The sequence below is a fragment of the Embiotoca jacksoni genome, unplaced genomic scaffold (genome assembly GCF_022577435.1).
Source record: "Embiotoca jacksoni isolate LCO1_2020_lvr unplaced genomic scaffold, fEmbJac1.0.p SCAF_17, whole genome shotgun sequence".
Taxonomy (NCBI): domain Eukaryota; kingdom Metazoa; phylum Chordata; class Actinopteri; family Embiotocidae; genus Embiotoca; species Embiotoca jacksoni.
The window spans coordinates 2,687,383-2,831,561 of record NW_027185307.1 but is presented as its reverse complement, the minus strand read 5'-3'; the positions used below and the strand labels follow the sequence as shown (position 1 = coordinate 2,831,561).

At 39.5% G+C, this 144,179-nt stretch overlaps 1 protein-coding gene and 1 pseudogene across 1 annotated transcript; one reads left to right on the top strand and one right to left on the bottom strand.

The window, feature by feature from the left end:
• Positions 1-60,782: 60,782 nt before the first annotated feature.
• Positions 60,783-139,308, bottom strand: vstm2a (V-set and transmembrane domain containing 2A). The gene is made up of 5 exons (XM_069151252.1): positions 138,916-139,308; positions 137,462-137,628; positions 81,258-81,308; positions 79,548-79,884; positions 60,783-64,003 (listed from the first exon to the last, which is right to left on the bottom strand). Exons 1-5 carry the CDS (start codon positions 138,992-138,994, stop codon positions 63,927-63,929), a joined length of 711 nt encoding a protein of 236 aa, XP_069007353.1. The 5' UTR covers positions 138,995-139,308; the 3' UTR covers positions 60,783-63,926.
• On the top strand, positions 82,186-104,917 carry LOC138199569 (general transcription factor II-I repeat domain-containing protein 2B-like; annotated as a pseudogene).
• Positions 139,309-144,179: the final 4,871 nt, after the last annotated feature.

Sequence of the window (144,179 nt, the reverse complement as noted above, 5' to 3'; positions counted from 1 at the left end):
GTTTATCGTTTAAACGTTTGTCCCCCTGTGTGTGCGTCGCCTTGAAGGGACTTTCCCACACCAGATGTGTCTATATATGGTAAAAGAGCTGCACGCAGGAGAGAAAAGACATTATTTTTGAGACTTCGCAGGAGAGAGGACACACTTCTTTTTGAGACACTTACTTTTTCAGCTTTTACTGTAGCCTTGTGCCGGTGCCCTTCATTCACTGGAGGATTACTTCACCCAAACTTTTGGTAAAAAGTAGTAGGCTCTTGTACCTCACTTGTTAACTTGTACTCTTATACATTTTTAAATAAACATACGACCCTGACCATTGTTCAGGGGTTGTACCAAATACCTTAGTTTGCCTCCTCCAAGTCCTGATCAACACACACGGGACGCCGGACTCTTCTCGGTGAGTGGCAGTTGGTTTCACTCTCTAGGGGATGAGTACGTCGGGGATGAGCATCTTGACCTCAAGGACTTTGTTACACTTAAAAGTTCGGAGTGCGTTAGACGTTCGCCCCGTGGCTCAGTAAGGGTTTCTGAGCGATACGGAGTAACTTGTTGTTAAACCAGGGCATATGGCAGTGGTATTACTTCACCAGATCAGGCCGAATTATCTCCGTGGGTCTCCCGAGGGTTAACACCAGGAGCTCTGCTTCGGACTGTCTGACTGGAAGTTCTGACCATGTTGCCCGACCCCAGGTAGGCCAAAAGTAGGGAATTCAAAATTAGCCTAATTGTGTGTGTGTGTATATATATATATATACATACATACATACATACATACATATGTGTGTGCGAAGGTTTAAAATAGGCTACAGTTTTTTTAGAGGAACACACGGCTGCATGGGGCCACCCGACGCGACAGCACCCACCTCACCAACTTGCGCAACCTGGGAGATAATCAAACCAATAAATTTATAAAACTTAATCATTTGGGTAATACCTTCCTTCTGCTCCATGCACGTTACGGGGCTGCGCACAGAAGGAGCAGTCACGCAACATATTGATCCACCCTCACATTGGCTGCACGACAGCTTTTATTAACATGTTATCTCGCAAACAAAAAAAGACCATGACTACGACAATGTTGTGAAATATCATTTTCACAAGTTTCTCAAAAAGTATCACAACCGATAACGTCTATTTATCGAAGAAATTGATGAATGGAAATTACATGTTGACTTTATTACAATGGCATTAAACTGTGGCCTCTGAATTTCATATTTTTTTATAGCCAGTCCTTTATAAAAAAAAAAAAGATGGTGAAAGTCTTTTGTTATGTAACAGTTCCACACATTAAACAATATGAGGATCATCTCTGTAATAATAGAAGTGTAATATATAAATACGAAAGGAATGTGCTTCTCTTTACCTTCTAACCCTTGGTGCTGTAACTGAAACACATCATACAGTGGGACATTTGCAACAGCATCAGTTCATAGTGAGGCGCCAGCTCAGGAAAAGCAGAGCTCACACTGCATTGCTTTTCTCTGAACATGTAATGCTCATTTATGTTTCATTTAGGTTTTCTTTCTGGTTTTAATTTTATTTATGTGGCACATGAGCATTACTTAGTATTTCAAGGGGCTTTCTGTTGCCTTTACTCCTGTCAGATATCCTCTGTGTCTCTTAGAATGCCCTTTTAAGGAAACCCAGAGAGGACCTCTTACTGTGGATCAAAGGTGGCCGTATCGGGATGTTCTGTACATAAATTTGGTGCAGACACAAACTGCAATGAAAATGTCCAGAGTCCAGAAAATGTACAAGTGGAGAGACAAAAATCCTATAGTTTACCATGCCCTGTTGTTCAAATGACAAAAACAAACAACAATTAGCTGCATTCCAGACTGGTCTCCAAAGTGAAGCCTTTTGATTCTAAAACACTTTATCTCAGTGTAGCACATGCTACAGTTTTGTGCTGGAAAAGTGGTACATTAGCAATCAAACACTAGTCCTGAAATAGAAAGATTCACAGATTTACTGCTGAGTGAATTTGAAGGTAGAGAACAGGGATGGTGGGACAGACAGAGGGCAAAAGTCAAAGTAGTTGGATGAACTAGGGACCTCAGAGCAAGAATCCTTCAAGTGGGAGTAACGTCTCATCCCTGAGGTCCCTGGGTGAGACTGAGAGACACAATCAAAAGAAAAGAGCTTTAGGAAAAGGGGCATACAACTGAAAACAGACGAGGACACACAGGTTGAGTTGGTTTAATTAGCAGATTGTGGGGATGCCAAAGCCTGGTTTTCTGTCCAGGTTTGCTTTACCTTTGAACAGTGTTTTCTCTAGTAATTCCGTAGAGTTTGGAGTTTAATTGGTGTTATGTTACGTAATTTTTTTATCACCACAGAAAAGGCTGGTTGGAATGAGGAAAAGTGAGGTTAATTTTAAGGAAGAAAAAAATAGTGTCTGCAAACTGACTACAGCTCCCAAAAATGTATTGGACTGAGAAGAGGAAAAGTTTTGACAAGTCAAAGAGCCAGCATGAAAGAGAGCAAGGCTTATATAGGGCACCAAATTAGTTAAATCCTGCTAACATCATTCCATTTACAATTAATGGCAAAATTCAATTACCGGTCAAAATTAAATGTTATGAGCAGTGTTGTAATTTCACTACCTTGGTGTTAATGTATTTACTTAAAAAAAAAAAAAAACACAATTACAACTATTGAGATTTGTGAACACAATACTTACTGCTTTAATCTTGCAGGAAAAGAGTTTTGAACAACTGCAGACTATAGCAAACATATGCAGCCTGATTTCCTAATATCTTGCATGCCCAACCATGGAGATCTTAATCAGCAAGGACCGAGATGAAACAGTTCTAGCAACAGTAAGCACTGCTGACTTACGGTCTATGTCTGTGTCATTTACTATTGCTAGCAATCTGTCCAAAGTGAATCTCACCCCCTCAAGCTCTTCATGTAGTCCTTAGAGTCTGCTCGGGCCATTTTACTCAAATTCCTTAACCAAAAGGGTGGCAAATGATCTGAGACAGGAGGTAAAGAGCAGGCAGACTTTATTCACACGAGGGCCGGGAACCAAACAATGAGGAAAAGACAGAAGGATAAAAAACTAAGTAATGAAGACAAACTTAAATGGACTGGAAAAACTGATAAGACAGAAACACATGACTAAAAAACAACAAGGACAAACTGTGACAGATGTGCAGTCTACATTTCAGAAAACAAGAAACTATTGCAAAACTTAGGAAATGCAGCACAAAATAATTATCATTGAACAAAGAAATCTGCAGTTTAACCCTTACAGCTATTTTTCACCGGTTGCATCTCCGACATGGCTGCTGGAGCGAATCGCTGTCGTTAAAGTCAATGCTTTCATATCCCACCAGATAGGCAGCAAGTTTATTTCTGACAGAAGCTGCTCGGAGACTGCAGCAACCTCGAACAGAACAGATCGGCCAGGCAGGAAGTTTGTGGACAAACAAAATTAAATTCTGGGAAAATTTCCTAAATGAAACACCCATGTGCAAACTCCCAGTCGTAAAAACCGACATCACCGTGTACCCCAGCAGTCTTAATTTGGACAAGAAATGCATTTTCCTACAGCTGCAGACACTGTATGTGAAATAGTTATGCAATAAATAGGACAAATTTGTTTTTTTAATGACTAAAACACAGCAGGCTGTATTAACTTTGTTTGTAGGCTGCAGCACAAAATAGGAAATGACAACAAAATGGACCAAAGAGAAGCCGTTTTACAATATTTATCCACCAAAGAAGCACAGAAATCAAGGAAACATGACCAAATGAGGAAGTAAGATAAAACGGGCAGGAAAAAAATGCTCTTGACCTCCAATAGAATATGAAGCTGTGCAGAGGACGGAACGAAATCGCGGCACATACACGACGTGACGGACACGTTTTCAGTGTAATATGAGGGTTAAGGCTTGGAACACACTGCCTACGTGGCATGTACGTTACCTGTGGCTGGGTAGCATCATTTCATTTCAGCGTCCATATAAACACATTAGAGAGTGAAGAGTAAACAGATTAGAGAAGCCACATTGCCTTGCGTGGATGGTGCATCATTTATAGAATAGAACCAACGCCTATTTTTCACGCATGCCATGTGCGGTTTCTAGTTAAAAATATACAGGGAAACGATCTGTGGCCATATGTGGAACATATAATCATACCAAAAACTCAGTTCACCTTCTACTTATATAATGGTGACACTTCACCAGGTGATGGGTTTTACCTGCTGCGTTCTCTCTCCCACCCTCCCTGTATCACTTCTCTGTCCTGGGGTGAGTGCCTTGTGTTTGTATTGTTTGTCTCGCTCTGTGTGAGGGTAAACAAAAGTCCCGTGACTGCTTTTTGGATCCAATTTATCCCTTGTCAGAGCTCAAAAATCCTACACTGAAGGCCATTATCAAAGAGAAACTAATTGATTCAGTGGTAGGACCTGCAGCCACAGCTGAGCAGCGCATCACAGGCAATGCAAACGCCAGGCAGGCAGTGTGTTTCAGGCATCACCACCCTGAATCTTGAATGGCCTCGTCCCTGACTTCATTGTTAGAAAGCACAAAGTCTCGCCATTGCTAGTTTCTGACCATTTTTGCTATTTATAATGGTATGTACTTGTTAAGTCACTTTGTGCTGGCTGCAACCACAGACACTCTTACTCAGCCCTCTTGACAGTTGTTTACATCTCTCCACAGACTGACAAACCTTCAGCCCCGGACAATGTGTGTATGATTGTAAATCGAGAGTAGAACTCACACCAAGTTTATTTTCATTGTTTTGGGCAATACTAATGGAGAAGATTTCCCCAAAATACTTTCACCATATCAATTTTCTCACCAGGGGAGAAAAAAAGCTATATTTCTGTCACAGCGAGTGCTATGAATTATTTCCCGGCTTTTGGAAAGGCAGACCACTGTTCCATCGTGTTCCGGACCAGCCGACACATCTATTAGGGCCGATCAATAAGTTACAAGTAGCTGTAACCTTCGTGGATAAGTATTCCTAATTTCATCGCCTGATCAAAATCTGCACTTGAGCTACACATGCTTTTGTGAACAGCGGTCTGGGTGTGGTGGCCAGTCTTTACACATCTGAAACTTAAACAGAGAATGCGCATCACAGTTTGTGACAAATTATTGGGGCACAGAAAGAAAAAGCAGGGAGGAGTGGGGAGCGATGGAGTGGGGAGTGATGGTTGGGTTGTCGTGGGCAAGAAACCTGAGCGTTTTCAACTCGATGTGAGTGGACATAATGTCATGTTGAAGAACCCCATTTTCATCATGCTACAGTTCAGATCATCTTTTCACTCAGACACCTTAGAACTCAGTTAACCAGAACTATGATGAATTCACAGGGCACAATCCTAAATAAAAGAACCCCGGGCTGCATGCAATGATAAGCCGTTTTTGGACGGCGACATTCCGGCCCTCGGAGATGCAAATGTTACTCCAAACACCTGTTCAGCCTCACAGCTCCATTGCCATAGGCTTTCTAAAGCATTTTAAGGGTCTCTATTGATGTTTTATAGAGTTTGAAGAACAAAAACGTCCACCAACTTTCACAAAAACGCGTCGCTCTGCTGCTGATTTTGACCAAGTGACAAAATTTGTAACACTTAATCATTGAGGTATAGCTTCGTCCTCTGTGCACGTGACAGTGCCACTCGGCATGCAACAGGAGCAGTCCTTTATTGATCCACCCTCGAAGGTGGCTACATCTGTTCTGTTGCCTGCATATTAGCAGAAACTGAAACAGGGACACGTGGCGAACAGGGTTGTTTACAAATGGGTTATAGAGGATTACGGTGTCTTAAAGGACTCCTTTGAAATAATTGTCTGATGACAATTTTGGTGAATAAACATTCTACGTCATAAGCAATGGAAAGTAACTAAGTAAATTCACTCAAGTACTGTACTTATATAAAATTTTGAGGTACTGTATTTACCTTATTTACTTTATTTGGATATTTCCCTCTGATGCTACGAAGGGCCCAAAAGACACGAGGATGTGACAAAACAAAATAATTCTACTAAAGACCATTCAAAGAGTACAAACTGGAGGCAATTGAACAAAAATATGTGGAAATACAGGGTACAAAAAAAGCAAAGTGTAAATCCAGGAAATAAGACTTCAGAAGAGATTTACAGACAGAATAGTGATTATCCTCGCTAAACTTCTCAAATGGTTTAATTTCAATAAAAAAGTTGATGATCCAATATCCCTCCAAAAACTAAAAACAGATTTGTGTATCAGAAATTTGTTTTTTTTCTTTCCACTCCCAGGAATCATCCGACGACCCCTCAGATTTATTAATAGCGCAGACAGGGACAAAGTGGAGTCCAACTTTTAAACGGACATTGTTCAGCACACCACATCATTTCGGACTAACTTAACACCTTCTATGCTCAGTTCGATGAAGACAATGCAGCTATGTGTCCCCACGTGCGTGTGGTGAGGCTACCACATTGACCCTCAAAATGGCCAAAGCTCTAGGGCCAGAGCATTTCACAGACTAGGCTCTCAGGGTTTGTTTTGATCAACTGCTAGATGTGTTCATAACCAGCTTCAACCTTTCCATTAGTCAGCTCCTGGTCTCCTCCCCATTCAAGGCATTAATCAGCATTCCTGCCCCCATGAAAACAGTGACCTCCTGTTTAAATGACCACATCCTGTCACAGTGATATCAGTCATCATGAACAACAATGAGGACGTGAAGACACCAACCAGCTGGTGCAAGGACAACAACATCTCTCTTAACGTCAATAAATCTAAAGAGGCAATCTTGGACTGCAGGCGACAGCAGGGAGGTGAACACTTCCCCATCCTCAAAGGTGATGCCTTGACAGCAACTCTATTTTCTAGGGAGATGGAGGAAGTTTGGCACGAATCTTAGCATAATTTCAAACTTCAACATGTGCACCATTGCTGACTCACTCCAGAGAGTGGTACGGATGGTGCGGCAAATCATTGGCAACAGACTCTTTTTGCCGTTCAGGATATCCTCCAGCAGTACGGCCTGCGGATGTCAGGATTCTTGTCTGCTCCTCTATTTTGTCCCCAATCACCTCTCCTCATGCTTTCTGTCTTTCCCCTGTCTGTTTGTTTTGTGTCCCCGTGTGTTCTGTGTCCTCCTCTCCTTGCCTCCTGTCACCTCGCATGGCCACACCCCTTACCGGTCTCAGCAGTTGCTACCACTCTCCCCAAATCACCACCTGCAGGTGGCTCATTTCCCTGATCACCTCCCCGGACTATATGTTCCCTGCCCCTGCAGTCATCTGGGTCGGTCCATACTACGAGTTCCTGCTAGTCACTGCAAGGACCGTCCGTCACCGTCTGTCCGTTCCCGTTGCTCCTGCAGCCTGCAGCCTGTTTTGGCTTCCAGTCCGTGCGATCAGTCAGTGCTCCCAATCTCGGCTGATCGCCAAAGCTAAGCAGGATAAGGCCTGGTTAGTACTTGGATGGGAGACCACCTGAGAATACCAGGTGCTGCAGAACCGCCAGTCGGAGCTACCAGTCGGAGCCAGTGAGGCTGTCCGTCCATCCCCGGTCCTGCTCCAGTACCAGCTGTCCTGCCAGCTTCGCCTCCCCGACCGCATGTCAGTTGAGTTGCCCTCCCGACTCGGAGGAAATAGATTCTGTTCCACCAGCGGTCCTGTCCGCTATCCTGCCAGCTTTATCGCCCCGGTGCGAGTCGGCTGAGTTGCCCTCCCGACTCGGGAGGAAATAGACTCTGTAGGTACCAACTTTGTTTCAATAAAGACTGTGTTTTGAACTGAACTGTCTGTGTGCCTGCGTTTGGGTCATGTTACACTCCACATCATAACAGCGGAAGGCACACAGCAACATCAAGGAGCAGAGCCATGTAGCACAAAGACGGTTCTTCTTAATGACTGGCAGGTGATCTGGAAGCACGGCCGTACGTACCACCAGACTGAAGGATAGTTTTTACCACCAGGCTTCTCAACGCGTACATCTAAATACAGCACACTAGAAAAACTGTGAAGCAAATATTCAAACTGTCGAACGATACCACATCGTCCACTTCACTGCTTACAAACAAATACATCAACCGTGACACACAAATCCTTATTTTCATATCAGCATATAGTGCTAAATTAATGTAAATTATTTGTATTACACATTTTATACAACTGCTAGTGTCATTACTGTTTTTCTTGTCCACTACTTTTGACCCTGTGTTAATCTCCATATGATTAACAAAACTGAATTGAACTAATGGAAGGAGTGTTTGAGTGGATGGAGATTTGATGTCATGACTTCAAACCAACCTTACCATTAACATCCTCTTCAGCACTTCACCACATCCTGCGTTCTCCTGCCACTGATGTAGATCTGTGTAGTTTTTGACCGCCACAATAGTTCATGGACAGCCAGACTCTTCTTCTGGAGATTTTGTTTTTGTTTTGGTACTGACTTTCACGGCATGTTTTATCGTGTTTCTTTCTGTTTCACTTTCAGTTTCAGTGAAGGCTGCAGGTCAGAAAGAGCATGCTGATTTAATACAAATATGGAGAGTACGTAAAAGTGCTCACTAGTTCCTCGTTTCAGTTAGCCTACAGTCCCTGAGGGAAAAACAAACATGTCTTCAAGTTATGGATAAGGATTTTTATATTTTTTTCTTGCCTTCAAAAATTGCATTTATCTTAATAAGTGTGGACCAGGTACTCTCATCTGGCCACTAAATCCTGTTAAAAGTGAGATTGAAGAATGCTGAGAATTGCATCTGAATGTAGTTATTCGAAACTAGAATACTGAACTTGATTTGAACTATTGGAAATAAGAAGTTGTTCAAGATAAGAAAAAAAAAAGTTAGCTCTTGAAAGACTAGTGGTTTTATCTTCTTAGGGGTATGATCTCATTTGTCTTCAAGTTTGCCCAGTACTTTTCATTATAGAAGCATGTCATGGGTCCAACATAAAGAGGCATTGACAAAGCAGTGATACCCACTTTAGGGTGCTGTGAAAGGGGGGTGGAGCGATTTCAAACAGCCCTGGTTCCACAAGTCACATTGATTTTCTGCATCGGTAAAGTGAGGTGACAGAGAAGCGCTCCAAGGTTTGGAAGGATGTGAAATGATGGTTGAATCATCAGATGAACAACTACATCAGTGAATATGTGGTTAAAAAGTACAATCGTGTGTAGTAAAGGTTTTCAGTACATGCATGAACCAAATCATCCAAGTGAACTGACTGAATCCCCATTGCCATCGAGCCAGCAGCTTTTGGCAGTGGACCTCCTCAATGGTGACGGAGAGAAAGTTCTCAGCTCAGCTGTGATTCATTACAGGTGGCTGAAATGACAAAATTGTAATAAATGTTGCAAAAATACTATGTGGAGCTATTAGCCTTGAAAAAAGCGACTGGATCGGCTGGGTTTGTACTGAACTAAACTTTTCAGCTTAAACTGGCAAAACTATGAGTAATCTACTGACCTGAAGAGAGTAGCACCAGAATCGAGTGGCAACAGTGACGTCACCTGTTGGTTCGTGAACGGCTATTGTGAAGCTTCAAGTTCAGATTTTGGCCGTCGCCATCTTGCTAGTTTTGAGCAGTTTGGAGCAGGAAGTGACCATATTTGGACGAGTTTGGGGGGAATGAGCGGGGGATCTGAATCAGTCTGATTGGAAATCCGGCAATACTACATCCCGCCACCAACAGTCATAACCTAACCGCATCACAGGCCTGTCAATCAAACAGACACGCCCCCCAGAAAATTACTTTTTGAAGCTTAATTTCTAATTAATGACAGGATCATTTTCAGATGGACCTCCAGAAAACTAATAAGGAGGAGTGATTTTAGCTAATAATATTGAAATAACTTAACAGTGGAGGAAAATACTTACAGACTGATACTCAATTAGATGACTGCTGCAGTTTCTACAAAACCAGACAATATGGCATTAGCTCCTATGCTTTCAAACATAATATCTATCAAGACAACACAAAGTTTACTTGTAGGTTTTGTCTTCTGTTGTTTTTTTCCTAAGGGCTTTAATGTTATATTACGTTTAAAAATTATTTTCAATGGTGAAAAATGGAAACTTGCGCACAACAAATATGCTGCAAGAAGCGTAAACCAAAAAATATTGGTATATTCATTTGTGCTGGCCTTTAAAGTGGTCCAATGTTTCTGTAGTTTTAGGGAAACTGTATTTTGGTACATTTGACTTCTGTACACTAATACTTATTAATGATTAAGGCAAAAACTGAATTAAATAAACTGAGTCAAGAGCCTGTTTTAACACCCCAGTGTATTACGATTTCAACAAAAGCCATGTCTATCAGGCTTATTTTAAATTTAAGGCAGTCTTCTTTGTACACAAACTCCCAATTCACATCGCCTCCAAAACTAAATGCATCAGTAAGAGAAAGAAGAAAAAGAAGCAATTCAATATGTTCTGTTGTTTAGTGCATTTACTGTGTACACATTGTGTACACAGTAAAACAGAGGGCATTAAAAGTGTCAGAGTTAAAGGGTGACAGTTTGTCAGGAGGCTTAAATATCAGGAGTTGACTTTGGAGATTATCTGACAGAGTCATTTGCATACAGACACTTCTGACAGAATCGATGAAGCACAGAGCTCTCACTGCCTCGCTCTATCAAATGTCAGTAAAAAATGTATGAAGGAGGAGACACTCATCTTCCACATGAGAGGGAAGTGCTGCTTGCTTCAGAGTGATACCACATATGTGCAATAATTGCAGGTACTGCTTCGACATCAGTAGTGGTTGCATGATCAAACCAGCTCATAAGTTTGGTCTTTGATGAATAAAATAGCATGGAGCAGACATTTCTTAATTAATTAATCTTTTTAATATTACTTTTGACCTTGATCTTGTATTTTTTTCAGATTTCAACCTGTTAACAGTATTCAAGGCGATTTTTAAGTTTTAAAGCACGTTGCTTTCACCAAGTCAAGAAAAGTTATTGTTATTGTGATAAAAAAATATATATAAAAACCCACTGCTTTTGCCAACATTTCAAATGAAGATCAATTCAGTGCCAGCAAACGCAAAATAATGCCACAAATTAAAATATTAAAATGTCCTTTTATATTTCTGTGGTTATTATTGTCTCTTTGTGGTTCTTTTATCTCTGTATTGCTGTTTTGTGATTCTGTGATGGTTGCATTCATTTGTAGTAATTGTGGGTCGCTCTGTCTGCATTTTATCTCAGTTTGTGAATATTCTGTGTCGTTATGTTTTTTTTGTGTCACTTTGAATCACAGAGTCTCTTTGTGGTTATTTTCTGTCTTTTTTTTTTTTAGCTGTTTTGTGTCAAATTGGTTTGCTTCTCATTGTTGTCCATACTGGAGGCTCTCTTCGAGAGGCCCCATGGCCACCTGGCCTGATAGGGTCATTCAGAAATCCATCCATGTTTTTGTATTGCTTTTTTAGGTTGGTAATATAGCAGATTTCAGAGACTGTCCTCTAAAGTAGCACCCTCCAGTTACAGTAGTAGTTGCATGACCTCGGTTGGGAGCAAAAGAAGAAGTCGGTACAGAGCCACAAAGTCCTCAGATGGAGGATGTTGGGGTGGATGAATGGGTCAACCAAACATGGATGACCACTCTTTGTTTCATGCCAACACATGAAAAAAACAGCTTTATTTTACCAACAGTGACTTGTAACCATACTGGAGGCTTCCAGCTAATTATGAAGTTGTGTCAATCGTGTGATCAGGTCACAGATTGCTTTTTATGGATGTGGGATCATGGACAAGCAACATCTTGTCAGGGTTCTTGTCTGACCCTGTGTTTTGACCTTTGTTTACCCCGATCTCCTCTCCTCATGTGTGCTGTCATTCCCCTGTTTATTGTGGTGTGCCATGTGCTTTGTGTTTTGGTCTGTGTCTCTCTACTTCCTGTTTCCAGGCACCTCCCTTGGCCGCACCACTGATCACCCCTGATCTGGATGATAATCCAGCTAATTACCACCTGGAACTATATCAACCCTGGTCCTGCAGTCCTTAAGTCTATTCAACTGGCGTCACGCTGCTACAGTTACTACAAGTATTGATCCTCCATTTTGCTCATTTGGCTCTGACTGCAGTTTTTTGTCTGCCTGCCTTCAGCACATTAGGTGGTGCGACTGTATAGGACCCACCTGTCCCCTCGTCTTGCCTTCAACTCTCACCTGTTATCCTGCTTCATCCACGGAGGTTGTCACTGACAACTAGCCTGCTCCTTCCAGAGTCCCACCTCTGGTTCCTCCACATCCGTCCCGCGGCTGTTCCACCAGTGTGTTTCGGACTCAGCCCCAGCAGAAGAACTCAGCCCCGTCTCTTCCCCTGCTGGCAAACTCTAACTGTTTAACTCTCACACACAGCCTCACCTCAGAAGAGACTGTGGATTATACACTCAGACTCCATCTACAACTCCTGGTAACAATAAAACATTATATTTTATTCCCACCATCTACGCCTCTGTGTCTGCTATTGGGTCCTATACAGTCGCACCACCTAATGTGGTTTTAAGAACTTGTGGCAAAAAAAAAAAAGAAAAAAAAATCACTCCATGTGTTTGATGTCTATTGCTATTATTTTATCTGAATCTATATTTGTTGTCTGCAAGGTATCCTACATTTTGAAGGAAGAAATACATTTAATCAAGTTTGCATATTCCAGTGCTACATACTAATGCTTTGTATTTGAAAGATTGCTTATAGAACTGAAAACCAGCAGGTTTTATACTATGAGGATATCTCTCCACTCCACAACACTCTTTCCATTTGGATTAAACTATTACAATTGACACCCCAGTCATGTATGTTTTTTTTGTGGTGTTTATGTTTACCACTTGATTCCAGAGAAATGCTCACTTAAAGGAGAGAGTGGAAATAAACCACTGATAAGCTGAAGAAAGATAACCCTCCAGGACCTCAAATCTATCAGCTCAGCCCTCACAACGAACACATTTTACCCAGCAAATATCTAGATATTTTCCCCTATTATTTACACCACATTCTGACACAGATAAATGCATAAACTGACGTCATTGGCAAAGTTTATACCAAAGCTACCTGTTATACAAGTGTGCTCTGTATATATCTATCAGGAGTCTGATTTAGGAGGTAGCAGCTTCTCACAATGTGAACAGCAATCTGACTTTTTGTCAGCTCTGTCCCGTTTGTGTTCTCATCTTTCTTTTCATCTTCTGTTTCATCTCAGCATGTTTTATCTCTGTCTATTAATTATTTGAAATTGATACATTTTCTCTTCCTCTCTCTCCCTCCCCCTCTCTCCCCCTCCATTTATCCTCATGAGATATTATCCTGGTCATCATTAAAACTAACAAGTTTATAAGAGTTCTGCCTAGTAAATACAGATAAAATGAATGAAAACAAACACTTGAGAATCAATTATCATCAACGCTTTTGATCATTTCTTAGTGTTTTATTATTTCATATGTTTCAAGCTAGAGATGTTTATACAATCAATGTGTATCTCTCAAAATACTAATCAGCCAGTTTGAACTTTGGATGTATATTATGTTTTGACTTTGTTTGGATATTGTTTTTAAAAGTTATGTAACAGCATATATAAAAAACATTTTTCTCTGGTAATGAGGAAATAAGTGAGGAGAGAATCACAGTAGACACGTTTGCTTTCAAATTAAACACCAGGTAACTACTGAACTACAGAAGAAGAGGACACAATGAAATTAAGTTATTTACAGAATGCCAGAAAGCACTCCAGTATTGGGAAAACATTATGACAATAAGGCACATACATGTATGCTTGTTTCATGTATTCATTGGAGAATGACAACAGTCTCCTCATCATTCCACAGATCTGATTTAATCTTTTACATGAAAGTTTATTAGCGTGTCAGTCACATTTGCTTCAAGTGTACGTCATTATTTGTTCAGTATTAATTTCTCTTTGAAGGATCACCAACTTTTCTACTGGAACAAATTGTCACAACTTTTGTACTATTATGTTTTTCAAATTTAAAATCTCTGGACATCGACCCAAAATATTTAAGTTTGCAATCATTTAAAAAGTATTTTAGTCACTGACATTGTATTTTTTGTTACAGCAATGTATTGATTGTCAAAAATAGTTGTTGGTTAATTTTCTGTCAAACGTCCTTTAATCAACTAATCCTTTCAGCTGCACTGTGAATATAAATGTTAGCAGTGCTAATTGGCTAATAGTTAGTATTTTCCATCCAAATGTCATCCACATTTTAACTGAATAGTATCTATAAAACACAATGTGAATTACTGTCAGTTTCTATCCACCATCTTGGTGTGAACATTTGAAGTTGGTTTGTTGAGGTCATCAGCAGGTCATTCTCTAGTTTGTGTCATTAAACAAACAAACCAACAAACAAAGTAGTTAGTTGAAAGATCTCCAGTCGAAACTCACAGTGAAAAGGACTATATGAAACATGATGGTGGGAGTGGAAGCCAAGTCTGTACCAATGATGGGAGTCCATTCCACAGTTATCACTCAGCTCATCTCTTTGGTATATCTGTAATCTACTGAGAGCACATTGGAGGAAATGGTTATTTTGTGGGCTGATTCCAGGGCCTTTGGATCCAGTATATCTAAATTGGAATGATTTTAGGGCAATAATAAGGATACATTATTTCCAATCCAGAGGGCAGTGTGGAGAAGGCTTTTGAAACACCACTCACGGTTCTATTTTAATGATCTAAGCTCACGGTCTGAAGCTCGTGGTGCATGTGCATATAAGAGAGGAGGATGTTCAAATGTAGCTTTTCTAGTCTAAATGTGGCTAAAGTGCATGTTTATGTAGTCTCCTAATTAATCATAGGTGTGTTTTGGGCATAACATTAAATACATCAATTAGTGTCATCACCCATTCCCTATGAAAGCCATTAGCACTGGCACCTTGGCAGAGTGCTATAAAACAATGGATTTGCCAGAAAGAAGTGTTCTCTGCAGAGGAAGCAGCTCTGCAGACTGATGTACAAATAATATTCTTTCAAAATGTAATCTTATCTTTAATCTTTTGCATGTTTGTGCACTGCTTGATGCCCCTGTTTGTGTAACAACTGTGTTTAACGAGTGTGTCGTGCACTCGCCTATGTAGGTGCATATTCCTGTCTTAATATAGTGACCTTAAAACAGCAGTAAAATACTGCAAAACTGACTTAAGACCATGTTTTTGTTGGTCAATAGCTTTTAGCTGCCTCATGCACCACCATTGTGTCAGGCCACGTGTCATTCTAATACCAACTCGCCCACAGATGCTGAGACAGGCACAAAAGTACATTTGTGTTGTGCTTGGTGACATTTTGTCTTAGTCTCTCAAGTCAAAGCAGATTTACAGTACTGCAATTAAACAGTTAAATTAAAAGGCATGATGTGACAAATGCATATTGCGCAATTCAACCATTTCAGCCTTGTTTGTCTTGCCTTGTCTATTTTTTCTGTTGTTTATAGAGTTTGTGGGACCTGGACTGTATCTGGAGAAACAAAATAATGTGAATATTAAGACCATTTTTTTTAGTATTGATTTATATTCATCATTCCAGAAGTTTATGAGCTGGATGTAATAATCCATAAGTATATATATGAGGGTTAAGATTTTCACTTTCTTCAGAGAACACAAAATGTTGCATAAAGAAAGATACAAGTGTCATAATTTGGTTTGAACATGAAATGACACTGATATACGAAAGTCTGCTTCTTCTTGTCCAAAGTTGTCTCTACCTTTTTCTGATGCAAGCTGTAAGAAGTGTAGCTGTAGCAGCAGATCAATGAATCATCAAAGTCCCACTGATTCTGCAACAGGAAGTAATAAATCGTTTCACACAATTCTGTGTTTTGTGCCATCAGACAGGACACTGACATCCAGTAAAATCATCAGCACCCTGGACGCCAATGTCACATTGTATCCAGAGGCAGCTGGTGATTTTTTACTTCGGTGGGGCCACAGGCACCGAGGGCTTCTACTCACCCAGTGTTGTTGTCAAAAGCTGGGTGCACTTTCTTTGACTCCAGCTATACAGGACATTTACTCAGTTACTGAAAGAAGAAAGAAAACACGCTCCAACCAACACCTCAGCTTAACATGTCTGTTTTCTCACAAAGCAGAGAGATTCTCTGGGAAAGACAAAAGGTTGTAAAGGCAGAATGTATATTAGTTCCAGTTATTAATAAATCTAACAAAATATTCTCTGGTTTTGTAGAAAACCCAGCGATACTAAGTCCCACCCACTGATATATGTAACCTAGGGGTGTCCAAACTACGGCCCGCGGTCCATTTTTAATTGGCCCGCAGCAAATTCTAAAAATATAATGGCATGAAATTTTCACTTGACTGTATTGTACTTCTTACTTGATTTCTACTCAATGTGATGAGAGCACAGACGCCACAGACACCGCGCAGCTGTTAATTTTTTTGCTGGGAGTTGACGACAACTTTTGCATTACGGAGGAGCTGCTTGATCTCAGGAGTCTAAAGGGCACAACAACGGGTAAGGACATTTTTGAAGCTGTGTCAGATGCAATTGACAAAATGGAACTTAAATGGGATAAGCTGTGTGGAGTTACAACGGACGGGCTCCAGCGATGACAGGCGAGCACAAAGGAATGGCCTCAATGGTGCACCAAGATGGGAGAGTGGAGGCGAGGCTGTTAACATGCATGTGAAGCTTCGTCTCTTTGAGACACAACTATTTTGCCATTTTATTGCTTTTCTATTATTCTAGTACTATCTTATTGCTTCTGTAGCGAAAACATTTCCCCTCGGGGATTAATAAAGTAACTACCTAACCTAACTACACAACTTCAATGCTGCGCACTTCCCCACGTCTGAAATCAAATGTGCTTTTCCAAAGGCCAACCTTTCTGCTAAAAGGGGGAAATATGTGTCTGTAATCACATCTCTTATGACAGAATTCAGTCAGCGTTTCTGAGACTTTTCTGTCATTGAGAAAGAAATCAAGCTGTTCTTGACTCCCTTATGAGAGGTAAAAATATATCACACAGTATTCATGTGTTGAAAAGCTCAATTACTTCATAAATTCAGTCAATTAAAGTTGATAACATTTTCTAACAAAAGTTAGTTGATGTGTTAACAACCCCAAAAACATATTTGCATAACTAACTTAAATATACCCATCCCCTTGTTCCCTTATTTTTCCCTCTTTATACAGGGCTGTGAAGGGGATCACCATCCTGACTAAAAAGCAATCTGAGGCAGCTGTTTTAAGAAGGAGCTGTTAACCCTTTCTGTAACAAAATGAATGAAAACCCATGTGACAAGCATCTCGCTATCACCAAGAGATTCTTTCCAGCGCGAACGACAACAGTCAGCTGACGTAAGGTTTTCAAGGTGTTTATTCCACCTAATACAAACAACCCAAAAACACACCACAATTTCTGTGTCTTTGTGTGTCTAGCAGCCACCCTGCTACTCCGTCCTCTTTCCCTCGTCTGGTCACCTGCTTGTGTTTTTATCTGGGTTAGGGAGGGACAATCAGGGATTTGATTCAGCTGGGGCTGATTAAGCCCCTTCCAGGCACCGGTCCCTGAACCACTCCCCCAATCAGACCCTCCTGCAGCTGAGCAAACCACGCCCTGCCACCATAACCCATTAATGGAAAGTTGTGATGTAGGCTGTTTTTTTATTTAAGCATACTCAATTATTAAGCATAATTTACCCACATTTGATTGATTTTGTTAACTTTAATAGTGACCCAGCCTTTCGTATATTTTTCTGTCTTTGGCCCTCAGTGCAAAAAGTTTGGACACCTCTGATGTAACCTGACTGCACCGTAGGCCTGTCAATCAAACAAACACGCCTCCAAAAACACATCTTTTTGTACTTTATTTGCTAATCAATGACGGGATTATTTCCAGGTGGACCACCAGAAAACTAATAAGAAGGAGTGACTTTAGCTAACAATACATCTTGCAATTGCAATAATTAATAGAAATCCAAGCTAACGCCGCAAGCTGTGCTGAAAGTATTAGGGCATAAAGTACATCTTTTAAGACAAAACTCACTTTATTAACACAAATACACGATACAATGGTCTAATGAAATGTTCATGATCAAAAGAAGTGATTACTTATTACTGTATGCTACAGAAAATTTCTACACACATCAAGTTGTAAGAGACTGCACTTTGTTTCATCCAGCAGGTCTACATGTTGAATGAACATGAATTAAACAGCATCTAAAGCTCTTATTTTGACAGCTGATGTAGTCGTTGTTTCTATACTGCAGTCTTTCTGTAACTTTTAGCCCCATGGTTCTCTAAATTCAATAAACAAATTTCAAAAGGATTATAACTAAAATATTTCTGTGATGTTCAGCATGATTATTATCACAGGAAGTGATTGCATATTTATTCCTTTATCAGGTAATAGCTTTTTTCTTTCTGAACTTGCAACTTTTTCTAACTCCCGCAATTTTACGCAAAAAAACTCACTTAAAACTCCATAAATTACATCAACATTTTTGGGAAAATCCCCCGCAAAATCAAGCATTTTTGATCGCAACAATCACAAAAAAAATTCTGCGAAATCCTGGAGGGACTGATTATTTAAACAGTAGGTGAAATATATTTGGAGCTCAAAGTTTCACAGTCTGCCCCCCTCATATTGTCAACATATGTTATATATTAGACCTAATAGAAGTTTATTTCTTAACAGATACTATAAATTCAAGCATAGACAGCTTCCTTTGTGTTCTGATTTTCTGTGCAGTTTTACTCCCATATAGGTATTAGATGGAGGCAGAAAATTAGGAGGAGCCATTGTTGAAATAGTGTGATGACAGAGCAGGATAAATGAATAAGTAGAACTTCATCTAAATTGAAAATATAATGCTTTTAAGGTGAAAACTAGTTCATTTCCTCACTACTTATTAAACAGGGTGCTACACTAGCACCCTCTGTAGACCGGACACAACTGATCATATCAATGTATGATACATGTTGTATCATCCATGTTTCATTGGGAGTCATATCAGCATGTAGAAGGAGAAGAGGGTTTCATTATTAGCGTGGGATTAGCATTATCAGAAAACTCTATCTAACGCAAAATTAATCTTTTAATGAACAAATTACCGATGTGGCAGATTTACTGATGATTAAAACCATAACTGTTCTTTACAATCATTTTACCTCTTCAGCTGTCTGAAGGTAATATGTGTTCTGTGTGAGGAGGTCTTTCTTACTTTAACTAGTTGTAGAAGTGACACTTCCTCATGACAAACTTTAGCTTTTGGAATGCAGAGCCTGATTCTGGCTCTCTTTGGAAAGAGGGGGATTTAAAAAAAAAAAAAAAGAATGATGAAAAGCCCACTTCACAGCCAATCCTGGCTACAGAAAAGGAGACTTATCTTTTCAGTAAGATTCCAATTTATGAAAGGCAGAACCTCGCTGGCAGATGTGCTTTGCTTTCATCAAGCTGACTCCTATTTGCTTGGGTTTATCTGCCAGAAGATATCCACGATGTGACAGAAATACATTTTACAACTGTAACGACAAGCAGACCAAATCCTGGGAAGGAGTAACATTCAGCAGTCCTTTGTAGATGGTGTGCAGACTGCAAACTTGCATATTAGTCAGGGACAGATAACACTGAGCCGCACTTTATTATAAACCAAAAACAAACACTGTGGTGCAGTTAATGCTTACGGAAGGCATTTGGAATTTGGATGTCATTCTTTCCTCAAGCAGCTGACCTGTCAAGCATTCAGTTGATATTTTTCATACTTTCTTTTTGATGAGTATTCGAGACAAGAAAGTGGTTTATTTTGCATCGCAGACCAGATGACACCCAAAGTGTAACTAATGCCTCTGAGCTTACAGTGCTAGAAATTCATTCTGCTTGCCAAGCCATATAAAATCAATGTCTGTGCAATCAGAGAACCTCAGATACAGAGCACTACACTACACTACACTACGGACTATGATGCTTGTTCGACCACTACATGTTAACGGGGAATAACAATCCAGCATGTGAAAAAGACTTTGCCGTAAACGCTTAGAGAACAATCAGCCAATTAATCCAAATATCCAAACAACACACCAATGAGTATTCTATGTGTCATGAAAATGTAATTTAATCTGTGTCAGGTATGAGAACTTTGTTTAGCATATTGATTGGTTTATAACAGGTGTTGACAATTCGACATTGCCTGCAGATGTGAGTGTCAGTGTGAATGGTTTTCTCTTGCCCAGTGTCTGCTGGCATCAGATCCAGTTACCCACAAAAATAAGCAGGTAAAGCTAATGGATGGATGGATCCCATGTGGTTCTATGGGAAGTCACAGGAATTCCATATGTTAGGATGTCCAAATTACTCATTAAAAACCCTGCAGCTGATCCAAAATGCTGCAGTAAAAATATTGAGAGATCATATTTCTCCAGTTTTAGCTTCTCTTCACTGGCTTCCTGTTAAATCAAGAATATAATTTAAAATTATCTTGATAACTTACAAAGCTCTACATGACCAGGCTCCATCATAGCTTAGAGATCTTATAGAACCATATAATCCTAGCAGAGCACTTCTCTCTCAGTATGCTGGTCTACTTGTGGTTCCTAGAGTTTCTAGAAGTAGAATGGGAGGCGGAGCTTCAGTTTTCAGGCTCCTCCCCTGTGGAACCAGCTCCCAGTTTGTGTTCGAGGGGCAGAAACCCTCTCTAGCTTTAAGATTAGACTCAAACGTTCCTTCTTGATAAAGCCTATAGTTAGGGCTGGCTCAGGTAGACCTGAACCAACCCTTAGTTATGCTGTTATAGGCCGAGGCTGCTGGAGGACCTCGTTACATGCTGAGCTTCTTTTCTTTCCTCCTACTCTTTAACTGACTCATACCTCACCATCTTCTTCTCTCCCATAGTTTCTTCTTATTATCTGTTGTCTCCATTCAGTTCCTTCGCTCATGTAGTTTCTGTTCTTTCTTTTGCAGATGTCTTGTCATGGAGCTGCATGTCTCTGCTCTGCGCTTGTCGTCTCCACCAACAGTTCTTCTCTTCTATCTCTATGCTGTCCTTTTCTCTCTCTGCTCTCCTCTCACCCCAACCGGTCGAGGCAGATGGCCGCCCACCCCTGAGCCTGGTTCTGTCGGAGGTTTCTTCCTGTTAAGAGGGAGTTTTTCTTCCCTCTGTTGGAGGTTTTTCTCCCTTAAAGAGGAGTTTTTTCCCTCCTAGCTTATATGGGAATTGTTGAACTGTTGGGTTTCTCTGTATAATATTGTAAAGTTCTACTGAAAGGACTTTAATGTGTTAAGTGCCATGAAATAACCTGTGTTGTGATTTGGCGCTATATAAATAAAATTTAATTGGATTTAATTGAAATTGCTGGAACATACAGTGCATCTGGAAAGTATTCACAGTGCTTCACTTTTCAACATTTTATGTTACAGCCTTATTCCAAAATGGATTAAATTATGTTTTTCCCTCAAAATTCTACACACAATACCCCATAATGATAACATGAATTTTTTTTTTTTTTTTTAAATTTTTGCAAATATATTAAAAATAATTTAAAAAAAATCACGTACATAAGTATTCACAGCTTTTGCCATAACACTCAAAATTGAGCTCAGGTGCATCCTGGTTCCACTGATCATCCTTCAGATGTTTCTACAACTTGATTGGAGTCCACCTGTGATAAATTCAGTTGATTGGACATGATTTGGAAAGACACACAACGTCTATATAAGGTCCCACATTTGACAGTGCATGTCAAAGCACAAACCAAGCCATAAAGTCCAAGGAATTGTCTGTAGACCTCCGAGACAGGATTGTATCGAGGCACAGATCTGGGGAAGGGTACAGAAACATTTCTGCAGCATTGAAGCTCCCAATGAGCACAGTGGCCTCCATCATCCGTAAATGGAAGAAGTTTGGAACCACCAGGACTCTTCCTAGAGTTGGCCGCCCGGACAAACTGAGCAATCGGGGGAGAAGGGCCTTAGTCAGGGAGGTGACCAAGAACCCGATGGTCACTCTGACAGAGCTCCAACGTTGCTCTGTGAAGAGAGGAGAACCTTCCAGAAGGACAACCATCTCTGCAGCACTCCACCAAGTAGGCCTGTATGGTAGAGTGGCCAGACGGAAGCCACTCCTCAGTAAAAGGCACATGACAGCCCACCTGGAGTTTGCCAAAAGGCACCTGAAGGACTGTCAGACCATGATAAACTAAATTCTCTGGTCTGGTGAAACAAAGATTGAATTCTTTGGCCTGAATGCCAAGCGTCATGTTTGGAAGAAACCAGGCAGCGCTCATCATCTGGCCAATACCATCCCTACAGTGAAGCATGGTGGTGGCAGCATCATGCTGTGGGGATGTTTTTCAGTGGCAAAACAGCGGCAGGAACGGGAGACTAGTCAGGATGGAGGGAAATATGAATGCAGCAATGTACAGAGACATGTCATGATTTGCAGCCCCAGGCAGCCTCTGTGTTCCTCTAACAACTACTTTAACCTAAACAGGTCCTTTGAGTTCATCATATATTTACAACGTTTTTTATTGTCCTTATTTTGAGCTAACCTGGGGTGACAGCACTATGGTCAATACTTCAAACAGACGCGTCAAAGCAGCGCTCTTTTTTATGGAGATAATTCAGCCACATCTGAGAAGTAATACCACCGCAATGCCTGTATCATTTAACCAATGGGTTACTCCGGATAGCTCATAAACCTTTACTGAATCTCGGTGAGAACGTCTTACTTCTCTGAACTTTTTAAGTATAGAACCATGATGACAAGAATGTTCACTTACTCATCCCCCATAGAGTAAAACCAACTGTTACTCACCTGCAAGAGTCCGGCATCCCGTGTGTTGATCAGGGCTCGGAGGAGGCAACTAAATCACAGTACGACGAAGATAAACCTTTAGAATACTATGCAAAGCTCAGTATCAGGTTTTTATTTCAAGATGCAGCAACACAGAGTATAGTGAAGAAACTCTCAACAAGGAGGCTGTTGTCTCTAAAAAAAAAATACTTAAAATTACTATTTAAAAGCTCACGTCACCGTGGTTGTTTATCTAAGAACAGAAGCAAGAGCAAGAGGTAGCAGCAGCTGGCTAGAGAGAGAGAGAGAGAGGGAGAGAGAGAGAGAGAGAGAGAGAGAGAGAGAGAGAGAGAGAGAGAGAGGGATGTAAGCTTGTGCTCCTTCTTATTTTTACATGTACAGGAGACACAACATGACATAATGGAAAGTCCCAATACAGGCCCTCTGTACACAGAGGGGAACAGAACAGTTTCCACGTACAAGGTACACATTTTTCATACCATATATGGCCATTTTCACAGTTTTTGAACAGTCAAAGTTCCATTATATGGCCGTGTACGCAACACATCCTTGATGAAAACCTTCTCCAAAGCGCTCTGGACCTCAGACCGGGGCGAAGGTTCATCTACCATCAGGACAACGACCCGAAGCACACAGCCAAGATAACAAAGGAGTGTCTTCGGGACAACTCTGTGAATGTCCTTTTAGTGGCCCAGCCAGAGCTCAGACTTGAACCCGATTGAACATCTCTGGAGAGATCTGAAGATGTCTGCACCGATGCTCCCCATCCAACCTGATGGAGCTTGAGAGGTCCTGCAAAGAAGAACGGGAGAAACTGCCCCAAAATAGGTGCCAAGCTTATAGCATCATACTCAAAAAGACTTGAGGCTGTAATTGCTGCCAAAGGTGCTTCAACAAAGTATTGAGCAAAGGCTGTGAATACTTATGTACATGTTATATTTTCGGTTTTTATTTTTAATAGATTTTCAAAAATTTTAAACAAACTTTCTTCACTTTGTCATTATGGGGTATTGTGTATAGAATTTTGAGGAAAACAAAAATATTTAATCCATATTGGAATAAGGCTGTAACAATAAAATGTGGAAAAAGTGAAGCGCTGTGAATACTTTCGGAAAGCACTGTAAACTGGCAGGTGTGACAACATTGTGGTGGAGGGTCTATAACTTCTATTCTCTTCTTAAAATAGTATTCTGGCCAGTATTCTGTATCAAACACACAACAATTGACTACCAACATAAATAATATTACATTATAAATTGAGTTAAGGCCACATTTTCTCTAAACATAAAATATCATGGCTTAAATATGTTTGATGGTTTGTTTTCGTTTATTTAATTATTGAGGATGAAAGTATTAAAAATGACTAAATGCTAAATAAGATAAAAACATTTTTTAACTAAATGTATTGTAACATAATACAGTGACACCTAACCTAACTATAAATGAACTGGCTAAAAGCTAACTAGCCGAGCTTAGCTCAGTAACCCTGACTCTGGGCTTCACATAATTTTATGAGGCTCTCAATAACATCCAGGTATTCATTTTAACTATTTCCTTGAAATAAATGGGCAAGACTGCTGAAGAAAAAAAAGCAAGAGCACATGTTGCTAATAATATATATTATTACAAATTAGCCATCACTCAACCCATTTAACTTGCCTTATTCTCTAGTTATTGTACTTTACTCTGTAAGGAAGAATTACTTCATTTTTGTCCACTTGTGTGCACTGAACCAAACTAAACTTTAAACACACTACTTATATATCAAGTTTGTAAGGTTATCGATCAGTCTCTACCACCTACCGAGAAAAATGTCTGCTCCCATCGTGCTTCTCTGCCTCATGTATGACAGATAAATACTGCATTTGCAAGTGCACAACCAAATCTATAAACACACTCTGAAACACGCACAATATAAGATGTGTCCAGGCTCTTTAGGTGTATCAGAGCATCGCAGCAGCGTGCTTTGCCTCTTCTCTTTCTGATCTTCTCCTCAGACCTCGCGTCTCTTGATGGTTCTCAAGTTCTCTCATGCCTGTCTGCTGTTCTTGTGACCTTTTCAAAGTTATACATACAAAATGAGATTCTTTCCCTTCAGGAATGTACCATTTGAGAGCAATCCCATGACGTCAAAGACACTTTCTAATGCTGCAAGGACTTTCAAATGCCCATTGAGACGTACTGTGCATGATTCCTTTTTTTTTTGTTCTTCTCACCATTCTTCTTCCTCGCCGTTTTTTTTTTTTTTTTTTATAGTCATTCCACACTTCAGCTCTTACTCTACATCTAATATTGGGCCAAGATTTCAATTTGTTGTTTGACCTTTTCTCAGCTACATTCTTCGGGAAAGTGCAAATAGCATCATCCTCCCAGGACTTCAATTCTGGGCGCTGAGCTTCTCATGACAGAAAAGTCCATCTCAATTCTACAAACTAATATATCTTATCAACAGAGTCACATTTTTTGATGCTTTGGAAATATAGTTATTATTTACAGGTATTAGATACTAGCCTGGGCAATATTAGGTTTTGAATGCTATAATGTATCTCTGCTGCTGCCTCACCCAGACGTGTAATAGTCGTCTGACTGTTTTACATGACCAATGGCATTTTCATTGTGCAAATGCAGCGCGGATCATAAATAAGCTTGTTAATTTTTGCCCTGCTGTTTGTGATGACAAATCACCCACCATGTAAACATTGTCAACAGATGGCAAAATTACTCAAGCAAGGGTGTGCCTGATACTTCTGGGAGGTGTAATGGCAGAGCTGTGTCTGGCAATGGGATGCTAAGTGATGCAGGGCTCCATTCTTCTTAGCTCAGCCTCAGCAAACGGCTCCATACATCATAGCGACGCCCCTCCTCAGACAGATGTGTGCGGAAGAAAAGACGGAACACATGCTACTATTACCTCAGACGGATCTTGCCAAAACAAAGCGCACAATGGATGTGCCACAGTCCCCGAGCTTGACAGGCCCCGGCAATAACAGGGCCCCCCATGAGTACAATGTGTGTGCGTGTAAATATGAACGAGAGGGTGTGTATGCTTTGTCTCATGTGCTCAGATTTCAATTCATTTCCTGTAAATAACTTAGAGTTTTTATAAAGTAATCCTTTACAATTAACGCAATTTGTGATCAAATGGCAGTAACACAACATAGTCAACATTGTCAACAGGGTTGCGATTGTTTGCATCAATTTCCTCCCATCCGCTCGGCTCTCTCTTTCCTCCTCCACTTCTTTGAAAGAGAGAGATAAGAGGAGATGAATGACCTAATACTCAGACCATGTGAATATGGCTTTCAATATGAATGGGCTCATTGTGTCTGCTGAGATGCAATTACGCTGCCTTTGGTTCTCGCTCATGCCTCTCATTGTTTCCCCGCCAGCCAAACAGCAATGTTGTGGTAGTTGGAGGTTAGAGGTGAGAAGGGGCACCGAAAATCTCAGCAGCAAACTTGAATTAATAACACTGTTGCGTCATCACAAAAGTCAGAATGTGGCGGTGAATTTGGACGAGAGATTCCCCAGTGAGAATGGCCCTGATAGATTTCAAGATCTAGGATTGAGGTTCAATCAGTTTTGAACCAAAGGGGGACTTTAAATGAAACTCCTCACCATCTTTTCACCAGTAAATCTTCAAACTGTGCTTGATTGGTTGGGCAACATTGCTCTCAACGAAGGTCTTTTAAAATGTTTACAATCAGGTCGGACTTCTGGCTAAGTGAAACTGAATTAACGCCAAACTGCACCAGTGTTACTCTTGGTTTCAAAACTGTAGTGTCTTCTAAAAAGGAAGTTTACATGCAATTTGCCGCAATTATATTTTTAAATGGAATTTAATGCTGCCTGAATTATGTTTTATTAATTAACATAATAAAAATAAAGCATTTGATGAGTCTATCTTTAAAATTCCAAATTGTTAATACTAAAGGTATTTTCTTTACACTAACAATATCATATATTTAATTTGTTTTCCTACAATGTTTGCTCCTGCTACACATCCTTTGGTCAAAGCAACTGAAGCAAGATTAACCTTTTTAACATTTACCTAAAACAGTGATTGTTCCTTGTTCTTATTGCATAAATCTAGTCTGACTATGAACACAGGACTCTGGTGGGCTCTTAATGTCCACCATGCTCCCCAGGCAACTCTAATGAATGTTGTACTATACAGAAGCATTTTAGGCAATTGACCAGAATAATTGTTTCCATTGACCAAAAACAATGAGCACATTAAGCCCCAAGAACACATATTTAGCAAAACAAATTAGAAGCATATACTGTAGATAAAAATGTGGACACCAGCCCAACTCACATTCATATTAGGCACCACTACTTATGTCTCATGTATAACATTCACTGTAGGCAGTGCTTCAGCCTTTATATTCTGAGGCTGAACGTAATTGCAGGGTTTGTACTTTGATCCACAACTCAGTCTGTCTACATGTTGAATTGTACTTGTGCAACAACACCCAGTGTTCCCAGTGGTCAGATCAGTGCTTTTCATGGTGTATTTATAAAGCCAATGGGGAGACAATCAATTAGAATAATTTTAGATGTATTCACACAAAAGCCTGATAACTGAAGCCCCAATATGTAGACTAGTGTCTAAATTATTCTATCTGCATATGCTACTATAACTCATATCATTAGATATTAATCTTAATGAGAGGACTTACTATTTTGCAACAACTGCTTTGAAAAGTAGTAATTAGCCACAGATAAATTATTTAACATTTTACAGTATTTGGGACACAGTAAAGTGACTTTCACCGTTCTGTGAAACTGTGACACTGACAGGCCAAAATGTTATGACCACCCCCGCTTAAATATGCTGTTGGTCCTTTGCATAACAGGCAAAACAACTTTGAGCCACCAAGGCAGGGACTCTACATGAAGGTGTCCTGAGGTATCGGGCACCAAGACGTTGGCAGCGCTGTTAAGTTGTGAGTTGGAGCTGACGCAGATCAGACCCCCACCCCAATCACCGGCGTTGTTGACCTGGAGCACCACACAAGCCTTTCAATTTCACAACACATTTCTGGCAAGAACAATTTGGTCCTTGTCAAAGTCAATCAGGTCTTGACACCTGCCACCAACCCCCCTGTTTGGTGTTTGCCAAGTACTCTTGTCATCTTTTGCCTATATTTGGCCAAAGTTAGCATTTCTTTTGAAGAAGAAAGCAGCAGCAATCACTATGAACAAAGTGGATTACCTTCTAGAGAACAAATTTTAAAGTCTGCCTTTGAAGAAGAATTTCAGAGTAAATGTGTTGATGCTGGTAAAAATAATCATGCATTTAATGTTGAGAGGTTCTCCAGGAAAAATGCCTACCTGCTAGCTTGTAAAATAATCCACTTTTTTGCTTCCCTTGGGGACGGTGCCTGATCAAGATCAAACTTTCCTCTCTTTTGGAGATTATTAGTAAACAGGAAAGCAGCAGGAGTCCCCCAGACAACAGGGGAAATGTGGACTTTGTTTGGCAGAGCAACAATATTGTGGTTGTCCAAACTGAGAGCTTACAGAGAGCACACAAACAGAGCATTGTAGCTGGATAACCAACAATTTGGAGAGAACAAGTACTTTAACGGAGTTAAATCTGTCTTGCATTCACAGTAGCTGCCCCTCCATTTGTTGTCCTCCAAACACCACTGAATATACTCCAGACCCTGACATGTGCCAATGTGACACGTTAATCAATGTCGTTCACTTATTCTGAGTGGTCACAATGTTTTGACTCATTTGTTAAAATTAAACATTTTAATCTGTCACTCAAAGGGATTTGGCTTCTTGCAGAATTTGGGACACAGTATGATGCCCTCATTTTTTTTCACGGTTTCACAAGTCTTTGTACCATCAGCAGCTCAACTCACATTATCATACAGCCAATGCAAATGAATGGACGGGGTAAATTAGATCAGATCGATCGATGCTGTAAAAACCCCATATCCACATGCAGTTTTGAAATGCAGAGGGTTTTGCTTTCGTTACAGCTTCTAATCCCGTCTGATAATGAAGGTCCTGAAGTCTCCAACAGCCGGCTCCTTTCCTATCCTTCATTTCGCTCTCTTCAGATCAATAACCTGCTATCCACAGGACACACAGAGTGGGTTTCAGTGCAGCATAAAAGTGTATGTGATTTTAACATCTCAGCATAAATGCTAAGCAATGCTTTGATATGAAACAAAGTGAAAGCAGGAGGTGGAGTACTGACACGCAGCCAGTGACTGAGCATTATATTAACACACTATGTAAATCCTTTCAGAAACACAGCTGGAGTCCAAGTTAGAAGGAGAGATGTAGCTTAGTTCTCAGGTTCAGGTTATTTTAAGACACAAGAGAGCTCATTTTCAAAGGAACTATAAAATGAGAGGGAAGAGGTTGAGTCCTGAATAGACGGATAATTAGGTATTCTCTGCAACAGTAATTATCCTTATTTCTTGACAGCAGTAGACGTGAGGGCTTGTCTTACTTTGCATCAACTACTTGCAGATGTGAATCTCTTCTCGTCTTGTTCATGTGAACATTTGATTTCCCGGTTCTTCTTGTTGAGCCTTGCCACATTTCATTATTTCAATAGTTCAGTGAATAGCGGTAAACATCACTGCATGAATGATGAAGTGCAGTCATCTGCACATCACATCTGATTATTAAGATTTGTACACTCAGGGAGTAAACAGTTAAAAACCCCAAAGGGTAAGTACATCTCTTCGAAGGCTTTGAGACAGCAGATACACTAAAGATTAGTATCAATCACCAAAATTTGGCCTATCATTGAGCTCATCCATCTCTCTGATTCGTCTTCACAGGTAATGATAAAAGTTCTAGATGAAGGATGTCATAAACAGAAAGCAATTTTGAAACCGGCTCTCTGGAGGACTTCAAAATTCTAGTCTGAGCCTGCCAGAGACACCTATCAAATCTATGAGGGTGACTGTGAATTGAAGCCATGAATTGAGTGTCTAGCAGTCCCAGTTTAAATCTGTTTCAGCAAATATAGATTGTGCTGACTGATGGACTGGATTATTTGCTGAAGAAAACTGTGGCAGCTCAAAGGAAAACAGAACATTGTGCATATAGCATGGTAAGGTGGGCTGCACTGATTCTACACACCACTACTCAGCCCACAGTTGTATATTGTGTTCTGGGCTGGGTATGAGAAAATAACCCCTGATGATGTAACAGCGGTATAACCATGTTGGCATGAGATTGCATACAAAATGCCTAGTTACAAATTGGGCACGTAAAATCTGAAAGAAAAATATGACCAGGTTTACTTGGCATGGAGAACCTGAGGAAATAAGCTAATGAGTTGCATTGTGGGTAATGTAGGATCTAAATTGACAGACAGGATTGATATGTAGTACATGTATTTATTGTCCCCATTGTATTGGTCAATAGTTTGGTTTGTTACTAAATCAAATGTTGACCCTGAACAAGTTGGAGCAAGATCATAGCACCAATCATAGTGTTCATGAAGAAGGTGTCTTCAGGTGACCCAGGACTTCTGGGTGGGGGGAATATTTCAAAAATGCACCTGATGAAAAATGGGATGATGCTGAAATACAGTCAGTGATAAAATAAAAGGTAATTTATAGCCGATAAAACCGTGAATACAAACAGCAAGATTAATGACACCCAGCATTCATGCATGAAACATGTATTCAACTTAATGTATGTTGTTTTCTGCACATAGAAGATGAATCAATAACTTTATGAAAATAAAATACCTAATTGTTGAAGGACTGCTCTAAAAGAGTTATATGACTATGGGTCGGGTACTTTCAAATTTAGCACTGTTACGTGTTGTATTGTCTAATTGCTGATTAAATTGTGTATTATTTTTCTTTGGAAGGACCCTTTAAATTCACTTACAAATTAAGTGATTTTTTTTTTCATTTAAAAATGCAATTTACACACACACACACACACACACACACACACACACACACACACACACACACACACACACACACACACACACACACACAGAGATGGCAATTGAAAATAAAGTATAAAAATGCCCTTTAAAAATACATAATACAAAATATAACTATACCAAATCAGGCTGACTTGGGATCATCTAGGCCTAACATTCACTTCACTCTGAACTGCAAAATGTCCACACTAAATGCTTACACAGTGTTAGTTTGTACCCACAAGTCAATGAGCTGTAACTTGAATAAGGGGAAGAGGAAGATGAAGGGGGAAGCTGTGAGTAGATTTCAAACTGAAAAAGTAAAACATTAATTCATCATTGAGACCTTCTTGTATGTAAATGACCAAAAATGAACATATGAACATAAAACATAATTTATGATTTTTTTTTTTTTTTTTTTTTTTTTTTTTTTTTTTACTGTATTTACATCTTTATTTCTGTCTATAAATGTTAATTTGGACTGGGCTACATACCAAAAGTGTGACATAAATACATATGGTGGGTTGCCAGTAGATTGCCATGTTCTTCACAAGCATGAATACATTTGAACACAATGACTGCAAATGAACACCAAAGTGCTTCAGCAGCTTTTAGCCACGCATGTATTTTCTGCCTGAAGGATATTTGTTGCTGTTTGAATACCTATTACATACTCCAAGAGGAATTTAAAAAAACCCCTGCCTGACTCTGAGTGCTTTCTTCCTTTCTGTTTCATAACGGGAGCAGAGTACAGGACACTTCCCCAGTGGTGTGGCTGCCACCACCCCCTGGGACTCCTGTGCATATGGATGGAGGCCTTACTGAGGCTTTTTAATGTGGACCTGAGTTTGCTCATGACCCTCTTCTTTATTTCCTCTGAGACCCCAGACTTTTTCTCTTGTATAACTAAATTGGTAGAATGTAGAAAAATAAAACCAGCTGGCCAAACCTGCAGACAGAAGTTTGTTTGAGTTTTGTCTATTAACTCCAGTAATTGAACATTCAAGTATTGAATTCTCCACTAAATTAATAGAATTAGCAGTTACAATATGTTTTGAATGTGGACCAAATTGTTCACATAATAGCAGGAGCAAAGCATCCCTGAAGGGAGCGCCTCAGGCGAGCAGTACGGGGAGATGACACCAGCTTGTTTGCAGCAATTCTCGTCACAGTTTAAGAATGTAGGACAGAATGAATAAGAGGCGTATGATGAAGAGAAAATAGCGTGTTGTCTCACTTTGCCACTGTAAACATCTTCATTGGGCGGATTACATTATTTTTTCCAGCATGGGGAGGTGATCCTCTCATTGCGAAACGGAGGAGAGGTGGCTAGAGTTGGGGGAGTTTGTTTAGGAGCTGGATCGTAATGATTTTTTACTGCTGCCCCTTTATGTGAGTATCTGGAATGACATCGCAGATAGCATGAGAGTGGAGAGAGACAAATAACTGAGTCTCAGACACAACAGTACGAATCTGTCTTTGAAGTAATTACCCCAGCAGAAGTGCTGTTGTGAATTTAGAAAGCTTTTATTTTTCAAACCACAAAAAGAAAACTGACTTCAAACTGGGCCCTCATTTACTGTGCTCGCTTTTCATCTTATTTAAAGCTTGCTTTCGAGAGACTACACGTTGTGCATGCAGTTAATTTCATTTTTCTAGTGGTATTGAAAATGCTTTTGACTAAAAATCTGGAAGTCAGTGCAAGGAGCACAACTCCCGTCTGGTGTTTGAAGAATAAAAAACATTTTTACACTCAGCTTATTACTTCCTCCAAAGTTGAACTCATATCAAAATTTATTTTCAATTTATTTTTCTTTTATCAGACCTTTGTTTTGATTTGAGTATTCGGTGCTGTATTTGATTGGTTCACCTCTGTGGGTCGGCAATCAGAAACTGCAACATCCGTACTGTGTGAAAGTTTTCAGAAAAACTGAAAGCCTGAATTTCATGGCAGAGCAACTCACATAGATGGATGGAGACACAAACAGGTGGCTCCCTTCAAATGAGGCAGGACAAAGATCAGATGACAATAATATATAACTTTCAATGTTGTAATAGCAGGGACGCTGTTAAATCAGCAGGACGTAAGAGCACAGGACCATTTTTCATTGTTTACCTTCATTAAATTACAGGGAAAGGAAGCTTACTCACCTCCACACACATCTGATGCAACAGAACGCAGAATAACTGGTAATTCAGCCAGTTATGAAGGAGAGCTATTTAATCCTGTTGTTCAAAACCTTTCATCTTTCTCTGCTCTTTTTTCAGTGATTTACTTCTATTATTACTATGCTGATTAACTGTTAAAAATTACATTTTCCTTGTCATGCCTCACTAATTTGGAGCGATGAGACAGTGAATTGACTCCCCATTTCTTCTGATCAATATTCCACTTGCTCTTTGAACCACACCACAATGTGGACGTAAAGTTGCCCACACAGTTCATGCACCGAAGACCTGTCCCTTTGTGTTTGTCACTGTGGTTGCGTGAATGAAATAAAGTATTTTCAGTTTGAGATATCTTCTCCTTCTTGAACCAAACAGATCATCAAAAATCTGATACAACTGATGTTTTTTTTTCCTCTCCGTTTTTTAGATACATTTTTTCATAGGACAGTGACAAATTGTTTTAATTAGTGACAACAAATTACCTTCATTATTGAGCTGGTCTTTTAACAAAATGCCTTTTAAAAAAAACCCTCTGTCTAACTGTCAGCAGCTATAGCTGAGCCCCTGTGACTGCAGTTAAAACGAAAACTCCTCCTCATTGCTGCTTCACACATGAGTCTAAACAGGCTGGTGATTCCTGAGTGTAGCCTAACTGATGCCTAATGTTGACAAGCCGGCTAATTACAAATGAAATGTAAATAAATGCTGGAAGGTGTGTCCCTCCTCTACATCTACAGCCTTACAATGAGGTGATGTACCACAGTCCAGCCATTCACTGACCCTCCCCACCCCTCTAAAAAAAACAACAACAAAAAAAAAATCAAGAAAGGAAGCATAGTAACAGCTGAAATCATATGTCACTGGAAAATTAATAACTACTGCAACACATTCAATGAAATGTTTTACTGCCCAATAGTAAATGTACAAGAAATGTTCAGTGTACAGGAATCTTTTATTTTTATTGTGAAAAAGAGTTGTTTACAACAATATTTTATTGTTTCCATTGACTGTTGGACACTGATGCTTATTGCTGTAAGGGGCTTTAATAGCTGAAAGTCGACAGCCATTATTTTGACCTGCCCTTTTTTTCAGTGTAGGCCCTACTGATGTGTTTTTTTTAACATCATGACCTTCTTGAAAATGGTCAAAGAAAACACCTTGTATCAATATTTGCAGCTGGCCTCATTACTGTTTTTGGCAGCACGTCTCTGAACTGTGTAGAAGTCATTTAACTGCCCACCTCTTTAAAACTTAAACAATGGTTTCATAAACATGACAAAAACTGTGCATAAAATCACCCAGAGAGAATATATTTTAGATTCCACCTTAATTACTTATGTGTGCTGCACTGATTTAATTCACTCCCTTGAGTTATTATCCAGGCCTCTGTCTGTATTGTTCTTGTTTGTTCTGTGCTACCTACCAATGCTGTAAACCTGCTGTCAGCTGGCCAGCCCGAAACCACTATGAGTGAACGTATTTGAACCAAAGCCAAGATCAGGAATTATTCATCCTCCAGCCACCTCCCTCCCCTCCCCTCCCTGCGACCAGCACTGTGCCACCTGACTGCTGAAAGTCCCGCCTTCAATTCAAACGTCCGGACTGACCTGAATAAACAGTACTGGTGATGAGGGACAATAACGCTTCTAACCATGGCGGTGACATTTCTACCAAATTCTATATCCACGGAAATGACATTTCCATTCCGTGGTGATGATGTTTCCACTCATGGTAGTTCTGTTTTTACCCACAGATGACCCTAGCAGTGACCCACAGTAACAATATTTCTGCTCATCTCTGTCCTGTTCCTGTGTTGCAGCAGCTCATTTCTAGTATTTGGTCAGTTCAATGACTGTCAGTTGGGTAGGCCCAATTATTTAATGCAGAATGTCCTCTGAGCAGATTTATTATTGTATTTATATGCACTTTCTCTAGATGGAAGACAAAAAGAAACACTATTCGTATATGTTTACATAATATTTTGAAGTTAATAATGTAGCACAAGGAGCTGATCTTCCCCTGTGACAGTCCAGCCTCTTTTAAGTAGATAAGTAATGTCAGGTGCACATAATTAACTTAACATAATTTAAAAAAAAAAAAAAACAACTAATCAAACATTGTTATGGAGATGGGGCAAATATAGCAGGTGAAAGGAAGATGATGCAGAAGGGCTCACATTGTTCAACACTATAAAACATGGGCATGTGTAGGTGTCCAAACTTTTAACTGGTACAGTGAGTTTCTTAAAAAATTGCCTGCAACTATTCTTATCATAACATCAGTTAGACATGTCAGGTTCCAGCATCTATTTTATTTTATTTACATCGATTTATTGTTTTTATGAGCGTAAATTTGATTTCTTTGAGTTTAAAACAGCTGGTTGGACAAAACATGTTGACACCTTCTCTCCCTGAGAAATGATGTGCATTTTCAGTATTTATCGATGCTATAGGCTAAAGAATGGAAAGATAACTGCTGAATTAATGAAAAATGAAAAAAAAAAAAAAAAAAAAAAAATGTTGGAGCCACATTTGCCACCTGTTCCCTGCACTCACACTTTTTACAAGATCGATGTCTGCTGATGTTTTTTCTCACCAGTCATCCATTTTCCACCACAACCATATTAACTGCAAAGGGAATGAGACATAATGTCATAATGAGTATAATCCAAAAGAACACAGACATGGGATTTATTTCTATTAAATCATGTAGCAAAACAAATAATATACAATTTCAAGAATAAAATGGTAAAGTGCTGCTTCTGTTTTAGAGTTTTAAAGGAATCTATAAATGCCCTACATGTTTCTTTTTATTTTGTTTCTTTTGTCTGCAGAGTTTTCAACTAGTTTCCCAGCAGCACTTTAAGCGTAAAATAATACCTATCTAATTTTCTGCATTTTTTTTGCACGAGTGAATTTTTACTGGTGAAACTCTGGTCCACCTGCAACTTAACCTCAAACAAGAGCCAGCTGCTGCTGGCTCCATGCTGGGAATTAAAAGTATTGGAGTTTGTTAGTTAATAGACTGTTAAGTTTCTGGAAGAAATGGAATGAGAGTAATGCAGTTAAAATGTCCATTTACACTTCCATTTTGCTGATTGAATTCTCCCTGGAGGTGAGGTTAATGGTACATTGCAAGCAATGTTTAAGCCCAAGCTTTAAATGAGCACAGTGTTGGATGTACTTACCAAGCTTTTGTTTTGGATGAAACTGGTTTCTTTTCCAGGCATGAAATATGAAAATCAGCATTTTAAGACGCTTTTTAAACTATTTCTTCCTCTTAAACCGTCACTTTTGGAAAAATGGGAGTGAGTCATCACCATGATTCAGAGAAGTTCACCTGAAAAAAGTAAATCAATTCTTTTAATGTGTTTTTTTTTTTTTTCTTATTCCAATAGCTGAAAATAGTTTGTTCATTTAAATTAAATTGTCTTATTTATGTCTATGGTTGAACCATTTTTTTTTTTTTGATACATTATAACCTAACAGCAGGAGATACACTTTTGTGTGATACATTGCTTTAACTGATTCAACTCAGATGGCTCCAGTTGTTGTTACTGTGCTCCCTTACTGCAACACTAATAATATGGGTAATACTTGAATAACTCAGTTGTAGTTTGGCTCACATTTGAAACAGTCTTTATTACAGTCTGCACACCAACCATGAACAACAAAGGAGACAAAATAATAATGCAAAAGTAGCTCCAATTTAGACCCGTGCTTTTAATGTAACTGTGCTGACATCCTGCTCTGTAGTACGATGATTGTGTCTTGTGTGAAGACAAGCAGCTGGGGAATGGTACACTGAGTATTTTATTAAAGATGTGATGCTGAGATGTTGATATGTGAAAGATGATCAGTATTGTCAAAGCAGTGACATCCAATGCGTTTCATTTTTTTTTAATGTACATCCCTTTATTAAGTATATGTAAGCAGTATATAAACATTAATGTTGATTACAAATTGCATTGTTATTGTAAGCAGAATCCTTTATTAAAGACATCCAGCATTTTGTGATGTTCTGTCATTTATTTACTGTTGTGATGTCAGAGTCTGTTATACAAGTTCCAAAATGTGAGGTGAATGTATGTAAAACATCTCCCTGAAAGTCAGAAACCCAGGTTTCAAAAGGCTCATTTTCAGTGTTATCTGATAAAATGTTGCAACTCAGCCTTGCTGCTAATTTCTCCCGGGGACTAAAGAACAACAAAACTAATCGCCTGTGGTCATAGACCACCATTGACATCTTTAAGCTGTTCATAACACATCTCCAACTGCACGTTATTTAAATATTTACTCTCTTTCTTGTGAATTTTGAATCAGTGGCCAATCAGAGCAGATCTAAAATCACCTGTTTCAGACAAATGCTGATGAGTAGCTGCATAAAGGTTAGTATAAAATAAGTTTAGAGCTTTAAGTTTTGTGAACTGTAAATAATAGGAAAATAAGCAAATAAACCTCCAGAATGAAATATGCAGCTGAAAATGTGCACAATGTTTCCCCTTTAGCCTATCATGGCACCCATAAGAAGAAACGTCTGTGGAAAAAAGATTATGTAACACATAGTAATTCACTACAGTACAAGTACAACGTATTTTAATTATTGAGAAATAGTTTCACAATAAACTAAGTAAAGCAAAATAAATAGAGGATGTAAATGTTTAATTGTGTAATTAGGAGATTCAATGTTTTTTAATTACCAAAAAAAGACAGAGGAGCTGCTTGAAGCCTTTATCAGTAACATCCTATTATGATTTGTTTTTTATAATCATCCTATTTTGCATGAGCTGTAATGTTTGAGACTTATATTAGTTAAAGCATGTAATACCAAATTTAACCTTTTACAAAAGTATGGGTAAAACCATAGAACAGAGATATTGTACATCAAAGACATGGTTTAAGGCCAAAATGCATCAACAAATCACTGTCCTTGTAAAAAGGCTATTACGGTTATAGTTTGTAAATTTGTCTGATGTACAGTAGCTGTGTGTATGGAGTGCAGTGCTTTTTCTTACCACCTTGAACCATTCTATGACAACAGTTTGAGAGATTATCACCTAAGTACCTGTGTCATTCTTCTTTTATCAGCTGTGGCGCATGGAATGCAGAGGACAAGTAATATATTAGAGGTAGAAGATCCTGGGTTTGAATTTAGATGTTCTCATTGTGTCTGTGTGGGTGTCCTCCCTCCGTCCAAAGACATGCAGGTCAGGTGTACTGGTAACTACCTGGAGGCGTAAATGTGAGGCTGATTGGTTGTCTGTCTAAATACGTTAACCCAGTGACAGACTGGCGACCTATCCTGGGCCACACACAGGATGAGCAGGTGGACGTGGATGGATTATCCATCTGTGAGGCTGTAATGAATGATTTATTAACCATTAATCATTTTGTCATTAGGTAGCCTGTAGTTTGTAGACAAAACAAATGTTCATGTCGTGATTCACTGAGCTGATGTCTCAAAGCCTCAGTAATCACCATCACTGTATGGAAGGAGAAAGACTTTAATTATGTTTATGGGTGAACTATGTCTTTAATGATGATTACAGCAAATGTCAAGGATTTAAGGATTAGGCATTACACATGAAGCAGTGAGGCAGCGTGGAAAGGAAGCACTATGCCGAACAGTTCAAGTGCGTACACGCCATTTTTTTCTGCTAGAATTTGCATTTCCTCACAACTGCAATCTTTAAGTGACGACTGTAATCACAGTCCTCCAGCTTCAGCCGTAGAATGTTTATTGTCAAATGCATAGATTTCTTTTTCTTTCAGAGGACAAAAATAGCAGTCATAAGTTCCTTTTCTGGATCGGTTACCCTTCTGGCCTGCTGTCATCTTCTGTCAGTCTGAATGTGACGTGGTCTCACAACATGCTCCTTTCATAAAGAATGGTTTGAAAGCTCATATTCTAGATGAATGCACTTGACAGTCTCATGTATTGCATCTGTTTAATGCACGTGACTTAGATCTTTGAACATCGTGAGCTTGTTTGTGAATGTAAGCCCAGTCAGTTTGCTAGTGGAAACACTGCAAGCTGCTCTTGACTGTAAATGTTTGACACATTTTAGTTTAAAACAGGGAATTTAATCCATCAAAATCATCTCATTCTTTTTTCAGGATGACATTTTCCCAGCTAGCACGTCGCAGGGCAGCAGTGGAGAGACCAACGTTGAATGTAATGAGTCTGTCTCAGACATGGCTCTGAGGATGGCCCTGAGTTAACAATATTTTGTGTTAATTAAAATGTTAATTAGACTATCCCATGTAGCCAGACCCAAAGTCACAGGACTCTTTTTTTCAGGTCACTCCATCTGACCTCCCTTGGACATCACACATGTCATGAAACAGCAGGGAGGAAGCTTTGAAGTCTTCTCATATCTAAGATTCAAGACACAGGAGTTCAGCAGAATGTACGGCTCAATATAATTAAGAGGAATTTTCTAAAATTGTCTTTTCGTCATGATGTGACAGGGGGTTGGGCAAAGTGTGTCCTTTGGAATGCGCATTTTGGCCCAGATTATACAAGCTGTATAATAGCTGTCCATTTTATCATAAATCGACTGCACTCACAACAACACAATGATAAATGGCCTGTCGTTCATTGTGGCTGCACCACAAGTAGCTCTGAAATACACTGAAGCTGACATTTAGAAATGTGTAATGTTCTGATCTTGTTTCCTTGAAAGTATGTCCACTTGCTGTAATTTACTGTCAACATTAAGTGTTGCTGCAGGAAGTAAACTGACAGTCATAATGTAGTGAAACGTCAGGACGGGTGTACAAAACTTCAACAGCACAGATCCTGATTGATGTCTCATTTTATTCTTTAGATCAGCTGTGACTGACTAAAATTTTAGTTATACAATTTTTTTAAATTTACTTTTTGAACTTACAGAACCATTGGGCTCAGCTATGAAAACTTAATAAAAAGTGAAGTAGCTTTACAAAACGGCCAATCTATAACTGTAATATAGAATACAAAGACTACATCTGCTGTCAAAATAAGAGCTTCAGATGCTGTTGACTTTATATTAATCTTACCCATTGCCCTACTGTATGCACAAAACAACATCTTACACACAGTATTCCTCTTCACACACATTCACCCGCATGCTTTTTTCTCTATGCATTTCTTTATGTTGGGTAATTTCTGTATCTACACAGATGTTTCCAGAGTTTTCCCCTTCGATTGGGACTCTCTTCCCCTCCTGACAGAAGCACGTCTTGGTCAAAACCCTGTATGAAGCTGGACTCTGTGTGAAACTGGATGAGTTTTAATTAGAAAAGTGTCGGCAGTCAGCCAACCTGCAGTGTAACTTTGCTCTTTCACTCACTCAGGGACAGACGCTTATAGCTCCATCCCGCTGTTACGATCCAGCCCAAAATGTGGCATTTATGTTATTTACTAAATTGATGAGCACCTGTTGCTGTTGTTTTTTTAACTCAGTCTGAGACTGTCTGCTGTTTTCTGCTGACTCGGACAGTGGACATCGTCAGGTGGTGGAAAGAGCACTTTGAGGAACTCCTAAACCCGACCAACATGCCCCCTGGAGAGGAGAAAGCGTCTGAAGACTCGGAGGGGGAGGGGGTGTCACACCCATATCCCTGGCAGAGGCCTCTGAGGTAGTCAAAAAGCTCCTTGGTGGCAAGGTGCCGGGGGTGGATGAGCTTGCTCATCCAGTCTACATGTGCTTTGTGGACTTGGAGAAGGCTTTCGACCGGGTCCCCCGGGGTTTTATGTGGGAGGTGCTGCGGGAGTACAGGGTGCCGGACCCGTTGCAACGGGCCAGTCTCTGTACAACTTCAGTAGGAGCTGTGTTCGTATTCTCGGCAATAAGTCAGACACGTTCCCGTTTTCCTGTTTGTGACCTTCATGACAGGATATCTAGGCGCAGCCGGGGGGAGGACAACTTTGGGTTTGGGGGTCTCCGGATCGCATCTCTGCTGTTTGCAGATGATGTGGTCCTGTTGGCCTCTTCGGACCACGACCTCCAGCACTCACTGGGGCGGTTTGCAGCCGAGTGTGAAGCGGCGGGGATGAGGGTTAGCACTTCCAAATCTGAGGCCATGGTTCTCTGCCGGAAACCAGTGGATTGCTCCCTCCAGGTGGGGACGGAGTGCCTGCCTCAAGCGAAGGAGTTTAAGTATCTCAGGGTGTTGTTCACGAGTGAGGGGAGGATGGAGGGGGAGATCAAAGGGCAGATCGGTGCGGCTGCAGCAGTACAACAGGTGCTGTACTGGACCGTGTTGGTGAAAAGGGAGCTGAGCCGGAAGGCAAAGCTCTCAGTTTACTGGGTGATCTATGTGCCGACCCTCACCTACGGTCACGAGCTCTGGGTCGTGACCGAAAGAACGAGGTCGCGGCTACAAGCGGCCGAAATGAGTTTCCTCCGTAGGGTGGCCGGGCTCAGCCTTAGGGATAGGGTAAGGAGCTCGGACATCAGGAGGGAACTTGGAGTTGAGGCGCTACTCCTTCGCATCGAAAGGAGTCAGCTGAGGTGGTTCGGGCATCTGATCAGGATGCTCCTGGGCGCCTCCCAAGGGAGGTTTTCTGGGCATGGCCAACTGGCAGGAGACCTCGGGGAAGACCCAGAATGCGCTGGAGGGATTATATCTCCCGGCTGGCCTGGGAACACCTCGGGATCCCCAAGCATGAGCTGGAAAATGTTGCGGGGGAGAGGGAAGCTTGCTTTGCCTGATGCCACCGCGACCTGACCCCGGATAAGCGGAAGATGAAGTTTCATGACAAAAAAATGTGTGGAAAAATCAAGGGAAATTTTCAGAATTGCAAGCTTCCATAAATATTGCGGAGATTGCTTGAATTTGCATTAATTATTGCGATCGCAATTCCCTGGATGGTCTGCTTAAATAACTTAACTGACTGAAACAAGAATAATGGCTGCGGTGCTACAAGCAGATATTTCAAGTAAGACAAAAGGAAATAATTTGCATTGGATATTTAGCTGTTTTCATGGATGTTGTTTGTTGATAAAAATGCAATCAGAGCCCCATCCTGTCTGGTTCAAATCATGTTTAGCTAATGCACAATAGTTGTATATGAATAAATCTCACTGTCAACTTAGGTTTGTTTCAGTCTGGGTCAGTTGGTGTTGTAATTTACCAGGTAATATCATTTAGTGTGCATGTGATGTGAATATTTGAATCTCACATTTTCAGGTCGAGGGTTCTTTTAAAGGAGTTTTTTTTCAGACAGGTTCATATTTATGATTGACATCGGGAAGTGATGACGAAATCAATAGCTTCACCTGAAGTTATCTCTACCGACACGAATCTCAGCCAAACATTTTTTCTTCTTCTCATCTTTAGGTCTTTTTAGCATGTGTTGCTGCATATAAACAGTACAAGCTGAAGGTTGTCGCCAATGTTTGTTTGGCACCAAGAACACAAGACAGCTGGCCTTGTTTGATTTTCTGGGATCAACTACCACCAGAACTCCAGCATTTACTGACCAGTGATCAAGTGTGCTGTCTCATGTATTTTGTCCCAACTTAAGAAAGACATAAAATGAAAAGAAAAACCATTGAAAAGAAAGAGGCATACATCTTGCTGATTGACAGTAGAAAGTTATTTTTTTTTTTAAAGAAATGCAATTAAAAGAAAAAGAAAAGTGCTTGATGGATCGTCTTGAAACCTTTTTACAGCACCTTTCCAATATCTGAAGTGGCCTGTGTCTGGCTAGTTTATTAACTAGCAGAAAAATCAACAACCCACTTCACACAGTGCCTAGTCATCTGTGCAGTGAAAAAAGTAGACAGGACTTAAACTTGTCTCTTCACTTTTGTTTTCTTGTGAACATCTGAGTGGTGCACCATATGCCCCACAGTGTGCACTCTTTTCTCTGTATTAATGATTGACTGTATCTCTGTTTACTCAGTGACAGCAGACCTTTCGCTCGTTGTGTGGAATAACTAGGTGTGATCAAGAAGTTCAGAGACGCTTCCTGTTGTGCATAAACGGAGCATATCACAGTCATGTGCATGGAGGAGAGGGAAGAAGTAACTTTTGTGGAAGTTTTCCAAGTTGTTTGATCAACATCTGCTCCTGTGCTAGATGGGTTTTTGTGACCACTGATATGTGTGCAATAGCAATTTCACCGTGGACCTGAAATTTCAGAGCACACGCATAAAATGTTGTGTTCAATTTTTGGGGAACAGAACAAAGTCACGAGGAGCCAAACTGGCTCAGTTTGAGTGCAACAGGAGCGGTTAGAACTTTTTGATCGCAACTCGTAGAAACACTTTTTGTATGTTTCATCATAGTTTCATAATTTAAAGATGCAGTCAACTTTTCAACTTCTAAATGTCTGTAAAAAGAAGACACCCAATGTTTAAAATATATATTATATACCGTTGTATGGTGTCCTTGTTAAAAAACAATATTAATTCCAGTTCAGACCAGAGGTGGAATTCATGGACCACAAGTTCAGTTTCAAGTTTTGTAGTCACGCAGTAGTTTGTTCAATTTTGTTCACCATTCAGATGCACATATCATCGTTCACTTGGCATGATGTTCTGACTGTCAGAGGTTCGTGCAGTCTGTTGAGAGTCAAGGTGGTTTCATACAGTTCAGTACAAAATGCATTTGAACATTTGTTAATTAATACTCATTTCTCTGTTTACTGAACATCTCTAGTTCAAACAGTTTCCCCACTTCGCTCTTAGTTTGCAGCCTGTGGAGATCTGATACACCATGTGTTCCCACAGTATGAGCCTTCTGTTTTGCTAAATCACCAGCATGCCTCATGTCCCCAGCAATACCAACATGTTATATCAACACAGTCAATCATAGTTAAACACACACCCACTCTCACAGATATGATTGCAAGTACTTATTAATTTGCTGGACGTGATGAAACTGTTACTACCGTCACTGAAATCATTCCTTTACAGTCATGTTCAGTTGGCCAATATCTGTCAAAAATGATGATGTTATTTGCAGTATTTCAAAGCTGGAGTCAAACTTGGAGTTAACCGTGCGAGGCGTTGGGCTAAATGGCTTTATAATACACAGCTGAACTCATCCTCTACACAGGGACAGAAACATATTACTGTGCTTTTCAGCCCGAGTCATTCATCCTGTCCTCCATCCTGCTAGGACATTGATTACAATAGTAGTCAATGAGATTCACAAAAAGGCAATGAAAGGTTCTCCCAATGTCAGCTCTCCTCTCTGAAATTCAGTCAGAGATTAAAAGGAATAAAGAAGGGAGCAATAGGCCGTACTAGAGGTGACAGACAGGCAGCCTGGAAGTGAGAGGGTGTTCTTCAAGTAGCCATTTGCTGCTTGACCACAAAATGACGGCCCCGATTATATGTTAGCAGCTTGTGTGTGCAGAGGCAGCTCAGCAACGCAGGAAAGAAAAATGAACCACATTGCTGTAATTAAGTATTACAAATAAATTAGGAGATGCTGAATAGCTCTCACATGCAATATGAAATTCATCTGTAAAAGGCTGCTTCTCATCTGCGCTCACTTTATAATAATTTCACGCTCCTCATTTCCATTTGAAAATCTTCCTCTCTTTTGTGTCTTTGCATCCACTCTGTGCAGGGTTGTAAATGTTTAAAAATGTTGGCTTTTAGTTGGCTTAAAAATAAGTTTGTTGTACTGCCATGTCCAATCATTTCATAAAGTAAATGTAGAGTTGGTAGGTAGAATTTATTATATGACAGCTATTGTTGACAAGGAAAATGACTTGGCTATGTCAGCACTTTACTGCACACAGAAGGGGGCTGCGATGTATGAAACATGTTTGCCATTTACCCCGTAACAGCTTTTCTTAAAGGATCAACGTTGTGTTTTTTTCCGTGTCTGCCAATATTTTATCTGACATGTCTGTTGTCAGACAAGTTAAATATGAAGCCTTACTTTATGAAATAGTCCAATGAAAACAATCATTTTTGTCAGGGTTAAAGTTATTCCTGGCTGAGATGGGCAAATTTCACCACCAAATAGTTTACGGCTCAATGCATCGGGTTACCTGACTGCTATTCATTTTAATGTTAAAGAGCTGTGCTAATGCTAAAATGGTTGTCAGTGTCATCGCAAACAGGTAAAGCTGTCTTCTCCTGGGCTAAGCCCAGAGCCTGGGTTACATTTCCCTGAACAAATATCCAAATATAAATTTTCTTGATGAAGAATTACTCCCAAATATGACTGGCACACTGCCCAAACAGCAGTACTCTCCACATGATGTTCATCAGAACACAAGCTGAACACATGTTCACATGCCCTGAAGAGCATTTTAAGGCTTGTTTGAAAGTAGATTAGACTATTACTACATTTTTACATTAGTTTTCTTATTAACAGTTTGGTGGGAATGCAGCGTCAGTGGATCATCTATTCATGACAGATTCACAGACTGGCTTTATCCTATCATAAAAAAATGTCAACGCAAGAAAGACGGCCAACTCACCTTCATGACCTGCAAGCTATGGGCAAGTGTTTCTCTACCTGTTCTGATTGGCCACACCTCATAAAAGTCTGTCTTTATACTCTTATCCTGCTTGCATCCCACTGTTGTTCCCTCCAATAATTTCACTATAGATTAAGTTCAAAATATCAGAGCACAGTTGTTTACTAGTTTCTTAGTTTCCTAAGATGCCACTGATTACACAGTGATCAGCGGATCATAGTAAATCAACTCATGGGTCGCGTGCCATTTGGGACATGCATTGTGGACATGTACTTGAAAAAAAAAACATCAACAGAACTACTGCTGTGCTTTTAGTCTGAAGGAAATATGTTTCCAATGACTCAGGGCACATGGAGTTTGCTGCCGGAGACCACAACTTAAATTTTCCCATCAGCAGTCGTGAGCATTTGTGAACAGGGTTAGGATTTTATTCGTCAGCCTTTTTATTTCATATTTCATGCAGGTCAAATCTCCAGTTGAACTTGTTTCTGCAGATTAAATAGCTCTTTGTTGTTCAGCTGGAGCACATAAATAATAGTGAGGTTGTCTAAATGATTATGTAGATATCCAAACTACATGAAAAAAACATTGTATACCCATATGGTTACATTCAACTAAGCAGCAGGAGACAAATGGATTGCACAGACATGTCGGGGGAGGGGCAGCAGGTCCAGCTGCTTTGAGGCCTCAGACAATCAAACATTTTAAACTTTTCAACAGAAAATCAACTAATCATTCCAGTAAGAGAAGAAATTAACCCCTGTGAATGTTATTTTAACTTATTGGTGTGTTGCTCCATTGTCTTTTATCGACCCATTCTGTCACAGTAGAATTTCTTCTGAGAGAGCAGTTCTGAGACATGAATTGAAAGTACAAATATGTATTTTATATGTGAACTTATATTTATGTTTGTGGATTTGCTTAGCTAACCAAGCTTGTTAGCTCAGAAAGCTTTATTTTCCCTCTTCAGTAAGTTTTTATTGAACAAAATGGTGTCCAATGGTAAACAAAGCTCGCTGTTTCTTTGGTATAATATAATAGTATGATAATAATAATAGCTACTGTTCTATTTATTTATAAGACATTTATTGGTTTGGATGTTGTCTTAGTTCCTTTACTTAGAACTAATATGGTGCATATCTGGATGTTGTTGTGGTGAAACCACATACAATCTTTAAGTGTTTTCTCATTACAGTCTTCTTGGTGGCTCATGTAGGTCCCATCTGAGTCGTAGAATTCCCTGACAATCACGACTTTCATCAAGGGGAATACACATTATTCATCCTCTGTTACCATGTCCCTATTAGCTGTAAGGTCTTCCCTTCAATGCATAAGCCATGACAATAGAGGCATCAAATCTGCACCTGGGAGAAACTGTCTAGTGTCTTTTGTTTTCTTTACACAACAGCTCACACGTTAGGTCAATCCTCAGGCGTAACTGTCCAAATGCCAGTTTCACAAATTGACTTGCCGTTGGAAAATAAGGTTTCAAATGCTGCAAGACTGTCTCAGAGGCCATTTTTGTACTGCCTATTTTGACTTGTAAAAGTCATCAGCCTTGCAAGAGGCAGTCGGTGGTGGAGGCGGCATCAGTGGACGGACTAAAAGAGGGAGTTTTAAAGTAATCAACTGTACCAGCTATTGCAAATCAGGTACTAATATTGCAAATCTCATCATAGTGCAAATAGATTGGTGTCGGCCAGTTTCAGAGCACCACTGACATAATCCGCCTCCAGACAAACGCAACCCATTTACTGACAGCTCCTGACATAATCAAATGGCTCTCCTACCCCTCATTTACTGTTTCTTTTTAAATTGGCTTATTAAAGAAGTCTATTTCACTGCGCCAGAGGAATCATAAATAAATTTGGGATTAGTTACAGATCTATTATATTCCTGAGTCACAATAGCAGCGGGAAGTGTTTTATAATATTCAGCAGGACTGAATGGAAACATTTAATTTCACTAGCCATTGGTAATATGTGGCCAAAGCTGCTGAATTAATTTTCCATATTCAATCCCAATTTGAAGACCTTTGCTTTTAAGTGTTATTAAACACCACGCGGTGGTGAGAAATACTTAAAGGTTCCCTTTGAATGCAGCATTGCTTATTGCAATCTTCATGTTTTCTGAAAGCCAGTAACAACACATTTGATCAAAACAGACTGACTGACTGAAATGTGTAAGTTTTGATTGAAACGCAAAGAAACAAAAACACAAAGATAACAAGAACAAGAAAACAGGTCAAACTCAAACTGCAGCGACTCTACCGAGCTGCTGAGAGGATTTACTGATCCCAGCGAACAGTTGTTCTATTAGTAACTTAATTTGTTATGTATCACAAATAACATTTTAGTTTAGGCTATTTTTCAGGGTAATTTCCCTGCCTTGACTATGAAGATTATATCATGGTCATTGTTGGGGCTAACCATTCATGCTATATTTAGTTTTTTGTAGGACAGTCTGGCTATCTAAATCTTTCATCATTTCTTCTGATAATACATTTTCCTTAGAGGGCCTTTATATCAAGGAAAAAAGTCATTTAGTTTCATGAAATTGTTATCTTTTTACATATAGCTCACTATAAAATATTGTCAGTCGAGATATCTTTTTTTATAATTGTGTAGAGGAGATTGACAATATCTGAACCATGTTTGTGGGACACTGCATGACTGAGCAATGTGAAAAAATAGGTGCTTGGAAAATAAATCTCATGAATGACTTCTGATGGGCAGGGGCCCAGTCCAGAGACTCCCACTCAGGGCATACACCCATGTGATATGTGTAAATAACTCAACTTTTATGTTGGCCCACAAATACGTATCATTATCTTTTTTTTCATACAAAGTGGGATGTAATGGCAGCCTTATGTGTTGAAGGCCTGCGCAGGGTTATTGGGATAAAGAGATCCCTTTGTCAAAATGTTTGATGTTTCGTGCAGCTAACTTATGTATTTATGCTGAAATGAAATGACGCCAGGCAGCAACAAGTAACGCCACGCAGGCAGTGTGATCTAGGCAGTTCGATTCTGTTTCTTTGTGTGCATGTCAGAGCACAAACCAAGCCATGAAGTCCAAGGAATTGTCTGTAGACCTCCGAGACAGGATTGTATTGAGGTACAGATCTGGGGAAGGGTACAGAAACATTTCTGCAGCATTGAAGCTCCCAATGAGCACAGTGGCCTCCATCATCCGTAAATGGAAGAAGTTTGGAACCACCAGGACTCTTCCTAGAGTTGGCCGCCCGGACAAACTGAGCGATCGGGGGAGAAGGGCCTTAGTCAGGGAGGTGACCAAGAACCTGATGGTCACTCTGACAGAGCTCCAACGTTGCTCTGTGAAGAGAGGAGAACCTTCCAGAAGGACAACCATCTCTACCATACAGGCCTGCTTGGTGGAGTGCTGCAGAGTGGTCAGATGGAATCCACTCTTCAGTAAAAGGCACATGACAGCCCACCTGGAGTTTTACCAAAAGGCACCTGAAGGACTCTCAGACCATGAGAAACTAAATTATCTGGTCTGATGAAACAAAGATTGAACTCTTTGGCCTGAATGCCAAGCGTCATGTCTGGAAGAAACCAGGCAGCGCTCATCACCTGGCCAATACCATCTCTACAGTGAAGCATGGTGGTGGCAGCATCATGCTAGTGGGGATGTTTTTCAGCGGCAGGAACTGGGAGACTAGTCAGGATGGAGGGAAAGATGAATGCAGCAATGTACAGAGACATCCTTGATGAAAACCTGCTGCAGAGCGCTCTGGACCTCAGACTGGGGCGAAGGTTCATCTTCCAACAGGACAACGACCCGAAGCACACAGCCAAGATAACAAAGGAATGTCTTCGGGACAACTCTGTGAATGTCCTTTTAGTTGCCCAGCCAGAGCCCAGACTTGAACCCGATTGAACATCTCTGGAGAGATCTGAAAATGGCTGTGCACCGATGCTCCCCATCCAACCTGATGGAGCTTGAGAGGTCCTGCAAAGAAGAACGGGAGAAACTGCCCAAGAATAGGTGCCAAGCTTATAGCATCATACTCAAAAAGACTTGAGGCTGTAATTGCTGCCAAAGGTGCTTCAACAAAGTATTGAGCAAAGACTGTGAATACTTGTGTTATATATATATATATATATATATATTTTTTTTTTTTTTTTGTTTAATAGATGATTTGTTAATTTGGGTATTGTGTGTAGAATTTTGAGGAAAAAAATAATTTAATCAATTTTGGAATAAGGCTGTAACAACAAAACATGTAAAAAGTGAAGCGCTGTGAATACTTTCCAGATGCACTGTAAAGGTATAATTTATCAAAAATATAGCTTACACAAATAGTCTCAATATATTTCTATTTGCGCAGTGATTTGTCTTTGTATTTTTTTTTTATTATTGAACCTACAAAAAATAGCTGTATCAGTTAAAGTCAATAGTAATTTAATGCACTCAAATTGGAAGTATGTTGATGAATGGCTCACACCTGAAGCGAAGTGAAATTTATTTACCAACTGAATTATGGTTTGATTGATCTTTGTGTAAATTCATTCAGAATCTCCAGGAAACTGCTCAACCGTCAGTTGGAACAACAGGCACAGAGTTATGTTTTATTGTTGCCCAATGGGCGGTAGGTCACATTATGACTCAAAGACAGTAATCTGCTACAGAGAGGTTAAGGCAGCTGATCCAACTGTGCAGCCGTCATCAATAACTGACGTTGCTTCAGATGACGATTGAGAAGGATTAAACACTGAGGGTGGTAAACCTCTGATATAAGTAAATACATGGTGCTAATGGTCAAATAGTGTACCATATGCTCAATCAGGCTCGCGTCTGCCTTGTATGTGATGGATAACCAGTGATTGACACAACTTCAACCATTTCAGAGAAATAATTGCCTGAATTTCAGCATCAAGAAAATCTGAAAAAATCCCATTGGTACTGAATGAAGAGACATAAATTTCCACGGTGAAGCAACTGGTTCAGGGAGGCTGTAGCTCAGTTGGTAGAGTGGGTTGCACACTAATCCGAAGTTTGGTGGTTCAATCTCAGCTCCTCATGTCCACATGCCTAAGTGTCCTTGAGCAAGACACTGAACCCTAAAATTGCTCCCGATGGGGTACCATCGGTGTGTTGTAAGTCGCCTTGGATAAAAGCGTCAGCTAAATGAAATGTAAATGTTCTAAATGCTACATCTGAGACATACAGATAACCAAACTGACTCAATGTATTGTACAATAACTTGTTTTTTTAAATCACATTTGAAAAAAAATGGGTTATATTGTATCTGAGAAGAAAAATCTGAGGAATGAGTACCTGCCTCTCATGCTGGTCACCTCCGGTGCATTGTCCCAGTGTTTGTTATGACTGAAAGTGTTAGCTCCGTTTGATCAACAGGAGTTTCCGATGGTTTGAGGAAATACATTACTGACAAGTAAATGCCTGGTATGTTTCCTGTAGAATTAGACCGTGGAGAGAATCATAACTTAAAGCATCCAACAACGTTCACTGAATGTCATGATGAGAAGCTCAAAAGTCTGAAAAATGCTCCCTGCCTTATAAAATAATTATAATACAGTAATAAACAAAATTAAGGAATGCAAGTTAGTTGTGCTTATACAACTAACACAATTTAGGCTGACACCACATCCTTGGAGTCTGGACACCTTCCTAAAAGGACTACTGTGACTATCATATCTGTCATTAAGATTAAAACTGAAAGATTAAGCCTCATCAGCCAGATAAGTACTCCGTGACAAGAGCCCACTTTTCTGAGGCCGTACGGGTACAATATGTAAATACAGTGAAGATCCCTTGACGGGTGAAACCCAGGTATCATTGTTGACTGTACCCTGTTCTCCCTGAACGTTAATCTAACCTTACCTCATACAAAATGTAATGTTTTCTGACATGCATATACCAGACATATTGAGCAAAATCTTTCCAGACAATTTTAGAGCTGCTGGAAAGTACATTTTTAATACCTTACATAGATGTTAGCATTTTTCCTTGCAGGCAAAGAAAAGGGAAAATAAACTTCATTAGCTTGAATGTCAGGATGATGTGATGTGCCGTTGTAAAACGGTGTGGGTGGGGGACTTGTTTTACTAACATTCCTGCTATGAATTAGCTGTTGATTAAAGATAATATTCATATTAATGTCCTTATCTAACCCCTGGTACAACAGCAAACGGTGTACTTTCTTCATTTAGGACATCCTCACTGACTTAATTCTATGTTGACATTTGTCACCTTTAAAATCTCAAAGCTACTGTAATAATTTTAATTGAGTTAAGACAGTGTACATAAGATCACTCGGTGACCACACACACAGGTTCCCTTCCCTTTATTTTCAGTACCTGAGATGCCCCAAAGAAAACTAGAATTGATTTGAAGGCAGGGTGTCACTCACGCATCCGCTTGTGTACGCAGTTCACTTCTGTCACTCAGACCCCTATGGCAACCTGTGAGGTTTTAGAGAAGAAGGGAGGATTTTGCTGGAAGGGTTTTCCATACAGGAGACACTTAGTTTTGAAACTGTTACATTGCATCTGCATGCTGGATACAAAGAAGTAGACTCAAACCCACAAACACACACATCTTTTAGAAGCTGTGATTTATACTGAATTGGAACTGATTTGTTTGTTTACATGTTAGGAAAGTGCTGAGGAGAACAGTACCTGCCTGTCCATGGTTCTATAGTTTAATGAGGCTGGCTTCACATTCTGTCAACACATATTCAACACTCAATTCTCTCGGGCTCTCTTTTTTTTTTTTTTTTAAATCAATACACCCACTCACTTATGCCAGTGCAATACATTTCCATTACTGCTTTCACACAGCTTCATCCGTCTCTCATGTTGGGTTAAACGCACAGCTTTGTATTCACACACTTTGAGTTGACATAGCTGTTGTTGTTGTATTCAGTCATTGACAGCTATCCTAAGCCCGACGCAGTATATTTTTGGCTGATATGCCAATATGATTTTCTTCCAAAGCCTGTGGGGTTCGTAAATCCCTCAGCATTGAGAGATGCTTAGCATTGATGGGTCTGCACAAACACATTTCCATTCCTTTGGGCGTTTCATGGAACAAAACAATCAAGCAGGGTTAGAAAGTCACACGGTACATTACAGTGACGGATTCCTGAAAGCCCAATAAAGACCCTTACATCAATGCCAGTTTCAATTGATTACTTTTAATGAGTGCAAATAAATAATGCAAGACTGTTCACACACACTCACACAAAGACATCCATGCACACGCACACACACAGGCAAGTAATGGAAACTTTACTAAAGTTGAATGCCCTTCAATTGCTTTAGTTTGTTAAAATGTCTTTGAGCAGGATTGCTTGTTTGCACTTTTCCAGCCACCAGATTCCAACAGCACGCATGAGACAGTGTCAGAGGACCCTCCATCTTGTTAAGCCAGAGGTACCGGTCAGCATTTGTGAACGTATTAATTTCTGGGACATCCTAATCTGCTTAAATAGCACAACCTTTTTATGTATAGCTAAAAGACAGATTCGATTTGTCCAGGGTAAGGTTTATTCTGGCTTCTGCTTCTTCAAGAAAGTGCTCCATAAGAAAGACGGACACATTCCCACCCCATAACTCACCATTAGCATTGCCTCACGAGGACTTGGGCCTTACAAATGTATCAGTATCAACAACCTCTGGTCAAATTATATTATTAGTTGTAGCAAGGTTTGTGCTACTGGGGTTTCTCCTTGACACAGATGACTTGCTCAGACACACATTCATGTATAAATGCTTTTATTCGCCCTGACCACACACCAATGTCTCTGTGCCAACGCTTTCCTCCAGCCTCCTTCTCCCTGCTCACTTTATAGGGGAGCGCTCATCAGTCCACACTTGGCTCAGCTGTGCTCATTGCACCTTCCCGGCACCGTTCCTTGAACCACTCCTCCCACTCTCTCCCCCCTGCAGCTGAGCTAACCACACCCCGCCACCACATTGGTCATGCCTCCCATTCAGGGTTAGTTAGTCTTTCCAACATTTTCCCTTAACCATTTCCTTGATTCCTGACAAAGTATCTAGAAACTGCTGCATCAGCTACTTTCACCTCTCTAATCTCTTCTTGTTTACTAGACCAGGGCTTTTCAATTAGCTCTCCCTGGGCCAGATACCGCCCATTTGTTTTTGTTCTAATGCTTGTAATATAATGCTTGACCTGTGAGTGACATGTTAAATAAAAGGAATACATGTCTAACCCACTTAAAGACATCTGAACCATAGACAAGGATAGAGGCAAGTAGTCATGTAGTAGTAGTGTAGTAATGTTCTGCGTTTGATGCAACAGGACAGTCACTGCACCTGCCAAAGAGAAACTAACATCAGGTAAGAGGCAAACTTAAAACATCGCTCTCAAAGCAAAAGAGACCCTAAGTTGTTTGTGAAAATCGGCAGTTCCTGAAGGAATGTATTGACAAGGTATGTCCTTGCTTTGTCGACTGCAACAAGCAATAAACCAGTGTGTCTGTGGTGCAACAAACACATGATGTGTTCACAAACAGGATTTCCAGGTCAAATCATGGCTTTATTTCTGCCAGGTTTACTGATGGCTTGGAGAAATGGAGAAGGAATGTACTGGGACTGTCTGGTTTTTGGACGGAAGAACCTCTGGGGCTTCTTTTGTTGGACAGACACACTATAGGTGAAGTGAATTTTTTCAAAGAAATTCTCTTTTTTAAACAATATTTATCAGTCCGTTGTGTGCAAAGTTTAGTGGCAATCGGAAAAACACTGTGGACATAGTCATGAACATTGTGAATTTCATTCACTCAAACTCATGTCTATAGCCTCGCCTTTTCCGTCTGCTGCTTTCTGAGACATTTGCAGAACACGGACTTACTCATCCATAATGATGTAAAATGGCACCTCTTGGATCACATGTTGAGTGAACAGTTCATGGTGGATGTCTGCTTTCTGTGAGACATTTTTAGACCTTTCTTCTAAGGATGAGACGAGTACTCGGGTGAAACGAGTATCTGGTACGGATAATGTTTTTTTGACGAGTACGAGTAATATCCAAGTAATTGTGTCCAATATCCATGTTGATGAAGGCTTCTAACAAACACAAGCTGTGTGCACACATCCAGGCAGCTACACACAGAGCCCCGCCTCCTGGCCTCCAGCTCCGTGCCACTGGCCTCTGTCAGCCTGCTCAGTCTCAGGAATTAAGAGCAACTCGCAACTCTTCTGGTTAATTTCTGACATCGGCTCATTTAATCAGGTTTGTATAAAATATCTTTGCTCTTACCGGACGAGTCACAAGTTACAGCTCATCACTCTGTCTTTGCCAGTTATGTTTTCCTTTTTTTCAATCGGGTCCCTCCTTCCTCGTTAAGATATCTTCACTCAGCTGACCGCTTTCAGTGAGAATATTGTGCAATGTGGACTGTCTGCATAAATCACCCAGCTTCCCACCATCAGTTTATTTAATGAAATAGTAAAACCAGGGTAACAATCACACACAGACAGTCAGACACACAAGCACATTATTTGCTGAACAAAATACAAAGCATATTATTATTTATATTTTATTTGTCAAATGATGAGCTCAACAATAACAACAAATACAGCAACTTTTATATATATATATATATATATATATATATATATATATATATATAAAAACATAATAATTATCTTACCCTTGCTCTGAAGCTCAATTCTGGGGCTGTTCTGTGCATGTATTTTTAATAAATAATACATTTAGAAATTTCTGACCAACCCATATCTCAGGCTTAAATGAACAACTTTTCAGGTGAGTTCCTGTCCATTTCCTGTTTAAGCCAAGCCCACTTCCGGTTTGAGCCCCACCCCACCCGAGTACAAATACAGATACAGATAATTTAGTTGGTTTAACAGATACAGATAATGTTGTATTCACTCATCCCTACTTGCTTGAATACTTCTTTAGTGTCCCCAAGTGCAGGAGCAGGAAAAGCTTGTTGTTGATTTGGTTGAGAAACTTTGTGCTGAGAAGACAAGCTAATGTCAACACACCATATCCTGACAATATTTTGATCTATTACACATTTGAGTCTACCATTTATCCTATAAATGCCATAAAAACAAGGGCGAGTTGTTTAATGACCAATGAGAAGTTGCATGAGTGTCTCATGATTTCCCTGAATATGTAAAAATAGAAAATTTAAGGCAGTGTATTTTCAAACAGGCTCAAAATGACAAAAGTCTGATATGTATGGTCGTTTTATCGTGTTAAATAACCTTATTAAAGCGTGCAATGCTATCTTAGTGAAAATGCATAGACTTAAGACTTGTTTTATGATGTTTCAACAAGGCCTACTTTGTGTAAGTCTGGACATTTTTCACTATTTTTGCCTCGAACAAATATGAATATTGAGCTCCTATGTGTATCCTATGTCTGCTGGGAATAGTTTTAATCATCTTATAGAGCGTCACATACTGTATATTGCATTTTGCTGTTTAAAAATGACATCCTTAAAGTGAACGGAAAGGGATGTGCTTGACTAGTTAATTAAATTTACTAAACTGTCTATTAACATTATACTCTAAGGGCCTGATTTACTAAAGGTTTGCGGGTGTAAAACCACGTGCAAACTTCACACCACCCGCAAAAAAAATGTCCAAACTGATTTACTAACGATGTGCAGTGAGATTGCGTCTTTCAAATGTGCACATTAATAAAAGTTGTCCATTTTGCGTGTTTGCCTGCCTGCATATGTAATATTGGGCATTTCTACTTGAACGTGCAAAATATTGCAAATATAAAAATTTAGCACCAGCAATGATATTTACTCAAGTAAGTGATTGCGTGTGTATTTTAGTACAACTGGAAGGAACGTATTAATCAGATGCGCACATTAGACTGCTCTTTTTGTGAGGAGACGCAGGGAAATCAAAGAATACGTAGAGAACGTAGTTTTACACCCATGGAAAAAATTTTGATGTCAGAGGAAACAAATTGTTCAGACACATGGTCTGTCCAGCGATGACATTTCTGAGTTATGGAATGAGCTGAATGATGATTGACAGCCAACAACAAGGAGGAGCCACGTAACACCAGCAATGTCAGAACTTCTTACGACTCAGCATTGTCCTGCCTCTGGTTCGTTCCAACGTATCGCTGCTTGGATCTCCCTCCCAGTCCGGTTATTCAGCTGAGCTGTCCAAGGTCCTGAATGTGTCCCGCAGAATTCACAGGTAGCTCCATCAGGTTCACGAGCACTCGCGAGGCACTGAATGAAACTAATTCACCTGTTCATCACAGAAAGATCTGATTTGATTTTTTGATTTTATTCACTTTATTAATCCCCGAGGGGAAATTTCTTCACTACAGCAGGGGGGCTCTCAGGGGGGAGCTGCTGCAGCAGGGTGCCACTAGCGCGGCGCCAGGTAACCTGACCTGAGGTGCATGTTTTTGGATGATGGGAGGAAGCCGGAGAACCCGGAGAGAACCCACGCAAGCACAGGGAGAACATGCAAACTCCGCACAGAAAGGCCAAGGACCGGATTCGAACCCGGAACCTTTTTGCTGTGAGGTGACAGTGCTAACCACTGCACCACCGTGCCGCCCTAAATCTGGATCTGCTGATTGGTGTTTGTTAGAGGATCTCATCCACCGTCCCTCCTGTTTTATTTGCCGGCGTTTTATTTTTAAGCCTTTTTATTTCGCCTTTTTGTTTTTCCCACAGTATTGACTTTCTAGCTGATAATCTCCTATATAGTGTTTTGTTCTTGTTATATTTATATTTCTTAATTTCGATGGTATTGATTTCTTTCTCATTTTGCGATTGCTGTTTTCCATTGCTTTAATCATGCAAAACCCACATTTAAATACAACGATTTGCACCTGATATCAGTGACGCAAATACTCTTAGTAAATCACCTGCAAAACAGGTGCAAAATAAATGTGCAAATGCAAACACTCAATTTAGTACCCTGTATTTGAGCTCTTAGTAGATTAGGCCAGAAGAGTTATTTGTAGCCATTATTAAAAAAAAAAAAAAAAAAAAAAAAAAAAAAATCTGTGTGGCCCTCAAGCCCTCAGTGATCTTCTGAACCAGCCCTCTTCCTATAGAAATGGTTTGATTGATCTATGCTTCTAAATTGGTGTTTGTGTTCAGATGGGATTAGTTGAATGCTGCCCAGATTCTTTCAGAGCACCGGCAAAGAGCAGATCATTTCCTCGGACTCTAACTATACCACCATTGATATAAATTCCTGGGCATATAGATACCCATGCCCTACTGATTTAACACTGTCCTTAAGAGAAGAATAACAACATTGACTCTCTGTTCAGACACTTAAAATGACTCATGCTTTTATTGTAAAAGATTTCTCATGGTCAATGGAAATGATTGCTTTCTCTCATCTCTCATAATGCTTTTGACACTGTTATATAAACCCGAAGCCTTGTACTGTAGAGTAGAGGTGAGGATGGATTTAAAAAGCATGCAACTTTGTTACAAAAGATCTTTTGTTCATATCCCATCCATTAGTAACAGTCAAAATATCTCCCCAAAGGTACCATGACTGAAATAATTTCCTAACTTAATCAAGTAGTTTTTGTTTCCTAAAGGTAATCAAACCTTGACCATGTTTCCTTTTTTGTAAAAAAAAAAAACCATCAGGCCAATGCCAAATGGCCAGGTTTGTCCTTTAGCTTGTAAGATGTGTTGGGCTTTTCACAAGATAATCACTTATGCTGAAAATATTTCAAACTATAGCAGGCGGATTGCCATAGAATTCACAACTAAGATCAAATGTGAGAAATCATTTTAAATTTGGGAATTATATTTACCGCAAAGTGTCATCAGACAGACCTGAGTGAGCTTGTCAGTAAATACAATAAGCATAATCAATATTGCAGCTAGTTTTAGATAGATGAAGTTGCTCCTTTCTGCAAAGTTTGTCAGAGAAAGAACAATATGTATTGCTTCCTATTTTTCTTGGCAAGAAAAATTACTTGTGAGGAAATCCACATCTCTAACCCTTTAAGCGATTGCATCCCCACTCCCCCATTTCATCTCGTGTACGATGTCGTCCTCGAGGTGTGAGGAAGCAGCTGAGAACACAATGCACCATGCAGTGCAACCAGTGGGGTGCTTTGCATTAAGACTGGAATCACAGTAGCTCTCCGTGTCAGCGTGGATCTTGTCTCCACAATGTATGCATGTATATTTCATGAGCATATGAAAATGTAAACTTCAGTTGTCTCGCTGTGTTATTTTTGTTCTCAACGGAAGTACATAAAAGACCAACAGATTCTGGCCATCTGTGATTCATCTGCACTGCAATAACACAACACATTTGAATATGCAAGCTTTACACAGGGTTAGTTATACAATAATTCCCACCTTCCCAATTTCTCTATGCAACCAGAACCAGGGAGCTGATTAGATTGCCAGAGGCTGGTTTGTGGCTTGCTCTGTCTTCGCCTCCACATAAATAACTGCTCCATTGCTTGCTGAATTAACATACATGGGCTGAGGGTTAATTTCATATTGTTGCTCGTCTTTCTCTCCTGCCTTCACTCTCTTTTGCTACTTTGCCTGCTTTGCATTCTGAATTCACTGATTAAGTAAACCTGATTAGCTGAGCCGCCTCTGCCAAATTCACTTCTCAATTCCAAAAAGAATCTCTCCCTCTTCATTTTCCATTCCTCTATCTTGTCTTTCAAACAGATGAATGGATGATGAGATTTGACAGGCCCATTTTTACCAAGTGGGAGGTACTTTCCTGTTCCTGAGTTTTGCAATGATGATTGCTGCCAAAACCGAGAGTAAGACCAACTTGAAATATCACCTTCAAACTGCTGCTCTTTTTTCCCCCTCAACTCCAACACCTCGGGAGTAATTTGTGATGATGTCGGGGTTTTGTTTTGTTAATTAACTATCCAAGTCTTAATCTTTTGCTTATATATAACGGTGTTATGGCTATTTGGTCTTCTGCAGCTCCATGGCTTTTTATTTTTTCTTAAAAACTAAAAATTATTGATGCTGCATATTCTCTTTACATATCAATAAATGTATTTTATGCTGTCACCATCTTTCTTTAATAAAATTTGCATACATTTACACATTTTGAACAATTCCTGAAATGCATTTATTTAATGGCACCTTTGTGCTTACACCCTCATGCAGTGTTAATGCTACCAAGATTATACATTTATCAAATTGAACTAATGCTCTGTACATGGATGCTCTAACTTCATACTGACAGATGTACACTATAGAGATTATTCATATTTTCTAATACATTATTCACAGACATCCATTATATTTACGATATATATGTGCACATTGCAAACGCCATTAAAATGTCAAAATGTTTGGCAGTTCACTGAACCGTTACACAGAGGCTTTTATGATATTGGGGTAACGTGTATAGGAGGCCCAGTCAGTCACATTAATATATTAACAACTGTATGAAGGGCAAATTCTGTCGATATTTCAAAAAGCTCAAATTTGCAAAATGATTTACTGAACATTTTATGGTATGGCTTTGCTAGTGACACTGTTGGCAAATTACTCATGAATTCATGCTGACAACATTTTGCAGTGACACGCCATCCCATCTGTTTCGTGCTTAATGGCTATCATTTGTTTTTCAGGACAGGACAATGAGCCTAAAATCACCTCCAGGCTCTGTAAGGGCTGTTTGACCAAGAAGCAGAGTGATGAAGTGCTACGTCAGATGACCTGACCTCCACAAGCACTGACCTGATCCCAACTGACAGGGCTCGGGATGAGATGAGTAACGGAAAAGCCGGCAACAAATGCTCAGCCTACTGTAGTTGGGAACTCCAGGTGACGATCTCATGAGGCATTTTCAGAGAATGCTAGTTTCTGTTGATGTTCAAAGTTATAAAGAAAAAGTAGGCTACATGTTTTGCTTCATTTTCACTTCTTTGATTCCTGCATCACTTCCAAATGTGTAATTTCAAATGTGATATTTTATAGTTTTGGGTGTCTCAGTTTTGTGGAAGAAAATGTGGAAAAGAGTGAAAAAAATAACATTTGACTGGTTCTGTTCATGCAGTAAAAACTACTCAAATTCTTAAATATTCACTTTAGCATAAGAAATAACTGCACATGATTTCTTTAATGACATTCACTGTTCAATATTTATTATGAGTTATGTAACGTTTTAAAGTCTGTCGGAGCCCATTCACCTCCAATGTATTTAAAAATCAGCAACTGTATTTTGCTGCAAAGCACGCAGCGATCACACACATTATTCATCAGGACATGCTTCTCTTATTTTACTGTCATAACATTTATTTTTGCCCCCATTTCTCCATCTGTCAGTAGTGCATAAATGAATGACGGCCTGATTTAGAGTAATATTTAGCGGTACTATCAAATTAAAAGTGATTAAGCTCCCATAAAAGTAACTTTCCTCCAAGTTTGAAAGTGGGCCAGTTTTTAGCACTAGTCAGCACTCTCTCCAGTTCACAGTGAAGCTCAGTATGTTACCAACCAAACAGATGGAATCCCTCAGTGTTTGAATTTCATCTGTGAAAATGGTTTATTTAAATATTATTCTGATATCGTCATTATAATACAAACTTTTGCAATGTTCCAGTACAGAAGCCTCACACAATACCAAAGAAAAGAGAATCATCAGAACTTTTGACAGCTCAACAAACAGACAGGACTGCATTGAAATGAAATACATTAGAAGAAACAAATACATCTAGAGTAGATGAGTAGTGTGGCATATAAAACAGAACAGAAACATGGTTGTGTGATGGTTCTGAAGTATCATCCCTGGATGAAGGAACTGCTGCTCGAGCCACCGTAATTGTGAACTGTTCTCCTCTTTGGTAATAGAGACATCACTGCTTGTAAGCAATTCAGCCTCCATCAAAACCCAAACTAAGCATCATTTTTCATCACTCCGATCTCAATATCAAGTCAATCATCACTCCGATCTTTCCTTCTTTGTTATTCAGTATGTTGCAGGGACCCAAACGAGTCCCCAAAATTAAGATGAAGGCTTTATAAAGGAGATGTTTCTAATATTTATAGATATATATTTTTTGTCAAATACATTTTACCCAAGTTCATTTTGAAGAGATGAAAACCCACTTTGGACTTGTTAACACTTGAATATGAGTATATGGCACCATTGTTACAAGTACAGAACATCACTGGCCTCTGCCTTTTTAAATGGACTTAAATAAAAAAAAAAAAAGGTTAACATGCTGATTATTTCATTTACAAGTTGTACAGATGTGTAACTTTGTACATGAGGGTTGGATGAACTGTCCACTCAGACTGTGCACACTCTCTCCAAAGTGCTCTGGCACACTTCCAATAGAATCCACATCCAAATACTCGATACCCTAAAATAAGCTGTACGTTTTCTCGCCTGCACACTAAATCCTCTGAATCATATTACATAACATGTCTCCTTTTAAAACAACCGCTTCCCAGCCACAGCAGGGTGGCATATATGTGACAGTGATGCTAGATTAACTGCCCAAATACACCCTGAAGCTATTTGGAACTTGAAGGATTAGACAGGGTTGCCCTCTATCGCCCACACATCTTGTACCCAGGCTGGAAGCTGCTGATCAGGAGATGTCTCTGGTTTTATCCCAAAGCATGACACGCTCTGTCAGCCTTTGAACCTCGGTGCTGAATCAACAAGCTCTCCTTCTTCCACACTTCTTTGGGAATGCAGTTTAACTCTAGGAGGGGTGGGGAGTGGAGGAGGGGTGGGGGTGGGAGGGGTTTGCTTTGTCAGCAAAGCGGAATACATGTTTGAAGTGAGGTGAGTGCCTTGCTTTTCTGGAACACACAGCCCAGTAATTATTGCGACTCACACCTGCATGTTATGTAGAATTGTTAGATTATAGCATACTACAAATGAGAAACTAGATAATCATGCTTCATGTTCAACCACCTTACAGTTTGGTCTTCACAAAAAATAGTGTGTGCTCAGAGCACAATACCTACTGAAGTAAAACATCCCATTGGAAGGCAACAACTCTGGCAACATGATATCCAAGGTGGATAACATTGACTTACAGTATCTTTCTGAAGACATAATCAGTTTCTCTATTATTCATACATATTTCACTTTGAATTGGAACATCTGCGTTTCTGATGGATGGTGCACTATTTCCTTTTCAGCTCAAAAGTCAACAACGACAAAATAATCCCTTTTATTTCGGCGGTTACTCTGGATCACGCTAAGAATCTAAATATAGGAGTTGTGTGCACTATGAAACCCAACCACTGCTCTGCCTGTGTTTGTGTCAGATTGTCAAAGCGTTTTGCTTATAAATGCTCTGTGTGAATACAAATCTCAACGATATATCATCTGAAAATGAAGCTAAAAATATATTATTGTGAGATCTAAGAGAGAGAATCTAAGAGATTTCAACAAAACTAACACATTTCTCCCAAACACGGGTCACATAAAATGAGTCTTTTCTCTGTTTTACTGCATCTCAAACACCTACCAGTAAATATGCAGATATATGTGTGTGTGTGTGTGTGTGTGTGTGTGTGTGTGTGTGTGTGTGTGTGTGTGTGTGTGTGTGTGTGTGTGTGATTATGTGTGTGTGTGTTGGAATTAACGTAATGGAAACTAGCAATACTCATGATCCAAAGTGGGTAAATACTCATTCATCCTCCATAATAACATACCGGGGAGGTGCACAGAAACTGAAGCATGCCATTTAGAAATGCTGCAGGTCAGTTAAAATTAATCATCCAATGGTCACATATCAGGTTTTTCAATGACTCATAAATTGTGGCATCCTTTTTATTCCTACTGAGGATGCAATACAAATTAAAATGACAAAGGGACATTTTTTTTCACACACCAAAGCTAGCACATTAAAATAAAGCTAAATTTAACACGTTGTAATACTTAACTCCAATCGTTGTTTTAATGTAGTTCAACTAACATTTTCCTCTCTTTCAAGCCTTCAGACCAATAAGCATGCACATCTGTATCACTAACAAGATGTAAAATTATGCACCTTGGAAATTTATATGGCCAATACAGCTGAAAATAATGGAACATTTCTGTTAACAGTCTAAATTAACACATACTTGAATTGAATTTGTCTCTTCGAGAGGGCTGGAGTGGCTATTCACAATGAAGTTCCAAGGCCAATATGATGAGTTGCAGCTATGTTTACAGCACATACAGCAATTCTAGGTTTTTCAAATAAAACAGATATATATCTAGAATCATATATATTACACAAATATAGATTCTCTTTTTTTCTTGTTCACTTTTGAGCAATGAACACATGAACTGGAACAGCGAAACCATAAGAAAGTCATTCTTCCATGAGAGTTATCCAACAAAATACAGAGTCCAGGTTTCACACCGGAGCCTTGCACCTCAGATGGTGTTGAGTCGACGTCTGTACAAAAGGTAATCCGACTGTGTTAAATGTGACTGGTGTTTACAGTGGCTAATAACAATGTGCTGGGTGCAGGAGCAGCAGTGGTTAGGAGCTGAAGGGCCAACTGTGCTGTCCGCATGGTGGGGAGGCAGGGGGGTGGGATGGGGAGGGGGGAGGGGAGGGGAGGGAATGGGTGGGAGGGGGTAAAACAGGCAATTTTTCTTATTCGCTTTGAGAGCGAGATCTGGGCGCAAACCACGTCAGTTCTGCAAATTTATAACAAGGCATCCCTCACCAAACCGCACGCCAGGAGGAGGACAGCCAGTCCACAGCTGGAAGATATTCTTGTACCTGGAAGAAAAGAAACGGAGGATTATAAACATTGTTAACATTCATCTCTTGTTGAGACAGACAGATCAATGAAACGCCGCAAGAATGTAAGAAAGTAGAAATATTCTCAGCAGAGGAACATAAGCAGTGCTTTTCAGTCTTATACTACAGTCCTGCAATATCAACAACTGAATGACATTGGAATATGATGTTTGGAAAGGATATGGCTAATTAGCATTAATATTAGCTAATATTAGTAGTGTATAGGTCAAACCAGACAAGTAAAACTTTAGTGAGTAAGATTGAAGTAAATACAATTTCCAGTTGAAAAATAACGTATCCTTTTTTTTGGTGTCATTGTTGTTGTTGGTTTTTGCACAGTTTGGGTGTTGGTTATGTTTTTAAAAACTGATTATAAGTCAAATTTACAGAAAATAACTCTAAGCTGATGTCATGTCCTGTTCATGGACCTCAGTGAGTTTCCTCAATGTTAAAGCACAACAAACATTTTTTTTTCTGCTTGTTTTTATTCCAGTTAACATATATTTGCTAACTTGTGTTTCATCCTCTTCTACATTTCAATATTTACACCATACTGTATACTTGTATTACATATAGTCCATAGTGCTGCAGTCACCTATTCACTGAACAGGTTTTAAAAGCCTGAATTCAGATACACACACAGAAAGGCATGTATAAGACATCAAATTGCTTTCAGAAACCATTAAACATTCACATTCATCCATCTTTGTGGCTCAACGGGTAAGGCGTTCGCTTCATTGTTTTTCTTCATCACGAAACATAAAACTAGTAGTATGAGTTTCTGCTTTGTGACAAAATGATGCAAAATCTTGATTTTATAATCATATTCTCTCCTCGTATGCATGAATCACAGGTAACTGCAGAACAGCAATTAAAAGAGAGTTAACAAAAGCTTCAACCTCAATGTCTAAAATCATCACTGTTTGTGTTGGCTGCATCAAACTAATACCGAACGCCTTAAAGGCCTGAGGGTCATGTGGTCTATAACCTGCAACCAGACTGAAATACTTCCTCCTGGAAAGTCAATCAATTGACTACAAAGAGACACAAAATGATCACTAAGAACTGCAAATCAACCAGAGGGGTCGGCAAACAGCTGGGAAAGGAGTTCAAACGACGAGAGCACCAACTAAATGATGAGAAAACCTTTGATGGTTTGATGTTGGAGATGCAAAATGAACACAAATGGATGTAAATGACCTTAAAGAGATTTAATATAACCAGAAAGAGGCGACCACGAAGGCAGAAATGCCTAAAAAGAAACAAAGACCACAAAAAGAGATGCAAAACAATTGCACAGTGAAAGAAATGGATCACCGTGTCATTTGTATTCATGTTGTGTCTCTTTCACTCTGGGTGTCCTGCTCTCACGTGAAAGAGGTGGGTGGGCCTTAATAATCCATCCATGGGAGATTGACCTCATTATATACATCCATTTTATGATATTATCTCTTCCAAAAAAACACAGCAAACTAAAAGTGTAAACCCTGTTGAAGTAAACAGTGTCTGAGCTGCTCTGAAAAAGGTTTACATCAGCAGCCAGCGCCACCTCGGCCTTGACAAGCTGCTATCACAACTGCAGGCAGCTTTGACTGTTTACTGAGCATCTGACATGACTAACAACTGCAAACCAGAGCACAGCCTCCTCGGCCTACGCTTTGATTTGCCTGTGTCTTAGAGAAACTGAACCTGACGTGATTGGAGCAAAGTAGCAAGTGGCAACTGTACGACTCTATGCAGCAGATTTCTGTGGACAAAATAATTTGCTCTCTATCAGCTGAGACTGCTTTAATAGGGAAAGAAAGACTGAAGAGTGAAACAAGAGAAGTACAAAACTGTAATCCTGTCAAACAAGACAGCACATCAAAAACAGAAAATGAAAGAAACACTAAATCATATTGACATTTTCTGGATTTCTGTGTCAGACCAGGTGACGGTTCAAAGAAGGAAGTTGTCCAGGGGGACACATTGTTCCACACGGTTCAGCTCTGGGTTGACAGGGCTGCTGGGGGCTCAGGGATAAAGGGAGGGATGGCAGAGGTGGGAAGGGGGGTGGGGTGCAGAAATGGAGGACTTTGACCCTTTATTCCTCCCCACCACATCCCATTTGGCTTGAGGTGATCTGGAGAACAGGAATGCCACAGAGGAGCAGCGATTGCTCTGGGCCTAAACATCCTTCACACAGAGAATAATTAATCAGCCTCCAGCCAGGACTCAGAGGAAAGCACAGACGTAGGGACACAGGACAAAAAATGTACATAGAAAACATACACTAATCCGCTATTATCAAGCCTATTACAATAATCTACTCTGTAGCAGTGAAACCACAGTTCAACATGTTCAATTTTGTAAAAAAAAAAAAACACCCTTCTAACCACTTAATTATCTCAGGATGGAGATGAGATGTGTCCTTCTACTTCTCTCTTGTTCTTTTTTCTTGGTTTTCCTGTGGGCTGAGTAATGAGGGACCCTCAGCAGATCTCAACATCCTTTTCTGGTTTGAGTGACAACGACCTCTCACTCCCACACCATGTGCCAGATAGTGTACCAGCCATTAGGTGCATTAATGGAAAAGTCACCTATGTCTGAATGACACAACATCATCCCTTTTAGCTGGGATTGTTAAGTATTCCATGTCTGAAAAAGGGTAATAGAAAGCTGCAGTGACACCAGAAGGTCTGGGTTCTCCTACAGAAGTCAGAAAACAGGGTTAAAAAATGTCCTCATTACCTCAGCACTTCCTGGTTGTTGAAGGACAAACTGTAAAGTCTGTAGTCTAAGAAATAAAAAGGCATTCTGCTTGTGTTACCGGCAAACAACAGTCACCTGGATTACCAAAAGGTAAAAATAAGTATTTAATTAATTCATTCATTTGACTCCATATGACTCTGAATAGAAGTGATTTGATGTCTGAGGCAAACTGTGTAAATCAGATAGCTGCTCAGTGGGGGACAAAAATAAACATAAAAGGTTTGATGCTGTTGATATATGTGGATGTTTCATTAATAATAGTGTGGACTCTGACTGCGCTTCAGCTAAGTTTACTGAGTTCCTGTTTGGGTCACTGTGTTTCCTGATTGCGTCAGGCAGACGTTCTTCTTCACTTGAGGCAAAACTCTCCCGCCACACTGCACAGCTTAGGATGAGAACGCTTTCCATCGTGTAGTAAATTTGCTAAACAGCAGAGGAGCAAATGCTTGCTGTGTGTCTGTTGGTGTGTTTATGTATATAAAATTCAGATTTATTCACTCTTGTTTATTGAACTTGATCCATGATTTAAACAGTTTTGGGGGAATTCTCTTTTGCGGTTGACCGCTGCTGTACAATAACCTCCACAGCTTTAGGAATCACTCCTGTTTCAGCTATCCTATTTACAGTCATGTACTAAAGGATTTAATTTACAGACAATGATTTGGTGAATTCATGCTTAAAAGTTAAGTCGGACCCTTTAAGTGTTGTGTGTCCATTAAAACCTGACACATGCACTTATGCACAAGTAACTTAAGTAACGGAAACTTACAATATTATAGCAATAAACACAATTCCACTGTTCTCACATTAATGTCAGCTGGGAGGAAAACAATCCTCTTTAATACAAAACAAAAACAGAAAAACACACAACTGTTTACTTTGACTCCATCCACAAACACTCACCATACTAGAACACCAAATGTGCATTAAGTCTCCAACAAATAAACTATTTCCTTATGTTTGAATAGCATTAGCTAAAAACTGGGCCCAGATTTAATACACAAAAAAACAACGACACTTCAATCAAACTTACAGGATCTGCAAAGCTTTGGGTATCACTGGATAAATTACATATTTGGTTCACACTTGAGGTGAACAGAAGCAAATACAGCAAACACCCCATTACCATGATATGAGCATCTGAAATGAAGCCAGTTGATGCCTATAAAGTGCTTCCCGCTGGCAGTTTCTACTTTTACAGAATGTTAACATGAATGTTAACAGTTACTGTGGAAGTCAAGACAAGATCAGGAAGAAAACTTTCAAGTCAAACTGCACACCAGCTGACAGGAAAATAACAGTAACACGTGAGTGCAAAGGAGCTGCAGGAAGGTTTAGCTGACATGGGAGTGGTGGTTCCAAAAAGGTCCACATCAGGAGCAATCAGAAGGAAACCTTACCTGTCGCCTCATCACAAAATTCAACACCTAAAGTATTTAAAGAAAAAGTGGTTTTGGAAAGAAGTGCTGTGGATAGATGGAGTTCAAATTGAACTCTCTGGCCACATTTGGCAAAAGGAAGAAAAAAGGGAGCAGCAAATGATTAAAAAAAAAAAAAAAACACCAACTCACCAACTGCTCAGCATTGGGCTGGAAATAATTTGACTTGGAGTTGTGTTTCAGTGTCCAAGAAATATAAGCTTACATTTTATATTAAACTCATTCAAGTTGATGGTTGTTCTCTTACAACAAAATATCAAATGTGTGAATGTAATGGTAAATAGTGTCAGGTGAAAGGGGGACTTAGAAATAAAAAAAATGTTTTCCCTGAAACACTGTAATATAAAATAACTAAAGACAGAATCAAACTACCAAACCATTTTTTTTTTTGTATGCAGCCACATACAGCAGCAGTACAATAAGTACAATGAGGCAGGGCTGCCAGTACAGGGTCATAATGATCCTCTCCTGGGTATAACCCAACATGACGGGTCACTGCTTGCTCCACAGCTGTGCGGGGTCATATCCTCAGAGTCAGTTCTGACATCTTCCAGATGCACTTTTAAAATCCGCTGAACCAACTCTAAATTGTGTGACAGTCCCTCTAGAATCCGGCGATCAAGCCACACTTGTGCAGAACAGCAGGGATATTGTTATTCATACATTATTGATTTGCTGTTGTAATGGTTTCCATTGTTGGTGTTTGCAAAGTAAGTTTTCAGTTCGGCTGTCTGAGAGAACATAAACAATAAAATATTGTGCATGTACTGTAGCTATGATTGTATAGGATAAAGAATAACTGAAAGAAGTGTAGCTGTAGATTAAAAGCTCAAAGCTCTCACACTATCAGCCACTCACCACCAGGCTCATACAGTGAGATCCTAGAAAACCCAGTCAGAGCCTCCACTCTGTTCAGTTCTTCTCTTGAGAAATCTTCAGTCTTTACATTCAAATTAATTTGTTTACATGCAGACACACATGTACTGCTGTATATTATGTGGTCAATTATGACTGTCACGCCGAGGACATGTTCAGCTCTTATTTCTTAGTTGTGGCCATCCTTTCTGTCAATTATGATATTATTCTGAAGAATAACCTTCCATGAAAGTTGGAGAAGCCATTATCCCAGCAAAATTAAATATTTTTATATTCATGGCTATGTTGGGTTAAGATTCCTTCCTATCTGCTGGTGCAGTAAAGATGAATAGTCTCACCTTTTTTATATTCACAAACAATCCCGCATTCAATTTTACGTATACTATGATCGACTGGTGTCAATTCACCAAATCAGAAACCAAAGTAATAACTTAGATCTGGTTCTGTTTCTGTCCAGTTTATCTTTACTGCTGCTTCTCAACTTTTGGGTTGTATTTTGGGTTCACTGGTGCAACCCAGATTCCCTGCATGAATGTTTGGGTCTGGCCACACTCCATTACGGATTGTTTCCAGTCGTTGCATTCCTTATATCCCGGGTTCATTTTGAAACTATTGGAACAGCCTTTGACCAGTTGGCATTGATTACCATACGCAGTGTGTACATGGCAACTCTACCACCACTGCCATGGTTGAAACTACATCAGTACCATCGCACACAGCCACCCCAACTGATCGCCACCCTGTAGAGTGGCTGAACAAACCTTAATATGAAAGAGGATATCCACACTACAATCACAGTGATTTGGCTTCACTTTTCAGACCCTAAAGCTACGTCCATTTTTACAGACAGCCTATGGTTGAATCCGGTACCAGCCCATGGATTGTCCCTCCTTGGTTCACTGTCAGTAGGTATTTACCACTGCTGACTGATAGAACCTCACAAGCTTTGTAGTTTAAGATGATCTGATTGTCATCTGCTAGTAATGATTTGCACCTTGTCTAAGATGTTCAGGTCTTTACACGTACCCATGTCTCCTTCATCTAATATGTTGACGATGACAATCAACTGTTCACAGACCTCGACATCCGCTGCTGGTATGAGATAGTCAGCATTATTTCATTTCATTTCATGTTTTGACTCTTTTGTGCTTAGATTTTGTTGCGGTCTTTTTTAAAGAATTAATCTTGCAGCCCATCTGATTAATGTTTCAACCTCACAGGAATGTTGAGAATCACAAGAACACTGCACACAACTACAGCAAGGGCCATTTGCCATAGTTGCACTTTCGGTCTTTGAACTGGAATGAATGCTTGCAACAGACGGTTTTGCTGAACATTAAATAGAAATAGTTGTTTTTAGAGCCAAAGAAGTTTATAGTTCATAGCTCCAGAAATGCTCCATGGTGCAGTCATGAGCTCAGAAATAAACATCCACATTAAGTTAATTACAAATCAGCCTAATATCATTACCATAAGAACATATCAAGAATTAAATAGTTACTTCTCAAGACTTAAAAACCTGTATCCATTCTTTCATATTCAGTAAGCTCAACTGCTTTAATGCCATGTCCACAGGTCTCAGACATCTGCAGCTAATTCTGAACTCTGTTAATAGAGTCCTCACCAGAAGCTCCAAGTCCCAGGGCTTCAGACTTCCTGTTTTTTACTGCCTTTAATTAAACTGAATTTGTGACAGTTTATGCATATGTTGGAGTGCACTGTTGCTGCACTGTGATTTGTTATGTTTCTGCTGAATTGCTTATTGTATTTAACTTGTTCCTATCTGTCTTATGTTATATTATATCTTTTGTTTTTCCTTTATATGATGCCTAAGTTATGTCTGATGTGCAGACATTTAAACTGTTGTTTTTGAAACAAATAAACGTATATTGCCTCACCTCATGCTTGTGCAGTTTCAACCTTATTTTCTACTCCAGATCATTTTGTCTTGTTATGTTGACCTCCATCTATCGATGCCAACGTTTCCCCTGAACTCAGAAATAACCTACACAAATAGGAATGGTGGCAAAGCTGGAATTATCTTTTAATTGAACTACAACAGTTGTGGAGAGTTTTTTCTTCAGTGCCAGTCACATTGAAATAAACTATGATTCTGTGATAAATAACAAATAAGTGTATCACCGTCCTGAATGCCTCTGGTGTCAGATTGCTTCCGTATGTTCTATCCTTAACACTGAAAATACATGTGAGCTGTCCACAGACAACTGGGAAGCAACACTGCTTATAAACACATACATCACACATTATTTCAGCTGTTTTTGTGTGTGAGCTGTTTTTCACTTCTAAACTAACCTTGCCAGTGAGCAAAACAAAAGTAATGCTACCGTCTGTGCTCCTGTACTATTTTTAGAAAACAACAAAGGAAGAAAAGTTGTGTATTTGTTTTTGAACGCTACTATGCATTTTAATTGCTGAGTGAAGACAAAAATATTAAAAAGAGTAATGAAACACAACTGAACATACACACACACACACACACACACACACACACACACACACACACACACACACACACACACACACACACACACACACACCAACACAAGACCTTTTGTTTGGGCAGAGGCTGTATAATTTCATTTATCTTTTCCGGGGGCTAAAAGAAGCTTCACCCACTCTCTGTCGCAGTTTGCTTGACAAGGTCACTATGTCTTTATTAGTCATTTGGGATGAATTTACAGCTCGATTCTTCAACAAATGAGTAGAAGCTCGAGGAAAAGGGAATGCTTGTTGAAACAGGTTTCCGTGGAAGATTTGGAGACATCTAACGGTTATTTGATGTCTCAGGGTTTAGAGCTGTGCATGATGCCACTTTGAGTTTGCATTTTTCTCCATCCTGGCTTTCTTCACAGTCTGAGCAGCTGCAGACTGAATTATGTGGAGGTATAATGAGAGAGAGTATCTGTCTGAGATAGCGGAGACCTTCTCGGCTTTTCTCAGTGCATGCTGACATAGAATAAACCCACACTGAATACTTTTCATTTTGCCCTACTTAACCTAACACAACACTCCACGTTTTGCCAAAATCTTTTTGGCACGGTGAAATGGTGATGTGGAATATCGATTCCAGGCCAGTGAGGCAGTCAGGTTCAGTGAGGCAGTGAGGTGAATCACCACAGCATCTCCGCAGGGAGCTCAAACTGGCTTAGTGCCAGTTCCATCAATTGCTGCTGATCCCCGGCTGGCTGACTGGCTAGCTGACTGTCTCTTTGACTTGCTTACTGGCCTGGTGGCTCTGTTATAAAACTTGCTGTCTGATTTGCTTGTCGACTGATACTCTCTGTATCTGACTGTCTGCTCGCCTGAGCCATGACTGGATTTTTGGCCGACTGACTGCTTAAATACAAGAGGATGTCATTACCATGCAGCTTGACTGCTCAGCTGTGAGTGAGGGTACATTTGAAAACACAGTCTAGTGACTAATGCAAAAGCCCCAAAATTACCGTCCTCTACATTCGAAAGGATCACACCGGCAGTTCTGTGTGTTTTAGCCGACATTACTGTAACCACTCTGCAAACTATATAACCATAACTGACAAAAGGAACAAACAGCTGAGTAGAGCTTCATGTTGGGGCGGTTGGACTGCTTCTTCAGTCTTCTTTCAGTATGACTGTTTATTTCTTAAAACAAAAAGAACAATTCTATAAACATGTCTTTTTTATCTTTCTTCTCAACATTCAGTTTGCACCTGTTGACATGTGAAATGACCTAAGTGGAATTTAACTAATGTACTTAAGTACAGTTATTTGAATACTTGATTCTTCTACCACTTCTTGGTTTTTCTTTGCAACATTTTTTGTTGCCTTTTCACTTCACTGCAGCTTTAGTTACAAGTTCATTCACAATTCACAATTTTTTTATTCAAAACTTAAGAATTTGAATGCCAGAAAATGAACTGGAAACAATCTTGGCAATTTTCAGTGAGGACAATTTTAAAGTAAGAATTGTTGCAGCTTCTCAAAAGCGAGGATCATCTGATATTCCTTTATTTTCATCATGTTCATATCTTTTTGAGGTTTGGACTGGCGGTTGGAAAAAACAAGTCATGTCGTCAGTTTGGGCTCATGGACATTTCACATCCAGGCAATAAAACTAATAATTTGGAAAATAATCAGCAGGATAATTGGGGATTCATTATTAGTTACTGTATAAAAACAGCAAAATTATTTTTAATATAATTGCAAAATTTATGATATTCCAGTAGAGAAGTGATCGGACGAGTAATTCTGTTGTGTCAGTTCCACCCGACAGACAACTTGCCAAGTTGCAACGCTGCAAATGCAAAAGCTTTCATCAGTGGCAACAGGCTGAATCACCGTGGGGTTACCTCATTCGGTGGTTCGATAGAGACTACGGGTACTATTTTATTTAATCTTCAAATAAAATACTTCAAGATTTTGACTTACATTTTACTGATTGTATTGAAGCTACGTGCTTTTATATGAAGACGGATTCTTACTCTTCACTTAGTATTTGACAGGGTAGTCTTTGCTTGAGAAATCACTTCCTTCATCACTGGGACATAGCTACATATCTAAGCAGCACACATGATCAATAGCAACATCTTTATGTTAAATACATAGCTAACGAAGCTAGCTTACAAAATATACAAAACCAAAAACTTTTAATCTGTTTTTAGCAGTTTATATTTTACAAATTTTGCCATGAAGCTAATGTTCCTAGAAAACTGCAATATGATTATAGTAGATGCTGGAAGTAGGAGTGCGGGGTGTGCGACTCTCCCCTTATTGACAGCTTTCCTTTACGGCACCAAATGTTTTTGTTTTTCTTGTAATGTACGAAATCAAAAATGTCTAATTTTCATTTCTGTCTTTCAACTTTCTTTACAAAATGAAAAATACATGCTTTTATGAGGCTTCATGATTGTCTCCTTATTTACATACGTGTTGCACATTAGAACTTTTGATGCTCAGGTGTGCGCAGTGTTGCCAACTACCAGCTTTACGGACCTCTTGTGATTCTTTTGTTAAAAATCACCTATTGAGAAGTATGTGCACTCTGTGCACTTGTACCTGAGAACAAAGAAAATATGTTCACTCCTAACTTACTCTCTCTGCGACCATTTTACATGTAAATGCAGCTGAAGTCACAGAACAGCTGTTGTTTATGTGTTTGGTGATTTTGTTAGATAAAGTTGCTGTTGAAGAAACAGAATTCCAGAAGTGCACAGCAGCAGCTTGGAAAAGGCTGGGGAGTGACTGCTGTTCAGTCACCATTTCATACTCCTCCCATTGTCTGACAATATAAATGGACAAATATTTAAATGAGAACAGCTTTATTGGGAATTCAGCTGTATTTAAATACAGTAAACATGAGCACAGAGTAGGACAGAAGCAACCGGATGTTGAGGGCTGACACCATGTAACACCAGCCAAGAAGAAAACACGACACAATGACGTCATGCTGTGCTAATTAGTACAGGATGTCATCTAGCGACATTTCGTGACTTTTCAAGCAGGTTCTACTTTCCATTGAAAATAGGCAACGACAGTGATGCGCACACTGACCTGGTTAGCTCGAAAGAGGGTTCAAATTAGACAAGGCAATGCTGCAGGTGTTTTTCTTCAAAACCTCCCTCTTTTCCAGCTTAGCTTAGTTTCTCTTTGTCTATTTTTGTTTGGCCTCATTCTGTTTTGGTTTTTCTTCAGTTTATTACATATAACCATATGAATAGCCATCCTTCATTCAGAAGTGGTGCCTTCAAGTAGGCTGCACATGTCTGTACTTTCAAGCGTGTAGGATTTACATGACTTTTGATTTAGATTTTTTTTTTTAAAGGCCTTTTTTTAAGGTTTAATGACTGATATCAGCATGTGACCTCTCTTTGACATGAACCATCTTTTTACTGATGTAATACTAAAGATTCTTAGTACACATCTTAATTTTATTTAATCATTTTTAAATGATTAGATATGTGAAATCAATAGCAGCACAAAATAACATTCAGCAGCCGACTCAAAAAAAGCTCCAGCTGTAATACAAAGTGCCACAGTTCTCGTTTGTCTGAAGACATTTACAGTATCTACATCTTCCATGAGGTTTCAGTGGGTTTTTTGCCAGATTTAAATGCATTTAAAAGTATGAGTAAGGAAGGATTCACTGAAGATCCATGAAGTTAAAGTGACACTCTGACATTGCATGCGACTGCTTGAACAATATGAATGTGGCCATGAACAACAGTCGTGCTGTTCTTAACCACCTACTGGAATGATGACTCACTGGTGTTCTTTCCTTAGACATATGCAGTTGAGGCAGTTAAAAAAAAAAAAAATATGGTGCTTCTTTAAAACAAGGTCAATGATTTTCTGTTTGGATGAATGCTTACGCAATCAAGCTGAGTCCATATTTGTTTCTATTTCATGCGGGAACTAGGCTGGCCTCAGGGGCGGAGGGACGAGTCTGGCTTAGGGGACATTTTTCTTTACTTTTTTTGTTGTTTTTTTCACATTGAGCTCCGGTCACCTCTGAGCTTTGAGAGAACAACACTGCCAGGAACGATGGAGGCCGAGCTGTGATCTAACAACAGCTGACACACTGGTGGGGAGTAGCTGTGAACAAACCACTCGGCTGCTGCTGCTGCTGCAGCTGCTGCAGCCGCTCCACCAGCCACAGTTACATTTCCCCCATCTGGAAAGTGCCTCATTGTTTACAGATGCAGCATTGCGGAAAAGGAAAATATCTGCACTCTCCCAAGTTTAATTTCATCTCTGCCTATTTACCTATTGTTGCTCATTTGCCTCAAACCTGAGCGCAGCAGTAATAGAACTCTGTCGCCCTCAGCCATAACACCTCTCTGCTGCTCAGAGAAGGTGGCTAAGGCTGCTTGAGCAGCCACAGAGAAGCATTTATCAGTGTCAGACACACCGCACAGAGGACTCGCTGGAACACAGCTGTCAGCATAATTTGGCTGCCTCATAATCTCCGACTCTGCAGCCCTGGGGATTATTCAACTTTTTACCTCAATTCAGTGGCTAGTAATATCTTTCTGTGTTTTGCTGCAGGGTGCGGAGGGCTATCTGAGCCGAGAGCATGGTTGACTTTGTGTTTGAACCATCTGACCAGTGGAGAAATGATTGGCATTTATAGATGAGGAGCAGCACAATTATAACACAGTTGGATAGCCAGAGAAATGATGAGAGAATTTACAGCAAGCAACCTGAGGGCAAAATGTAGGCTGCTATAACGATCCATGTTGCTAATGATGCGAGATGGATGTCCTCTAAGAGGTTTTGAATGCTGAAGTAAAAACAAAAAAGAAAATCTTAACCATTGAAAATGTGTATTCACTGTCAGTAATTCATGCTAAAATAGGATTTGCTTTTACATGAATCAGGGAATGTAAATCATGTTGTTTAAGATTCATTTTGTTCCCCACTTGAGAAATGACAAATCATTTGTTCAAAATATTAAAGTAATTTAATCATTACATTTTCCAGATAAACCACCTCTTTTGGTCTGTGACAAATTGGCAATTAATTAGCAACTTTAAGCCGGTACGTGTAGCATTTTTGTGTTATTATAGCATCCTTCAAATTATTCTACAAGTGCTGTTTTTTGTGTAGTAAAATGAGACAATCATGGTGAAAACTATGAATTGCTATTAGAGGAGGTCCCTACATGTCCGTTTTGATGCGACTCTGGGTTAGCCAAGGTGATTTCAGATTCTACACATTGGAGCTTTAAATAGATTGACAAGCAGTGTAGCGGTAGGTAATAAATCTGTGTAAGAGTTTACTACCTCTTTGGCTAGTGTGACATACTAAGGCAGGAGTTCCAGAGCCTGCAGCTTGCAGCCCGCAATGGGAGGACCCTCTGTAATAAGGTGATTTTTAAGAATCACCAGAGGAGTCCTGCCTGAGGATTTCAGGCTACTCATGGGGGATGACCATTTCTAAAATATAGCTGGGAGCCTGGCCGCATAGTCCCTTAAACATTTAGAGTCATATCGGAAAATGTATTTCAAAACTTCCAGGTATCCAGTGAAAAGAAGCATGAAAGGCTGGAATGTTATCTGATCCTTAAGAATTAGTCAAAAGCCTTGCGGCAACATTTTGGGTGTGCTACAGGCAGACGATTGACTCATAGCTGATCCCTTAATAAAAAGGATGGTAACGCACCAAACGAGAGGAAATTAAACCACAGACTTCTTCATTATCTGCAGCGACCAAAGATGTGATCCTCACCTGGAAGAAGCCTGACTCCAAAACCCTCAACAGCCTACAGGCTAATCATTTACCGTTATTCAAATTATTATAGTTCATAGTTCCTGTGAGCAGTTTGCACTTGTCAGTTTGTGATAGGAATAGCAAAGACTAATGAAGAGCTCTCTTTCAGATTTTGTGACACTGACACCATAACATTCAACACCTGCTGCGTTGTTCACGCCCAGATACAATCACGTGTGCATTAGTAACAGGCGCATGGACTTCCTGCATGCCTCTCAAATTTGATAAAACTCATGCAGACGTCACATTTCTTTGCTGATGCCTGGCTTGTCTCACTACCCTACTCTTACTCTTCTGTCTGCTTCAAAAACTCCTTTGTGATCAGATCATTTTCCATTTTTAAATATCATATACATAATTTTCAAATGTAGATCTGGATGTTTGTGGAATATCCAATTGCTAAGTCGACAAGTCTGTAAGTATGAAGAACTCTGGACATTTGGATTCAGCCAAAGAAATGTCAGATGCTAAAGATGCTGCTTTAGATTAGTCCACCTAGGACAAGAGAATAACTCACACAAGTATAAACACAGTATTTGTGGGCAGTGGACATGCAGCTATGCAAAATGGTGTGCAGATTCCCGAGGCGACGCTGCAGATTATGGAGAAAGCAAGCATGTTAAGCTTTGTTGCCATACTTACATGCTGCTATTAACCATTGACGTGAACGTTTCTCTGTGCAACCAGTCAGATGACATCTCACTCTGACATTACCCGAAAGCCACATGCAAAGAGGAGCTTTCAGTTTTTTGGTGTTTCTGAGTTCCCAGAAATGAACACCACCACCCAAATAGGGCAGTCACACCACAGAGAGACGTTCGAGATGGGTGGAGCTGAAGGTTTCGTGACAGTGACTACTCACACGGTTAATGGGAACTGCTGTAGGTGCTGATTTAACTGTTAGCTTTGTCACAATAGTTTCTAGGGTTTGTCTCTGTTTTATCTCTGTTGTCTTTATTTAGTTATCCATTTATTTATCTCCTGGCATTTTACTCACCACTCCATTATTTTGTTGAATAAAAGCATCTTAAAAGGAATAATAAAGCTCTAATGAGCTTGCTAACGAGCTTGCTAACAGTCAGCTGTCGAACTTCTTAGCTCATTTGCTTAGTCACTTTTCAACCCCCACAAGCTATTGTGATTCCTGTCTTAGCATATTCGGCAAATCACATCTCCGAGTGTGCTTACACTAACATTAGTATCTTGGTTTTGTGTCTTATCCTGGCTTCGATCATATTCAGGGTATGACATTCACATGGAACTTGAAACATCTGGTTATTTATACATGATCATCAGGTTTCTGATTATCTGTATACAGTTGTGCCTTTATTTCTCACATTCCAGCCATTATATGTCTGTTATCAACTCAGGATGTTAAAAAAAACTGCTCACTCCAACAGTATCCCAGTTTATGTTGCCGTTCTCAGGTAGGAGGTTATATATCAAGGTTTCTCAAAGTCACAATAAGATGTTTACACGTGCCACACCCACCCAGATGCTCCAAAAGTCCAAACATACCGAGGATATTAATTTAAACACAGGTTTTACCAGAGATAGAGATATGAGCGACTGTAGTCAGTAGTTCATCACTGCTCAGACAGCCTGCTACTGGTCAATAGTGCAAACTGTGCGTGTCACAGTTCACCAAAGTTGATCTGGAAGTTGAACATTTGCACAGATTAATTTATCATGCTGCAAATCCTTTGGAATGAATTGAAAATTTCAGTTTTAACACTTGTGTGTCCAGGCCTTTAAACAAGAGCACAATCTTGGCAGCATGACAGAAGCCCATCAACAGTCAGTTGTGATGTAAATTTGTGCTCCACTTTTAGTTTTTTTTTTTATTGAAGAGTCATGATGTGGTGCTGGTGTTTGTCCACAACACAGAACAGCAGGGTAAAGTCGCTCTTGAGGTGTGGTTTTCCTTCTCTTTTTATAATTGAAGATCTGTTTTCTGAAGGCACCGTTTTACAATTAATTACTGTATAAAATCCTGCTGCAGTCTATTGTTGGTTATTTTGAATCTCAACCAAACAAGCCTTTTAACCAGAGTGGATGACTCACACATGTGTCAGGAGGTCCAGGATTTATAGATTCATAGTGGTAGGGAAAAGTCTGGCTACATAAGTCAAGAGGGTTTTTAGTGTTGCAGAGTATTCCCATTACATAACCCTCCCCCAGGGCCTTACCTGAGCCGGGGTTGTGTTTAGCTGTGTTGGAGGATGTGTGAGAGGTGGAAGTGGAGGCCACCCTCTGGTCTGAACTCATGTTGTCCTGGCCCAGAGGGGAGCTAGACTTTCTCGGCTTCTTGTCTGTCAGGTGCAGCGGGGAGCTCTTCTTGGGAGGTGACAATGGTCGTCGAGGCCTGGCCGTGGCGTTGACCTTCAGCCAGGCTTGGGCTTTGTACTCCACAATCTCTCCGTAGTTAGCTCGTGTCACCCGGCACTCATACAGTCCTTCATCATTCTTGCTGACTCTGGAGATCTGCAGCTTGTGTGAGATGTCATTGCCCTGGACTTTCACTGTCTGTTAGAGTAATTAAAAGAGACCACAGTGTCATAACATTGGATGGTATAATACCACACGGTTTCATCATCATGTCAATTCATTTTCATATGATCCTTTTGTCCAAATCTATTGGTGCTACATAAAATTGTATTTTGTAGGTTTAGTTTATGTAGTCACATTTGCCATTTAGTCAAAACACCTGAGCCAAATCATAATAGCAGGATTAATATGGTGTACTTTTGTCAGATGTGTGTATTCCTGAGATGGAGGATATAAAATGATTAGCATATTCTGTGTCAGGGGTAAAAATAATAAAATATAGGCCAAAATAAGACGTCCTGAGACAACAACATGCACATGGTACATGCTGTTAGACTGTAATATCAGACTACTCTTCAATCCACAAGTATGTATTTATTAATGAAGGGTGAAGTAGTGACTCTATATGGATCTGAAAGCATCGAAGTCGCTCACCCGTGCCTGTCGGGACAACTCAAGTGGTTTTACTGGTGAGCCACATGAAAGGCAGGTTTCTGCTCAGTTCACTTAACAATATTATCTCTAACATTGATTTAAAATCCTACTCTATGTACTTTATATACTTTTAAAGCACAATTGAAGTAGTTATATTCACTAGCAGTATTTGTTTTCCTGTCCTCAAGTCCTAAGATGGTGTCCGGTGGTGGACGGTGAGTTTACAAAGCGCAGCGGTCTGACTGGGAACTGGTTTTGCAATCCTTTGGAGACCATGGTTTTGATTAAATATAGAAACAATCACCAAGTCCTGTTTCACTAACTCACCGTTTGCTTTTTCTTTTCTTTTTTTTAAACTTTTGACTTTGAAGTTTCGAGTTATCTGGAACACTGCATTGCAATTATTGCTATTGAAAATAACATTGCACAAATTAATTACTGAAATTTAGGAATGCAGCTACATTACTCGAAAAAATGTCAGACAGGATAAGACCCTGTGATGGAGAGAAATGATGACCCAGTTTCTAATACACTGCCTTCTACAAGTTAGCTTGAGCTTGAATATGTCCTTTTTCCATCACACACAACTGTTTGACTATCTGAGGGCTCCAGTGAAGTCATTCAGTGGAAGGCTGTGTGGTGCACTGGGCACAAGAGCCACATACAGAGAGGCAGGAAAAAAGGGGCAGGATGGCTGCTGGGACATGAGCGCAGGAAGGGAACCACTTTGACAGTAATAGTAGACTGCCAATGATTTCACTGATTAGCTCCTTTCTCTGGTTGAAGGTGTATTATTCGAGAAATCAGCTGCTGTTGTGTTTGCTCAGAATTAAACGCTGCCAGCTTGGGTCATGACGGCACATGGTTGGGAAGCACCGGGCTTCAGCCCTGCATGCATGATGTGTTCTTCTACTTACACTTATTTTTGTCCCCTCGTCATCAGGATCAGGCTCTGCTATCATCTCCATCTGGGAACACAGAGAGAGAAACAACATAAGCAAAGTGATAGTAGCTTACAGAGCTACCAGGAGGACACATTCAAAGATGTACAGTATGTAACGCAAGTCTGGTGTTGAACTCCTGAAAGCCAATGAGATTACTACAACAACTGAGAGAATAGACATCATCTATCTACTGAGGGTTATTAATCTTTCAAACGTACATCAACACACAGTTTACAGACGGAGTGATGGCATTGCTACTGTTCTGCCTTTAAAAGTAAAAGCCACACTAGCCACCGTTTCTGATTTATTTTTACATTCTTTGAGTGCTTTTGTGGAGAAATTAAAGACAGCTTCCAGATGCTGCTGTGAATTGAGGGGAAAAAAAAAAAAACGGGTTCAAACCAGGATGCTGTGTCACAACGAACAGCTTCCTGAGACAAATTATGCCTCAAAACTGCCATCAGTCTCTGCAGTAAAAGTAATATTACCCATGAAAACTTATGACAAATAAAATGTCAGAAGGCCGGGAATAGCTTTTCACAAAAGCACCAGAAGCAGTGAAAAGCAGCAGCATAGCTCCTGGGCTCAGAAAAGACCTCTGTTTGAGCCCTGCTGGGATAATTCTAGCACGGTGGCAAGTACTAAGCCTACAGCCTACATCATGGACTGGGCATTGATTTTAGTGGCTATAATTTATTTATCCCACATCGGATGCCAAATGGATGTGTGCCCGGGCAAAAAAAAAAATAGAAAAGGCTGCTGACTACAAAACTGAAGAGGAGCAGGAGCGGCGCTGCAGAAACGGCTTGAGAGGAGGTGGAGGAGGAAGTTTCTCCAGAGGACATGGAAGCAATTGGCTCCATGGTTGAGACAAAAAAAAGAAGGGCAGGAGAGGCATAAGATGGCTGCTTATGAGCGTTTGCTGCAGAGAGCGTTCCTTCAAGTATTGTAATTACCTTGGAGGAACCGGGGCGCTTTTCTCTGGAGGATGTTTGGCAGACAGGTGATTAATGAGCAGAATTAGAAGCCATAGCTCTCGCTGTCTGCATGTATGCGCGACTCGTACATTGTGACTTCACAGATGGACCTGGCATCCTCTATTGTATCAAGGAGACGTCTTTAACGGCGAGGCAGGATTAATTGTTCTCAGTCTTGGCGTAGGGACTGTTTCAAGTAATCAATTTCAGCCTCCTCTTTTACAAACCACTATAACAGTGGTTATATGGGCTGGGTGTGCAGTCTATATATGTCACCTGTGGAGGATCGAGTCAGACTCTCACTGGAAACCAGATGCTCCACTTTGGTCCACACAGAGTGACTGCTGTATTCCGAGAAACACGGTGAATGGAGGGAAATGGTTTAATTGCTGCTCAAACATTTCATTATAGAAAATCCTATGGGGCTTTTAAAATGGCTTTTCATCACAACACAGCTGAACTCGATTATTTTTCAGCTTCCAGCATCTAATCGATTACTGCAATTTTTGTAACATAAAATTTATCATTTTAATTCTTTGTTTGAATTAAAATCATTTGCTGACTTTTCTCAAAGTGCATGTTATTGCTCTGCGCTCTGAGTAAGTCGGTCATGTGGGAATATGGTGAATAGCAAAGCTTTGCTACCACTCTTATGTTAATCTTGTATGATGTCCTGATTCTAGACACTTTGCCTGTCTCCTCCCTCTCTAGCTCGCCCGCCACTGGAAGCAAGTTGGGGCTCAGTGTCTGGCCCAAGGGCACTTCAGCACGTGGACAGGATGTGTCATCAGGGTCATGTTGTGCTTGGTGGGGAGACATTTGAAGTGCACAGTTTAGTACTTGACGTATTTTTTACCAGGCAGCGATCATCAAGAAGACACTGGAATGTGAATTATTTTTGGTGTTTGAGCCTCATGGGTTTGAAAATTGCTATTATACATTTCCATTCACCGACATCATGAGGAAGACCTGAAAATAAGGACCTCATCATTTTCCAAATTCAGCTCGGACTGATCAGAGCTCTACTATAATAAGTTCTTCAACTGTAATTAAGTACTGTCTCGGAGCATCGTCCTACTCCAGTTTTCGTCACTTTGATTTTGTCATTGTCCTCATCATTATGTCCTCGTTCATGCTAACTCGGGAAGATCGCCAAGCTTGAAGCATTTTATCATCCAAAGTAGCTCCAACTCCAACCTCTTTGTCGTTATTTGCAATGTATCGGTGTACATCTTAAACGCTCCACCTTTCTTCTGTTATTGTTCAAAAACTATGTCCATAGAGGTCCTGTTGTTGAATCCAAAGAAACATGCTCAGTTTGCATTTCATTGATCTTAATGTATTTGTTCCTATTTTCTCCTAAGAAACCTTTCCATCGCTCCAACAGCTCAATAAAGTCCTCACTGTTTTATCTCCTTCCATCTTGACCATGTGATGCACTTTGTTTTTGTTTAAGCCAAAGTTCCACAGCATATCTACAGTCAGTGCAAATTAGTCCAGATCCATTCTGCTGCACTCAAAGTCAGTAAGTAAGTAGTAAGACGCCACAGCATTTTTATCACAGCATATCACATGCTGGCTTTGTTGCACTGACTTCCCATTTATTTAGGTTTGGTTGTATCATTTTTGTAGTTACTTTTAACCTCTGGCTTGGCATTAGCCAACTCAGGTCAACAGAACAGGGGGTCCTGGTTGGCCCTGCTCAGAATCTAAGACCTGGTCTTGCATTGCAACCCCTTAGCCTACAGTCAGTTAGTTATGCAGTAAATATTCCAGCCATATCAATTCACACTCTGTCACTGTTCACAGTTTAACACACAACAGAAAACCTACAAAATATTTTGGGGGATTTTTGTTCAACAGCTCATACCAGGTGTATATCAGCTTTTGCTTTTAAATACAGTTTTGGTGTTAATATGTTTCAGTGAAATGTTATGAGAGTGTGATCATAGCTGCTATATATAACCTCCAGTTCATGCCTCGTCTCAATCAAGTTAGAGGTGACTTTTTTCACTTATGATTAAAATATATATTTTTTAAACTAAAGCCCCGTTGAGGCTGCCACCGCAAATCAGTTTTTTGTCCTCATATCCAGATTGTATGCGCATTAATTTGTCTGAACAGCAAAAAACACACAATGTTATTTTCGCAAACTGGATCCAAACCACGTTTCGAGGTGGTTTGAAATGTGATTCCAAACTGATTTCTACAAATGCTTTTCAGTCCAGACGCTCTGCTGGCTCAGACCGGATTTATTGCGTCGCTCGCCACACGACACACAATGAAGACAACATTTTTAGTGCCAGAGTGAGCAGAATCTATGCCACCACTAACAAAACACTATCTGAAAGTGTAGATGTTGGCGCTGTGGAAGGAAACGACAACAACAGACAGAAAGCAAAATAACTTTGCTGCCACTGCCTGCCCAGCAGCTTCCGTGTTGGAAAGCCGTGTCATCAGCGTAGCTGCGCATATGTGGTTACCACAGCAACCCACGCAAATAGGTTGGTGATACCTGGACACTTCAAATCTGATCCACTCACTTGCAAACAAAAGTGCAGATAGTCTGTCCTCAAGAGCTGATTTGATAAACAAATCCAATTTGGCTGCAGTCTGAACACAGCCTGAGTGACTTTAGCACGGTAACCTTATTTCAATTGCCATATGTTATATAAGTAACCAACTAAAACACACGGGCAGTGGAAATTTGCAGACTTGTAATTACTAAATAAGTAACTTGCAGATGCAAAATATGTCACTAATAAATAAAATCAATGGGAGACATGGCTGCTGTTGTAGTGTCTACATTTTACAGGTTCTGTGTGGGGTGCTGGTCAAAAAATATTCAACTGGATCTTTTCTAATGGTATTTCTGATGGTTCAGTCCAAATCAAATCTGCACTGCTATGTACTGCCTCCAGGAAATAGCCACATTCTCAAACTCTAAAGTCTGACACTTACAAAAGCTTTCACCTTTCCCCACCTACTTAAACCTTAAATGGTGTTACACAGTCCCTCAATACTGTGTGAAATAGTTTGGGTTTAAGCAGTGCAGCTGGTGACTGACCTTTGGGGCTTACTGCAGCTGTATTCACTCACCGCTGAGAGCATTCAGTTCTACAAAACCTGGACAAACTGTATACAACCCAACTTGACTTCTGCTCATACCATCTGTCATACAGTCTCACTGCCCTCCACATTTCTTACAAGCTGAACTGCAGCCCAACAAATACCAAAGAGACTGACCTCCTCAGTCAGTGACTGTGTCCAAAATCCTTTATTATTTGATTGAGTTCATATTTTTAGGGGTTAATGATGCATTATGTCTTATTTCTTCTTTATTTCTTGCCTGAAGGATGTTTAAATAATTGAGATACTTCCAGACTCTGTACATACTGAGATAGAATAAATAACAGGAGAGTCCCCCATCACTAACTGTATGTTATATAGATTAACCTAGTTTAGCTCATTTACTGCAGTTATGGAACAACTGGATTTTCCTTTTGCAGTATCACAGCTGCACAGCATTACAGCACCCGATGCATCTCCTTTTCCCCTTAACGAACTAATTACAGAGAAGATGTTTTTTTTGTCATGTTTCTACAAAGACTGTTTGAACAAAGCCAATAATGTGCATTGAAGATATGTAACATGTCCTGATTGTGGTGATGGTGTTGGCGGCCAAATGTTCCCATTTTTCTGAGTAAATCTGAAGCCTAATCATGTGTTTCTCCATCTTTCGAGAAGGAGCTGATCCTGAGCTCACAGATATTATATTTAAGTCAACATAAAGTCCAAAATCTAATTTCATGCCGAGGCTTACACATAATATAAATTGATTTGTGTCGATCAAACAAACAGAGGAGTCGGCCAAGGTTCATCAGGGTTACAGAATATATTCCACATTTTGTACATCCAAGACAACAGCATCAAGTTGCACAGACCGATGACACGCAGCGGTATTTTAAAACACCAACAGGTCTGACTTTGTGTGGGCGGATAAAAAGAGCAACAATATGAATCTTTTTTGTTTGTGTGTTTGTTTTCCGGATTCTGCTCTGACTCCAGGTCAGATGACTGTGCTCACTTTGTTCATGAATTAAGAATAAATCCATGTCTGGGTTCACCTGCGCCTTTCAAACATTTCAGAAGATTTGATCCAAACTGACTTGTTGAAGTCATAGGCACTAAAACTAAAATAAATAAAAAAGTCTCCATTTTATGAGTGTGAACCCATTAGTTAGCGGGCACTGTGCAAGTGCCATTAAGGCAGTTGTGACTTAATGAATGTCCGATATCAATTCAGAATCCCTGCATTTATCACCTGCCTTATCTGCCACTAATATATTTCTGTGCGTTTCAAATAACACAAAATAAAGAAGGATACATGTTGTTGGATTTAACTCATCAAGGTTATTTCTTAACTTAGTGTCTACCTGATAAACGTTTTCTGAAGGAAATTTTCAAGCCTGTGACAGCAATGTAAACGTTTTCCCAGACACTCTCTGTGTAACTTCCATTATTTTCCCATTTATATTTAATTTCTATCGCATGAGTGGCTTCTGAGCCAAAGCTGCGGCCACTCGCGAGTATCGCAATTTCAATCGCTTGTCTTTTTATTGCAAAACTCTTGCACCATGACACGCTGCCATTCTTCATGCAAATCTCAAATTGACTTCTTGTAAAATGTGTGCCGCAATTATTGTGCGTCAAAAAAAGCTTCATTGAGTTGCTGAAACTAAATCAATGTCACATGAAGAAAAATGGTCATCATTTAAACTGAAATATGAACTGGACCATCCTGTGTTGCTGCGATAGTATTGCAGCTCTTATTGTGAAGGGATAAGATCACGTTAGAGCCTGAACGTGGATGACACTGAAAACACATCAATGTGACCAAATATTGAAATGAGTTGCTCCAGCGATCATCGGCTTTACAAACACAAACACACTGAGTTTAAACTCAGGTCATGGAATTCATATGACACATTAAAGCCTGTAATCTTAAACTGTGATGGTTGAGGAAATGTGTCAGAATACACTGTGAAAAGCTTCTCTTCATCAAATTGCATTATAAAACACCAGCTTAGTGGTAGTATTGAAATACGCATAAAGAGACCTCTAAATTGTCCTTTTACATCTGATATGAAACTATGATATTGAACCTGAATGCCTCTGTAATGTTATGTCATATATGTGTCATGATAGTGGATTTAAAATTAAAAGTCATTCAGTTTTTAACAATCAAATTTGAGATTTTTAAAGTCAGATTTAAATGAAAATTACCTGCCTAATTGGCTATTTAAAAAAAAAAAAAAAAAAAAAAAAAAACGTGTTAACGTTTGATACTAATTATTTTATTATTTATTTGATTGAAGTCATTAGGCTAATTAGTGCTGAGAGAACTTGACCTTCCTCATAAAGACAACCTCATCATAAAGTTGAGGGCGTCCCAAGTACCCAACCGGACTTTTTAATGTTGTATTTTGTAGTTGTTTTTAATGAAGTAATGAATTAATTAAATTGATTGAATTAGATATTTTATAATTTGTGAGCAAAAGTGGATTTTGTTACTTTCAAAGAGAGTCAGGCCAGTTGTTTCCCTTTGCTTCCAGCGTTTGTGCTAAGCTAAGCTAACCATCAGAACTCTGTTTCTCTGCTTCACTTTCAGTGTCTTGTTATTGAACACACTCTGTTTGTCGCTGTCATGTTATTAGTTACACCTATGAAAAGGCCATTTTCGTGCTTTTCATCAGCAAACATTGTAAAAATCGACTAACTCTGACTTCGTCGGATAATTTATGTGACTTAGCACAAAAATGTTGTTTGTGTTTGTAATCTTGGATCCCAGAACCTGAAGCATATCCTCACCAAGCTAAAGGTTTAACGTCCTGTCCCACCGGTGCATCATGTCTTGCTGGCCTTTTTACGGATTTTCTGCAAACCCAAAGCGGTTTGTAAAGTGGACCTGAAAGTGAACCACAAAACAATGAATCGCTGCTGGTCTCATTTCTCAGCTGTGGCCTATTGTTAGCGTTTAGCACACAACAAATCTTTCCTTTGGTGAAGCGGCTCTGTTGTGGATTGGTTGTGAGTGGCTTTGAGATATAAATTGCATAATTCGATTTTTAGCTGATTTTTGATGTTTTGTGCAGCCCAAAATGCTTTGTTCTGTCTGTCACATAAATATCCATTAGTGGATACCTAAATCAAGTTTCCTGTCCCTAAAATAGCTTCATACTTTAACAACCATACTTCCACCTCTTGGCTCTGTTCCCTGCACATCTGGATCCATTTTGTTGGTAGCTGATGGTTCTCTTTTGTCATATAACTGTCCAAATGTGCGGAGTGTGCCATATTGTCAGGATATTTCACTTGCACCACTGGGTGTGACAGCAGAGAATGTCTCAAAGATCTGAAACACCGTATCTTAATGTCAGTCTCTCAGAATCAAAGAGCAAGGCTTTCTTTGTAGGACCGCCATTTGCACTGATGCTCAGTAATGATACAGAGAGGAATCCATCATGGAGGAGGGCTGAGAGATCAGTGTCTCCACCCACAGTAGCAGGAAATAGACGAGCATCCGATGCAGCAATATGATGATATGTTTTGCGTAAGACAAATATAACTCACAACTGGATGTTCCCACTTTGGAGCTAATTATACGCCTGTACACCCGCTGTGATTGAAAGCAATGAGCTCGAGGCCTTTCTCTGAGGGATGTTGATAAAGGATGTCGGGCTTCATGAACCGAAGCTGAGTTCGATGAGACAACATGTGACGCATTAAAAAAAACCTAAGAGGATCTGTGGGGAGTGTACATCTGCACAAAGTAGTACGGAGACGTAGTTTGGTTTGAGGGACATTGTAAAAAGACAGCTGCCATTAGAGAGGATTGTAGAGGAGGCCACAATTTTTTTAATCTTTGCACTCGTTATATGTTTGGGTATCAGCTTTAATTAAGAAGAATCAAAGTATTATTTTAAATGACAGAAATCAAATAATCAGTGAAATATCAGGAGCCATGACTTCTTGATTAAACTGATTTCCGTCTTCAAGTTGGAGTAAACAGAACAGGTCTTTTTATGTTTAGTAATTTATGATTTACAGACAAAGAATAAATGAAATGATGGATGACAACAGGATATAACTAATGTCTGAATGAGCAAAAATAAATGTCAATGAATTTATGGAGGAATAATTCATATCAATAATCTCTAGTTTGATGGTTAAACTTAGGTTTATTTATTTACTTTAGGTTATTTTGACATCAGCCTGAATCATTTGTTTCAGCAGTTCTGGTCAGTCTCAGCAGAATTTGATGTGTGTGGATGCTAGAAACTTCTTCATAGTGGACCAGAGGAGTGTCTTTGCTGACGTGATGCTTCATTGCCTGGCGATGTGTAATGCCGGAGTGGTCTTCTAGATGATTGAGTGGAGAATCTGCCCGTAGATTTCTAGCGTGTTCACAGTTGATTGCAATCAAGTAGATGACTGGCAGATGTTGTCAGCTTGGAGTTATTGTGGGTTGGTGGCAGAATAATTGAACTATTTTAACTTGCACTGGGACAACCCAAAAAGTAAAGAAGTCTTTACAGTGGAGCGGGAAAGAAAAAAAAATCATAAACTGTTGCTAATATAAAGGCATTTTGAATCTGCTGATTCAGTTTTACATTTACTTGGCTTGTAACAATTAAGAACGTAAAATTGCTTTACGTAGAAAAATAATGTTATTTTGATACATGCAAGAGGGGAAAAAGTAACCTGGCTGCGCCGACTGTGGCTCTCATAGCTGTGAATAAAAGTGCGGCTACTCTGCCGTATTAGTGTTTGCACAGCCACTCTGAAGGGCGGACCAATGAGCGACCAGTATTGGTGGTTAACCGCCTTTGTCCCGCCCCTCTTTCACTGTGATTGGATGGCTGGTGACAGTGACGAGGGCAACTATCGCTGACCGGAAAAAAAAAAAACGCGAAATGCTCAGCGCAGAATAAACACTCAGCACCTCGCCACGCTGCTGGCGTTCATTAAAATCAACTTCAAAAACCTTTGGTGGACACAGTAGGTAGTTGCAGTGGTGCCAGAGGATCGGCCAGTTTCGGTGCGAGCTGATTGGTTGAAATTAACCCGAGGTATACGCCCAGTGGGAAGGAAAATTTGCAACCGATTTTCTATGGAGCATCCCAAGACCCATATATTTACAGAGGGAAATTGTAAGGAAATTGACCAGTTTTATCAGCTGGAAAACCAGGTGTTACCTGCATTTTCCAATGGGCTGGGGTCTGTCACGTCACGTCACCTGTGCGCCATTGTTACTTCTGTCCCCTGCACGAGGACTTCAGCTTTTTCATTTCAGAAGGGAATTGTTTTGTCTGCCCTATTTTATTCTTCTTCTTGTCCCCCAATTGGGGGCCTCTAGGGCTTAAAGGGTTAATGGTTTATTTGTTGTCCGTTTTGTTGTAATTTCCTACTTTGTCCTGTGGTCTCCAAAGTTATACAGCGTGCTTTGTTTTAGTCATTAAAAAAACACTCATGGACATTGATGTCGTAATGTGATGTACGATCAGTAGTCTGCACAGGGTGTTTTACTTTGAAAATTGACTGCACGCTCAATGCTTTCCTCTGTCTGACTTCCTGCCAGGCCGATCTGCTCTTTGCAGATTGATACAATCTCTGTCGCACTTCTGTCAAAATTGACTCTGCACCTATCTTTTTAGCACAGTGGAGCGCTGAGCCGAAGCTGCTGAGATCCGCAGCAGTGCGACCGCTGGAATATCAAGCATTTACTGGAATGGCAGCAATCAGGTCTGGTGGCTGTGACGGAGCCAGAACATGACGCAGAAGGATTCAGTAAAAATAAACCTTTAGATGACTTTGTCAACCTTTTGTCTGGTTTTATCCTGAGGGAGAAACATTCCTATCAAAGTTTAAGTGGTATAGTTTTGAGTTTTTGGGCCTAACTGTGTATGTCTCTATAGTAAAGGCATACACTAACAGAAAAATACAAATTAACTGCAAAACAGGAGTTTCATAACAGGATGTTATTAATTGCTAATTAATTAAATGACAAATATTACAGGATGCCTAATGTAATTAATATATAAATGAAAATGTCCCAATAATCTTCAACTCAGCCTGTAACATGCAACTCCTCTGAATGGCAATATGGTCACATGGAAAGAGATGTATGTCCCTGAGGTATACAACAATTTATAATCTGTGTTATCTGTTGAGTCTTTCAGATGCAGTGACTAAAGGTGAAAAAGAGCAAGAGAAGTTCCAAAAGTAGTTATCTGTATATTTTGAGTCCTGTTGACAAAGAGTGATTAATGCAGTCCCTTTTTAATTAAAGATGAAGTTTTACTGTGCTCCTTTTTTCTTCCACCCCATGGGAAATTCATCAGGAATGTTTCCTGGCTCCATGAGTCCAGAGACGGCTTGTAAAAGTCCTCTCAGAAAACAAGACTTATTGTGAGACGTCAGTGTGTTCGGTTTTGTTCACCCTCAAGTGGAGAGTTTTATGATGTGCCCTCAGTTTGATTGATAAACAGCTGATCCTTGGTATGAAGCATGCGCTACAGGATACGTTGAATCATCTTCTTTCTATTGTGGCTCTAAAGAGATGGTAACTGACAGAAGACAAGCATTCTGACTTGTTAAGCCAACAAAAGACGCCAGCGCTGAGATCAATTAAACACAATAATTGACTAAGATCCTTGCATCATCTTTTAAACTATGAAATCTACAACTAGAAGTGCAAGACATGTCATCATCTTGAAAGACTCGTGCCTGTCAGAAAACACAATTGATCAGTAACATAGAAATGTATCTTGAATACCCTGTGCAAGGCATCATCCTCTGACAGCTGCTTTAAAGATTAGATAGAACATTTTTTAATTGTCTCTCCCAGAAAAAGCCAAATAAAAATAATTAAGTATATGATACATTTTTTTTTTCGAATTAATATGGGGGAAAAAAAAAAAAAAAACTTTTTTTCAACCCACCACTAGTTAGAATTGTAATTGCTAACAAATTGAGATGCATCCATTGTGTTGGAAATAACAATACTGTATATATTATAATGTGGTAAAAGGGCAGTCGGGAGGTTTGTCTTCTTCAAAGTAAAAGTCATTTCTCCGTCATTTAATTTCTCCATTGGACAAAGGCAATGTGTTTTACCTATAACAATAACAATAAAGTCCATCTGCAGAGGACTGTGTGATGCCATCAAACGTTTTCAGCCACTTACGAAACAGATCTCATGGTGGTTTTGTCAAGATTGAGCTTTTAATCTCAAGCACTCTCAGAAACCATTATTTCATTAAATTGCATTGTGCTCTTTTGGAAAGAAATCCCCTTCACTATTATTGATCCTTGAAGGCAAAGGTGTCACTTCCCTCAGGTCTTGAGCAACCTCACCCAAGCTAGTCACTACAGTGATCAGTAATAACAGTCATGTGCTTGTGGTTATTGTAACAGGGTTTTTGTGACATGTCCCACTAATCCTCTGCTTCACTACCAATGTGGGTTTGACAGTTGAGACATCTTCAGTGTTTTTTTTTTGTTTTTCAGCTGAAGTGGTTCTTTTTCTGAGCAAACAAAATAATTTTAGAGCAACCATCATCAATCTTAAATGAGACTCCCTCACCATTCCTAACATTGCTTGACACCACAACATCATTCTCATGCCCCGGTCCTGCTTTAAACGATCTGACTCAAGAACGGTACAAACAAAATCCTCATCATCATTAGCCTCAGGCACAACTTCATTAGCAGAGCTGTTGTCATCAAACAAAGCTGTAAACCATGTTTTTGAGAAAGTAAACAAACATTGTCTGGCTCTTTCATTATATATTGCCCACATCCTAACTAACACTAACACTCACACTCTTTTTTGTAAACTTTTTAGAATAAAAATGAAATACTTTTTACATTGACCTTTCTCATTGTGACAGGGAGGGATTCAATTGAATTAAATTAATCAATTAGACAGGGTGTAGTATAGTTTCAGGTGGCTAAAGGCCTAATATGCATAGCTGAGTTCTGTATGACACCATTAGGTTGAGTTATATACAACAAGATCTGTAAGTCCAATGTGTTTCAATCAAATGGTTAAGAAACCATGAAAGGCTTCATGCACAGTACTGTTTCTGAATGTGCCAGTACATTACGGAGAATCTCACCAATTCTTAAATCTGTGGAGGTTTAGGTTTGCTACACTTGTTCTGCCTTTGAGAAACTGAACTTCCCTAACCTTCTGAAAGTAACTGGGAAATCATCCATGTAAAATCCTTTCACCAGTATATGGCTGGATTTAAAGTGCTCTTTCCTCGATTCAAAACCATGGCAGTTCTCTTTAAACAACTGTGATCCAGCCAGGAAACCGAACTAGCTCCAGGTTTTTTTTTTTTATTTACTTGTATTTTATACAAGATCATTCATCTTGTAAAGTACATATCAACGTACCCTCCAGGCAAAATAGTACTGGAGTAAATGCTGCATGCGTAAGGCCCTTACAAACTGACAGTGTATTGATACTCAGTGACACATATCCAATGATGATGGATGTGTTTAGCATCTTTGAGATCCATTACAGCCAGAACAACTTAATCATGTCTAATAATGAGTTGTGAATGTTGCATGCATTTCATATCCAATCTCTCCTCTAGCTGAGACCCCTAGGAGCGATGTGGCCCCTTTTTAAGAACAAAGTGAGGCCTTAGTGGGTGTAAAATACATAAAGCACGGTAGTGTGCTCGGTAAAGTGCTTCCTAATTACAATGCTCACTGACTCCCAGTTGAAGATGTTTTGGGTCTAAGCTTAGTTGTTAACTCTAATTACATCCCACAGCTGACAGGGGTCCCATTCACATGCACACACTAATCCCTTTACAGCCCATTGGTTTATGACAAGAGCTATGTTAATTACATGTAAAGCCCGCAATTGTGCATGTAGAAAACATGAAAGTGCTTGAATTGTGTACAATTACTACATTACTTTATCCAATGAAGGGGAAATGACCATTTGACAAGCAAATGTTACATGAATTTAAGGCCAAAGCAACACTCCCAGAGAACTGTGAAATGGTCTGAGAGCACACCATAAGCAGGAGGTTTAGACCATGGTTCTACCAACTGATACTAAATATGACATTGGTCACATCTATTACGTCACTATAATCATCTCAACTCTGTTCATAACACCCAAACATTCACTCCCTGTGTACAACGCTGAGTTCAAGAATTAGATATTCACATTATTTTCAGACGCTGTACTTGCAGTTCAGACGTCCTCAGACGAACACTTGACTCTCTCTGTGTCAGAGCATCAGAATCACACAGCGTTAGCTTCAGAGAATTACAATTAGTGGGCCAGGCCCAAGCCCAAAGGGCTGCTGGAGTGCTTCCAGCTCTTCTTTTCACATTTCATCCAAATCGCTGCACTTAAACAAATAATGCTTTTCTGTCTCATACGTACATAAATTCATCATAAAATGTGCCTGCAAAGGAAACAACAACAACAACAACAACAACAACAACAAAACTCTTTAAATGCTACTCTAAAACTTTTCATCACTAGGTCTAGTAGCATGTTGAAAGTAAAAGACCCACATGATGGAATTATTCTATACCCATTCAAGTTAGGATATAGGGCTAAACTGGAAGTTAGAGAACTCAGGCAGCGGAAGTCTCTGGCGGGACTGATCTGTCCAGAGAGCATGGTCAGTTCCCATTCATCTCAGAGCAGGAATGTCACACCTGAAATAAGATGTAAAAACTCTGTACACTGTGAAATGCAATGAGATTTATCTGGTAATGATAGATAATTAATTCAGCAAGGGCTTAAAGGACGTGTGTAATAATATGTAAAAAGGACTAACGCTTTAAAATTGCTGGGGTTTTGGTTTGAGTTTACTGATTCTTCAGATCTCTGACTAAACTTACTTCAAAAGGTTGAGTATGTAGACTGTTGTAATACCATGTGATATAATAAATAGTTATATATAAAAAAAAAAAAAATTAAAAAATAAGCCTTGTAGCCCATGGGCTGAGTTAAAAAAATAATTTAAAAAAAGTAGAAACAGTGCTTTTCCTGTAATTCTTGACGAAAACGATTCTGCTGGGTCAAATTAATTTTGTGGATTTATTTTCTTAAAAAACTTTGCAAAAAAACTTACCATAAATACTATACTGTATATTTCAATTAATATTTCTGATTTGTTCTTGTTCTTTAAATCTTGAAAATTGCAAAAAGTGGTGGTGCTTTATCGTCCATGTGTTTTGCTACAGCTATTCAACCTTAAGATGCCTGTTTGTAAGAAAGCCACAAAAGATGCAAATAACCTCTAACGCTACATGAGAATAGAATCTTTATATTAAAAAATTAGAAAAACACGTTTATTTTTTTCCTCTAAAAAAATGGGCTTGGACATGGTCAGTGTCTGCTGTCTGCAGCTGTAATTACTCATAACTGTAAATAAGCAGCCGATTCTGTGTGATTGTGTTTTGTCTTCAGTTAGAAAACAATTAGACGATTCTGATTATATCTGATGAGAGTTTAATTTTGCTCCTCTTAAATTGCATTCTTGCATTATTTGTGAGGCAAAATAGCCAATAACCCTGACTTAGAATAAGTTAAAAAAAAAAAAAAAGAAAGAAAGGAAGAAAGAACATTGACTCTTTGGACAGTAAGTGGGCATTTATCATTCTGAGTGCATGCTGTGTACATATAAATGTTTCTTTCTCTGTTTTGTTCTAAAGGTTTTCGATTTTTTTTTTTTTATTGCAAAATGTGCTAAATTATTAAAACAACAAAGGAGGGGGTGAGAATAATAATAATAAAAAAAACGTGATCCTGTTAATAGAAAGCAGAGGGAATTGGCATCACTGTAGTTTTGTGCTTTAGACACACAAGGACATTACATTATACAACGAGTAGTTCCGACCCAGCGATCTGATTGGTCAACTGTACATTTGGAACATGCTCATCATAACAACACGCCCTGCACATCACGAGAAATATCACTCCGCCTTCTAAATGGAAATATATAATTGGGATTGAATTTCATATAATATGCAGTATAATGTTGTTTTTACTTGTTATAGGCATTCAGTGATGCTTACTGACCACATCACTGTTGTGCCAATAATCACGTTAAAGCACACCCTCTCGTGTAATATTGCTTACACATTCTGTATGCTGACCCTTGTTGCATGTCATCTACCCCTCTGCTGCTCAGAAAATAGACAGAAGCCAAGTATGACAGCCCATGTTAATAGTCAGTCATAAAAGTATGATGAAGAAGTGTCGCGAGAGGAGAAATAAAGTATTAAACCAGGCAGGTTGTTGTCTTCCCCTTCCACAAGTGTTAAAATGACTATATATATATATATATATACAGTATATATATAACTTAGAGCTCTAAAATATTTTGGCATGAATGGACCCGTGCCGTCTAATGGGTACGAGTGTCACCCAGTGCGATGATGCACAAATTAAATATATGAATATATCACAGTGTGAACTTGACACTCTGAACAGGTCTGTTTAAGTTCTATTCATTCAAGAAGATGGTCGGTAATACAGCAAGCTGAAATATTTCATGCACCCCTTGTAATGATGGTAAAACTGTGCAGATAAAAGTATTATTATTATTATTATTATTATTATTATTATCATTATTATTTTTTAATAAAGACACACTTGCAAGAAATAGCAGAGCAGCCGAGCAGTTATGCAGCGAGCCTCCAAACTGACAGACCAGGCTACACCGTGACAGAAGCCTCTCCCGAGCCCGTCTCTCAGCACTCTGAGCCCAGCTCGGCTGCTACCTCCACGTCCCCGATGTCGTTTCATCTGAGGTGGGATCCGGTCCAGGTGATAGCAAACATCCCTTGATAAATGCTCCGGCCTTTTGGCCCAAAACAAGGTCATGTTGTACTTCACAATCAGTGACTGATAAGGCCACTCAAAACGTTTCTCATACAGTTACAAAGGTAACTTTACACAAGCCCAGTGTAAATTATATGGTTCCAGAAGGAGACTGCTTATCCATCACGCTGTAGTCCTGAAGACCTAATGAAACTACTGAGATATGTTACATGAGGAACATCTGTTCTGCCCCAAACAAGACAAACACACAAGAGGACATTCATGGAGACAGCTTGTCTCCATCATCTAACAATATAATGTGCTAATTAGCAACAGACACAAAATGCAACTGGGGCTGATGTGAATCCTGTGTCACCAGCTCTGTCGATATCTGGTCATAAATTTGGGTGTTTGAAGTTTTAATGTATTCTAATCAACCCAATAGTTTTAGAGAAACTTACAACCACAGATGTCAACCGTATTTTAGTGCTAGAGGTCAGAGAATCCTTCAAGGGGATAGTAGGTGTCATTTTAATTGAAGTAGTGTAAATGACTTGACCAAATTTAGTGCTTTGAGACCGTAAGGTGATAAAGCACTATGCAAGTACAGACTATTTACCATTTACCACTTTAGTGTCAATCCAGCCAAAGCTATGAGGACATTTCACAAAAAGCTAAAAACGTCAACTTGCTCTCAGCAAGATAAAAGAGTCAAAGCTTAAAGTTCATCCTCAGCTGACCAATAATGTCTCTCCATGTGGACCACAGACAGACTGACAGCCAATGCAACCATGTTGCTATTATGGCTCTATTCAATGTTTGGTTAAGTTTAGGCTTGAAATTAGTCAAGGTTTGGAAAAATAAATCGTTGTGAATAAAAGAGACATATGGCCTAAATGAACAGCGGTCATGGTTTGTTGCATCATTTTTCCACTCCATCCTTCAACTGAAGTAAAATAAATGCAGCTGTGATTGTATTTTCTGCATTATTATAAAAAAGGTATTTTCATTCTCTAATTTCATGTACCTTACGAAAGAAAAACATATTTTATTTTACTTTTTGATTGTAAATTAGCTTCTTTTAGCTTCTCCCCTCAAATATGTATTTCTGCAATTCTCCACTAAAACTTGTTCGATTAAATGGAGTACGTTGGTGCTCTCAAGAAAATAATCTCTTCACATTGAGCTTCTCTCCTTTTTCTAAAGGTCTACTATTGTAGGTTGGCACGAAGCAACCAATAATCCGAGGATGGAAACAGACAAGCGCAGGAAAGGGCGTGATGAACAAGCATGAAAATGAATCGGCACCTTTGAGGAGTCCTAATTGATTTGGCAGTTTAATTTTTGTCCTGGCTGGCTAATCCATTTCCAGGGAGACAAAAAGGTGAAATGGCACGGCTGGGAATGAGGGGACAGAGCCAAAGGCAGCCTCCGAAGAATACAGAATGAAATGAGACACACTGAGTGAAATGCCAATTCAAGTCGACGGCTAGCAGAATGACAAAGTACTTACTACGTGCAACAGGAATGCCTAATGAAAGCCGAGGGGTGGCATTTTAGGACAGCCCTAAATTGTGACAGCTTGAGCCAAGTTTTAAAAGCTCAACTAGACCATTTAGTACGTTGGCAGCTCTGACGAACAACAGTTTGAAAGGTGACATCAGCCAGTGTTTTGTGCTGCTTTATCTGAGGCATGCATCGCTCACTGCAGTGTAGGCCAGACCTTTAGAGAATAGTAGATTTCTCTCCTCTCCCGGACAGACTTTTCCATCAGTGACAACACAGAGAATCACATTTAATTTGGACAAGAGGGTGCAACTACAGAAGCCCAATTAACCGGAAGCCCTTTTCTCTGCCAGCCCCAACGCATCAGTGTTTAGCCTATTACAGTTTGATGTCAAGCCTTCCAACTTCCAAATAAACTCTGCTCTTGGGGTATGTGGGAAATGCGATCAACTTTTCTTTTCTCTTTGCTAGATACATTACAATATGTCAGCAGCCTCAGTTAAAAAATAAAAACTAATGAGATCAGTTTTTATTTCAGACCCTGATGATCTTAGCAAAATATGATCAAAACACATTGAGGTGTGCATGGTGCATTCCTAACGAGTTCAGAAAAAACTTAAAAACATTTGATGTGCACCCCACAAGAATCAGGGAGAAGATGAGTCTGAATTCAAAACACTACAGATGACTCTTATCTGCTAACAGTAATGGTGGAGAAAAAAGCGCCACAAGGGTGGTACAATAATGGAGGCAGAACATGAAAAAGGCCTTTGAAATAACTAGATCACAATTACAAGGACAGCTACACAAGTGAATTGCATTAAGTTGAATGACAATTAGCAGTATGAGTGTCAGCGGAGAACAAATGTGGCATAATTTTGAACACACGACTTTTATAATGAGCAGGATGCATTTGTAAAGCCAGATGAAGAGCTGAACAGTTACCTATATGACATTTTGTACTGACTTGAAGGAGAACTGGTCAGAAAAACAAAAAATATTGATTATTTTTCTTGTATATAAAATGATACATGATCATTTGGCTTGAAATTTGAAAGATGACAATCACTGAAAAGAGCCAGAGAAAAGGTCTCTGAAATACCGACAGTAGACGACAATGATGATCCATAAGAACAGTGGCAGCTATTGGATAGCCTGCCTGCCTGCACCAAATTTGTGTTCAATGCTTCAGTTTTCTTTGATTATTGTCTGGAAACACTGTTCACTTACCCACTCTGAAGGGCGGACCAATCAGAGACCAGTGTCGGTGCTAAAGTACGATGATGCTTAGTTAGTTCAAGTGTCTTTTTCTAAATGTTGTTACAGGGGTGGTAGAGTTTTGTCACATACTGACTGATTAAAGACGGCCCATGTAGTTTCAAAATGCCCAGTGGAATACCATATGGAGCGTACTGAGCGTACCCGTATAGTCACGCAGTGAATTTGCATCTCGTAACACAGTATCGGAAATAGAAGCTCATCGTCAGGGTAGGAAATAGATCAAACTGTGATGTCAAGAATTGACAAAGAAATAATTGACAAAGAAATGGATGAATAACTTCAAATAAACCCAATGAAGTATTCACTCCAGTGTAGAAAACGATGGAGAATCAGGTTGTGGATCGGCATGTTTGTGGTCATATTGCAGGCAGTATGAGGAAAGTGTGGGATACAAATGCTGCGTCTGACGATTCTCAAGTTTTATCAGTAGTCCAATGCTTACTGCTGCACAATTCCACAGCGGCTTCATTAATGACTGAATGACTGTTTTTATTGTTCTCGTGTCTTCAATAGCCTCACAAAGCAGCAGATTTAAACACAAAAAGCCCAACTTCCATGAGTTTCAGTTTAGGATTGGACATATGGGTCCTTCATTTTAACCATCAGAACAGTCTTAAATAAAAAGCCCAACTGAATGTTACATAAACCCTGACTTTGTCAAAGTATATTGCAACAGGCAGTACATCAGTCACTATTATTCATGCATCCATGCTCTGAAAGAATGTGAAACAAAGCAACATGAGTCAAACTAATGTGGATGCAAATGCATGCAAATTAACCCTGGGTATTTTTCAATGAAAAACTAAACTAAACTACTCTTTTTTTCAAGTGCTCAAACTTTGAGGAAAATAAAGTAGAAACATAGTAACTGCTGAGCGCTAACTTGGTTTGTTACATAGAACCATCTGAGAAGTCGGCCCTGGAAACTTTCAAAAAATATGTGTCAGGTGATTGGATAAACTATCAGCCTATGGAGTATAACAAACAATCAGATCAGTTTTGTTTTCAAGAGTCAGTTATCTTTGCTGTCGCATCAAAACCAAAGCTGCCAGCGGGTCCTCACAGAACAGTGTTTGGTCCGATCCACTGCTAGTTCAGACACAACTTTAAGCCTGAGAAGATGGATTCTCATGGCATCGCAGGATTTGTCGACCTCAGGAATCCAGCTGCTTCACAAAATAAGCTGCTTTCTGAGTCCAGTTCAAAGTCGGACGCCTAAAAACATGTTCAGTAAATTCTGCACACAGTTGGTGAGTATTCTGCTAGCTACATGTACTGTGTACATGTAGTGAATTTATTGGCTATTTAGAACAAAAAATCATGGACTGCAAAAACACGATGGTAGTGAAATTCAAATGTATGCAGTTATTGGTTAAAATCCTCCACTGGCTCTTTTCTTCATCACATTTACTCATAAAATCCAGCATTGTCCACATCATTGTGGAACAGCATCATCATGAAAGGCTGTCTATTCTAGGATGAATAATTGTTTTATAACATTATGATTTTTACTTTACCAAAATAAGAGCACCTTCTATCATCATCATGGCTGGAAAGAATCTGCCAGATTCCATTTCACAGGCAAGTTTACTTTATACTTTCATCATATCTAAAATCACATAAAATGATTAAATCCTAAGTGATGCATTTGTTGAATCTTTTCAGTGTGAAAATTACTCAGCCTAACATTGGCAGAGCAGAACAGTCTATTCTTTGGGTCACACTGAAAAGAAACAGTGGGCAAAATGTTATAAAAGAACGGAAGACCTGGGACATGGCTGACGAAGGAAGATTTCTGTGTTTGAGTGTTTAATTTCATCACCAAGAATAAATCACAGCTGATTCAGTCCCTGAACTGATGTGACTTTTAAATTGTATAAATGCTGTTTGACACATTCACTCCAAAACAATTTATGCAATGATGATGCGTTCCTGTTGTTCTCCATTACTTCTGAAAAGTAACCAAACCATTTTATTTTAGACAAAATACTCTTCTAACACCCTTTCAAAGCCACTATCCACGAGGTGGAGTTCCTCCGGGATCAGCATTCCTTAAAAAAAACACCTGCTCTCTAGCCGTAATAGAAGAAAAGGGAGGATGTTGTGCTAGCACGTTTTTGTCTGAATATCTTTGTTCCTCTGAAAATCGAAAACTGAATTTTTCACCACAAGCCATCGTTGTGTATGACCTTACAACTGGACTACTTAAGCAGCAAGAGGCCGCTTCAGCACCCAAAATGGGTATTTCACTATTGATCATTTAAAGCCGCAACATGCTCATGTTTACCAACCACCTCCGTGTGGTGTTTCATAGCAAAAAGATACCAAAGGGAAAAGAGAGGTAGAAAATGCATCATTTTCCCACAAAATTGTGGAAATCATATATATAATTTCCCACGTGGATGTAGAGATATATACGAGGGTGGATTAATACGTATATATGCATCTATGGCATAGATGCATATATAGGTTAGGTTAGGTTAGGTTAGGTTAGGTTAGGTTAGGTAGTTACTTTATTAACCCCCGAGGGGAAATTTTTTCACTACAGCAGCATACAGAAGCAATAAGATAATAATAGAACAATAGAAAAGCAATAAAATAGCAGTAAAATAGCAGTAAAAATATAAAATATAAAATATAAAATGCACAGTATATACAGTATATACGTATTATGCAGGGGTGGGCAAACTATGGCCCGCGGGCCACATCCGGCCCACCGAAGATTGGTACAGAATTGTCCAAATCAAATCATATCATAATTATGACTGCATTCATTTGACCTTGTCCTGTAATACCTGGCGGTCCAGCAGGTGGCGCACTAGGCGCAGTGATACATTGACTTGATTTTGCGGAGGCCGGGCTGCTCTCTGTTGTTACTCTGCTGCTGCTCTGAACACATCTGCAACAATGAACGGGCCAAAGAAAAGAAAAGTCGACAGCGAGCCCCGAGTGTTTAATAAGGAACGGACAACTAAATACTTTTTCACTGAAGTCCGGTCGAAGGCTGTGTGTCTTATTTACCAAGAAACCGTTGTGGTTTTAAAGGAATACAACATCAGCTGTCACTTTTCCACCAAGCATGCTAATTGCGCTAACAACCAGTCAACGCAGGAACGGATGGCGACCGCTCGGAGGTCGGCAGATCGTTTGCAGGCTCAGCAAAACACCTTTATCTGACAAACTGCCATCCAAGAATCAAGCACGAAGGCAAGTTATTTGCTGGCATTCAAATTAGCAAAGACCAGCAAGCCTTTCTCCGAAGGGGAGTTTCTCAAAGAGTGCTGGTAGAGACAGCAGGTATCTTGTGTCCTGAGAGCAAGAACAACTTGCAACAACAAGACTTAACAAACTGGTTAAGAAGGCCGGCTCCATCATCAGCTACAATCTGGATAGTCTAGAAAAGGTGGTGGAGAGGAGGACGCTGAACAAACTATTATCCATATTGGATAATCCTGACCACCCTCTTCACCACCTGCTACAGGGACAGCGGAGCACTTTCTCTAAAAGATTCCTCCAGCTCCGCTGTCACAAGGACAGATACAGGAGATCATTCCTGATACAGGAGATCATTCCTGATACAGGAGATCATTCCTGATACAGGAGATCATTCCTGATACAGGAGATAATTCCTGATACAGGAGATCATTCCTGATACAGGAGATCATTCCTGATACAGGAGATCATTCCAGATACAGGAGATCATTCCTGATACAGGAGATCATTCCAGATACAGGAGATCATTCCAGATACAGGAGATCATTCCTGATACAGGAGATCATTCCAGATACAGGAGATCATTCCTGATACAGGAGATCATTCCTGATACAGGAGATCATTCCTAATACAGGAGATCATTCCTGATACAGGAGATAATTCCTGATACAGGAGATCATTCCTGTCGACCGCAATTAGACTGTACAATAACTCACCTCTGGCAAAATAATACTGTTGACTGTGTTTTTTGGTTGTTTGTATATAATATGTATATATATATATATATACTGTACTGTATACACTGTATATACTGTGCATTTTATATTTTATATTTATATTTTATAATTTTACTGCTATTTTATTGCTTTTCTATTATTCTATTATTATCTTGTTGCTTCTGTATGCTGCTGTAGCGAAAAAAATTTCCCCTCAGGGATTAATAAAGTAACTACCTAACCTAACCTAACCTAACAAATTAGAAAACATGAGCTCATCACGCAGGACGGTGACTCGCCGTGTTGAGATGATTGACGAAGACTTGGCTAGCAAGCTAAACAAAAAAGCGGAGTCATTTACATTATATTTCTTGGCACTGGACGAAAGTAACGACATAAAGGACACCGCTCAGCTTTTAATTTTTATCAGAGGGATTAATGACAATTTTGAGATAACAGAGGAGTTTTTGGCCGTGGAATCCCTGAAGGGGAAAACGCGGGGAGAGGACTTGTATGACGGCGTGTCGGGGGTCATCGAGAGGCTCAAGCTACCTCGGAGTAGCTCGCCAACGTTACCACAGACGGATCGCCAAATCTGACTGGAAAAAACGTCGGGTTGCTCAAAAGAATCCAGGAGAGGGTGAAAGAGGACAACCCTGAGCAGGAGGTCATTTTCTTACACTGTGTAAATCTGTACTGCAGCTCGACCACGTAGTGAAGCCAGTTGTAGAAGTGGTGAACTTTATTGGAGCGAGGGGACTTCACCATCCTCAGTTTATCAAGTTTCTTGAAGAAACTGACTCTGATCACCAGGACTTGCTTCACCACTCCAACATCCGCTGGTTAAGTTTGGGGAAAGTATGTCAACGAGTGTTGGAGCTCAAACAGGAGATTATCGCATTTTTGGAGCTACTTGAGAAAGCTGACGATTTTCCTGAGCTGAGTGACACAGATTGTCTTTGTGATTTGTCTTTTGCTGTGGACATACTGACACACATGAATGAGCTGAACGTGAAGCTACAAGGGAAAGACCAGTTTGTGCATGAAATGTACTCAAACGTCAGAGCCTTCAAAACCAAGCTAGCTTTATTCTCAAAGCAAATGTCAAACAAGTCATTTGCTCATTTCCCCACACTGGCTACGCTGAAAGACGTCCTTGACATGAAGACATACAGGAAATCATTGGACGACCTGCACGTAGAATTCTGCCATCGGTTCTCTGATTTTGGAAAAATTGACAAGTCCCTTCAGCTGGTGTCCTGTCCCGTCAGCTGGTATCCTGTCCCTTCAGCTGGTGTCATGTCCCTTCAGCTGGTGTCGTGTCCTTTCAGCTGGTGTCCTGTCCCTCCAGCTGGTCTCATGTCCCTTCACACGAGACCCTGAAACGGCGCCACAGGAGCTGCAGTTGGAACCGATTGATCTCCAATGTGACACCGTCTTAAAGGAGAAGTTCAACTCTCTTAAACTGGATGAGTTTTATGCTTCATTAAAGCAGCCAAATTTCCAAACATCCAGAAGATGTCCCAGAAGATGTCCCAGAAGATGTCCCAGAAGATGCTGGTGTTGTTTGGCTCTACGTACGTGTGTGAACAGACTTTTAGTGTGATGAACACCAACAAAGCACCTCACAGATCCCATTTGAGTGATGAACACCTCAGATCTGTTCTGAGAATTGCCACAACAAAACTAACACCAGACTTCGATGCACTGGCAAAGAAGGGTGATCAACAACACTGTTCCCACTAAAAGTGAATGTACGTATTAACACTGTGATGCCTTTTTTTATGTTTATGTTTGATATGTATGCATCTGGTGCTGGCCCGGCCCAACTGTCAAATTTTAAAAGTCAATGTGGCCCCTGAGCCAAAAAGTTTGCCCACCCCTGATCTATGCTGAAATGACTGTCACTCTTTTTGACCTTTCCCCTAAAATTTTTTTAAGTTTTTCCTTTAACACGTTTGTGTCATGATGACAGCTGGTTGGAAATCTGTGTTTGTGCACTCAGTGCTTCCAAATATCCATAAAAAGTGCACAAAGCATCATGTTTAAATGCACATTTTAACCTCACAAAGGATAATGTACCAAACTACCTCAGTTCTTCCTGAAGGCAACCATCCATAAGAAACTGATTGAGCTCAGCCACTTGTGTTAGACTGAGTACAACTCTTAACTCTCGCTGACAACCAAAATGCAATACAAAACACAATAAAGCATGGTTAAACCATTTTTTGCTTACATTTTTTATAATTTGTCAACAAATTTAATACCACGCTGGCTCTGTCAAAATGACTAATAGTGTCAAATAATATTGTTTGGTACAAAATCAACCATCTAATAAAAATGTCGACAAATGCAACACTCAGCAACAATTAATTTCTTCAAAGTCAGCGCAACAAAATATATTCTAATCTGATTGCATTAAAAAACATGTGGTATCTGAAGTTAGTGTGGCATCAAGCAGTAGTTATAGTGAAGAGTCGGTGGCCATCATATTCATATATTGATGATACTGTGTCTCAGATACATAACTAGTTATACAATTAAACACTGGGGCAAAAATGTACTGCCAGGTGTCTCTACTGCAGCAGGACTAATGTGGAATTATACTTGCTGGTTTGGCGCAATTGCACAATCATTGTGTATCTGCTGCATAACCTGTTCCCTGACAAGCTGCAATGAAAAGTGGAAGATTAAAAAGACACCAGTTGTAGTCAAAGTCCAGTTGCTGTGAACTCGCTGGACTCGGGGATGTATTGTGACTCACTGGTTTGGCTCATCATGTTTCAGACTCCTTTCTCGCTGTGCCACAGTCTCGTTTTGAATGCACAATAGTTTGGCCTCAAATATAACAATTTGGGAAACCTTGTACTGTAATTTTATTTTTGAAACCTGCAACACTGAAGTTACACATGCATATGTGGTCTCCACCTGGCACTCTCTTTGGGGTCCAGCAGAGGTGTCGAGGTTTGTTTAGACCAGGCAGGCAAACTGGCCGACAGCACTGCTTCGGTACTGGAATGAGGGATGAGGTGGCATCTGTTGGGTTGTTGCTATATGGCAGAACACATTGTGTTCAGGAGAAAAAGTCTCTCTGAAGTTGGACTAAATTAGCCTGCACCAGTTTCCTGATAATTTCTTGCCATTATATGAAAAGCCGCTGTGTATTCAGAGGGCAGGAAAGGCTGACGGCAGCAAAACCTCTGCCTCGAAGACGTTTGCTCCCTGATCAGCTAGTGGCCAGAGCAGATATTATATAGATTGTGTTTTGGCCTGCTGTTTTGGTCATTCTCCAACACAGTCAGCAATTGGTGCAGCATCCCTGCCTGGCTATTAAAATCCCATATCTTCTGAATGTAGCAATTTGTATAAAACATGCAGCTCTTTCTTTGAGTCAAATCTGAACACACATACACACATTTTTGGATTGAGTCTGATTTAGACCTTTTGAGGTGTTAATATCTGTTTCAATGACCCTCGTGAACATCTATAAGTCTGCTTAGAAATCAGAGAAGGAAGAAACACCTTCTAACTCAAATGAAAATATTGATGTTGTTGAGTTTTCCAGTGCTAATTAGTGTAGCCTTGTGTGTGTGTGTGTGTGTGTGTGTGTGTGTGTGTGTGTGTGTGTGTGTGTGTGTGTGTGTGTGTGTGTAGTTTCCAGTAACTACAAGCTTCAGGCAGAAACTACATCTAACAGGTAGAAGTTTAGTCTTTTCTTTACAATCATTTCACTGCTAGAAAAATGCTGGTTATTACAGAGACTCAGAGAGTCAGAGCCATTAAGACATTTTGTCATATTCATGTAGAATAATTGCTATAATTATGCAGAGGTTATTACTTAAACAGAGTATATTAACAGTGTGAGATATTATATTGTTTCATAGAAATTAACTGTCACATCAATCACACATGCAGGAGTTCCATTTCTGTCGTCTCCATGTCAGAAGTATTAATGGAGGCTTTCTTCAGGCAACTCTACAAGACAAACACAAGGTGATGAGGAGAGTCACATTAATATCTCGACAAGCTTGTTGTGTCTGAGGTGTGGGAAAACAGCAGTGTTTGTGTCAGTCACGGTGGAAATGAATGCAATAACATCACAGGTGCTTCGAATCCATGTTATTTCACAATTGCTTTGGGTTTTGGAGTTGAACCTTTTCACTTCTGCCCCGGTAAAAAAATAGCCACGGAAGGTGTGTGTGCTGCATTACTGAGCTGCTGCGATGCACTGATGCGCTGCGTTGATTCTGCAAGCAATACACCTCTTTAAGTAGATAAAAAGTTTGCGAGAGAGAGTCTCTTCAGAATACATTGCCATGAATCCATACCAGCTTTGAAGTTTCAGATGCCTGACTTCAGAAAGTAATGAAATAGTTCTCACAAAATTTCCAAAAGTTAAAAGGAAGAAATGAAAGCATGGAAGGGGAGAAATTACACGTATATGTCAGGTTCCTTTAAAAACAGATTGTGAAACTGCTGAGCTTGATTTCTCATCCAGTATTTAACTCCCTGAATAAAGTAAATCAAGATTATATTACAAAATAGCTTATATTGCATCATTAAAACATTGCTTCTAACATATTTTCATAAATTCAAGCCTGTATACTGCTGGTATTAAAGCTTTCATTCAGTTATCTCAGCCTCGGTAGTCCAGACACACAAATGGTTTGCCCATCAAGCTGACAGAAAGCTATTCTATCTGTAAAGTTTAATTGTATGTTGCTCGTGGGTAATGGATGGCATTTCAATCTGAGGAGCAACCTCAGACAACTTCTTCCACTCTCTCACCAGCAGACATTAGTATCTTAATCAATTTCATGAGGTAAATGATCACAGCTGTCAGTGTAGATGTCAGAGGTGTGGCCGTTGGGAGAAGCTGATGGAGAGAAATACATTTAGAAAAAAATGCTCCGTACTGCTGATGTTTGTAGTTATGACAGGAACTAAATTTTAAATGATGTGGTGGTGGAGGTATTGATTAATTGTTGTACGGTGATGCTGCAGACTAAACTATTCTCTTTGGATTCAAAGGTAGTTTTTATCTGACAGCTGTCTTTCCGTTGGTTAGCCTGTCCAACATTTGAAGCAGAGCAAAATATCTCACTCCACTAGTCAGATTTTCATGAACACGTGAAATAAATAGGTGTGAATCCTAACTTTTGTTTACATCTACTGTTTTATTTGTTGTCTCCATTAGATCAAAATATCCCCTCGTATATTTGAAAAATAAAGTCCCTACCTTTCTACTGCAAGAGTCTGTCAGTTAGTATGCAGGATCAAGGAGTAAGGGCTTAATTTGAATGGCCTAAAAAACCCCAGTTCAAAACAGAAGATAAAGTGGATATAGATAATGAATAGATGTACTTTGATAAATCATTACCCTCCTCCACCAGTTACATAACACTAAATACGTTGGCCAATTACAGATTTCTGACAGGCCTTTCAAACAACTTTCCTTACAATTAACCTTTACTAAAATCATAAGCAATAGCATGGCTAGAAAAGGGATTTTACAGTGATGTAATTTAGTTGTTAGCAATTAATCTCTGTTGAAATGCAGTGAGGTTTTTGCTGTAGTTGTTGTTTGGTATAAGTCACACTGTCCTGGGAAACAACTCAATGATGTTCTGTTCTCGTCTTAAAACAAGTGAATGTTAACCTTCTACTCTGACTGCCCATCAACAGGAGACCATCTTACGAACTAACTTCTTCTTCAATAGAATAAAAACAACCCTGGCAGCACAAATGCATTTCCCAACTCTTCAGACTTGTTTACTTTATCGTATGCAAGCCTGACATTTCTGATTTCATCTATTCTGCATGATTGACCTTCCTTAAACTGTGCTGTGTGGTGTCCATTTTCAGACCGTGTTGTAGCTGTTCCATAGAAATTAAACTCTATTTCTGAATTTGAAAGGCAATAATGTAGCTCAACAATTTAAAATAGCCTTTAGTCATATCATACAACAAACTGAAAATAGAGCCTTTGATGGTAACGTTTGAAAGATAAGATGTGTATCTTTTTTGGAGAGGATTGTAATATAAGTTCACTGGCTGGGATGTTGTGCGCTGATATCTCGGAAATTATAAAATCCAACTTCAAATTTGCATTTTTCATTTCACTGGACTATTCAAGCACATACACACATAATTACGCGCCTGATTTCTAGCAGCATTTGAAGGTAGTGTCTGTTTGTTGCTGTTGGGACTGCTGATGTGGCGCAGAACAAATATGGAAAATGTGAGAAATAATTAGGTAAATAATGGGCCTGTTGAACAATATAATTCTTAAAATATTACAGAGCAAAGTTTAAAATTTACAAATGCACTTTCTGTTTAAATAGATTATTAGACAAATATCACACTGCTGTCAATTGTTTTTTATATGTCAGAATTTAATCTTATTTGTTGCTTAATTTGAATACAGCATTTGGCCTGTTTATGTTTTAATTAACAGGTATATTTATTGTATCACTGTACTTGTAATGCATTTTATTTTATTCATAGAAAATGCTGCAAACAAGCTGCCAGCTGCCTTTTCAGTGACTAAAACCAGAACACAATCATATTATAGACAATGATGCTGATCTTGGAAACACTGATGATTTGAGCCCCTCGGATTTAAACCTCATGTTGTCAGTTAAAGTTTATTTTTTTGCTGTTTTTGACGACACCAACCTGGCAGACTCCTTACCTAAAAACATGTAAGACATGAGGAAATGGGTGGTGAAAAAGTATGTGTGCCTTCTCATCATGACTTTGGCTTACGGCTCTTTCAGTAGCCAATGAGACGAGATTCTGTGGAGCACAATGACCTACATGTTCACTGTGTGAATATCTGGGTCTGGCCATGCTCCACTGGGGATGTTTTCCAGTTGTTGCCTCCTAATGGGCGTAGGCCTCAGGTTCATTTTTAAACTACTGAAACAACCTTTAACCAATCAGCATTGACCCCCATATGACACATGTTGCGCACCGACACTCACCAAGCTGCAAACAACACAGACCCTTCCCCAGTATGAGCAGAGTGCAACACCGTGTTGGTAAATAACTGATGTCGATTTTTTTTTTCAGACACCGTTCTTGCTCCATGACAATTTTAACTTTCATTCAACATTGGCACTGCGGTATAACAATCTAGTTTAACAAAACCACAGATTACAACTTCTATTGTTTCATATGTCACATACACAAGGAGCCAATCCTGTTAATATCACAAGCGGGGCTCACCATATCATCAAGCTGCAAGTCAGCAGGGGAGGAGCGGGTAAAGTTAGAGGCGGGGACTATTTACATAGTGACAGAATAGCCATGAGTTACATCTAAACCAGTCATGGAAACTTCTATATGTGTAAATTTGATGAACAGAGATGAGTTTTTAAGACTTCAATCAGTGCCAGCAGAAGGACTTTAAACTGTGGTTAACACAGGGCTACTACTGGATCAGTTTTAGACTGAACCATGCATTGATTAATTGAGAAAGTAATCAGCAGATCTACTGATCTATTGAAAACAATAGGGTTGTGATTAATTGTTGAATGATAATGCAGCAACCTGAGTTCTTCTCTTAATTAATTTAGAAAAAAAAAATATTTTTTTAGGCTGGACAGTGCGACCAGCCCTATGAATGCAAATATCTGTTATCTGTTATCTGTGGCAGAGTGCCACATCCCTGACTGATGAATTTACAGCCGAATGTCACAACTTCCTGTATCTGTTTCAGATTAAAAGTCTTTTAGTATTTAGTCCAGCCGTACACAAGTCTTATTATCTGACATCTCCATGTTCACATTGGTTGGTATGTCCATGTAACGCGCAGTGGATTTCCACAACCTCCACAGGATACATCGGAATGATTTCCGTTCCGCTGATTTCCGTTCTGAATTTCCACACTCACACTTTACTTCTTTGACCATGATGTTCATAAATTATGATGATGTGTTAAATGCCATTAAAGGCAGTAAAACAGGAGTCTTAAGATAAGAATTGGGTCTTTTGGCGCCTTGAGCTGCTGCAGGCGCACTGGACTGTAATATACATGCGGGAGCAATGAATAATGTAGTAATTGTCTTTTTTTTTTGTCAGTTGAGTATGGTCTGTATCTGGATAAAATTTAAAAAAAAATAAAAAAAACAAAAAAGCAGGGACCAGCTAAGCTAATGAGTGAATCAAATTGGCAGATCAAATTTGACTTGGAAAACTTTGATTTAAGTACAACCTTACACTACAGACTACATGCATGGACAGAAAGTGATCTGCAGTGACCTGTCCTCAGTTAGGATCTAATGTTACTACATTACAGTATACAGTACACCTCAGTGCACTCTACATGATTGATACCTCCATGTTCAGGCAGATGTCAGCGATTCTCTTTGATTGACAGTTTGAAATGACTTTCTTTACTCACCCAAAGTGCTTTCTGTCTGCTTGCACCTGAGGATATTGAATCTGTCTTTTTCCCGCTGTACCCCCTTCCAAACACACACACACACACACACACACACACACACACACACACACACACACACACACACACACACGCACTTTGTGATGTACAAAATGTCTTCCTTCTCTGCTTCAAACTGCAGGCCGGCTTTCAGACTGTCATTGACCTGAGACTGATGTGATCCCTGTCGATAGAATAGCTGCAGTGTGGGAGTATTTATTTTCTATAAGCCAGCCGCGACTCATTCGCTGCAATTTTCGTTTTGAATGGACAACGTCTGGAGGACATGATTGCGTTATCTTATCTTATTGTGTTGAATTATTCCTTCAATTTGCTCTGCGTGGACACGCAGCGAAAATCATGTGGTATTTGTAATTTACAGTCACATTCCCTCCTGCAGTAGCACCTTGACAGCACACGTCAGTGTTGTAGCATCTCATCAGCAGTTATACTAGTGGAGACCACAGATAATACGAACATAAAGTATCATTGTGAATTTAATGTTTGGGCCCCGAATGCAAAAGTGCTGCTGCTTCATCATCTCAAGCACTCTGTGGAAAATTGGTTAAATGTTAATCCAACTGTTGTACAAGCCTGTGATAATGCTGCTGTAACCCCTTTCTTTCTCTCTGTTTCCATCAACAGTTACTCCATTTTCCGTGGTAACATTATTGTTGCAGACAAACAGGTAAAACGAAAAAAAAAAAAAAGAAAGGAAAATTAGACACTGAAAGTAATTTAAACCAAAACCAACAGAATGAGTCGAGATTTAAGTGGCTATTTAAATTGTGTGTACAGAGTCGGAATGGAATGAATTTCAATTCTCAGATGATTTAGCAGGTTTAAAATGATCTCCCAGCATGGCCGAATGAAAAACCGAACATAAAGAATGAAGCATCAGAAAAAAAAAAGAGGTCGGTGTCAGTTGTGTTTAAGGTGATTTTGACCCTCTGAATTTTTATTTTTTATTTTAAAGCTTTATTAAGCGATAGTTTTGATGTTAATACAAAATAATAACATTGTTGTTTGTGGTTTTTTTTTAAGCCACTGGGAATGTACTAGCAAGTCTGCAGCTTGTTAAAGTTTATAGCCTATTTGTTCATTGTTTGATGTGTCATGCCAATATAAATGTATGCTACTTTGTGAAGGGAAGTGACTTAGTAATAAAATAAATAAATACAACTCACTTAATAAAAACTGCTTCAAAGAGAGTAGAAATAAATTCCAGAATCTATATCAAATAAAGGCCCAGTTTTAATTTCAGTTGAGGTAAACAAGGCCGCAGACTCATCCTAAAACCCTCATCCATAGCAAACACATGATTATACACTTTACTGTATAATCACTTAAAACTGCCTTGATCAAAACGTTTATCTCAACACTGCATCAAAATACCATCTAATTATGACCAAAATTCTTTAAGCTCAGTGTTTTCATTTTACAACCACCAACTTTACGTTTTTGTTTCAGTCTCACCGCTGTGATGAATCGTATTTCTCTGGATGTGTATTATGGTGCTATTGGGCCAGTGTTGTTTTTTACTTTGACCCAACCCAAAAAAAATCTCTAAATGAAAGTTTGATGTACTTATTGTTTTGTAAAATAAAGAGAATGGAACAGCCAAAGGACAAAATCATCGATCCAAGGTTGGAAATGAAATACAGAGAAGTCAGAGTATTTTTCCAAGCAATCTTTTCCTTATTCCTTCACATTGTTATTGTATGGAAACACAAGTAGTAATACTGTATGTAACAATAAGGTTCTTATGTGGGTTCCACAAACAAAGCACAACATGGAGGTACTACTACCAGCAAGTCCACTCCGTGCTGTGGACAAAAACATAATCCCTGCTGCACTAATGTTCCCATCTATGCAGATAAAATACAAATACGAAACTGTGAAACATGAACAGTATGAAAATGTTCACAATCTTCTATTTCTGTTGCTTTGCTGGAAAAATTGGGTACAAAACCACAACCAAAAATACAGTAATACTTAACATTGCCAGTATTTCATAATAAACATCATGCCGATGCTCAAACCCTACTTAAAATAAGTGTTATATTCATCAAGTAATTCCCACCAAGAAATCTGATTGGTCAACTGTACATAAGGAACTTGCTCACGTTAGTATAACAGCACACCGTGCTCATCACTAGAAAATGTCACCCTGTCATCTACTTGGTCAATATGTAATTAGAATTTAATTTAATATACTATGCAATATAATGTTTTTACTTGTTATAGGCCCATTAAATGTGACCCATTTGGCAAAAGTGGGTCTTATTTTGTCGTTTTTAGTCGCTCCGAGCACCCGTACTGTAACACCACCAACAGTTGTGCATTTAAATCCATGCCGTGGCTAGCTTGACTGGGTTTTAACACGTGACCGCAGCCTGATGAGTGGGCGACACGGCGCTACCGTCTTGTCGTTGTTAGTCATACCCCACATATTGCCATGGAAACAGAGATCAAACGAACACACCAAAAAGTTTTTATGTTTTGAGAGCACACTGCCCCACAATATGAACACATTTTAATTACATATTTTATTTAGTTGGTAACTTGTATAATCACATATTACACGAGAGGGTGCGAGCACCTCTACAGCTAACTAGTGAACAATTAGCCTGAAACAGTGTATTCTTTTTATATTCACAGTAAGTTGGTGATTCACAGTTAATTCTAAGGGATTTCCATTCTCCGACACGTTGAAAAGTTAAACGTTAACAGTTACAATACATTGACCACACAACCAAACTCAAATGAAACCGCTATGGAAAGCGCTCCACACTAATTAACTGATTAACGAGAAGAAGGTATGGAGTTATATAAAAGCTAAACTTAGATTCAATCAAGATGACATTGTCAACAAGACTAACAAATCACTAACAATTACAAAAACAGTATTTTTCCAATAAATAAAGTCCAGAAATCACAGTAACAGAGCACGAAGGGCAAGTGGCTTCCAAACCTAAAGTTCTCTGACCCATCATCGAGTACACAATGGATTTATCATGAATATGTAAAAGAAGCTTTGGTGCTGCAGCTTGGCACTGGACACAATGAGAGGTGGACATTTAATAACCTCACCGTGGTTCTATAATCTATCAGAACTTTTAAAACACCAGCTGCTATCTCCTGCTGTCATTTGGGGCTTCTATTGTGAGACATGGCTGTAGTGCAGCATGAAAATAACAATTTGACTTTTTTGGAAAATACACATTGATTATCAATGAGAGGATCAATGTCGTTTTCATCTCTGTACATCCACTACACAGATGTTTAAAGCTGGATTCTGGAGGGAAGTCGTTCTTTTTGCATCTTTAGTCAATACATAATAATGCATAAAATTGGTTAGGGTTAGAGAACCACAGTAGCTTAAATTGAAAAACTGCCTCATCATATAAGGGGACAATTTGGATACAACACTTAAGATGGTCATTAATGAAAGTTTGCCTGTTGTAAGAAATCCGAAACGGAGGTCATATCAAGACATTTAAACAATTTTGCTGACACTATAACTTGTTAGACACAGTTTTAGTTTTACAGTCATAAGAGTCACAAACAAAACTGCCAATGCCGAGTCATAGGTGAGATTTTATATACATATGAATACAATGTTGCATGCAACAATTTTAAATCAACATTAGATCATTTCAGCATTCTTTATTTGCTATATCCCACTCAAATTTGAGTGGATTTGAGCTGTTTTTGTATGTATAGGAATGGATCCATCTAAAAATATTAAAAAAAAAAATTAAAAAAAATTGAAATAAAAGTAAATAGAAGTGTCCTTTAGTCAAACACGAATGATGGTGGGTTCATGCGTCACAAGTGTTTGATCGTGACCTGTGACTGAAAATAGACTTCAGTTTTATTCCTCTGAAAGCCAGTGTGGACAAAAAAAATCATGCTGAAAAGAGATGAGGGCAGAAATGCAGGAAATCATTAGTGTGGCTCAATAAAATATCCATGCTGGATGGAAACAGAAAGCGTCTCTTTCTGAGTCATGCCCCCACACAATTGCCGTAATTGTTTGGTGGCGGCCCCAATCGATAAAAGTATTATTGGCACTGACAACACATGAGTACATATCAGTGTGTGATCAGTGTCATAACTGGTCTAGTGCAACAATACATTGCATTTAATATCCTCGGCCTGATATCCAGCCAGCTGAGGCCTAAAGCAATTAAAGGCAGAATCAATGCCCTGAGTCAAAACAGTGTGACAGCTCTATTATCCCTGGATATAGGAGGCCTAGCCGAGTCCCATTTCTCTACTTCTCTCTCTTTCTGTTGCACAAACACACATATTCTCTAACATCCGTCTTTAACTATCTGCAGTGGATACACTGCCGCACTGTCACACGCATAATACCCTGACCTCTCCTATTTTAAACCATTCCCCTCCTCTTCGTTTCCTCTTCCTTTTTTTCCCACGAACATTCGTGCCGCCTTTCAGTCTGAAATAATCCCTTCCAGTATTTACTTATTTTTTCCTTCATTACCTGCCTTTCCTTGTTCTGTCTCCCTACCTGTCAGCATCAGTCTTCTGCCGCTGAAATCCAACCCATCACTGTCAGCCACACATCAACACTGACGGTGCTTTTATCCAATCACACTCTTTAATGTGCTCAGGCTCTTTTAGTCCTCCAAGGTATTGCTGATAAAATGATTTTTGGCTGCATTTGTTCATTTTGACACATAATACTTTGCTTCATTGACCAGTGTAGCTACACTAAGATTAAAATGATCCCAAATAAATCTTTCAAAATTGCATTTTCCCATTTTCTTTTTCTTCTAGCAGCTTGGCCAACCAACCAAAGACATAACCACTATTTCGGACATTTAGGTCATTCTTTCTGGGAAAATTGAAGTATTTGCATAGAGGTTACAGTGTAGAGTTAAAATCCTGCAAGTTTTTGAGCTAAATACCTGGAAAATAATTTGGAACCACTTTATTTTAAGGGCCCATCATTTCCAATTAATTTCCTTGAAGGTTTCATGTAATCTGGTAGTAATGTAGGGTATTAACGTTCAACTTGTAGTTAATCGTCTTAAATTAATAAGCAGAGGTTTTGGAGCTGATTCAGAGGAATATTTCTTGAAACAACTGCCACATACAGTCAAACTCTGCTGTAAATAAACTTTAACAGCAAACAATTACACAATTTTAAAACTTGTCTTTTTTTCAGATGGGGTAAGGGAGTCATAAAGGTGGTTAGCATGGCATTACCGTGTGTCTTCTGTTGGTAGTTGTACTTGAACACACTTTATAAACAGTTTTTGGCTTTATGATGGGTGACGTAGCCATCCATTCTATAAATCTATAAAGTAACTCCTTCGTTCAAGTCTCTCTGTGCACAGCCACAACTGTCCAAAGTGACAATATCAGTGTTAATACTCAGATCTAAGTGACCATAAAGCAATCATTTATCCATTTGTCTCTGAAGCTACATCCAGCCTGACCTTATTGGTGAGGGTTGTTGGTGCCTGAGAAGAGCACCTGCAGACATTACTCCCCAGACAGCAAAATTATTCTTGTCCACTTCTGGCCTACTTCTACCACTTTAATCTGGCCCACATACAGCATGTAATGATAGCCAATAGGTGGTCCACTCCTGGTTGGCAAATCGTGGCCACATGCGGCAACCACTTTAGTTGTTATCCAGTGGCAACTTGTCAATGTCTGTGACATATTTAATGTCGCTGACAGATTTCACACAGGAAGTGTCAGCCTCATGGTGGCGCTAGTTGTAAAGGAGATCGCCTCAGGCAGAAAGATTCTTAGGGACCATTAATTTCATCTGTTGTCAGAGGCAATATATCCAGTCATGTTGTCAATAATTTTCAGTCTGGACCAAAGTGGCTGGCTGTCCTACAAAAAGACATTACCATCCAGTGCAAACAAGGCTAAAAACAGTATAAAGTGCTAAGTAAGTAACAGCTGCAGTGTTCCGTGTCTTAGACGTCAGGGGAGCTCCGGAGGGAGATGAACAGCACTCTTCATCGTCTGGTTATGATGGTGGAGAGTCACCGTCTCACATGTTGCTTACGTCTTTTCTTAAATTTTTCACCAATCACCATGAATTCTCTGTGCTAAAAAGCCCGTCAGACCGCTGCCTCTGCTGCTGATTCAACATGATGGGTTGCCCAAACGGCCACTGATGAGGGGAGACCGCAGCCAACAGACATTGCCAAACACACTTGCCAAAGCTAAAGGCGGCAATCAACCACAGATGCTCAACAAAAGGCCACCAGTGCCTGGGTATCTTGTAGAAATGGTCAAATGTAATATTGTATTTGCTTTTTGTCTGTACGTGTTCAGTATCTTTTCTCAAATCTGATTTGTGAGATGTTTTACACAAATGATGCAAGTTCTACACTATTTATTCACCAAAATTAAAGAAAAATCCACTCCTCCGTTACGCCACTGTGCAATTATATCCTCACCTACGAACCAGTGTATTTTAATGTAAACATGAGTCTAATAGAATGCATCCGTTCACCTGTGCTGCTGTGACTTAACAGACCTTTAACATACTGAGGCATCATGGCTGTTGGTAATCTTAATGCTGACAGACAGACAGGGATGACTGATGAGAATGCTGCCCGAGGAAGTCCCACTTTCTGCACAGTCCCTACATGTTTTTTGTCACTTAACTGTCACCAGGTTGCCTTAATGAAGTGTAGCAGGTCCTGCAGCCTGCCGGCATCACTGCACACGTGAGCATTGTCACTTAACAAGCATCTCTAATGAAAACTGCAGGCTTGCCATGCTTGACATTCACAACATTCACATTTCTAGTGTGTCCTGTCTTCATTAAACAGCTGACACTCCAACAAAAGTGGAGTTTTGATATTCACAGTGTGTTGAGTGTTTACTTCCATGCTTGGGTTACTGATGTGCTCTGGAAGTTGTTACATTCCTCCTGATGTTCCAAACTTGACCAAGACATTTCATTATAATCCAATGAGCATGTCCACACAGCGTGTATAGAAACTATCAGAGCAAATTATAACTATTATTTCTACATTGGGACAATTTGTGATTATTTAATTTTGCCCATCACTCAGAATAAAAGGTCACGGAGACATGAGTTGGTTCATACTGGCTTTAGGGACAGCAATGTCGGTCAGATCACAGCTTTGGCCCACACTGAAAAACCTTAGTTCTTTGATAGTCTGCAATCAATTTTAGCACAAACCTGTAGGTCATGTTTAAATTAGAGCTGGAAAACAAGGGTCGACACAATATTTACAATTTAGAAGATTCCAGTGGTGCCAATGGTTCCATCTTAGCTTCAATGATGATTGTTTTACGTGAGTTCAATAAGGAAGATCTGTAACTTCACGTCATCATTCCTCTTCTTTAAATATCATCATAATTCTGTCATTCTGCCTTTCAGAATTTGTGATGTGCAACCCTCCTCTTCCCCATCACCACCTGATTCATCTGGTTTTCCTGGTAATCTCCACTGAAGTTCCCATCAGTCGTCTCTGATCTTCCCTATCCCCAACCGGTCGAGGCAGATGGCCGCCCACCTCTGAGCCTGGTTCTGTTGGAGGTTTTCTTCTTGTTAAAAGGCGTTTTTTTTCCTCCCTGGTGTCGCTCATGTGGGATTTGTTGGGTTCCTTAAGTGTGCTGGGATATCTTATGTTATGATTTGGTGATACTCCACCACCTCCAGCGTCAAGGCTCCTAGGGGCCTGTCCTGTCTCCTACATCCATCTGGGACATCGCTCTCCGAAGCGACCTCTCATCATCGGAGTCTTGCCACCAAAACTTACTACTTGTCTAAAACGTATTATTTCAATAAATCGTTTCCCACTCCTAATGGTTACCTACCTGGTAGCCGCTGGTATTTGAGCTAATTTAGTTATATTTCTGATTGTGATATTTGGAAACACGTTTGGAAATCGGTTTCTCATTGATAGACATCCTTAAATCAAAATAAAGAGGGAGTTCTGTTGATTGTATCAGTGTGCTTGTTACGTCTCTGTTTGCCTTTCCCATGACTTTGAGCAGAAAGAGTATGAGTTCAGGGAAGATAAATAAACATGCAGACATGTGAATGTTGTGATGGAACAATATCTCAATAATGTATTCATGTTCCGTTACACCCCTAAAACTTCCACAGAGGGAAAGCAATCAGATGGTCGACAGGGGCTGACAGCCCCGGCTCCCCTGTTGGGTTAATCCAGTTCTACTACTGTTCATCATTTCAAAGGACTCTGCACTATTTCTGGGATCTCAAAGGGCTCCAATGAGTCACCTCGACATATCTGGAAAAACACACCCAAAAAAGATACTTGATACAATTTTGAGCCAGTTGTCGTTAAATATTTTGCCTGAGGATCCACTGTGGCGCCCACTAGTCCAGACAAAACCAAAGATAATCGTGTAGAGTTTTGTTTTTGGTTTGGACAAAGATTTAAAATCTTTATCCAGACACCTACAGTGAGCTTCCTGCCAGGAACTTGTGTGTGTCTTTTTTCAGAGTGATTCAGCAGACATAGACATGCTATTTCAGGTATATAATGTCATGCCTTTGTTTAAAAAAAAATATGGATAGAGTGGTACTTTTGTCTCCTAAATAAGGAAGAAAACAGAAAATATTTTAAATCTAGCAGTGCGCATGTAATTATCTTTATCTTAGTGAAGGTAGGTGAATAAGGAGACTCGGAGCCATTAGAGGAATTAATCATGAAGGCCAATAAAAATCCACTACATTAGATCTAAGCTCCTCAGGGAAAGCATTATGGGCCATGAGTCCTGTACGCTGAAACAAATCATCCACCACTCTTCCTCTGGCAATAAACTGTAACCATTATGATCTACAGTTAAAGTAAAAGCAATACTGTCCTCCTTTTACACAGTATGGCTGCCCTGCCCTCCAGCTTACACTTTGAGTTTCACAAACTCAAGAACCAATAATCTCTGTCTTTTCAATCATCAGTAATTCATCAAGTTTTTTTTTTTTTTTCACATATTTCTCAGATATGATTGTTTTCAATGGGGAAATTTCTGACAAAAGGCAATGTGTAAATTGGGTGTTCATATCAAATTCCAGGCTCAAATGTCCAATGCTTATTGCAGTGGAACTAAAGCAGTCATTTATTTTAAGTATTTCAATGCGTCTGTAGGACGGCTTCATAGCTACTGAGGCTAAATTTGAAGCCCAAAAAGAGAGGGAGAATATATGTAGCAAATGAGGTAATCGGATGTCATTACTGCAGCGTCAGATGATATGAACTTGGGTGTATCCTGGAGGACTGACTAAGTATGCTGAATGCATTTCTTTTCTTCAAAGCGTCAAAGAGTTTTTGAATATGTTGGGATCGATTTCATTTCTAACTCACAGTGTTGTCTTTCTTGTCTTTTCTGGCTCCTTGCTGTGTTTGCTGACCTGTTGCCGCCACCAACAGTTGATCAGTAAAACCGTGTGTGCTGCAAAAGCCGCATCATCCTCAATATTCATACCCACACAGGAGACCTGCTCATGAAAACATGAATCCATGTGATCAAAAACTCCACAGAACACCTCTGACTGAAACTACAGTTCTGCATGCTTAATGGTTTTACTGAATAATGGATGATATATAGTTTTATGTTTTAGGTGTATTTTTCTGGCAACGTGCTAACAGCCAAGGATTGTGATTCATTTAGGTCCATTATAAAGTAAATTAACAGACTCGTCAAACATGCATGAATTGTGTAATTCATCAGAGTAAATATTAGGTCTGCATTATGTTCCTCAGTATTTTTGTAAAAAAATTGTTTAGCACAGATTGATTCTACTACCAGGCAATCATAATAACAGGCTTAATGTTCACAGTGATGGATGACATAGTTCAAGGAAGTATCAAGACCGTGATAACTGATCCTCACTGTTACAAAAAATGTATTCATTCAAGTCCATCATCAGTATTATAGAATACTGCAAAAACATGGGTTTACATGTAAAAAAAACTCAAACAGCTCAGTGAACAAATACATCAGCAACTATTTTTAAAAAAAAAAAAGATGAATATACTTTGTACCAGCGTCATGTACAGCTGTGATTAATCATGTTCTTAATTAGTTACTGAGGGACATCACAGTATCAAGCTTCAAAATGTGCTGGATATGATTCAACACCATATCTGAGAGATGAGTCTCCAAGGTGAGTATGAACAGATGAGAAACTAATGTTCCTCGGAAACATGGACAACCTTGAACTGTCAAATGGTCCTTTTCACTGTTGTGTTGTGTTGTGTTTTGTTGGGCTGTCCCAGACAATTTCTTAAAATGAACTTGACAACCATAAGAAAACACAAATGCGTTAATGATGTGCCTGTGTTTCTATTTAGGCAACATGCTATATCAATAATGTGATGTAAGAATATATATTGTCTTAGATTTTTATATACTGTAGTAATAGCATTATCACATTATAAGTGTTGTATTTTCCTGGTTTAAAAGCTGCATTACAGTAAAGTGATGTACTTTTTCTGAACTTACCAGACTGTTGTAGCAGTTCTATTATTTACCTTTACCCACTTAGACATTGTATCCACATTACTGATGTTTTTTTTGCTTTTTTTTTTTTTTTTTTTTTTTATCAGAGATCTCATTGTGTATATATTTTGTGAAACTATCAATGGCCAATTATTTGCTCAAACATAACATAATATTTGATTGTGTCCATATCCCCCTGCCTTAATTAATTTTTTTCTCTTTGTCTGTGTGCAACCTGTCCCTGAACTGCACCTGCAAAATGTGAAGCACTATCATAAAACAGGCCGGTGCCACCAAAAAACAATTCAAGAAGGCAACGTATATACTGACATTAAGTTCCCTGCTCGAGCACTCACTGACATGGGGCTTCATTTTCAGGGTATTTCGTAATGAATCCTTAAAGTATGATTGAGGAAACTCATTCCATACACTGAAATTTATGAACATGTAAAAACTATGTTTAGGTTCAAGTCGTAATTTTGACAGAGGGAAAGAAGGAAGTGATGTGATGTAGCTATGGAGTCACAGAGTCAACAAAGGGAGGAGGTCTAGGTGGATGGATGGGTTAACAAAACATATTGATGACGTTCTGAAACCTTTACTAAGTATCTAAACTACTATGTTTGAGCCTAAACCTAAAGGCTGCATGGATATGCTGTTTGTTTTCTTTTATTAAATTCAGCTTGACTCTTTTCAACAGTAGTTCAGCATTGTTAATGACTGAATAAAATGTGCTTTTACTAGGGGTTAGGGGGTTTAGCATGATTTCAACATTCTGCATGAATGGAAAAGTTTGAGAACCACTGACATGATCAAACCTTTACAATAGCATTGTCACACCATGACATGGTTAATTATCAATCGTTCAATTCATCTGTGGCACACGCCCCGCTGCCAGCGTACTCCTATGAACTGAACCGGAGGATTGTAACGAGCTACCTGTGTGGTTGCTTAGTTTGGAGGATATAAGTTAAAGCAATGGAAGGACATGGTTCCAGCCAAAGTTTTCAACAAAGGACAGCTGAATTTTTATTGTCAATGAAATAAACTGTTAAAAAACAACAACAACAAAACACCTTTGAACGGACATATTATTAAAACGTAAAATGCTGTAAAAAATGTACTGTAGACATGCAAACAATTATCACTGAGGACTGTGCAGCTAAGCAAAATAATGTGTTCCGTCTGATAGCAAAGCACAGTGACACAGCAAGTAAAAAGGCTGCAACTTGGGAACGTTTCCAACAATGGAAGAGCATTCTAAGAGGGCTGACATCAAAAACATAATCTGTCGGCATTTAGAGAAACGTCTGATTCAATTTGAAAAGTGCTTCTCGGAGTCTGACAACTGCTGTTGTGACACCAAATGGATTCAGTTTCCTTTTGGTGAAAATGTAACAGATGGGTCAAGAAGACCAGTGGCAGCAAAGGATCCGCTGATTGAAATATCTGCCATAGCTGTGAGAAAAAGGCAGATGTGAGCTTCAGCAATAGAGTGAGTTTGTTGTGTACAATGTTTCTATGACTGGGGATTCCCCACCATTTTGTACGATGAGAACAAATGTAATGTTGCGCATCAGATGGAAAACAACGAGTTTGTTGAATCTATACAAATGGATGGTCTGTAGCTTTGGATGTTCAGATTCTCCACAAGCATGACAGAAAAAGCATTTAATTTTTTTTGTTTACATTATTATTACTAAAGAATGTTCCAGAAGGATGTTCAGAGATTGCCTTGGTGAAGGTTGAAATCCAGTGTAATAGGGAAGCAGTGCTATTTTGAATTGACATGTGCCTGAGATGAGGCAGCAGCAGCAGGTCTTCAATGTATTCAATGTAATCCTCACAGCCACATCAGCAATACAATATATAAAAACAGAATGTGTGCATTCAGATCAACATGAAGAAAATAGTGAGTGTAAATAAGATGATTTCCATGGTGTTAAAGTCAGAGCCAACCTTAACACCTCCATCATTACCAGTGAATTATAATCTGCCTCTGCTATCAAACAGCAAGGATAAACCATCTCCCTAATCCATGTTTAATTTCCTGTCCCACTGTGATGCATATAAGCCCTTTTTCTGCCATCACTGGTCATTATCTGCTGCTGATTAAAGCACCAAAAGGAATATGGTGGATTAAGGGGAAGCTGTTGGTAAATACATTGGCTGTGGTGAGTCTATAGACATGTGACAGCGGCACTGATTGACATGCATTCTGTAGGCTTTCATTATTATTTGTCTGAATCAATAACATGTGGTAAATGATTCCCTAAAGGCTGTGATGGCAGTTTGAACATTAATGCATTTATAATAGTGATTCTTGAAATTATCACTCAAATACACACCTTGTTGTCTCTACTTTGTCACTGATTGATGAAACAGCCTCACTTCTACCCATGAGAGGTTTTTATTAGATGCTTAAAACTGTTATCATTTTTTCTCAGGAAATTATGCATTTATATTGCTAATGTGTGTGTCTGGGTCTTTAAAAGTTATGTGTTGCCTATCAGTAGATTTAGAGATTAAATAAAATAATAGATTGAATAAATTACAGAGGAATCAGGATCATAGACCCACAATTTTTAGATTACGTAGTTTTATTTTATTGTACAAGTGTCCACAATTTTTAAGGTGCAGGTGAGGTGGAGTATAGTAAGTAAACGGTACTGCATAAGGCCTGTCAGTAGCTAAACCAGTCACTCGCATATAAGGAGACTGTTTTAGTCAGCCTGTCAGTCACACACACAACTGTTGCGCGTGTGTCCTACCATTGAATTCATGAGTTTCTCTTAATGGCCATCGAAATAGTATTTTTGAGGCCTGATGTGATGATTTGTAACCAAAAAGCAGTCAAGTAATTATTGTTTACCTTCGTTCGCTCACACCGACACAGAGGAGAGCTACAGAGAGGAAGGGAGAAGGACCGCTGCAGTGAAAACCCGCCCTTCACCTGATAAAGTGTCATCATTCTATTTCATAAATGACGCACCGCACACGAGATGTAGGTGAGACATGCTTCTCAGCAGCCAGTGTGGACGCTCTCACCCGTTAACACGGACGCCAAAATGAAATGATACCACGCAGCAACAGGCATCTCTCACCCCAGGCAGTGTGTTCCAGGCCTTATTACCGATGCATCCCTGCTCTGTCATAGTTAAGGGCTCCGAATTTCCGTTGATAAGACCTGACAACAGACTGGCTTAGTACAGCATGGTGGCCTGTCTGAGGTCAGGACCTTTCCGTTGTAAATCTGACTGGCTGCTCGAAGACATGGTGGGACAGGGCACACGCTGTCACCAGTCACAAAGGGTGCAAACAAAAGTCCCAGAGGTGCAAGTAATGCTGGTGATTCTTTTAATCTCATACATGAATTTGATTGCTGTGATTACACACTAAAAACTACTGAGTTAAATAGTGACCCAGTGTGAGTGAATGCTCTTGAACCTCTCGTGCATCAGTACACAGCATTTTAAAATAATTTGCAATGAATTTACTGAGTCCAGATAATGAGATAATTTATGTTGTGATTTGGTGCTATATAAAGAAAATTGGATTGAATTGACATGAGTCATGCAATATAGTATGCATTGATAATACACAGTACACTGTACAGTATATAGCAGTGTGAGAACATTTCAATTCGATTCATACACAGTGGTGTAGCTCGAAAAACACAAAATCAGATCAGCATTTTCCGTGAGCATCTTTCTTATGTACACTTGCACACACTTATTCAGGATCCTTGGCAGGAAAGTTAGAAGTCGCCACAGTTCGTCTGTGTATTTAGTCTGTCTCAGTGTCTCTTTGTGTAATCCCACACTGACTCCATGATGTTGACATCAGGGCTCTGTGGCTAAAGATAGTTATTTGTGTGTTTGCTGCAGAATGAATTTGGGATGAACAGACACCTCCATGGTGGATAAGAAATTAAACATGCAGAAGTATCTCAAACTTTTGCACAACATGTAGACCTGAAGTCATGACTAACCTCTGTTAAACCAGCTTCTGTGACTCAATGCATCTGTGAACCTGTTTGGTCTTTTTCTCAGACAAACTGCCCTCTGCTACAGCAGATGATAATAGAAGGACAAAATATAAACAAAAAGAAAACTAGAGCTCCAATTACAAATATAGTGCAACAGTGTGGCCACTTGTTTCAGCATAAGTTGGTTTAAGCATATCGATAAAATTCACCAGCTCTCTCTATGAAACATGTCTGAACTAACAGCGACCCCTCAGCTCTCATCTTTTGTTGAGCCATGAGATTGTATCCACAGGGTAACGGGCTTAGAGCTAAACGCCACTCAAACACTAAAATACTAAATAAGTAAAGCAGTTAGCTTTAAAAAAAAAAAAAAAAAAGAAGAAAAATTACATGATTACAACTTTCAGTGGGATCAACTCCTACTTGTCAGTTGCATGAGTTACATGAGATGATGTTACTGTAAGACCTTCTTTAGGATCACAAAGTATGTAGAATAAGGCCAGAATAACACTAGACCTCTGGGGAAGATTCCGATTAAGATATTAGACAGTAAAAGTCAACATCACTGGGAGTTCTCATTACAAAACACAATGAAAAATAAACCAAATTTAATATTTCTCATTTACCCCAAGCATCTCTTTCTGCATTAGATAGATAGATAGTTACTTTATTAATCCCACAAGTTCTGTGAAAAACGTGTTCTTATCGGCCAACATGCTGTTACTGATACATTGATACATCTGTGACAGGCCAATATAAGCTGATCAAATCGTCCAGCCGAAACAGTATATTGCACAGGCTCCAATACTGAGCATGAACTGCACAGTCCAGTTCCCATTAAAAAAAAAAAAAAAAAAAAAAAAAAAAAAAAAAAGCAGAAACTGGGAACTAAAAGGTTAGAAAGCTGAGAGATTCATGAAGTGAAAGTCATACTAGTAAACTAATAATTCTCTGTCCATGGCTTGAAATCTTCAGTGCTTTCAGAGCTCCAGTTTCACGATGTATAATTTTGTCAGTAAACAGACTTGTTTCCATCCGTGTGAGCCCAAAACGGTGGTTTGAAATGAGTCACTAAGCTCACTCATCGTGGTGGAGCAGCCGCGACAGCTTGCTTCAATGAAGCGTCAAGTCCCTGCTTTGTGAGTCTACTGTGTTCGTGTCATACATTCTGGCCAATATACAGAGCTGTCCAGATACACACGGGACGGTAAATGAGGATTTGCTTTGCGTGCATGTATGAACCTCCTCCAGATATTTCCCTCGAGGTTTCCTGTATCCTTATTGCATCACACCTCCCATATGTTTTTCCATCTGCGCGTCCCTTTTACCCCTCCCTCCATCATCTCATTCCTCCGCAGCACATGAATGGACCCGACATGGCTGAAGCTGCCCTGGCTCGAACAACAGAGCCATTTAAAGTTCCACATCAGGGTTTTCCTGGCACGTTGCAAAGGAGAATTCAAAGGAGGAGAGTGATACGGCTGGCAGAAATAGAAAAAAGATGCCTTATTTATTAACCATATTTTCAACGTGGGCACGTGATTTTCTAAATATGTATTGTTTATTTAGCCATTTCTAAATACTGAAAACCTCATCTTTATATAGTCTATACTGCCGGGCTGTAAGAGCACCACGACACCATGAAAGGCAGACCAAATAAAAAATGTGAAAATCTAAGCACAATTAAAATCCTTGAAATAGTAAAAATCTTCCCTGTGACCTTCACATTTCAAAACACATTATGTTTGTAGTGCGTGACAGCCCAATGAGTCACTCCAGCCCTTTGATTCTCAAAGAACAGAAAAGCAGACAGGCATCTGAATCTAATTTATCAATATAGAGAAGAAGCGGCAGGGCTTTTTTTTTCCGGAGATATTACTGAGCCGGCTGACAGAGCTCCTTCTCTCAGTCTCTCTGACACCAGAACAGTCAATCATACTCCGTAACATTCACTCCACTGCCATCATAAAAGAATAAATGCCCACTGGTAAAACCTTGGAATAAACCTTCTCTCTTGTTTACTCTACAGTGTTGTTCACCATTTACCATGAAATAATGTGCTTTTAACTGTTTAATAACTACATTTTAAAGGATGAGTTTAATTCATAGAAATATTAGGTGTGTATCAGAGCCTGACTTATTTTATTCCATAGGGCTCCATTATTCCAAAAACGCTGTTACATTGAGGGACTATGAACACACACTTCAGTGTATGTCGACTTTGTTTCACACACATTATTGTGTTGCCTGAAATTCTTGCTCGTACAACAACTCTGGATTCATGCGGAGTTAAAAATAGATTGTTCTCTCCTGTTTGATTAAAAAAAGACCATTTATTGACCCCACTGTTGCTCTGTAAATGGCATTCATTAAATTTGGTCACTATCCAAAAGGGAAAATGTAAATGTTGTTATTATTTTTGAGCTTTTTTTTAATGTACTGTGTAGCTAAAGAAACAATTTTATTCAAATATGTGTTTGCATAAAGAAGCAATCAATTCAAATCCAAGCACATTTCATCTGTATGGAAAAATGTTCACATACACACACTCTACTGTACACACATGCACGCACACATTCGTAAATACATACATTTACATATCTACATAGATAATCGGATATTTACACACACTCAAAAATGACTTTTTGGTTAAATAAAAATGTCTTAAGTTTGCTTTTAAAAGAAGAATGTAACATCCTCATGTCTCACCAGAGTTGCTCTGGGGTCATGGAAGAGAGTCAGCTTATGACCTGAGGGGTTCACAATGTGAACTGAATGTACAGTATGTACTGATGAACCCGACCATTAGGAGATTTATATATCAGGATGCAGTGGTGCTGTACTGTGGACTGACTGACATCATTGTACTGTACGTCTCAACCCAAGTTTTAACAACTAGGTGAGCTAAACCACGTTAGCAGCATGTGACCAAACAAAGTGCACTGCTCACTTCAGATAGAAACGCTGTAATGATGAATATGTACAGGCCTTACTGTTCATTCTTCAGTGCTGCTGCTGTTCTTGGTTTGTAAGCTACAGTTTCTCATAAACAACTGTCTTCACATGTGTCACCATGTGAATGTCAGCTGTCAATCAAATTCATACATGGGTTCGGAGCCCAAAGGAGTATCTCTGATCAATTTCTCATTTTCTATCTGTTTTTCCTCCTTTTGATGATATAAATAAAGCACAGTGCATCACTTTGAGAAGATTGTGTTGTTGCAAAAAGTGAAGAGTTGTTTTATTGATTGGATGTTCACATTTATGTCTTAAGTATGAACCAAAGGCTTTGCATGAAACAAATCTAAGGCCACATTTGGCTGAAGACATCAAGTAAAATGCAACAATTATTTTACATTGTTAAAGTATATACTCATAAACTAGCTCTCAAATGTTGAATTTATTGAGAAATACTTTAAAATACTGGCCTAAAGGATGTGTTAAGTGCCATGAAATAATGTGTGTTGCGCTATATAAATAAAATTGAATTTAATGGAATTGAATTGAACCTGTCTCTAGCAAAGCTTAAGCAGAAGGAAACAAAGGCCATAGAGTCATAGTCACTTTCTGGGACTACAATTTAGCAAGTCAATATTTGAACCTTGAACTAATTTTCTTCTAGAGATATAGTCAGTGACACCCGAGCAGTACAGTACCTTGCAGTGATTTGAAAAGAACCCTTCCTTCCATGACAGGTTGTGGTGGAGCCTGACAGCGAGCGCTCCACAGTCCGCTAGTCCAAAATGAAAGCAGCAGGCTCTTTCATGTGTCGGTGCACGCTCACACGCAAACAGCAGCCGCCTGTGGAGAACTCATGTTCACCGCAAACCTTTTGGAAACTATTACAGATCATTACAGACGTCTGCATGCATAGCAGGCCGGCGGGGCTGATGAGAGCAGTTACCGGGACGACGTCTGGTGCATCATATTGACTCCGGGTGCAATTATCTCAGCCTGAGTGTAGGAGGAGGCTGCACAAGCTGCAGTCAGGCTGTGATAGAGGGGCGGAGAGGCTGACAGTAAGGTCACTCAGAGAGCATGGCAGCCAATGGATTTTATGTTTCCTTGCTGTTACACCCAGTGGATTTATAAACTCACTTGTTAAGAGAGGTAAAGCTTGCTGTGGCTTGAGTGCATTTTGGTCAAAGTGCGCCGGTGGATGTTTTATGTAATGGTCGTTTGTATTCCGACCGCAGGCCTCAGCTGATCCCTCTTTTCTCCTCCGGCACCGGTCGAGGGTGGCCACACATCGAGTCTGCCTTCCCCTTTTTTTTTATTTTTTATTCTTCTCACTTTTACAGACGCATTACGGCCCCTTTTAACATATCCCACATCAGGTGAATCCAGGTTTGAATCCAGCAGCAGCCAGGCCATTCGAGCACTCTGGCTGGTATTTGAGGAATGAAATGCAGTATGAATTTTTAAACAGCACACATCTGCGTCGAATCTCCGCCATCACCTCTGATTATTTGTGCCTTTGCTTGATCCAACTTTGGAATTCATACTGTGAAGGTTTAGCCTTTCTGATATTCCAGGTTTTTTTTTTTTCCACTTACAGAAAGCATTAAAGCAATTCTGAACTGCTTTTATTTTTGTATGTATATATCCTCGCCCTCTGCAGGAATAATAAATACAGGACTGAAAAGTGGCAGAGCACTGGCTGAAAGGATCAGAACAGTTACCTCCGCAGATAAAACTCAGCTTTTCTCCCTTTTTTCCCCTTTTATTCAAACATAATCCCACACCAAATAGAATTACCAGTGGACAGGGTGGTAAAGATTTACTCAATAAATTGATCTTATGGCAAACAACAGGGGCTGGATTAGCTGGATAAAAACAGAGATCTAACCCTGAGCAGATTCCAATCCACCTCTTCAGAATAAGAGGGATTTAGGGGTTTCAAACCAAAAGGGAAGTTCACTAATGTATTTTTAAATTGAAATACATGGAAATAAGACTCTGTCCACCATGTGTGACATACCTTTCAAGTATTACCATTACCCAGGAGGCCGTGCTCTGTTCTGTCTTTCCTTTCTGTGACGGAGGTCAAAGCAGCAGAGCAGAGACTCACAGCCTCCGGATATATTTATTTAGTGTTGGTGTATTTCTTATCTCCCCCAGTGAAAGCATTGTATGTATGATGTCACACGAGTAACTACAGACCTGATTGATGTGTGCTGTTTAAATAAGATGAATAGGTGGCATTAACCTGGATGTATCATGTCCAGTCAGCTACTGTGCATTAGCATGTTATTTTAATAGAAAAGTGAACACAGTAGACAAATGAAAACCAATCAGATGGATTTTTGCCTTTTCAGCTATAGATTTAGAATTTTGCTTTAATCTTGGAAAAGTCTAAGATTTTTCTTTTAAAATCACAGTGGATTGAATGCATAAATGTGCTGCTAGAGTTTTAAGCAAACAGTTCTCACTGCATCATATTTGCAAAGAATAAGGGGTCCCACTAAGGGCCAACACACCAAACACACAAGAGTGGAAGCACAAACACACTCCAAATCCAGAAATGCAACACGATGCAATCAAAAGCTTTGATTGCTGTCCAATCTGTGATGAAAATAAAATACAATTTTAGACAGACCACATTCCTATGGTTCATTTTATTATATAATATCTTTGGGCTGTTAGTTGTTGATAAATGGGTCTTCCCACCCCACCCAAAAAAACCACAAGACTGGACTGAACGGGAAAACAGGATTGGACGAGTTTGCTTTTTCATTAATAAACAAAATCTAACAGAACTGCATGCAGAACTGTGGACGTGTAACCCCATTCAAGGTTTTGTTTGCCTCGCCATTAAACCCACCACCTCCACACACAGGTCATGAAAGGAGCACTTTGTAGCAGCAATTACCAAAGTCTATCTGGCAAAAACAAATCTGATGTATTTAAATAAAATCTCTAGAAGACGGGATCACAGATAAACACTGCTTCACTTCAACGTATGTGAAAACGATTGGAAACCACTGATATATACATCACATGACAAGATGAGCGAAGGATCATAGTGAAACCAGAAACATCTGATAAGAGGAGCAAACTGTAGGTGAAAAAGGTTTGCTGGAGAAGACTTGTGCAACTTGTTTAATGTAAATCAAGAGATGCAAACCAGAACAATCTTTGACAGAGATGCCAAAACCAGAGCTGAACATCCGACCGACTGCACACTGGATCTGGACTCTACATGACGCACTACGCTTCTAACTAACGTCCTCGTCCTGCTCATTACTGTCAGCGCGGATAGCTGATTTGAAAAATGTATCCTGCATCAAAAAAATCATTAAAAAAGAAGCTTTTCTTTTGCACTTGCCTCTTTTTAAATGGCAGAAGTGCTTTTTAAGCCCTCCACCAAACTGCTTTTTCTGCTCACAAGTTAAACGCTCAAATCCGCAAATCTTTTCAAATGAATGTGCACAAAATTGTGTCTTTTTGTCTTTTAAGAGCTACACTTTAGCCTTTGTGGATTATAATCCAACATGCCAAAAACAACACTACATAATCATATGTAATCACAACCCACACAGCCTCAATTTGCAGTTAGAAAACAGCAGCCAAAATGCCATATAGAGGGATGACCCTGCGCTTCCACACCAATCTGCTCATGTTCTGTAACAGCAAATGTTTAACTCACACTCGTGCTCTGCCATCACTCTCCCCCTCTCTGTGTATCTTTCCTCTTTGACTTGAATCAACAGCATCACAAGTGTAGCAAATCCCGTCAGCAGCATGACTCCTCTTTGTCATGGAGGTGTGAATATTTTGTTTCTGTCTGTCTGTGTTTGTGCATAATTATGCTGGCAGCTTGTCATTTATAATCTGAGAGGAGAATCATTTAGCACTTGTTGTGGAAGCTGAAGCCAAACAGCAGCTCTGAGTATTGATGTGTTTGTTTCCTTTTTCCTTCCTCTAATCCGTGTCCAGGACAGTCTCGAGAAACAAGCAAACTGCAAAATCATGAAAACAAATTATCCTCTTTAACAAATATGATTTAAAGAACACAACACAAATTGGGCAATTTTCCTACGTTCATCATCATGTAAATAAAAATATTTAAAAAAAACCTACATCTAGCTAAACGTTAGACTAATGAAGATTTCTGAGAATTTGCTGCAAGAAAAACTCTTCAGAGCAGCACATTTGGATTAACAGCTGCAAACAGTTCCCATCAACTTCCTTCTGTTTACATCTAACACTCAACATTGTTTTATTTTGCATTTTCTTTTTTTTTAAACTTAGCAGTTTTGAAAATGTTTACAGTTTCTATGCTATTTAGGAAGATAATCGCATGCCATATTTTGTTCTCCCAGTTGAAACCAGCTGACTAATAATGACACATTTGCAGAAATGATGCTAAATGTCCGTTATGATGAACTACATAAATTAATACAATTACAATGGAAAGCTCTGTGCAAAGCACAATACATCAGAGGATTCCCATTTGACTTGATGTGTTTTAGTTAACAGAGACTTATATGGATAAAGACGGTCACATCAGAAGAAGCACTGCTGCGGATGCAGTGTGTGCAATCGATTTCAAATTCTGGTCAACTCAATAAATGAGAAGCTAATCAGTGATAACTGACTTCTGTGTTTATGTGTTGTGCATGGCTCTGTCTGCATTGTGTGTGTGTGTGTGTGTGTGTGTGTGTGTGTGTGTGTGTGTGTGTGTGTGTGTGTGTGTGTGTGTGTGTGTGTGTGCAACTACATGAATATAATATGAAGGTATCTGAAATGTTTTAAAATCTATTTAAATCTATTTTGCTCCAATTCCAAACACAGTTTTGAGTATGTTTTTATTGCAGTGTAACAATATGCACCACTAGATGTACTGAGGGGAATAAGGTGGTTCTCCGGCCTTTCATCTGCTTAAATAGGTTAATATTGGACACTTCAGTACCTTCTTATTATGAGAGGGATAGGGGATGGTAAGTATTGCTAATTTATATATTAATGTCTCCTAATTCACTCAGCTCAAACACATTTTTGAATTACCCACCTCCTCCCTCTAAATTACAAAGTATGTTAAAATGAACATCTTCCATTTTAAACATGTAACAGGTAAATTCTTCACGTGATCAGATGCAGACCTGAAGAGCCTCACCTTCAGGTTTGTACATTAGTTTCCTAAATTAAACTGGTCCATCCATTAAGTAACTGAAGCCCCGGGCGATTTTGTGAAAAATACTGTAACTCCCGAATTCAGTCAATAACAGCTCCACAGCTGTGAGGCCAAGCAAAACTTTGAAATGCAATAAGTCCCTGTGTCTCCATCAGCAGGCCGCACTGACATCTGCCCATTGAATCAAAGCTGAAACACTTGTTTCAGAAAATGTTGCTGCACCTACTGGCTGCAGCCATTTTAGTCATCGTAGTAGCAGGCAGCTTCTCTCACTGAATGTACAATGCTTTAAGCAGATACTGTCCTGGTACATGAGGGACCTTCAGGGTGGAAAGGGTTAAAAAAAGAGAGGGAAAAAAAAAAAAAAAAAGAAGAAGCAATTTCAAGGATAGTTTGACTAATTCAGTCATGGGTATGTGTCATTGTTCTGTAAATTCAATACATCATTTAACGTATCTCGACTACTTTAACCTTATACTCAAGCAAACAACATGATTAATTCATTCCAGTTTCAGAAATCAACATCATTGTTTAGTCACTCAAAGTAACATATTGTAACTTTTTTTAAAGACTTTAATTCCTTATTAGAATAAAGGGTCCTTGAGACAGTTCAGTATCCTGCTGCATGTGGGAAATATTAGATATACGATGCAGGCAGAACATTCTGGATTCTTAGATATCTGGAATCCATTTCTCACCTTCTTGAGTGGACCTGAGAACACTTCGGAAGAACTGAGTGTTATTGATTTTTTTAAATGTCTGAATCCAGTTTTTACCAATCCATGAAATGTATGTATGTCGGGAAAACTAAAACCTGTTATTCCATAGCAGGAAACGGACATCTCTTTGTGTATATATGTACACATGGCTGGGTATGTGTTTGTGTTATAAACACAATATTTCAAAAGGTTTTACAAGAAGGATTCAAGCTTAGAATTACCACAGTCTGATAGAATATGTCTTTACCTGAGAACTGAACCCATGTCATTAAAAGTTGAAGATTAAGTATATACCCACCCACCCAATTCGTACATTCCTTTCTCTGCACTCTTTCAGCATGAAGCTGCTGCCTTTTTGTTTTCAATTCTTTTCATGTCATCCTTTCAAACATCCAACAACTCTAACATATCATCCAGGCAGCTTATATTTGCATAAACATTTGCATTCTAAGACATCCCGCTCATTTCCTCTAAATTTCTCGAAGACCAGCTGGTTCCCGAGCAGCTTCTCTCACACACAGCCTTGACTCTGTTCCCATTCAAACTGCAACACTGCAGGACAAATACACACAGCGGCTTTCTTTTCAAACAGCCTTCCCTGATAAGAAATATGGGTAACAATGTGATGTCTGCATCAATAGGCCACTTCAACCCAACATCCAAGAGTCACGTGGGATCAAACCCACATCAAAGCCTGGCCGATGCCGCGATGAGAGCCAGGCAACAATGGAACAATAATTAAAGCCACATGGATATCGAGCTACCCCCCTGTCACACACACACACACACACACACACACACACACACACACACACACACACACACACACACACACACACACACACACAGATCTCTCTCTTTGCCTTTGTCACAGAAATAGAAAGAGCACCGTTTGATGTCTGTCATGACAATACACCAGCCCTTCCAAATTTTGACATGCAGCTACCTGCCACACAATGTGTAAGCAAGTCATTTCCATCCATTTGAATGCAGTAAACACATTTAGTCGTTCTCATCCACTAAGCAGTCGATCATTATGTGGGGTGAGGGGAGCTGTCATAACCAGCAGTAATGCAGCAGCAATGCATAACAAAATGCCAAAGCGCTTCCAATGCGCTGTTTAATGAGGCAATATGCAAGAATACGCTTTGGATGTATTGATTCAGCCACTTTTTATCCATTCATGAATAGTCAGGCTCATTTACTTAATTTATCATGTAATTAATATCCAGAACGAGCTCATTTTTTTCTTTTTTTCTCACTAGTCTTTGATTAATGCTCTTAATTTTTATTCTTGATGGGACTGCTCCCTGCTCAGTGTGTGGAGGGATTATTTTAACTGTTTCAGGGAAACAGGGAGCGATCAAACCAGAATCATCTTATTAGATGTGAAAAACTGAAGTTGCACATTCAGATTTGAAGAAGAACAAAACATTTCTACATAATCAATTCTTATTAAAAAAAAAAATGTGTCTGGGTATGAGTGTTAACTGGTTTAAAGCACATAAGGGTGTTTAACCTTTAACAGAAGGAAGTTGAGCTGCACATAAGGTTTTTGATCACGTCAAGGCAGCAGCCTATTTGAAGGTCACAACATGCTGTTCCTTGTAGGAAAATAGTTCAATAAAAGTTCTGGCCTGATTGCCCGACCTTGCTCCATAGGGCTGCTGCTCAGGCACGACGCTGATGACATAAGGTGCTCGTGCGTAATAGCGCAGATACATGTTGGATGCCCTTATTCCCTTTATGAGTGGGTGTGCTTCAAACATAACTCGCAGGGCTCTTTATGTGGGAGAAAAACAACGAGCATCCCTTGTACCTCTTGAGCATCAATGTCCTCCTCGCTGTCAGTGGGCTCCGGTGCTTTCACGAACCACCACTGGATCTCCAAATACACAGAAGCAGTTCCGCTCTGGAAAGCGCACGCCATTTCTATGTTTTGTCCCTCTTTAACCGTCATGTTGGAGGGCAGATCCGTGAAGCGACCTGCAGATAAAAAAAATAAAAAAAAGGGGGGGGGGGGGATCGGGGGTGAGCGATGGGTAAATATGATGAAGACAGTTTCAGTGATTCCTGTGAAACCAAATAAATCCCAATGAATTCATCACTTCAACTGTCTGCTCCTATAGCTGCGGTTAGAAGTGCGTGTGGACGGCATGTAACGGCGCCACAGCAGCTGTCTTATTGGAACCAAGCGCTTGATAAAGGTGCGTTCTTGTTTTAATTGAAGGGGATGGCGGGGGCACACGTTTCAAACCCCCCCCCCCCCCCCCCCCTTGTCCTCCCGTGTCAGAGATACTGACTCGTCTTCATCAGGAATTTACATAACGCACGGATACATTATTCAGACACTTAATTACGCGCAGGCTCAAGAGGGGGCTTTTATGGAGAAAAATACATTCTCTCTTCTTCCCTTTCTTTTTACGTGTCGGTCTGTAGCCGTCGCGGAGTTTTTTGTAACCACTTCATAATCCTAAATAAACTAGACTGAACCAGCATCGTGTCAAACACAAGAAAGCGTGAAGGGAACAAACAAAAAAATAATACTAAAGGAGTTTCGTTTGAAGGGGGCTAAATCGTCAAGGAGAGTGGTGGCGACATAAAAAAAAATGATACCGGTGCGTGCAAACTGTCACACCAAAGCAGCATTCTTTCTGTCAAACTCTTTATAGGTTTGTATACGTTTATACTGATGGTGGATGCAGCTTTAAGGAGGAGAAAACGCACAAAGACAGTTTGAAAGTGATCATCTCAGCCAGATGAAGCAGGGCATGCAGAATCTGGAGCGTCGCTTTCAGGACCGCGGACAGCCGCATGCAGCAGCTGTCCGTGGTGCTGAAACCACCGGCGGATCGCTCACTTTTTCATAAGGAAGCCTTCAAAAGAAGTTATGTTTCTTTACCGAGAAATATATTATTTGGCATAAAAGAAATGCAAGAAAAAAAAAATAACACGGCCACCCCGCTTTCTTCGACGCGACGTGAAATGACTTGATGTCCAACAATCACCAGTTGCATTTTTTTTTTTTATCACTAGCGGAAAAACGCAGTCTTCTTCATCTTTCATCGTGACATTGCTATCGCCCTTTCACTGCTCATTGCAATCAATTGCACTTCAAACATGTCATCTAAACAGCCCCCTTTGCTTTTTCCAGAAAGGCTGCGCACTTTTAACACTTTCTCCGACCGAGCAGCTGCCACCATGCAGGGCAGCGGAGCCCGACACGATCACACTCACATACACTGGTTTGGTAGGAAAATGTGACGTTCTTACCCTCGAAGGAGAATCCAATTTGAACACAAAATCCGGCTAAGAAAACAAATCCAACAGTATCATGAGAGGTCCACATCATTCCAAGATAGAGGGGCTTGTTTTTATTTTACATCAGCCGAAGGAGGGAAAAAGGCGAATCTTTCCAAAAAATAAAAGCCTGCACACCAGCAAAATCAAACAGTTGCTGGGCAAGCGTGTTGAAACGGAGACTTCCGAAGGTTGAACATGCTGGAAAACTACAGCCTGTCGTTGCCGAAGTTCTTTTTTTCCCCTCCCTCTCTCTGTCGCTCTGCGGGAGAAACTGTCGACTGCTTGGCTGTACTGAAGTCTGTGAAATAACGGGGCTGCGGTCTTCTTCTGCGCTACCGGAGAGACGTCAGTCTAGTGATCGCTGTGGCATCCACACACTCCACACATCTGCAAATCCAGTCCTCATCCGGTCCTTTATTATCACCTTGACCGCTTGATTAAAACAAATATGTCGGCCTCAATAATTACTTCTTAACGATAGAATAATATTTTTAAATGTTTTTTTGCAAATGATTTGGGGTTTTCTGCTGGGTTCGTGTGCTGCACGATTAAAATTCAGATATTGATTGGCCCTCCAACGCAACTTATTGTCAAAACAGATAGGAGCAGTTTAGTCTGCTCCTATCGTTTTTTTTAGTAAACGTGTCTTTTCAAAGCTTTAAAATTCCATAGTGTGGGATGTGTTAAACGCGTCTAAGAAGCTTTAAAACAATATAGTGGCATCGGAGGGGAGCAAACAAGGAAGGGGGGTGGCGGTGGACCAGCGGCCCGGCAAGTGCAGGGCAAGCACAGCACGTCCTGAGCCATTAAGATCGAAGAGATCCTGTTGGAATATTATTAGTCTCCCGGGCAGACTGAGAATACTTTGCCCTTTGTTGCAATGAGCACAAATTGTGCCACTCCTAATATTTGCTCTTAATTGAATCGCAGACCAATCAGGGACCATCCTTTGGGGACCAGCACTTTGACTCATCCCTTAACAAAAGTGTCTTCAGGCAGAGGTGTTAAAAGTGACTGCTGTAGAGTCAGCTGGGTGATGTGTGGCCCTGCAGGCGTCTGATTCACAGCAGATTTAATGGATTTGCAATAAAGTTACACCTGATTTCAATGATGGAAATGAACACACAGATTCATCCTGATGTTGGTGGAGCACTATTTTGTATATGGACAGTTTGTAGTAAGCAATTTCCAACTGGAAAATATTAACAAATATATTGCAGGTATTTTAAATAATACATGTTTTTTCTGTGTTACCAGAGTTCAATACTTCCCTATAATAAGTAGCTCCTTCCTTCCTGCTCCTTAATTTCTTTGGTATATTCTTCTTTATGAGGAAAACTGCCTTTAAAAACTCAAGGTTCTATGATCATGTGGTTGTTTTGTTTTTTGTTTTTTGAGGACATCCTTTCATGTTTGTCTTTGTTGAGCACAACTTTAACTTTTCCTACTCAGCTGCAGTTGTCAGTTTGAGGAACAATATAAAATAATCAGCAAGTTCAGGCAATGAAAAAAAAAAAGTAAACAAACCTGCCAAAAAATATATATAAAATATATATACTTTAGTTTTCTCAGAGCTATCATCAACATTCATAATTTACCTGCTACAGATAAAAGGCTCAGATGTCACTTGTTGATTTAAGGAAAAAAAATGACAAAAAACTAAAATTAAAGATGTTCAAATGTGTCAAATGTAGAGAGTGCTTTATTTTAACTGTACTGAATACCACACTCAGACAAGTCAAGATCAGTTACCTTGAACAAGCCTCATAACGGCTTAACAAAATAATATATCTTTGATGAGAATTTTTTTTTTTTAATTATCCTATAAGATGCTATGACTTCCTCTTTTTTCAATTTATTTATTTATTTTTAAGTATGAAACTGCCAGGTCATCAAAGACACAAACACATTTAAATATGAACAACTCTTCAGTGATAATCACGTAAAACATTGTAATGGAAGTGCTTATAGTTGTGAAACATTAAATATATTGTTTCAAGTAATTATACACAAGTGCATCAGAAAAAATAAAAATCAAATTGACTTTTTATATGTAATGTAATTTGAAGTTGTTTTTGTCTGTTTCTCACTCACCAAACCTCTTTTGAAATAATGTATTATGTTGTACAGACATAAACGAGGAATCCCCACGTAGGCACATTGAACTGGTTATCTTACATATGAAGGACCACTCCTGCCATGGAAATAATGATCAAGTGTTTCCTTATTTATTATTTAAATGGCAAAAGCAGAAAGATGAGCAGCAGGAACATGGAAATGCAAATGGCAGAGGGAGCTGCCCTTTCAAATGCCTGATTGAAATCTGAGCTTGTAACTCTCTTTTGAACCTGTATCTTTAAATATAATTTGAAATGCCATCATCCATGAAGGTATTCATTAATCTATTTTCAATTTCAAATCAAATATCCATTGATTATTGTGTTGTTTTTAATACATCTTTTTTTATTGCGTATTTAACAACTTTTATTTGCATTTTAGTTGATTTTTCAATCAGTTTCAATATCTAGTATTCTTTGTTCTTCTTGTCCTAAAATATAATTTAATGAAATTATTTCTAATTATTTGTATGATGTGTGTCTATCTCTATATGATAAGTTTGACAATATATGAAACATGTACTGTATGTGTATAGTATGTACATGTATAAACTGAGTCCAAACATAAATCATGTCTTTGGCTGTTTTGCTTGTTTTTCTTTTTTCATTTTAAATCAGGTATGACTGTTTAAATACTTAAAGGGTGGCATTTACTGCCTTTATTTCTACAAGGGCTGACTTGTAAGAAACTTATGTTTAGCTTGCAACACTTGAAACATCAACTGTAACTTCAACTTGTAGCGAGATGAAACAACAGAACTGACACGATGGAAAGTGTTAATGTCATGAATCCCATATTGTCTGTTTCCTTAAGACCTTTCTGCGGCACGATTTTGTCATATGGACACCGCTATCTAAAAATGTGTTCACATACAAGTTACTAACTAATAAAAACTATATGCTCACAATTGTTAGCAACTTGAAAGTGAGAACTTACACATTTATAAATGCTGTTGTAATTAGTTATAAAGTCACTCAAAGAAATGCATGTTTTTAAAATGGACAATATTGCTTTGTATTGTTATTCTGAAAGGTTTGGACACATCAATGTTCAATCATCCATCCTCCAAATTTAAATTGCGGAATTTTAGAATAGTTAAGTCTACTAAATACATTTGTAATTAGTTCAAAGATGTTCAATATTAAGCCTCCCCCCCAAAAAAAAAACAGAAAAAAGAAAGAAAAAACAATATGTTTCTTGAAATATTTCAATACACATTTTAGCCATTTTGGTTTTGAATGGTTTTAACACTGTACACGCCGCCTGTTTACATGATTTACTCACTGCCTTGTATCCACTTCCCACTTTTACCAATCTATCATTGGTAATAAAGAGTTGCATAAATCATGTTTTTACTAAATCAATAATCCATACATTTAATGCTAAGTGGAAGCTTAAATCAAAGTGTCATCTTCCATTTAAGCCATTAGCCGTGGTTCTGTGACATTTATGAGATGCTATGAAACATTTAATGGACGTTTATAATATTAGGTGGAAGTAGATCCAAAACTGCTCCAGCTGAAAGGTGTCAGATATTCTATTAAATATGTCAAAACTCACTCAGTCTGCTGTATCAGGACTGTGTGGGTGTGGTTTGATGATTGACAAGGGAAACATCCCTCATGTTAAATAACCAAAGCTGTTATATAACTGTATAAAAATTGTAGGTTCACGTTGGTCCACATTCATCACGGTAAAAAGATGACTGAGGAAATGTTTTTATCAAAACCTTCTGAGGGTCTGTTTGTTTTACTGCTGTGGGAGAAAACGCAGGAACACAGCAGATCAAAGCAGAAACACAACTGTACTACATCCATAAGGTTACAACTCCAAACAATGATTTCATTCATATGAATCAGAAACTTTAGATTATCTGGATTTTGATGGTACATGATTTTAAAACTTAATATACAAGCAAGCGATGTGAGGATTTTTGCTTTTACTGATATCATGAAATAATGAAGCAATAGAATATGTTTGGACCAGAGAACACAACCAACCATCACAAACGCAGAGAAAGAATATGTATTCATATATATTGATTTTCAGTTGGCAGCAGTTTACAGGTACACCTGACGAGCGTCTGCCCAACTACACGTTCAGCTTGTCTTTGGTTGAAACGTTTTTCCTCTCATCTGTGTTGCAGTCTGTCTTGGAGACGTGGTTGCTTCTGTTTAGGTGGAGTTGTTCAGGGCGTCATCCTCATCATTACTTCATATTGTCACACTGTGTATAAGACTATGCATCAAAATGCACCTGTCGAGAAGATCGCAAACCATCATTATTACAGTTATACCGTCTAAAAATGATTGTTCACGTGTTTAACAGGCGTTTTCATGAAGCAACATAATGTGTTTATATTATTGTTACCAAATCTAAGTTACTGGATCTACAGCGATACCTCAGTGAACTTATCTTCTAACCTTAATATGTCAAAGCTCTTCATCCAAATCGAGGTATTTGTTGTGATATCTATACATCCATTAACCCTCATATACATAACTCGATATAACACTCTGGGTAATTCATGAATGTGTTTTCGTGAAGCACACACCTCCCTGGTATACTTCTTTAAAAATGTTCTGATATTGTGTCAAAACTCTTCAAAATAATGTTATTTTATGCTTTGTTAAACAACAGTACACTAAAAGAAAGTAACAAGTTGATGTTGTAATTTCCAGTTTGACCTGATGGTAGCACAATGCAGTGCACTTCTCATCCTCAACGGTCGCCATCTTGACTACATAGAAGAAGACAAATATTTTAAAACGGCTGTTCGATGGAAGCAGTTTGTATGTTTATTCTGAGGGCACAAAAACATGTGAATTGTTGAGTGAATTGAGTGAACAAGGTCATCATATGTTTTGGTGGGAGGTACATTCAAATGTTGCCGTTGTCATAGCTGGTACGTGCACGACGGCTGTGTTTGATTTGAAACAACACTACTCTGTGGCTCAGTTTGTGCTCTACCCAAATAACATGTAGTTTACTTCATGGAAGCGTACTGGAAGTGAACAAATTGTGAAACAGACAATGTCAAAGGCTGTGTCTCAATCCAAAAAAAACTATGGGAGAGTTTCTGTTTGGCTAAATGTTACAGTAGGATGATGTACTGC

Bases quoted from the DNA above. Each gene is read 5' to 3' on its own strand.
- vstm2a (XM_069151252.1), bottom strand. From the start codon at position 138,994: ATGATGTGGACCTCTCATGATACTGTTGGATTTGTTTTCTTAGCCGGA. The intron at 137,629-138,915 runs GTAAGAACGTCA...TTTTATCTGCAG, and splicing joins AATTGGATTCTCCTTCGAGG to GTCGCTTCACGGATCTGCCC. The intron at 81,309-137,461 runs GTACAAGGGATG...CTGTGTTCCCAG, and splicing joins AGGACATTGATGCTCAAGAG to ATGGAGATGATAGCAGAGCC.